The sequence below is a fragment of the Culex quinquefasciatus genome, chromosome 2 (genome assembly GCF_015732765.1).
Source record: "Culex quinquefasciatus strain JHB chromosome 2, VPISU_Cqui_1.0_pri_paternal, whole genome shotgun sequence".
NCBI classification, from domain to species: Eukaryota; Metazoa; Arthropoda; class Insecta; order Diptera; family Culicidae; genus Culex; species Culex quinquefasciatus.
Window position 1 is genome coordinate 97177642 of NC_051862.1, and position 141127 is coordinate 97318768.

General features: G+C 39.2%; 13 protein-coding genes and 1 long non-coding RNA gene across 16 annotated transcripts in view; 8 read left to right on the forward strand and 6 right to left on the reverse strand.

Annotated features, from left to right (window-relative positions):
* Positions 1 to 37423: 37423 nt before the first annotated feature.
* On the forward strand, positions 37424 to 38736 carry LOC6031501. The gene is made up of 3 exons (XR_005277395.1): positions 37424 to 37511; positions 37568 to 37751; positions 37814 to 38736. It is a non-coding gene; the product is annotated as an uncharacterized LOC6031501 (long non-coding RNA).
* Positions 38737 to 52241: 13505 nt separating this feature from the next.
* LOC6031502 (ribonuclease P protein subunit p29) lies at positions 52242 to 53161 on the reverse strand. Its single transcript, XM_038254659.1, has 4 exons — positions 53059 to 53161; positions 52677 to 52992; positions 52472 to 52617; positions 52242 to 52402 (listed from the first exon to the last, which is right to left on the reverse strand). The coding sequence occupies exons 1-4, from the start codon at positions 53078 to 53080 to the stop codon at positions 52263 to 52265; spliced, it is 624 nt and encodes a 207-aa protein (XP_038110587.1). The 5' UTR covers positions 53081 to 53161; the 3' UTR covers positions 52242 to 52262.
* A 4435-nt stretch (positions 53162 to 57596) lies between these two features.
* On the forward strand, positions 57597 to 58008 carry LOC6031503 (cytochrome b-c1 complex subunit 9). The gene is made up of 2 exons (XM_001842241.2): positions 57597 to 57816; positions 57896 to 58008. Exons 1-2 carry the CDS (start codon positions 57685 to 57687, stop codon positions 57932 to 57934), a joined length of 171 nt encoding a protein of 56 aa, XP_001842293.1. The 5' UTR covers positions 57597 to 57684; the 3' UTR covers positions 57935 to 58008.
* On the reverse strand, positions 57944 to 58763 carry LOC6031504 (39S ribosomal protein L18, mitochondrial). Its single transcript, XM_038252476.1, has 3 exons — positions 58501 to 58763; positions 58279 to 58429; positions 57944 to 58224 (listed from the first exon to the last, which is right to left on the reverse strand). The coding sequence occupies exons 1-3, from the start codon at positions 58665 to 58667 to the stop codon at positions 58027 to 58029; spliced, it is 516 nt and encodes a 171-aa protein (XP_038108404.1). The 5' UTR covers positions 58668 to 58763; the 3' UTR covers positions 57944 to 58026.
* A 146-nt stretch (positions 58764 to 58909) lies between these two features.
* LOC6031505 (probable arginine--tRNA ligase, cytoplasmic) lies at positions 58910 to 70314 on the forward strand. The gene is made up of 4 exons (XM_038252475.1): positions 58910 to 59098; positions 62923 to 63060; positions 63126 to 64517; positions 69819 to 70314. Exons 1-4 carry the CDS (start codon positions 58910 to 58912, stop codon positions 70233 to 70235), a joined length of 2136 nt encoding a protein of 711 aa, XP_038108403.1. The 3' UTR covers positions 70236 to 70314.
* Positions 70264 to 71336, reverse strand: LOC6031506 (transmembrane emp24 domain-containing protein 2). The gene is made up of 4 exons (XM_001842244.2): positions 71101 to 71336; positions 70834 to 71015; positions 70619 to 70771; positions 70264 to 70547 (listed from the first exon to the last, which is right to left on the reverse strand). Exons 1-4 carry the CDS (start codon positions 71237 to 71239, stop codon positions 70398 to 70400), a joined length of 624 nt encoding a protein of 207 aa, XP_001842296.1. The 5' UTR covers positions 71240 to 71336; the 3' UTR covers positions 70264 to 70397.
* Positions 71337 to 78485: 7149 nt separating this feature from the next.
* On the forward strand, positions 78486 to 88540 carry LOC6031507 (N-lysine methyltransferase KMT5A-B). 3 transcript variants are annotated; one of them, XM_038255429.1, is made up of 6 exons: positions 78486 to 78805; positions 79225 to 79406; positions 85960 to 86863; positions 86923 to 87361; positions 87425 to 87615; positions 88050 to 88540. In XM_038255429.1, exons 2-6 carry the CDS (start codon positions 79397 to 79399, stop codon positions 88258 to 88260), a joined length of 1755 nt encoding a protein of 584 aa, XP_038111357.1. In that variant the 5' UTR covers positions 78486 to 78805; positions 79225 to 79396; the 3' UTR covers positions 88261 to 88540. The 3 variants fall into 3 exon arrangements, with proteins under 3 accessions (XP_038111357.1, XP_038111358.1, XP_001842297.2); XM_038255430.1 differs by having other exon boundaries at positions 78486 to 78649; XM_001842245.2 differs by lacking the exon at positions 78486 to 78805 and adding an exon at positions 78962 to 78984.
* Positions 88541 to 99357: 10817 nt separating this feature from the next.
* On the forward strand, positions 99358 to 100029 carry LOC6031508 (turripeptide Pal9.2). The gene is made up of 3 exons (XM_001842246.2): positions 99358 to 99512; positions 99573 to 99758; positions 99845 to 100029. The coding sequence occupies exons 1-3, from the start codon at positions 99485 to 99487 to the stop codon at positions 99901 to 99903; spliced, it is 273 nt and encodes a 90-aa protein (XP_001842298.1). The 5' UTR covers positions 99358 to 99484; the 3' UTR covers positions 99904 to 100029.
* Positions 100030 to 103488: 3459 nt separating this feature from the next.
* LOC6031509 (probable glutamine--tRNA ligase) lies at positions 103489 to 106144 on the reverse strand. The gene is made up of 3 exons (XM_001842247.2): positions 106030 to 106144; positions 104400 to 105912; positions 103489 to 104344 (listed from the first exon to the last, which is right to left on the reverse strand). Exons 2-3 carry the CDS (start codon positions 105904 to 105906, stop codon positions 103533 to 103535), a joined length of 2319 nt encoding a protein of 772 aa, XP_001842299.2. The 5' UTR covers positions 105907 to 105912; positions 106030 to 106144; the 3' UTR covers positions 103489 to 103532.
* Positions 106145 to 112947: 6803 nt separating this feature from the next.
* On the reverse strand, positions 112948 to 116297 carry LOC6031510 (ubiquitin-conjugating enzyme E2 L3). Its single transcript, XM_001842248.2, has 4 exons — positions 116163 to 116297; positions 115836 to 115931; positions 113913 to 114099; positions 112948 to 113860 (listed from the first exon to the last, which is right to left on the reverse strand). The coding sequence occupies exons 1-4, from the start codon at positions 116187 to 116189 to the stop codon at positions 113709 to 113711; spliced, it is 462 nt and encodes a 153-aa protein (XP_001842300.1). The 5' UTR covers positions 116190 to 116297; the 3' UTR covers positions 112948 to 113708.
* A 2772-nt stretch (positions 116298 to 119069) lies between these two features.
* LOC6031511 (coiled-coil domain-containing protein 86) lies at positions 119070 to 119749 on the forward strand. The gene is made up of 2 exons (XM_038254124.1): positions 119070 to 119382; positions 119439 to 119749. The coding sequence occupies exons 1-2, from the start codon at positions 119177 to 119179 to the stop codon at positions 119728 to 119730; spliced, it is 498 nt and encodes a 165-aa protein (XP_038110052.1). The 5' UTR covers positions 119070 to 119176; the 3' UTR covers positions 119731 to 119749.
* On the reverse strand, positions 119734 to 130307 carry LOC6031512 (DNA replication ATP-dependent helicase/nuclease DNA2). The gene is made up of 6 exons (XM_001842250.2): positions 129596 to 130307; positions 128664 to 129537; positions 128439 to 128606; positions 121011 to 121684; positions 120317 to 120946; positions 119734 to 120253 (listed from the first exon to the last, which is right to left on the reverse strand). Exons 1-6 carry the CDS (start codon positions 130190 to 130192, stop codon positions 119780 to 119782), a joined length of 3417 nt encoding a protein of 1138 aa, XP_001842302.2. The 5' UTR covers positions 130193 to 130307; the 3' UTR covers positions 119734 to 119779.
* Positions 130308 to 130468: 161 nt separating this feature from the next.
* Positions 130469 to 133732, forward strand: LOC6031513 (chorion transcription factor Cf2). Its single transcript, XM_038254090.1, has 10 exons — positions 130469 to 130817; positions 131692 to 131928; positions 131987 to 132332; positions 132390 to 132836; positions 132893 to 132932; positions 132995 to 133079; positions 133135 to 133224; positions 133285 to 133374; positions 133438 to 133578; positions 133638 to 133732. Exons 1-10 carry the CDS (start codon positions 130683 to 130685, stop codon positions 133701 to 133703), a joined length of 1677 nt encoding a protein of 558 aa, XP_038110018.1. The 5' UTR covers positions 130469 to 130682; the 3' UTR covers positions 133704 to 133732.
* A 7084-nt stretch (positions 133733 to 140816) lies between these two features.
* LOC6031514 (armadillo repeat-containing protein 2) overlaps positions 140817 to 141127 on the forward strand; it is a 15333-nt gene continuing 15022 nt past the window's right edge. The window contains exon 1 of the mRNA XM_038254063.1: positions 140817 to 141127. This exon is cut by the window's right edge and continues 69 nt beyond it. Within this exon, the coding sequence (XP_038109991.1) occupies positions 141055 to 141127 (73 nt within the window). The 5' untranslated portion in view covers positions 140817 to 141054.

The following is a 141127-nucleotide window of genomic DNA, read 5'->3' on the forward strand; positions in this document are numbered from 1 at the left end:
CCGTCAAGATAAATGTCCAACTCCAAAACAGTATCGTCAACACAAGTGCTAAAAAGTTTAATGAAAAAGATAACAAACTTAACAATCATTAAAAATATAAATGACTTCGAAGCCTACATTTTCAAGTATTAATCTCTATTGGTGAATGAATATATTTCTATGTTTGTTATTTTTATGCAACTCAAAAAGATAAACCCTTTTGCATCCACTTTACACATGTCTTTGGCAAAAAATTGTTTGCAATTTTCTTCCACGACTTACTACATCATGCCACCTAAGGTACCTCGCAACATTGAACAAGTTACCTAAATCGGGTTTTGTTGGGTAATCTTGCCAAAATTTCCTCCAGCCCCTAAGGGAATGAAAAGAACAAAGCAAGAAAAAAGCAAATATGGGATAAAAGTTTTCAGATGCTGCAACCGTGAAATGAAAATACATAATAATCCATTTACCTTCCATATTTCACGCCCGTATCTCAAGGCCTGCTTATTTTCTTTTTTTGTGTATCGTTTGTTCACCAACGATGGAAAAAAAATCCTTCTCGTTCGAAAGGATGCGAAGCGCCTTGACTACTTCATAACAACAACTGCCAGATAGCACTCTTCACGCATGATTGGCGTTGTTCGGCAGGATTCATTTACTGCTTGGGTGGCTGCCGGCAGTAGAGGCAGAGCGCTTAAGCCTTGCTGCGAATCTAACGGAAATTACAGAAGGTGGTGTGAATGGGCAAACAGTTTGCACTTTTTACTTGGTTTGGGCATATGTTTTGGTTTACCAGAAGCAAGTTAACATTGAGTTTTACAAATCATTTTGAAAAAGACTTTAAAGTTTGGAGGTTCGTCGCTTGTAAGTCCCCACATTTGTTTAAGTCAATCTGTAAATTTGTAATCCCAAAAGGGAGCGTTTTTTATTACGTAACACAGTAGGGGGGAGGGGGGAGGGGGGGGGGGTTGGAAACCGTGTTAATCAAGTTCCTCAAAAAAGAAAAACTACAGTTTGAAGTAAACACAGTCAAAACTGTAAGAACGTTGTTATTTGAGCCTTTCGGTATGTTTTTAGACAATAATCCAAGTTTTTTTTTCATATGTTTCACATTTTTACGAAATGGATAGTTTTGTTTCTTTGTCGCCATTTTTCAGTTTAATTATTGGTTCTGAAAACATCAATTCAGATATGATAAAAAATCTAATCTCATGCTTATTTTTTACAATTTAGACACTGAATTTATTAATTGAATATTTCATTAACAGTCTTAAGGGTCAGTCATAGAACTGTTTTGAGAAGCCGTAGCGGGCTGGACGTTGGGCAGGCCTGAAGTATTGGAACCGAAGTGATAAATATTTAACTCGAAAATGTAACCAGTTGGAGAAACAGCATTTTAGATTTTTTTTCAAAGATTTCTTTTTTTTTAAGAATTTTACTAAATTTATTTACATCACTCTGTATTCATTCTTCTCAATGAAACTGAATTCTACTAAAAAGATTGTGTAGGGGACATCTTAAGATGACTTCGCTGAAAAAACTCGTTCCTAGAACAAATCCTGCTTTTTTGGCAGGTGTCTAAAATTGAGGTATCTTTTGCCTTCCTCACTGAGGTAAGGCTATAATCTTGCTCGAAAAATGAACTTTTGAAAAACAGCTCGTAGACCTATATTCTTGTATACCTATCGACTCAGAATCGAAAACTGAACAAATGTCCGTATGTGTGTGTATGTGTGTGCGTATTCACCTTGGTGTGGCATCCTGAACATTGTGGTTCCTAAATATTAGTGTAGTTTAGGTAAACCGCTGGAAGCGTGTAGAACTGCGAGTGTAGTAGTGCGCAGCTGGCGTGAAGGAAGTCAGTCAGAGTTGGACCAATAAAGATGGAGCATCTGTCTCCCGTTTGTATTATAAATAATAAAGTTTTAATATTGGATTAAACTCCAGAATATCACATTGGCGATCCTGCCATGTTGATAAATTGTAATATTGTGAGTAAAGTCTGGATAATTTAAAAAAAAAGTGGAAAAACTCGATTCTTTGAGTGTGAAGAAAGAGACGCAGTGGCATTTTCGCGCAGCAGGACGGCATCGTAGCGACGATGGCGGCGGCAGCCGAGCATTGCCATAACGAGACAGCGGGCCTGATGGAGTTCGGTGAGCATGTTCCGGTTGTTTAGTTAATGTGAGGCGAGCGTGTATTCCCCCGCGCTGCGCCTTGTGACCAAGCTGCGCTTATCTTCTGCATTCGTTGCGTCATGCAGGAGTCACAGCAATCGTTGATTTCGCGTTTGGCGGCCATCCGCGGATTCGTCGACGCACACTAATCTGGTCCGCGGAGTGAATGTTTTTGTATGTGTGCTGCACGGACAGCGCACTCGAGGAGTTTTGTTTACATCATGCACGATAAAGGGGTTCTGATTAAAAGTGTCAATAATATTGATCCTTGCACTGGAACTTGAATTATGCCCGCACTTTTCTCTCGCACTTTTGACAACAAGAATTCCAAAACTAGGCAACCAGTAGTTGTTTAGTTACATTTCCTGTCGCAGTTTCCACCAAACTGAACATTCGCATTTTTAAATTGCGATTGACAAGAGAGAAATAAAAAGTTATATAGACTGACTTTTTGATTTTTTTTGCTGCGTTGTTTTTTCATTGAAAATTCTGAGATCCGGATTGAAAACGCGATAATGAGGTTAGATTGCTAATTTTGAAAATCATTCCAATTATCATTTTTTAAGCAGAGCTTTGCTTTTATGGTAGAAGTGACTTTGAACAAATATTTGTTGACTTGGATAATCTACATTCTCAATTGATTAGTTAGGATTTGGTTGATTAAATCATTCCCTTATTTTGAATCACAAAAATATTTTCGTTATATCAATTAAGCTATTTATTTTCTTACCTGAAAATGGTATAATTTGCTACCAATGTCGATTTTATGATGAAATAAAACAATTTCAAATTTCAAATCAATTTACTCGCTGTGGGTTATAATGAAAACATCACCCCAAGTTTCAGCGCCTTCTAGTGGGGGATATTTTTTTTTATGTTTGATTGCCTATAGTGCGATCGATAGCAGTAATTTAGTGCGAAGTCCAAGCTAGTGGGAATTGCGCAATAACATTACCCAAACTTGGGTGAGCGGAAGGGCGATGTTTACTTTATACACGGTGCCGAGTGTTAATAGGAATTTTAGTTGATGTTTAGCTACTGTACTTATAACAAAAAAAAAAGCTGTACAGCCAAGAGTGACTTTAGGATAGATTTGTTTTCGAAGACAGTTGGAAAGAACCAACTAAAAATGTCAAAGATAACTAGCGTTTAGCCTGTGGATAATAACTGTAAGGACGGGGATGTTTTGGCTATGTGCTGATCGGAGGCTTAGTGCCTGGGGGATGTGCCGAAGAGTGGCTTCACTCATGCCTGGAGGAGAGATGGCTTGTGGATAATAACATGGAAGCTTGGTGAAGAGGAGGCTTGAGGATGGCGTAGAGTTGGCTTGTGATGATTCAGGGTTAGTGTATAATCATTGGATTTAGAAATACATACTGTAACTTAAGTATTCTAAACCAGTTGAAAAAAATTGGCCGGTTTAGTTTCGTAAGTTCTGGTTTGTACCCATATGTACCCATTGAAAATATATTAAGTTCGGTAAAGTGCTTTTAAATTTATAAAATAAAAATTGTTAATTTTCAGATATCCTCAATAGTTCTTGTCTAGGTTTTTGCTCAGACAATGTGAGTCATAACCTATTTGCTTTGTTGCGTTTGTTGTTTAATAGTTCGGCAGATATTTACGAATATACATAACATGAAAAGATAATGTTTATAAGTGCATAAATAATTGCTTGTTGAACCGAGAAACAAATTTTCAAAATAAAATAAATTTTCATATTAAACTGAATGCAATTGCGTTTTTGGGAGAATTTCTAACGGTTATATTAATAAAGCCAACTATTAAACATTAATTTGAGAAATAATAACGACATGAAAGTAATACCGATGCTACTGTTAACATGCATGATATAAAAAAAAGTAAGAGAAAAGAGATGGAATGTGCAAAGATTAAAAATTGAATGAATGAAATTGAAGATTTGAGAGCTTAGATAAAGAGATAAAAATAACTGCTACAAAAGAGTTCCAGAAAAGTTGAGTCGGGTTTAGCCCAAGGCCAACTGCTGCAATAGATTGAGTCGGGTTTAGCCCAAGGCCAATCGTCCGGAAAAGTTGAGTCGGGTTTAGCCCAAGGCCAACTGCAGCAAAAGAGTTCCGGAAAAGTTGAGTCGGGTTTAGCCCAAGGCCAACTGCAGCAAAAGAGTTCCAGAAAAGTTGAGTCGGGTTTAGCCCAAGGCCAACTGCTGCAAGAGATTGAGTCGGGTTTAGTCCAAGGCCAATCGTCCGGAAAAGTTGAGTCGGGTTTAGCCCAAGGCCAACTGCAGCAAAAGAGTTCCTGAAAAGTTGAGTCGGGTTTAGCCCAAGGCCAACTGCTGCAAGAGATTGAGTCGGGTTTAACCCAAGGCCAATCGTCCGGAAAAGTTGAGTCGGGTTTAGCCCAAGGCCAACTGCAGCAAAAGAGTTCATAAAAAGTTGAGTCGGGTTTAGCCCAAGGCCAACTGCTGCAAAAGAGTTTCTGAATGTTGAGTGGCATTTAGACCTAGAGAGTTGCTGAAAATTTTAGTAAAATTTGATCCGAAGCTAGCTGCAGTTACCGAAGAAGTCGAGTTGAGTTATTTTAATGACAAGTATATTGCTACTGTGAGGGCAGAAGTCGGCAAAAGAATAGATAATATCAGGCAAGAAATTAAACAAAAAAAAACAAAGAAGAACCGAGAAGAACTATAAACTTTAACCATTCGAATTAAAAACAGACGCAGTCTGTCCAAACAATGTTGCTGATAAGTCTTAGGTAAATGCTTCAATGTAATGAGTCAATATTAATGGATACAGTAATTCTAAAACAAACGAAAATGTATCGCAAAAATTTAAGTGGCCAGCCTTACTGAGTAATGTCTACCGCAGAAAGGATTCGCTGAACAGTTCACATTTCAGAATTTACCGCGAAGGATGGGGCACTATTGCCTGCACAGAACTCACCAAAAATAATAATGAAGCTTATAACAAATATAGCAACACAATGGATTACACAATGATAAGTCCCACTATAGAAAAAACGGTTCTACATACAAATATTATCCAAACAAGGTTCCATTGTATTTAGATTTTAAGCAGGGATCTATGTAGTCAACGTATGTTTGACGAATAAATAAATAAAGAACAAGTATAATATATTACTACAGTAAAACACACATATAAAAATATAAGGAGAGAATGTACAAGATACGAAATTCGAGATAGCGGGCGTCGAATGTTCGCTAATCAATTTCATAGGAAGATTCCAGCGATTTCAGTTTATAAAAACGATTTTCATCTGAAGCCAAGTGATAAAAAGCTCAATAGGCGAAGAGCAATCAAGGTTATGTAAAAGATTTAAATAATATAATTTGAATATAAGTAGAATATAATTTGTAAAAGTAGTGGATGGAAATAGGACTGAGTTCTTAACAAACTAAACATATTTACTTTAACCCTTGGATGAAGTATTGTTCTGAAATTTATGTTATTTAACAATGCTTTTGAATAATGTCATTCAAGCCTTGTGGAAACCCTAAACAAATTTCATCCAATTTATTGCATTGTTTTAGCATTATTTGTGTACAGTTACTATCCTTAGCTGAGATATAGACTACCCTTCAACGGATAATACATTCAAAGTTAAGCACCCCTAGCGTAAATCTATCGCAGGAAAAAGAAACCACCGAATAGCCAATAGAAGGGGGATAGTTCGATGAAAAGAGTATTCTTATATCACAGTTTAAATAACTGTAAAGAAGGAAGTTCACTGAAGTTTATACCATAACGACATGACACACGTCTGTCATAAACACATTAATTTTAGTTAGGAGAGGAAGCCTTATACAGTTTTCAGTCAAATTGATGTTATATTGATACGGTTAAATATGTTACAAAGAGGTTTATGATTTCCTATATGCATGATATACCTACGTGGTTTTCATTTTTTTTATTTTACTTTTCAGAGCTTGGTATACTGCTGATTTTTGTTTTTTTTTTATTCATTTTTTCCTTATTTTAGTTGACTCGGAGGAAGACAGGAAAGTTGGACGATCAATGATTACGCAAAGAAGGGAACTGGATCCGCATCACTGGCATCGTTGGTATCGGCTGGTATCAGCATCATTGGTATCGGCAGCCTAAGCCGATAGCCTTTGTTCTATGGGAAGGACACTTCACCAGGCGTTGCAAAACTTGAGACGAGAAGCGGCAGAAAGGATTTTAGTTAAACATTAACTTTATTGTTTCGTTAGTGTACTTATTATAACTTTCAATTTGGCAAGGGGAGGATGTGGCATCCTGAACATTGTGGTTCCTAAATATTAGTGTAGTTTAGGTAAACCGCTGGAAGCGTGTAGAACTGCGAGTGTAGTAGTGCGCAGCTGGCGTGAAGGAAGTCAGTCAGAGTTGGACCAATAGAGTTATCTAAGCCCGATCTCACGCACACTAGCTTACCATTTGTTTTTGCTGGCGGGTACAAATTTTAACCTAAAAACCCTTCGTGTACAAACACGCAATACATGCGCACGTAGATAACTCTATAAAGATGGAGCATCTGTCTCCCGTTTGTATTATAAATAATAAAGTTTTAATATTGGATTTAACTCCAGAATATCACACTTGGTGCTCAAAATTCTTGCCAAATTTTCTCGGCACTGGCTGATCCGATTTGAGTCAAACAAGTTGCATTCGATCCGGTTTGGTGCCCCATACTGCGCTATTGAATTGTTTGAAGATCCGATAAGTAGTTCAAAAGTTACGTATTAAAAAATGTCAGAGTTGCGAATCGGATCTCATTTAAATGCATGTAAACTATGTCTCGACCCATCACCCAACCCCATCGTTGGTTGGTTATCAAAAGACTTTTCCAATGAGTCTTAAACATTGAAGATCTGGCAACCCTGTCTCGAGATATGACCACTTAAGTGATATTTATGTACCATCCGACCCATCGTTGGATAGGTAATCAAAAGACCTTTCTAATGAGTCCAAAACATTGAACAAGCGAGAAACAAGCCTTACCCGACAAACTTCGTTCTGCCTTTTTGCCTTCCTCACTGAGGTAAGGCTATAATCCTGCTGAGCAGTTCTCTAGGATTTCGGTCATTCGATTTTTTTTTGTATTTTTTAATCCGACTGAAACTTTTTTGGTGCCTTCGGTATGCCCAAAGAAGCCATTTTGCATCATTAGTTTGTCCATATAATTTTCCATACAAATTCGGCAGCTGTCCATACAAAAATGATGTATGAAAATTCAAAATCTGTATCTTTTGAAGGAATTTTTGATCGATTTGGTGTCTTCGGCAAAGTTGTAGGTATGGATACGGACTACACTGGAAAAAATAATACACGGTAAAAAAATTTGGTGATTTTTTATTTAACTTTTATCACTAAAACTTGATTTACAAAAAACACTATTTTTAATTTTTTTATTTTTGATATGTTTTAGAAGGCATAAAATGCCAACTTTTCAGAAATTTCCAGGTTGTGCAAAAATCACTGACCGAGTTATGAATTTTTAATCAATACTGATTTTTCAAAAATCGAAATTTTGGTCGTAAAATTTTTCAACTTCATTTTTCGATGTAAAATCAAATTTGCAATCAAAAGTACTTTACTGAAATTTTGATAAAGTGCACCGTTTTCAAGTTATAGCCATATTTAAGTGACTTTTTGAAAATAGTCGCAGTTTTCATTTTTAAATTAGTGCACATGTTTGCCCAGTTTTGAAAAAATATTTTGAAAAGCTGAGAAAATTCTCTATATTTTGCTTATTTGGACTTTGTTGATACGACCTTTAGTTGCTGAGATATTGCAATGCAAAGGTTTAAAAACAGGAAAATTGATGTTTTCTAAGTTTCACCCAAACAACCCACCATTTTCTATCGTCAATATCTCAGCAACTAATGGTCCGATTTTCAATGTTAATATATGAAACAATTGTGAAATTTTCCGATCTTTTCGAAAAAATATTTTTGGAATTTTCAAATCAAGACAAACATTTTAAAAGGGCGTAATATTGAATGTTTGGCCTTTGTGAAATGTTAGTCTTGATTTGAAAATTCCAAAAATATTTTTTCGAAGAGATCGGAAAATTTCACAATTGTTTCATATATTAACATTGAAAATCGGACCATTAGTTGCTGAGATATTGACGATAGAAAATGGTGGGTTGTTTGGGTGAAACAAACATCAATTTTCCTGTTTTTAAACCTTTGCATTGCAATATCTCAGCAACTAAAGGTCGTATCAACATAGTCCGAATAAGCAAAATATAGAGAATTTCTCAGCTTTTCAAAATATTTTTTCAAAACTGGGCAAACATGTGCACTAATTTAAAAATGAAAACTGCGACTATTTTTAAAAAGTCACTTAAATATGGCTATAACTTGAAAACGGTACAAAATTTTAGTAAAGTACTTTTGATTGCAAATTTGATTTTACATCGAAAAATGAAGTTGAAAAATTTTACGACAAAATTTCGATTTTTGAAAAATCAGTATTGATTAAAAATTCATAACTCGGTCAGTGCACAACCTGAAATTTCTGAAAAGTTGGCATTTTATGTCTTCTAAAACATATCAAAATAAAAAAATTAAAAATAGTGTTTTTGTAAATCAAGTTTTAGTGATAAAGTTAAATAAAAAATCACCAAATTTTTTTACCGTGTATTATTTTTCCAGTGTAGTCCGTATCCATACCTACAACTTTGCCGAAGACACCAAATCGATCAAAAATTCCTTCAAAAGATACAGATTTTGAATTTTCATACATCATTTTTGTATGGACAGCTGCCGAATTTGTATGGAAAATTATATGGACAAACTAATGATGCAAAATGGCTTCTTTGGGCATACCGCAGGCACCAAAAAAGTTTCAGCCGGATTAAAAAATACAAAAATTAAAATTGAAGAAAAAAGACCGATTTCGTAGAGAATTGCTCTGCTCTAAAAATGAACTTTCTTTTAAAAGTTCCTAGACCCACCTTCATGTATACATATCTACTCAGAATCGAAAACTGAACAAATGTCTGTGTGTGTGTATGTGTGTGTGTATGTGTGTGTGTATGTGTGTGTATGTATGTATGTGACCAAAATTCTCACTAAGTTTTCTCAGCACTGGCAGAACCGATTTTGATCGAACCAGTTGCATTCGACTTGGTTTAGGGTCCCATACATCGCTATTGAATTGTTTGAAGTTTCGATAAGTAGTTCAAAAGTTATGTATAAAAATGTGTTTTCACAAATACCCGGATCTCAATTATATGCACGTAAACGATGTCCGGATCCATCATCCGACCCATCGTTGATTAGGTAATTGAAAAGCCTTTCCAATGAGTCCAAGACATTGAAGATCTGGGAACCCTGTCTCGAGTTATGACCACTTAAGTGATATTTATGTACTTTTTTGAAGCCGGATCTCACTTAAATGTTTGTAAACTATGTCCGGATCCATCATCCGACCCATCGTTGGTTAGGTAATTGAAAAGCCTTTCCAATGAGTCTAAAACATTGAAGATCTGGGAACCCTGTCTCGAGTTATGACCACTTAAGTGATATTTATGTACTTTTTTGAAGCCGGATCTCACTTAAATGTTTGTAAACTATGTCCGGATCCATCATCCAACCCACCGTTGGTTAGGTAATTGAAAGGCCTTTCCAATGAGTCTAAAACATTGAAGATCTGGGAACCCTGTCTCGAGTTATGACCACTTAAGTGATATTTATGTACTTTTTTGAAGCCGGATCTCACTTAAATGTATGTAAACTATGTCCGAATCCATCATCCGACCCATCTTTGGTTAGGTAATTGAAAGGCCTTTCCAATGAGTCTAAAACATTGAAGATCTGGGAACCCTGTCTCGAGTTATGACCACTTAAGTGATATTTATGTACTTTTTTGAAGCCGGATCTCACTTAAATGTTTGTAAACTATGTCCGGATCCATCATCCGACCCATCGTTGGTTAGGTAATTGAAAAGCCTTTCCAATGAGTCTAAAACATTGAAGATCTGGGAACCCTGTCTCGAGTTATGACCACTTAAGTGATATTTATGTACTTTTTTGAAGCCGGATCTCACTTAAATGTTTGTAAACTATGTCCGGATCCATCATCCGACCCATAGTTGGTTAGGTAATTGAAAGGCCTTTCCAAAGAGTCGAAAACATTGAAGATCTGGCAACCCTGTCTCGAGTTATGACCACATAAGTTATACATTGTGTCTTTTTTTTCTGGATCTAAAAAAATTATGAAACCACCCATATACTCATTTTTGGTAAAAAGTGAGGAAGGCATCAACCACATAGGTGGATTAAGTTAGTTTTTCGTTTGTTGACGTTTTTAACTTTTTTTGCTTTTTCAGCCTTTGAACGCGCGTTCGAACAAAATCGTCGATTTTTTTTATATTTATAGATAGAAGAAGATAGATAGAATTTGTGTCCAAACCCATCATATCACCGAATGTTGGTAAAAAGTGAGGAATGCACCAACCACATAGGTGGATTAAGTTAGTTTTTGACCTAAATGACCTCTCGAAAAATCATTTTTCTAATATTTTTGTTGGAATTGCTCGAAAACTACCCAAATGTATGAAAATCATTACTTCAAATATTTTAGCATGTCAATACGATTCCCTCGAACAAGAAACACTGTTGGATGACTTGTTTTTACCATATCGTTGTATCGGAGCATCATTTTAGTTTCATTTGACCCAATGTCACCCCTTCTAAGGGGTGCGATTGGATAAATTTTCAAACTATTGGCATTTAAGGTAGTGTTCATCAAAATCCCCCATATTTTGGGAAAATGTTAGTAAACTATCTAAGAACAAATCTACGTTGAAAGATTACAAGAGGTGTATCGTTTTTTGACCCATAGTCACCCTCACTGACGGTATCTGAAAGTGACGAAAATGGATTTACATCCCTAAATGAACGTTTCAAACGTTATTTAACATTTAAAAAAAATGGAACTTTGGCATGATAATAAAACATATTATATTTCTTTGGTTAACAGTATTGATCTTGTTCCCAAACGCATCTACCAAAATTTCCTTAAAATACAGCTCAATAAACTAGGCTAACCAATGTTGCGTAACGTCTAACATTGCAAAAACTGTTTTTCTATACAATGTTTTTCTTATCCCTGGCTAAAACAGCAACAGCAGCAGCATAACATATCCTAAAAAATGTCGAATTGATTAGCCTTCATATCCAAACACACACTCTCGTCGAGCGCAAAGTACGCAATTCTATTCATCTGAGGTGAGGAGGGTGAGCTAATATCCGATCCGATCCGGATCCGGAGTCCATAGGCAAAAGGCAATCAATTGCTCTCCCCCATCCAAGGTTGGTTTCCTTCACTCTACTTCTATTGTGTATTTTTCCCATCCAGCCCACTCTTCCAGCGCCAATCGGCCCTCCAGCCCAAAAACCAACCGTTCATTGTGACAGTCCTGAAGAAGAGAGTCCTTGTTGGCGAGGGAAAAAGAGGGAAACAGAGGGAGAGTGAGAGCGCGCAGGGAAAACACACCCCACAGCATGATATTAAGTTCAAGAATTCTTATTGCCTGCTATTGTCATTGAAATCGAGAGGCGAAAGAGGCACTCGACAAACATAGTGAGTGTAAAAATTGCAAATATCCGCCATATTTATTTCAAACAAAGCCGAAAGTCCCCTCTCTCAATCTCAATGCCAGCGGTGAGGGTTTTCATCTGGCCTAGCAAGGACCCTGCAGGAACAGCAGCTCTGCCTCTGCCAGCAGCAGTTCTCTGGAAATGATGTTTGATTTTGAATTTTGCTCTTTGAATCTAAAAATCATTTTGAAATTATATAGAGTCCAGACCGATTATCCAAAGCCTCGATTGTCCGAAGTTTCGATTATCTGAAATAGTATTATCATTTGATTTTTTTTTTTATTTTCTTATTTTTAACATGAGATTCGAGTTTCTGCTATACCATTTTGGTAAAATTTAAATGTTAATTCCTTTTAAAATACCAAATGCATTTCTCAACGTTTTATCACCGCAATTTTGGTTGCCATTTTGGATATAAAAATTCTGAATCGCTTTAGAGTAGTTTAGGCGTGATTCGATTACCCAAAGTGATTTTTTTCCTATTCCTTCGGAGAATCGAGTCTGGACTGTTATCATTATTATTTTGTAATCATTCCGAAAAATGCTACATTTATTTAACAGTATTTCAAAGCTTTCAAAAATTATTGTAAAATGTCCTCAACAATATTGTAAATGAGCGAGGTTGAACATCACATAATGATTTACAAATTCAGAGTACGAAATATTGAGGTTAAAAAGTTAAATAAATTTCTTTTTAACCTTGAAAAAGGAGTCTTGTAGGCACTGTTGTCCTGATTCCCCTTAATCATGTGTCTTTTAGCAGATACTTAATCATTTTTGAACGAAGTTCAGCGAGTTGATTAACGTTCAGAAAGAGTTTGGTCAGTGACGACAAATTTTATTATTTTAAAGACAATTTTCACGGGATAACGAATATATTGTATTAGATTTTCAACTATTTTTTTTTTTAATTTAAACACCAAAGCCCAATGGAAGATTTCTAATTTTCAAAAAAGACCAAATTGATTAATTCTCACTGCAAGTGGACCAAACTATTTTAACAAAATGTTCATGTTTAGATTTGTTTAAAGAAGAAGTAAATTTTTCACTTGACTCATAAAAAATATTGGGATCGCATTTATAATGCGTATTCAATGGATTTTGTGTGGTTAGATTTGTTTACATTTACAAAAATACCCTTGAAAATGCCCACATTTTTCGAAAAAAATATGTTGACCAAAAATGATAAAAAAAAACTTATTTCTGTTTTTTCTCTTATTTCAAAAAAATTCAAATCACCATAAGTGAACGGCAAAATCCAGAGAATTTTCTCAGCTTTTGCCCATATCTCTCGATTGGATCGGAAGTGGACGGAAATTGCACGTGGTGCGACGAACGGCGCTGCAATATTTGAGTCCTTGTGCCGCGCGGACGGCCATATATTTGTGCTGCAGCTTCAGCTCTTTTTTTTTTTCGAGGGTTGGGTGAACCGAACCCCAAATAAGAGGATAAGGAGCAGCAAAACAAGAAGCAGAAAATATAATGTCTGAGCCCATTGTTCACAGTAGGTGACATTTCATAAAGCTTCAAGTGTATGATAAACAATTGAAACGTACGATTAATTTTTTCGTCTCTGCATTGCACACTCATTTTTTTTTTATATTTCGTTGGTCCGCACGTGGAACCATCATCATTCACCCCGAGGGAGACCGAGGAAGAGGGGAGGGAAAATCTTTTCATTCGTTGGCTCCGCCTTTTGCTAATTATGGCCCGGGCTTTACGGAGCCAATTTGGCGTGCGGATCTTTGGAATGACATTTTTGCTGCTCTCCCGTGGCGATAGGGGTGGGAAATGAAGTTGTGTGTACTATGGCTGGGGATGGACGACATTGTTGAGACTGAGGATACTTGAATAGTTGAACTCTCCTGTTGTGCCTACTCAAAGACAGACATGCCCCCGAAGCGATGCTAATGATGTGCAAAATTTAAAACTCCGTCGAGCGGATTAAATCGAAGATGACAGTTTGATTGCATTTGAGCACTTCATTCAATTCCTTTGCCAATATTATCCAAATTAGTTTAGATTAAACGCTGCGATGAAAATATGTCCATATGAAAATGCTGTCAAAAATATGTTGAATGAAAATGCGCAGAAATTTTGTTGGTCTGTGTTATCAATACATTACATTTTTTAAGGAAAGCAACAATCGATTGTTAATTATGTAGAAAACATTGTTTAGTGTGGAGCACTTTCAGGCTTTTAACTCATTTTTACACATTGTACAGACCGCAAAAAGTTGAGAAAGAATTAAAAAAATAATAATTTTATTGAAATGATGCCTTTTTGCCTTCCTCACTGACACTGAGGTAAGGCTATAATCCTGCTCTGAAATTGAACATTTTATTAATTTTTATTTATTTATTTTATTTAAAGCTTGAAAACCAACCTTGATGTATACATATCGACTCAGAATCGAAAACTGAACAAATGTCTGTGTGTATGTGTGTGTGTATGTGACCAATAATGTCATTCAGTTTTCTCAGCTCTGGCTGAACCGATTTTGACCAAACCAGTCGCATTCGACTTGGTTTAGGGTCCCATACGGTGCTATTGAATTGTTTGAAGTTTCGATAAGTAGTTCAAAAGTTATGTATAAAAATGTGTTTTCTATCATCTGGCAACCCTGTCTCGAGTTATAACCACTTAAGTGATATTTAAGTACTTTTTTGTAGCCGGATCTCACTTAAATGTATGTAAACAATTTCCGGATCCATCATCCGACCCATCGTTGGTTAGGTAATTGAAAGACCTTTCTAACGAGTCTAAAACTTTGAAGATCTGGCAACCCTGTCCCGAGTTCTGACCACTTATGATGCCACTTATGAGCCCTAGAGTGATGTGTTTTTTTTTTTTTTTTGAATGACTAATATTCCAGAATAAATTATTTCACAGAAATGTGTATTGCTGTTGTTTTTTAAAAGAACCACAGTTTTAAGACAAATAAGAAATTCACTTTATCCATTGAATTTACAAAATATATAATTTGTAGATACCAAAAAGGGCTTATTTGGGAGATTTATGGTATTCATAGATATTTACCATTCTTTTTATTTTTAATTTGATGAATTGAAAATATTAAAAAGAAGGATATATTTTTAACATGTTTTTTTTTATTCATAGATCGGACAACTGCTTTTCTCCATAAACTTTACGGTTTCCCCATACAAACTATAACAGCTCAGATTTCCGTGGTTGGAATTATGTTTATTGTTAATATTTTTCTAGAAGAAACTATGCATAGGGCAATTGTGAAGTTCATAGAGATTAACTTTCTTTTCTTCATAACATTTGAAAAATATATGATTTTAAGATACCAAAAAAGGGTGAAATAAGATATGATGATATGAAGATTTTAAGATTTAGAGATAAGTTATGCCCGAGAACCAGCGAGTTGAAGTTACCGTTCAAACTTTTTTGAAGGCTTGGGAGTGGGAATGTTAATAAGGACGACAAAAATAAACGACAAAAAATTTTATTTCTTAATTTAAATGAAAACTTGTAACTTCAAGAGAACGCTTCTAGGCATTTATAAATTTTAATCGGGGTTCTTAAACTTAAAAAATAATAATTAATGAGTTATAAACTATTCCAAAGTGATTTTCAATTTTACATTTTAGATCCAAGATGTCGCCAAAAATTAAGAAAATGCATTTGGTAATATAATATATAATATGAATGGGGCTCCTGAACTTGAATTTGATGATAAATGTATGAACATTAAATAAATACGAAATGTTGTTCTGTAAAAAAGCTTTCGGCTACTACACATCATTATTTTATAAATGTTGTAAGATGAGCTCAAAAACACATAAAAACTAAATCAACTCTGAATTTTTTTATAGATTGTTCTAAGTGGATTGCGCATTTTTCAATAATATCTAAATTTTCGAAATACTTATATCGCAAAAAAAGACTAAGCCACCGACAAATTAATTTTGAGTTGTTTTAGACTATAATCTTAACTAAAACTTTTAATTGAGTTAAGGTCACTTATTGTCGCTTCCATGATATATAACAAATCTGCCCAATGTACGGCTCGCCGGCTGGATCCGGCCCGTGAAGCCATTTCACCCGGCCCGCGACGGATTGTCTTCATTAAAAAATAAGCTTGAGATCAAATTTTATCATATTATAAAAACATGCTTCGTGTTTGAATTTAATTCTTATAAATTCTAAATCGATATTTTCAAACAAAAAAACGTGCAAGAAAACAAATTCATCAATTTCGTAAAATAGTGAAATTTATGAAAAAAAAACCTGGATTGTTGTCTAAAAATGTACGAAAAGACACTTTATTTAAAAAGCTTTCAGTTTTAACTTTGTTCTAAAATATAAATTCAAAAAATTGATTTTTTTTTCTATTTTCTTATTTAAATAAATAAGTAATCAAAAACTAATGTATTTTTCCAGAACAACTTTTCAGTGATCATGTTTTGTTTTAACTTTTTAAAAAGCAAATTATTCATACTGAAAATAGATCGCTGCAAATATTTTAAAAATATTAAAAATGTCTCAAAATGAGTCAAGAAATCAGGGAGCAAAATAGTAGTTTATGCAACAAGTTGCAAAAAGAGGATTTTTTCAGCACGAGTCGTACATTTATCCAGAGAACTTTTCAGCATTTATTTTGAAAAGTGTTGCTATTCGATTCTGTTATTTTTGGTACAGAAAAGTAGGCTATTTCGTCGTTCAAGAATGACAGAAAAAGTAAGCAGTTTCACGACGGAATTGCAAAAATATGTTTTTTCATTTAAAAAATGTGTTTACTTTTTCAACTTTTATCAAATATTAGTTTACTGCTTCAGAAAAATCAGATCTGGCCCGGAGCGAGTTGTGGCGCTATAACCACGGCAAATAGTGTCCAGGGCATTCGTGAAAATACAATGTCCCATCCCAGAGGGTCCCGGAGTACCAAACCTTCTTAGCATGGTGCTCCCAACGAATACTACCAAAATTCTCGGAGCGTATGGTGGTGTGTCCCCACGCCTCTTCCTCCCCTGTCGATTCAGAACTGTGTTGTTGTTCGAACACTCAGTGCTCAAACTCAACCCAATTACGAATCATCTTTGTGATACGGCTTTACGCAGTAGGCCTGGCCGCTTTAACGCTTGTGATGTTTTAATGCACTCCGATGCAATGGCGCACTACAAATCGATAGCGGTGTGCTCTCTTATACTAACCGACATTTTGGTAGTTGCGAGAAAATCGATTTTTAAACTTTGAATTACTGTTTCTGGAAAACTGTTCGACAAACAATTGTTCTAACAATTTTAAAGTATGCACCTGACATTACTTAAAGATATTGTGAGATATAAAAACTTTTGAAATGCTAGAAAAATTTTGGCAGAGAAAATACGAAAAAAAATCATGCTTGCAATTGGCACAAGTGTGTTTTGGGAGTCAATTTGTATGAGTTAGCACAAACGTGCACAGGGCTTTGGTACAAAATCGTGCAAAGTAATTTTATTGTTAAAATAGTCCAAATTAGTTGTTTCAATGTTATTTTTTCACGAGTTGGTTAATTTAAGCGTAAGAAAAGCATTTTATATCAAAACTTTTTTCAAACACTTATTTTAGTTTGAATTTGGTAGGAAAATTAACCTTTTGGAAAAATTAGCATTTAAATCAATATTTTTGAATGAAAAAAATAGTGAAATAATATTTTTTATGAAAATAATTGTAAAACCATCCATAATACATCAACTATGACGAATACTAGGTTGATGTATTCCTAAAAAACATAAGAAAATGATGTTGTAAAAACTTTTAGCTAGTTTATTTTATTTCAATTATATCATACGACCTTTCAAAAACGAATGGTATCCAAGGCACAAACCGTTATTTAGATTTATGGTGAATTGCAGTTGGAACAAGTGTGTCTCATGCAATGGAATCGATGAATGTATTGAATAGAACAATTGTGCCCCAAATAAATTAAAAACGTAATATTTTAAAGTATGGACGACCCATACAGTTGTGCCACGTGTGCACATCAACTATGGGAGATGTTTTTACGTCGTTTTTTTTCATGGACGACCCCTTCAGTTGAGCTAGAAGTGCACAACGACTTGAAGAATGTTAAAATTTGCCTTTTAGGTTGGGCTAAGTGGGTAATGGGTTGGGGAAAAATGTTGTTACGTCATTTTTTTTGCCTGGACGACCCCTACAGTTGAGCTAAGAGTGCACAACGATTTGAAGAATGTTTCAAATTGGACTTTTGGGTTAGGCTAAGTGGGTAATGGGTTGGGGAAAAATGTTGTTACGTCGTTTTTTTGCTTGGACGACCTCTGCAGTTGAGCTAGGAGTGCACAACGACTTGAAGAATGTTAAAATTTGCCTTTTAGGTTGGGCTAAGTGGGTAATAGGTTGGGGAAAAATGTTGTTACGTCGTTTTTTTTTTGCATGGACGACCCCTTCAGTTGAGCTAGGAGTGCACAACGACTTGAAGAGCCTTTTAGGTTGGGCTAAGTGGGTAATAGGTTGGGGAAAAATGTTGTTACGTCGTTTTTTTTTGCCTGGACGACCCCTACAGTTGAGCTAAGAGTGCACAACGACTTGAAGAATATTAAATTGGACTTTTGGGTTGGGCTAAGTGGGTATGGGTTGGGGAAAAATGTTGTTACGTCGTTTGTTTTTGCATGGACGACCCCTTCAGTTGAGCTAGGAGTGCACAACGACTTGAAGAATGTTAAAATTTGCCTTTTAGGTTGGGCTAAGTGGGTAATAGGTTGGGGAAAATTATTGTTACGTCGTTTTTTTTTGCCTGGATGACCCCTACAGTTGTGCTAAGAGTGCACAACGACTTGAAGAATATTAAATTGGACTTTTGGGTTGGGCTAAGTGGGTATGGGTTGAGGAAAAATGTTGTTACGTCGTTTTTTATCATGGACGACCCCTGCAGTTGTGCTAGGAGTGCACAACGACTTGAAGAATATTAAATTGGACTTTTGGGTTGGGCTAAGTGGGTATGGGTTGGGGAAAAATGTTGTTACGTCGTTTTTTTTTGCATGGACGACCCCTGCAGTTGAGCTAGGAGTGCTCAACGACTTGAAGAATGTTTAAATTTGCCTTTTAGGTTGGGCTAAGTGGGAAAGTTGGGGAAAATTGTTGTTACGTTGTTTTTTTTTTTGCATGGACGACCTCTTCTGTTGAGCTAAGAGTGCACAACGACTTGAAGAATATTAAATTGGATTTTGGGTTGGGCTAAGTGGGTCGTGAGTTTTTTTAATCTTTTTAAGTACTTTGTATGGGATTTTGTATGAGCTTTATTGTGCAGGAAACATGTAAGCAAAGTTTCAGCTACGTAGCCACATTTTACAAGTGGGTTCCAACCCAAAAGACCAAATTGAAAACATTCTTTAAGTCTTTGTCCACTCTCAGCTTAACTGCAGGGTTCGTTTATGCAAAAAAAATACTACGTACCGTTAGTGGGGGTGACACTGGGTCTGGGGGGTGAAATTGAGTCAAAGTATTTTTTTTACGGATTTTACCATTTTTCAGGTGCGTCTCTATGCCTCTAAATTCTGTTAAAATGGTATAATATGGTATAGTAGCCCAACTCAAAAGTCCAATTTGAAACATTCTTCATGTCGTTGTGCACTCCTAGCTTACCTACAGGGGTCCATGCAAAAAAAAAACGACGTAACAACATTTTCCTCCAACCCATTACCCTCTTAGCCCAACCCAAAAGTCCAATTTAATATTCTTCAAGTCGTTGTGCACTCTTAGCGCAACTGAAGGGGTCGTCCACGAAAAAAAAACGACGTAACAACATTTTTCCCCAACCCATTACTCACTTAGCCCAACCTAAAAGTCAAATTTAAACATTCTTCAAGTCGTTGTGCACTCTTAGCACAACTGTAGGGGTCGTCCATGATAAAAAACGACGTAACAACATTTTTCCCCAACCCATTATCCACTTAGCCTAACCCAAAAGCCCAATTTGAAACATTCTTCAAATCGTTGTGCACTCTTAGCACAACTGAAGGGAAACGAAACGAAACTATTGGCACTACGCCCCCCGGGGCATGGCCTTCCTCTAACGTGGGATTTCTGCTCCAGCGCCTCTGACGAGACAGGAGAAACCGGGACCGACGTTTTACTTCACCATCCGATAGAAGCTCAGTGGATAAGGCGGGAATCGAACCCGCGTCTCATAGCATCATCGGGATCGGCAGCCGAAGCCGCTACCCCTGCGCCACGAGACCCACAACTGAAGGGGTCGTCCACGAAAAAAAAAACGACGTAACAACATTTTTCCCCAACCCATTACTCACTTAGCCCAACCCAAAAGTCCAGTTTGAAATATTCTTCAAGTCGTTGTGCACTCCTAGCACAACTGAAGGGGTCGTCCATGCAAAAAAAACGTCGTAACAATAATTTTCCCCAACCCATTGCCCACTTAGCCCAACACAAAAGGTCAATTTGAAACATTCTTCAAGTCGTTGTGCACTCTTAGTACAACTGCAGGGGTCGTCCATACAAAGAAAACTACGTAACAACATTTTAAACTAACCTACAGAACCTAAGTACACTAATCCTAATCAATGGGTCGTCCAAACAAAAAAAAAACTACTCCACTAAACCATTTTAACACACTACACCTAACTGATAATTCCTTCTCGCTTCTAAATGTGCACACTTGTGCTATTTGCCTTCCAAAATAGTGCTCCATAATATTGCTCAAACTAGTAAGGACACCTGGCAATTTACCATAATATTATAGTGTAATCGTATTTTTATGGATTTGCGTGTTTTCAAAAGGTCAAGCCATGATGGAAAATAAGAGAGCACATCCATGATGCGTTCGAAAATGTCAGTTAGTACAAATGGTTGCAAGGCGATATCTCCGCGTAGGAAACGAATTTTTCAGATCTGTTAGAAGCGTTTTGTAGGGAATTTAATTAGCTAAAAGATGGCATCATTAACTCATTTTGGCCCAATTTTCAGTTAGAACATTAGAGCACACCGCTATCGAAATGTTAATAAATGACAAGAAGAGTGCTAGGCGTCATCTAACCTAAGGCACTCTCCAGGATCCCTTCGAAAGATTGGCTGCGCTAGGGTCTGATTAGATTAGATTAGATTAGATCAGAAAAATCAGATCTGGCCCGCAGGGCCAAAAGGTTGGGCACCCCTGATATATAACGTCACACAAGCGACGTTATATTTCCATTCCAATTTGAAAGATTTTGAATAAATATTAATTTCCCATGATTTTTCAAATGAATTTCGAATCAGATTTTATTCAACTCAATACCGTTGATTTCATTATTTTTAACATTTATGTCCGAATTTTATAATGGTTAACTTAGGAACCACATTTTTTTGCTACCATTTATCGAATTAGATTTATCAGATTAATTCTGAGAATTTCCTAAGCTTTTTACTGTTCAAAGTTACTAACATTCAAGATACTTTATTAATTTATTAAAATTGAAGCTTTTCTAATACAAGAAATGGCGCATAATGCACGGAGATGACAACTAGCCTAACGAATGATGCTGATATCCAGGTCAAATGTTCATTCAAAAAAACCTAGCAAAAGCCTGTTCAATACACAACTGAGGTATTTTATGAGTATAGTCCTGCAAAATATCAAATATCACCGCCGCCAGTTGACAAAATCAGCGCTAGATGACCGTTGTCGGTTGCTAACTCGCATCTGCTCTAAATCTGTCCTCTCGTTGCAAACTGCCCTCAATTGTCCGTGTACCACCTTTCGATGTCATCTGGGCATGGTTGCTGCTGGTCCGCACAAACCTACCTGACCCGTATCATATCACAAAGCCGCCGCCGACTTGGACCGAAAGAGTTGCGCCAGAAATAATCCGGCGTGGGCACTTTACCTTTACCTTTTCCTATACAGTGTAGGGTAACTCTCCTTCCAATTGCTCAAAAAGCGGCAAAATATCAATCGAAATTTAAGCGAGAAAGGCTCGCACACTTTTTTTGTGCTCTTGTTCCAGCGGCATAATATGGATAAACTACACAGACAGATTTGAGTGGTATTACATGTTTGCAAAGGAGATTACTTTAATGAAACCTTTGCACGGCTAGGGGAGAGCAGATTTCTCAGACTGCAGCCAGGGCATTATGGAAGATGATTGACGTATCCTTTCATATGGAGAAAAATCCACTTTTACGCAGAACACTTATTTACGGCTTTAGTATGATTAACCGCCCGCTTCTCTGGTGTAATAATAGCGATCCTAGCGAATCTGTAGTGATACTGGGGTGGGCGAGGTAAAATGGACTTTTGATTCATAAATTCGTTTTTTAGCAAATATTATTCAGTAAAATTAACAAATTTGAACTAGGCTTATATTTAAGACTCAGTTGCAGAAAACCGTGTCAAATCATTCTTTTTTCGTTATGAAGGCAAGTTTAAAAAATATGATTTATTTTTAAAAATAATTGAAATTAATCCCCAAAACTCTCTCCATTAACTCTTGCACCCTTTTAGATAAAAGCAGAAAAAAAGTGATTGCTTTGATCCTGTTGCATGATTGCGTCACTTGAAAAAAGGACGCACAGCAACCCACGTTGTAGAACCTCCCTCTCGAAGTTTGCAAGTTTCTGACGTGACGACGACGGCTTTGATGGCGACGGCTGCTGCGATCAAATCGGACGGGAAGGGGTGATTGAAGTTTTAATTACCGCCATCTTTCCAACACTTGGCTTGTCGACGGGAGTGGGGTGTGCGCGATTATATGTAATTGAGATTTTTGAAAATCCCCGGATTGTCGGAAAATGAGTCCAGGGGATGGTGAAACTGATATGGGTTGGGTTGAGTAGAGAGGGATGAAGTTATGGAAAGACTTATTCTGTTCATTTATATTTGCTGCAGTAGTTCGTGTATTTTATAATTTTGAAGAACATTAAACAATCTAAAATTTAAACGTAACATAACGATGTTTAAAACTATCGAAAACCTGATGAACTTATAGTTTTTTCACTCATAGAACAACTTTTCCTAAGAGGGCGAAGAGATTCGTTAACTCTATCTTGTCACAAATGTATTTCGGGCTCAATTGTTTTAGGAACTCCATTTTATGTAGCTTTCAAATCCTTACCTTTTGTCTTTCTCAGATCCCACGATTTGAAATAGAGATGTTCAACAACACCCGTTAAGAATTCGTGCAATGTTGAAACTTAATATGAAATGCATTTCAATTTGTCAAAAGAATCCAGATTTGATTTGTTTTGTTCAATTGGGCATGTAAAACATCCTCTCCTTTTGTTCTAAGCACACAAAACGGCATTTCGGTTTGTCATCCATATGTCACTACATGTCGTGTCGACTCGCATAACTTCCGAAGCTAATCTGTCGCAGTTTGGCTCAAAAGCCAACTCAAGTGGCTCACTCACGGTAGACTGCTACCTGAAACTCGAGTAGTTTTTGAGACAGAGACAAACAGAGTGTGTGTGTGCAGAACAAAGAGAGAAACCCGACGACAATTACCTCTGCGATTCAAGTGATCCCTTTTGTAAACGTTTCACACAAAATTTCACACAGAAAGATTGCTCTTATGTGATATGTTTGTTTTTTTTCTTGTCTCGTGTTATTGTACTAGTTTTATTTTTCTTATCTAAGATTATTTATAGATTTTTGGAAAGTATGTTGACTATTCCATTGTATGTATCAGAAAAATTCAATATTCCACAAAATTGCTTACCTTCATACAAAAAATACTTGAAAAACTTTAAGTCACTTTTAAGTGAATAGTTCAAAGCGACCAATCATTCCTAAAATCGGTTTAGGCTACTATCTCGTGCATGAAGTTATCGTTTCTCAAATGCAGAACAATTGTGATACCTATTGAGCAACAATAGAACCGATCACGATTGACATTTTTAGCCCCTCTCTCATTTTCATGGAAACATGCAGTTGAAAGAAATCGCCCAGAAACTGAGTTGCACCCAAAAACGCCCAGGGACACTACCGGAAAACTAGAAAGAACTGCGGCCGATTGGCACAATTAGAGAGAGAATGAAAGGAGGAGAAACAGGGTTTGTGGAAGTGTTTGTTCAGAGGAAGTGAACCGTCACTTGAAAAACAGGGAAATGATATCGCTTGGAGGCGTTGATTTAGCTCGATATCAAATTGATCCTTTTTTGTACTGTACATATGGTTGGATTCGGAACACACGCGTAAACGTCTTTGTACTTACAACTGAAATGTTCAGCTGTCGTGGTATAGCGAAAAAACATAAAGAATGAAAGATTAATTATAGTTTTTTTTTTTTTTAATACAAACCCAAAACTGGGCAGCGGTTGTCCGAGAAAATAATGGCATCGAGACGAAAGAATAGTGTTACCATTTACGGACACAGAGAACACAGCTCGAGATGGGTGAAAGAATTATCCTCTCGAGGTTCATTTGCAAAAAAATTTCATCCGTCAAAACAAAAAATCAAAAGTGTCGACTACGGGAATCGAACTGTAGACCTTTGACATACTAACCCATGGTCTTTACTGCCTCGGCCACCACAGCTTGGTGGCTAAGGAGTGGTCGGATGTCGATGTATGACACTTGTTGGAGATTTATTGCATCAATTAACGAATGAACTCATTTGTTATGCAGAGCCGTACCTAGGGTCCACGGCGCCCTTGGCGAAGCATCAATTTGGCGCCCCTCCAAATTTTTCATCATTTTGATATGTTTACTTAAATTTTCAGCGATTGCTTCAAAGAGTTTTAATAATATAATGGTACACCCAAAATTCAGAGTCGAGATAATCGTTCTCTCCAAATTTCTTGAGGGCTCAGTGCCAAAATCGATAGAATAATGGTACCAACTCACACCATCATAACAAATAAGTTCATTCGTTAGTTGAATCAAAAACGAAACTATTGGCACTACGCCCCCCGGGGCATGGCCTTCCTCTAACGTGGGATTTCTGCTCCAGCGCCTCTGACGAGACAGGAGAAACCGGGACCGACGTTTTACTTCACCATCCGATAGAAGCTCAGTGGATAAGGCGGGAATCGAACCCGCGTCTCATAGCATCATCGGGATCGGCAGCCGAAGCCGCTACCCCTGCGCCACGAGACCCAGCAGACCCAGCAGTTGAATCAATAAATCTCCAAAAAGTGTCATACATCGACTTCTGACTTCTCCTTGGTCACCAAGCTGTGGTGGCCGAGGCAGCTAAGTCATTGGATTGGTTTGTCAAAGGTCTCTGGTTCGATTCCCGTTGTCGACACTTTTGGTTTTTTGTTTGACGGATGAACTTTTTTTGCAAATGAACCTCGAGAGAATAGTTCTATCGCCCATCTCGAGCTGTGTTCTCTGCGTCCGTAAATGGTACCACTATTCTCTCGACTCGAGACCATCATTCTCTCGGACTAGCGCTGCCAGTTTTGGGTGTAATTGATTGAATAAATATAACAGCTAAAAAATCCAACCACAATTTCATTCTTTGAAGAATATTCAAATTAATGTTTTATTATTTTTAAACCATTTCAATCGATTTATATCTTTCCAATACAGATAGGTTGTAACGAAAAGGTGCTTTAGGATTGATGTTGACTGAAAATAGCAGAGTGTTGTTTTATCGTTTTGAACAGAATTTGATCTGACCTAGCTTAAATTTCATTGTATCAGCATTTTCCTGCATTCCTGAAAAATAGTTTAACTGATTAGAAAATGGACTCCTTTTCAAACTTGTTTTTGGATGGATTCCTTTTGAAACTATTTTTTTCAATTTATTTTTGAAAACAATACTTCTCTTCTCTGTGACTGTGTTTTTTGATTGATATAAAATTCCTAAAATTTGTTTTTTGAAAATTCATAGCTTCAAACAAAGGCAATTAGTTTTTACCTTTTTAACACATTGAAATTTTTTGTGTTTGTTTCTCGACATCTAAAGTTTCTTAAAATTTTGTATAAAAACCATTACACTCAAATAGAGGGTGACGAGCGGAAATTCCCGGGAAATCGACCATTTTTGGACCTCTCGATTCCCGGGAAATTTGGTCGAAGCAAAATTATATAAACAAATAAAAAAAAAATTGAAAATTCGAAATTGTTCAGAACATTGGGTGTTCAATGTAAGATGTTCAAGTTCGAATGAACCAATGCTTCTCTTATCTTCTAATTCAGAAAGTGTAAATTTTAACTTATTTAAAATTCCAATAACTATAATTGGGAAAACTTAAAATAATGTGGACCCCAAAATTAACCTTAAAGCATACTTAGCAGTTAGCCACAAGAAGAAAGTCTAATTTTTTATATTTTTGTTTATTATTTCTAAGAGTATAATTTTCATATCCTCTTTCAAGCATAGCAATTCTTATAGTCCATTTTTTTTATTCTTATTATTTTAATTTCGCTGTATCAAGGTAATTTCCTTTTTTGATGTCATGGAGTAATTTTGTGTTTCGCTTAAACCTCAATATTAAATTATATCTTAGAAAAAAAAACTCTGGAAATCTTTGTAAAGTCCGCCAAATGTGAACATTCGGGTTTTCCGGATCACTATTTCTTCAATGCATATTTACAGTTTTAAAAAAGAAAACTAACTTAATCCACCTATGTGGTTGATGCCTTCCTTACTTTTTACCAACAATGGGTAATATGAGTGGTTTAGACACATATTTCAGCTATTTTTTTTAGGTCCAGAAAAATAAGTACACAGATATAACTTAAGTGGTCAGAACACGAGACAGAGTTGTCAGATCATCAATTTTGTGGACTCGTTAGAAAGGATTTTCGATTACCTTACCAACAATGGGTTGAATGATGGATCCGGACATCGTTTACATGCATATAAATGAGATCCGGCTTCAAAAAAGTACATAAATATCACTTAAGTGGTCATAACTCGAGACAGGTTTGCCAGATCTTCAATGATGTGGACTCGTTAGAAAGGTCTCTCGATTACCTAACCAACGATGGGTTGGATGATGGTTCCGGACATCGTTTACATGCATTTAGGTGAGATCCGTCTTCAAAAAGTACATAAATATCACTTAAGTGGTCATAACTCGAGATAGGGTTGCCAGATCTTCAATGTTGTGGACTCGTTGGAAAGGTCTCTCGATTACCTAACCAACAATGGGTCGGATGATGGATCCGGATATAGTTTACATGCATTTAAGTGAGATCCGGCTTCAAAAAAGTACATAAATATCACTTAAGTGGTCATAACTCGAGACAGGGTTGCCAGATCTTCAATGTTTTGAACTCATTGGAAAGGTCTTTTGATTACCTAACCAACAATGGGTTGTATGATGGATCCGTACATAGTTTACATACATTTAAGTGAGATCCGGCTTCAAAAAAGTACATAAATGTCACTTAAGTGGTCATAACTTGAGACAGGGTTGCCAGGTCTTCAATGTTTTAGAATCATTGGAAAGGTCTTTCGATTACCTAACCAACGATGGGTTGGATGATGGATCATGATGGACATAGTTTAAATGCATTTAAGTGAGATCCGGCATCAAAATTCCAGCACCCGATTCGCAACATTGACACTTTTTTATGCGTAACTTTTGAACTACTTATCGGATCTTCAAACAATTCAATAGTGCAGTATGGGGCACCAAACAGGACCGAATGCAACTTGTTTGACTCAAATCGGATCAGCCAGTGCCGAGAAAACTTGGCAAGAATTTTGAGCACCAAGGGGAATACGCACACACATACACACACACACACAGACATTTGTTCAGTTTTCGATTCTGAGTCGATAAGTATACATGATTATAGGTCTACGAGCTGTTTTTCAAAAGTTACTTTTTCGAGCAGGATTATAGCCTTACCTCAGTGAGGAAGGCAAAAAATTATTAAAATTGTTGTTTTGAGTCGCTATTTATTATATTGTAAAAATCCCGATACTGGGAAATTATATATTAGCTATTTTGTTATTTCACAAAAATCTAATAACAAGTTCATACAACAAGTTGTATTGCAGATTCAGAAAAAAATCAAGAAGTAGATCATAGTTCCCAAAAATAATGAGGCTACTAATTACCGTTTCATTAAATAAGCATGAATAATTCGTAACTGAATTCATTGAAAAGAAACACATTTATAACTTTTCTTTATACATTACTGGCACTATTGGCATAGTTATAAACACTACCAGGTCCCGGGAATTCCCGGGAAATTTCCAAATTCAACTCTCGATTCCCGGGAAATTGAAAATCTCGAGAATAGTCACCCTCTACACACAAAGCTTTTAGAACCGTTTGTGTAAATGTGAAAATTTAGGCAAAATTACACTGGATAGCCCAACACATGGAATCCATGAAATAAAAAAAATGTATGTGAAAGATAAGCAACTTTATCCATTCTATTAAAACATAACAAAACAAAAATTTTCAAAAAAAGGTTACTATCATTCTTCAAATTATTGACCCTAGAAGCAAAATTAAGTGGAACTTTGTGTTTTCCCAAAAAATATTGCTGTTTTTGGAGTTGGAATTTTGCTTTGGTTTAAATTCTAATGGGTCCGCGATAATGGTGTTTCTGCAAATCAAAATTATACAAGAAATTGTATAATATTTTACTTTTACGACCAAAAAGTTGGTAGGCATGCCAATCTATGCAACTTTGTCGAAGACACCCAAATTTTACTTTTTCACTCTTGCTACAAGCAATTGAATACAAGCAGCAGAATATAATATATTTAGAGCAATTTATGTGCTCTTAAACACGGATAGAAATCCTGTCCGGGAAATCGACAACATTGTTGTCGATTTGCTCTAAAATTCGTTTCGTAATGTTGTCAACCAGTCGTCCGGTAACATTTGCATTGAAATCGACAACAATGTTCTCGATTCTGAAGCGTGACGATTGGGTACGCCTGGCTCAAAACAAAAAGCATGCAGCCATCCCAAACGAAGGGTGGCGGTTTAATCGGTTTTTGAATTGACCGTTGGATATTTCTTTTGGTTCAGTAAAACAGTTGATTCGTTTTTTTTATTTATTGAGGCAAAAAATACATCATTAATTAACAAAATAATCTTTGTGTGAGTGTGTGTGTGTGTGTGTGTGTGTGTGTGTGTGTGTGTGTGTGTGTGTGTGTGTGTGTGTGTGTGTGTGTGTGTGAGTATGTGTGTTTGTTTGGAATATGGGAATACAAGAAAATAGTGTTTTTACAATCAGGAAACATGGGGATCTGGGGATTGAAGAATGTGGAGTTTTTGGGAATATGGGATTTTCTGAATCTGGCAATCCCGAATCAAAATTAGGGAACATGGGGATCTGGGGATTGAAGAATGTGGAGTTTTTGGGAATATGGGATTTTCTGAATCTGGCAATCCCGAATCAAAATTAGGGAATTTGTGATTTTAGGAACTTGGTATTATGTTATTTTAGAAATTTGGGAATATCGAAATAAGAAAATTTAGGAATTCAAGAACCTGATAATGTGGGAATTTGGGAATTTAGGAATTTATGAATTTAGGAATTTAGGAATTTAGGAATTAAGGAATTTAAGAATTTGGGAATTTGGGATTTTGGGAATTGAAGAATTTGGGGATTTGTGAATTTGGGGATTTGGGAATTTAGGAATTTGAGAATTTAGGAATTTAGGAATTTGGGAATTTAGCGATTGGGAATTGGGAATTTGAGAATGGGAATTTAGAATTTGGGAATTTGGGGATTTGGGAATTTAGGAATTTGAGGATTTAGGAATTTAGGAATTTGGAAATTTGAGAATTTGGTAATTTGGGAATTTCGAAATTTAAGAAATTGGAATTTAGGAATTTAAGAATTAAGGAATTTGAGAATTTAGGAATTTAGGAATTAAGGAATTTGGGAATTTAAGAATTTGATAATTTTGGAATTTGGGAATTTAAGAATTTGGGAATTTGGGAAAATGAAGAATTTGGGATTTTAAGAATTTGGGAATTTAGAAATTTGAAAATTTGTGAATTTGGGATTTAAAATTGAGAATTTGGGAATTTGAGAATTTGGGAATTTAAGAATTTGGGAATTTAAGAATTTGGGAATTTAAGAATTTGGGAATTTGGGAATTTGAAAATTTGGGAATTGGGGAATTTGGGAATTAGTGAATTTGTTAATTTGGGAATTTGGGAATTTAAGTATTTGGGAATTTGAGAATTTGTGAATTTGGGAATCTGGGGATTTGGGAATTTGGGAATTTGGGAATTAAGAAATTTAGAAATTCAGGAATTTGGAATTTAGGAATTAAGGAATTTAAAAATTTAGGAATTTAGGAATTTAGGAATTCAGGAATTTAGGAATTTAGGAACATAGGAAATAGAGAATTTGGGAATGTAAGAATTTGGGAATTTGGGAATTTTGGAATTTGAGAATTAAGGAATTTGAGAATTAAGGAATTTGGGAATTTGGGATTTTGGGAATTTGAAAATTTGAAAATTTGAGAATTTGGGAATTTAGGAATTTAAGAATTTAGAAATTCAGGAATTTAGGAATTCAGGAATTGAGGAATTTAAGAATTTAAGGAATTTGGGAATTAAAGAATTTGGGAGTTTGGGAATTTAAGAATTTGGGAATTTGGGAATCTGTGAATTTGGGAATTTGGGATTTTGAAATTTGAGAATTTGGGAAATTAGGAATTTAGGAATTTGGGAATTTGGGAATTTGGGAATTTGTGAATTCGGGAATTTAGTAATTGAAGAATTTTTGAATTTGGGAATTTAAGAAATTGGGAATTTGGGAATTTGAGAACTTAAGAATTTAGAAATTAGGGAATTTGGGAATTTGGGAATTAAGGAATTTGAGAATTTAGGAATTTTGAATTCAGGAATTTGGGAATTTAGGAATTTGGGAATTAAGGAATTTGGGAATTTGGGAATTTGGAAATCTGGGAATTTAAGAATTTGGGAATTTGAAAATTTGGGAATTGGGGAATTTGGGAATTAGTGAATTTGTTAATTTGGGAAGTTGGGAATTTGTGAATTTGGGAATTCAGGAATTTAAGAATTTTTGAATTTGTTAATTTGGGAATTTAAGAAATTGGGAATTTGGGAATTTGAGAATTTAAGAATTTGAGAATTTAGGAATTTAGAAATTTGGGAATTTGGGAATTTAGGAATTTGAGAATTAAGGAATTCAGGAATTTGGGAATTGGGGAATTTGGGAATTGGGGAATTTAGGAATTTGGGAATCAGGAATTTGGGGATTTGTTAATTTTGAATTTAAATTTTGTTAATTTGAATTGAATTTGGAAATTTGAATTTGGGAATTTAAGAATTTGGGAATTTGAAAATTTGGGAATTGGAGAATTTAGGAATTAGTGAATTTGTTAATTTGGGAAGTTGGGAATTTAAGAATTTGGGAATTTTGGGAAATTTAGAAATACGGAATTTGTGAATTTGGGAATTTGGAAATTTAAGAATTTGAGAATTCGGGAATTGGGGAATTTGGGAATAAATGAATTTGCTTGTGAATTTGTTAATTTGGGAATTTGGGAATATGGGAATTTGGGAATTTGGGAATTTAAGAATTTGGGAATTTAAGAATTTTGGAATTTTAGAATTTTAGAATTTAGGAATTTGGGAATTTGGGAATTTGGGTATTTTTAATTTTAGAATTTCAGAATTTCAGAATCTTAGAATTTTAGAATTTTAGAATTTCAGAATTTTAGAATTTTAGAATTTTAGAATTTTAGAATTGTAGAATTTTAGAATTTTAGAATTTTCGAATTTTCGAATTTTAAATTTTAAATTTTAAATTTTAGAATTTTAGAATTTTAGAATTTTAAATTTTAGAATTTTAAATTTTAAATTTTAAATTTTAAATTTTAGAATTTTAGAATTTTAGAATATTAGAATTTTAGAATTTTAGAATTTTAGAATTTTAGAATTTAAAATTTTAAATTTTAAATTTTAGAATTTTAGAATTTTAGAATTTTAGAATTTTAGAATTTTAGAATTTTAGAATTTTAAATTTTAAATTTTAAATTTTAGAATTTTAGAATTTTAGAATTTTAGAATTTTAGAATTTTAGAATTTCAGAATTTTAGAATTTTAGAATTTTAGAATTTTAGATTTTAGAATTTTAGAATTTTAGAATTTTAGAATTTTAGAATTTTAGAATTTTAGAATTTTAGAATTTTAAATTTTAGAATTTTAAATTTTAGAATTTTAGAATTTTAAATTTTAGAATTTTAGAATTTTAGAATTTTAGAATTTTAGAATTTTAGATCTGTAGAATTTTAGAATTTTAGATCTTTAGAATTTTAGAATTTTAGAATTTTAGAATTTTAGAATTTTAGAATTTTAGAATTTTAAAATTTTAGAATTTTAAAATTTTAGAATTTTAGAATTTTAGGTGGTAGAGTGTAATGTGGTGTGTGTTTGTGGGTGTTCAGCGCTTTCTGCAGGACCGAAGCTTGACCGCTATCGGCTCCAGGATGCTCGACGGAGTTCGTGTTGGGTTGATGCGTCTTGTCCCGGGCAGCTTTTCTTGCCGTCGTGGTGCAATCTGAGGTGGCTGGAGATCTGGTGGAAGAGGACGGCGTCGCAGCCTGTGGAGGGAGGAAGGTCGATTAGATCGATCGATTACGAGTTTTGGGGAGAATTTGTTTATCAATCTTACCAACTTTCTGAGGGTTTCAACTGCTCGTTGAAGATTTTTTTCCCGCTGAAAAAGAGGAGGAGGAGGAGGAGGAGGAGGAGGAGGAGGAGGAGCAGGAGGAGCAGGAGGAGGAGGAGGAGGAGGAGGAGGAGGAGGAGGAGGAGGAGGAGGAGGAGGAGGAGGAGGAGGAGGAGGAGGGAGGAGGAGGAGGAGGAGGAGGAGGAGGAGGAGGAGGAGGAGGAGGAGGAGGAGGAGGGAGGAGGAGGAGGAGGAGGAGGAGGAGGAGGAGGAGGAGGAGGAGGAGGAGGAGGAGGAGGAGGAGGAGGAGGAGGAGGAGGAGGAGGAGGAGGGAGGAGGAGGAGGAGGAGGAGGAGGAGGAGGAGGAGGAGGAGGAGGAGGAGGAGGAGGAGGAGGAGGAGGAGGAGGAGGAGGAGGAGAAGAAGAAGAAGAAGAATTGCTACCCAAGTGTCCAACTGAAAACACCGCCAACAAAGTCGTTCTGGACCGAGTCGAAATTCACAAGTGCTTTCGGAAGTGGCAAAATCATCTGTCCGGGAGAAGTCAACGGTCGTTCCGCACCAGCAGCGGCGGCTGAGGATTTCTTCTCGCTAAACAACATCTTCTTCCGCATCGGCCGTGGGGCAGAAGGATGAGGAAGAGGTTCCGGCGATGCACTTATTCCGCTGTCCGCCTTCTCGAGTGCGGCCATTAGCAACGGTTCCGTCTTTAATTTCAGAACTGACCCGTACTGGACCTTTCGATCACTGTTGAGAATCGCGGCTGGCGGTGCGGATCGACCTTTCACTTCTCCCGGGCAGGTGATTTTGCCACTTCCGAAAGCACTTTTTAACTTCGACCCGGTCCGGAACGACTTTCTTGGCGGTGTTTGCAACTGGACACTTCGGCAGCACATGTTGGTGCTTTCATTTAGCACAAAGTACACTTTATTTCACCAACACCCTCGGGAACACCGTGAACTTTTCCGGTCCTCCGGTTACTTCTCCGAAAACATAAAAAAACTTTGAAAATATAAACAAACTGTCACGAGAGCAGAGTTGACGTTTTGAATTGGGCTGCGTTTTGACAGTAGTTACGCGTCGCAAAAGGATGACGGAAAAAGTCGCGTTTTCGAACACAAAAGTTTTCGAAATCGTTGAAAATGTTTTCATTTTTGAAAACATTGTAAACGAAACCGAAAACAATCGATGTTATCGATTTTAAAACAATTTGTTGACGGTTTTTCCGACAGGATTTCTATCCGTGAAAAACCAACATTTTTATGTTGAAAAAAAAAATATTTTGCTAGAAATTTAACAAAAGTCAAAGCATTTTTTGTGTTAGAAATATTCAATTTAAACACTTCAGTATTTCGAAAACGTAGGCCAATCTCAACGCAACGTTTGCATTTAAAACGATAAAAATATCTCAAATGCCATTTTCTTTAAACTTGAAATATCTTATTCTTTTTATTTCAGATTTTCAATAGAAATGTGTAAATTTCAATTAAATAGCTGATTATAAAAAAAAAATACTTCAAAACATAAAAAAGCTTGATGGTTCCTAATGCTGGAAAAAATGGTGAAATTTAAATTGAATTTTATATACTGTAGTTCAGCGATTCTCAACGGGGGTACCGGGCCTACTTGATTTACATGGCAGGGGGTACCAGCGTAGAAGAAGGTTGAGAATGGCTGCTGTAGTTGAAATATAAAATCTCTAGCTATTTCAAAGAATTGTTATAAAACCCTGAAATTTTTGCCACTTGAGCGCCCCCTTTGATAAATGAATTGAGAGAATTTAATTTTAAATTTAATTCTGGTACAATTATTGAAATAGTTGATTTTGGCGCCCCAAGTGTTATAAGTAATATTTGTAATATTCCGACCAAGATTATCGAGTTATTTTGTAGTCCTACTTTAAAATTTGGCGCCCCTTTTGTTCTGAATACCTTTCTAGGATTTTATAATAACATGACAAATTTGTACAATCATCGTTTTCGGCGCCTCCCAAGGGCTGGCGCCCTTGGCGGTCGCCGACTGCGCCAACCCCTAGGTACGGCGCTGGTTATGGTGGTGTGAGTTGATAAAATTATTCTCTCGATTTTGGCTCTGAGCCCTCAATAAATTTTGAGGTAACGATTCTCTCGACTCGGAATTTTGGGTGTGGTATATTATGCGTTTCAAATCCCGTTTTTATTGGAGTTTTGGCTCCATGGCTTGCAAGGTTTTATCCCATATTCCCGAATCCCACTTTCCCGAATCCCATATCCCCGAAAATCATTTCCCCAAAAATTCCACATTCCCGAAAATCATTTCCCCGAAAGTGCCATTTCCCCGAAAATCATTTTCCCGAAATTTCCACATCCCCGAAATTCCATATCCCCGAATGTCATTTACCTGAATGGCCATTCTACCGAACTGTCGTTTTCCCGAATTTACATATACCCGAATGGTTATTTCCCCGAAAGTTCCATTTTCCCGAATGATAATAACTTAGATATAAACTTAATTGTTTTTAAGGGGTATTTTTACAAAAGTTTGACCTTAATATTAAATTCTCCTACGTGTGTTTTTAAATATGAAAAAAAAAAAAAAAAACAAATAACCGTAGAAGGCCATTCATAAACCACACGGAAACTTCAAGAAAGCGAGGTTTTGAGATCATCCATGTTCAATAAAAAAGATTTTTTTTGTATGGACAATTTTCAGCAAAGCACAATTTTCCAAAACGGTATCCACGTGGTAAGGATTGCACAGCACCAATATCTTTAGGTGACGACTCGAAACGCAGGAATCAGTTTGTTCTAGATTTTGTTACACTTTTTAGTGAAATCTAAAAAGTTGATTATTGAATTACAAAATGCATTTTTTTAAATATTTCACCGCCGCCATTTTGGGTTTAAAATTACCCGAAGTGAACTTTCGACAAGGCCTTTGGTGGATATCCGAGTCTGGACTGTATTTCGATTTTAAACTAAATGCAAAAAAAGCGAAATGATCAATGTATCAAATCGACGCTGTCGTGCTATCTTGTCGTTTGTCGCTTTTTGACGTTCCGAGAAAAATGCGTGTTAGTGTTTGACCTTGAATAAACGAAAAATAGAGCACGCTATGTAAACAATAACAGTCACGTTTTATTTTGTTGACCATTCTGTGCATTGTCCTGAAATTTGTTTGAATTTGGTTGCTGAGGTCCCGAGTTATAATTACAATCGTTTACGGTAGTCGGGCATGTACGTGTGTCAAACGCATTCTGATCTGAAACCTCCAGTTGTCTCACTTACAGCAATTTTCAGAGTGTGTCAAGTTATCACGAGACAAAATTTTTCTGCGACGAAATGAGAAAAATAGGCAAATGAATTAAGCGGCACGCAGCTATTTCGATTTGTTCATTAGAAATAAGGGAGCGTTCTTTTATTACGTAACGCAAAATTTGGGATTTTTGACCCCCCCCCTTCCCCCCCCCCTTCGTAACAAATCGTAACAGATGAGCGACCCCACCCCCCGCCCCTGTAACGTGTATGGCAAGATCTTTTTGCATTTTTTAAGAATTCTAACTTGAAAATTTTGCGTTACATAGCAGAATTTTCAGCACTCCCCCCTCCCCTATTTTCGTAACATTTCGTAACATACACTGACACCCCCTCCACCGCGCGTGGTTTTGGGCAACGGGCATACCCGCCTGACCGGGTTCGGGGATATGGTCATTCGGGAAAATGATTTTCGGGGATGTGGAAAATTAGGGGAAGTGGCCATTCGGGAAAATGGTTTTTAGGGGAAGTCGCCATTCGGGGATGTGGCCAATGGATTGTTCGGGGAAATGATTTTCGGGTAAATTACATTTCGGGAAAGTGTCTTTTCGGAGATGTGGCATTCGGGGAAATGTCTTTTCGGGAATGTGGGTTTCGGGGAAATGTCATAGATTCTTATTTTTGCAGTTGAATCAATTTTGAAGCACGCATAAAATTTTTATAATTTTTGCTTTTAATTTTGTTCAAGTGAAAACTCCCAGAATTTTATTTTAGAATTTTTACTCAAACATCTAGTTTAAAAAAAATATTTGCTTTAAGTATAAAATTCAAAGTCAAATCCCTTCAAAGAGTAAATCTGCTCACTGGGAATACTGACCGGTAGGGGATGGGTTTCGACTAACGGCGTGCTGGATTTCCAATCCAGAGGTCGTGAGTTTGATTCTCGTACCGGGATGATGAAGTTTTTAGAATTGTCCGGAGAATTCAAAATACCGTTTAACAAAGAGAACATATGATACATTTTCTCAATTATTGTTAACTTACCTAAACACTTTAGAAATACGTGCTAACTTTGTCTAGAAGTGCTTTGAGCACTTATCAATCAATTTTAGTATGGGTGGAAGGCAAGGTGGAAGGCACTCCATTCGTATTTATGTTGTATTTTTCACCTTGCAAAAAAAAACTGAAGGTAATCAAATTCACCAAGGAAATAATCAAATTAATTTCCAGAAATTATATTTGAAACTTAACATTTATGCGATATGTTTAAGCAAATTTAAGATTGACACAAGACAACAAGCAAATAAATTGCTTCAATAGATAACAAAAAATGTGTTTATTACGAGAAATAGACAAAACTCGAGCGCAACGCCCCTGCGTAAAAAGATGTTCGAATGTAACACCAATGTTCTTGAAGAGTTTCTGTAGGTTTCCGGAACTCAAAACGGAATAGCTGCAAACACAGTTAAGGAACACATTTTAAACGCTTCGGCAGTTTTCCAAACGGGAAGATTCCTATGAGCACTTTCATGAGTTGAACATAGATCGGATTTCTATAAGGCAGGTTTTCTTTTTATCAAATGAGCCAAAATTTACTCCTATATATTATCAGTAGTGTTATGTCCATATGTCAAACAATATTATCTCTGGTGGACACCCTGTTTTTTTTCAATTCCACTCGAAATCATTAAGCAATGTGTTTGCAGTGGTCTGCTGATAACAATATAGTGCGATTGTCTGTTCAGTTACCTTTGCCAATTCAAGCCGAATTGATCACTTTTTGAGATTCTTTGAGTTAATTTGAGAACAGCACGGTTTTTGAATAACTCTTAAGATGACACGTCTAGACATCAACAATTATGCCACCAGAAAGTCTTTTGTGCAAGGTATGCTTGATTTGGCCTTACTCACTGTTGGCTGAGTGTTGGCGAAGCTCATCCGTTTTATACAATTCTGTTTTCCCTAATAATCAGCTCTATATCATTGCAGGTAACTTAGTTATTTTGAATTGAAAATCAATATATTGTTAATTTGGCTCGTTCTAGGTGGTTCAAGCAATTATTATAATAATACTCGTATTGGTGCTGAATATCAACAAAACTGAAGAGCAAAACAAATCGAATATTGTAAACAACGTGCTGATGTGCATTTCAATAGTGTCTGTCGTTATCAACATAATCATAAGTGCCTTTGATATGAGGAATGAAGTTTTGAGGAAATAAATTTAAGGTAACATTGAAAATAGATCAATTTGTCAAACCAATTACGCTCAAACTAATCCAATCTGTTAGAATATAGAGTGCTGCTGCAAATCAATATCAATCAGGCAGCAAAACACTAAAAGCTTTTTCTGCTGGCCTGACGAAAATTCAATTTAAATCCAAATCTCATTGGACTATCCATCAAGAGTCGTGTCATCTCAAATTCCTTCTGAGTTGCCGTTGCAATCTACGGCTCTATGTAACGCCCCGGCAGGGGGCAGCAGGTATAATTAAATTTCTCGCATCAAGGTACACTTCGAAAGGAAAAATCTTTGATCACCAGCAACCAGCAATCCCGAGCATAAAACGTGTCCACATCCATTTCTGAGCTGAACACCATGGCAATGGTCAGAGTCCTTCTGCCCCCCTCTACATAAAGCCAAGCCATCCTCAGAGGAGTATGACCGAGGTCAGGCCGGATCTCGGAGCTGGCCCAGATTACATTAGAAATTAATTTGAATAAATGAAAAGCTTTTAAAACACTTTGGTGTGATAAAAATTTGCTTTTCGTGATGCTCCGATAAAAGCGACTACGACGCCATCATCATCCGGCAATCCGGCAAAATTCCAAGGACCAACCCCTCAGACGCGGAGGGTGACTTCAACAAGCGACTGGCTGGAAAATTCCCCCTCAGGTTAAGGTACACACATACACAACACGTTTTTTGTGTGTATGGGTGAGGAGTGTTGTTTGTGTGTGCACAGCACTCAAGTGAGGAACTTTCAAAATCGTCGCCGGATCTGCTGGAGTGACATCGCCCGCCAGCCGGGGGCAAAAGGAAGGAAGAAATTATCCCCCGGAAGGGACACACAAGCGAAATTAAGGCGACTTGGGCATGTACACCACCCAGGGCCGCACGTGTACACCGCGCTGGTACGGTACAGCTTGGGTTTATGTACCAAGTGTGGATAACCCGGTACAGGGTTGCCACATTGGAAACCTTGTATACATTTTTTTTAAATTTAAAGCCATCATTTTTAAATAAAATATAAACAATAACAGATATTTTTTGAACATTTTTGTTTTAATAATTTGCCAACGAATAAAAATAGCCCTTTGACGCATATTTAGAGTGATTTTACAATTCTTGAGAATGAAGAATTAGTTATTGTAACATTTTTCCTGTTCCGCAAAATTTCCGTGAAATTTGGTGAAATTATGATCCCCGTGAAAATTGCATTTTTTTAGTGTGAAAAATCACTAAGCCTAGGTATGACGGACGTTTTGTTATAAATTAAGATATGATTTTTTGAAAAATAAAAAGCATATTTTAAATTATCTAAAATGCACTCATTTAAAAAAAAACTTTATTTGTAAAAATTATCTGTAAAATTTAATTCTAAGTCAAAAAGTTTCTCTGTTAAATTTCTATAATGTACACCGTTTATTGCCTTTATAACCTTACTCAGGAACGGCTATAAAATAACTCGAAAAATGGACTTACTTTTTAATTTGACCTCCTAGACCCACCTTCATTTATACATTTAAGTTCTGAGCAAATGTCTGTGTGGTAATGTGTAGGGACGTGTACAAAAAAAAATGTCACTCGACTTTTTCCAGAATGGCTGAAAGGATTTTGATGTCTCAAAATCAGCATCAGTAGATACTTCAAAATATATTTTGACTAAGTTCCTGGAAGATTCCTGGAAGGCTTAGGAAATGCTTGTCAAAACTCATAAAAAACGTAAAAAATCTGTCGAATTTTTTTCAGGTCTTGACTATGACTTTGTCAAAACGAGTATAAAAAAAATCTGGTGTTATACCATCAAAAACTATTTTAAAATTATAGTTTTCAGCACTTTCTACAGATAGGTGGGGCAAAAGAACAAAGCGTGAAAAATTATGCTTATTTACTAACAATTGAGTAGTTATCACTTAGAAACATATGATTATAATGCATTTGAAACGTTTCTTTCGTTTTTAGAAGACATAATAATAGCTTACTAATAATTAGAGCGTTTTTTTCGAATAACTAATATTATCAGAAAAAATATGATAAATTTTCATCATCACTATATTTTGAGAGGGATTTTTTAATAACATGTTTTATCAGTTTTAATGCAATTTAATATATTTATTTCCCAACAAGCTGTGTTGTTGCAGCAATTCGTATTTTTATTCATGCTAAAAATTAGAGTTGGGACTTCGGATATCCGAATAATTTACATTTTTTCCATATAAAACCAGAAATCGTCTTTTCAATCAAACCAAATCGTAAGAGATGTACGAAAATCGTATAAGAACTGAAAATTATTTGGATAACAATATTTGAGGAACCCAAAATTGATTTAAGAATAAAAATGTAACGGATCGGATAGTTTTTCGGAAAATAGTATTCGACCAGAAATCACAATATACAACATTAACGGTATTTTGAATACCTGTAAAATTATTTTGTTTCGTCTTAATGTCACCCCACAGATGTGAGACAAAGCTGGCGTGTATGAGTTAGTTCACTTTCTAATAGAATTATCAATGCTGCAAATTATCCGGATATCCAAAGTCCCAGCTCTAATGAAAATCCGTATGGTATATTTGCCCCACCAAAACAAGGGTTTTCAAAAGCCCCTTACAAACATAACTAAATAATAAATCATTCTTTATAATAGGTAAAAGTCATGGGCAGGGACACTATCTAACTAGGAGCAATAGCACTTAGATAGAATTAACCAAACAAAAACTCTAAGACTTATTGTGTGCTTTCGAAATATTATAAGAGAACAAAGGTTTTGAAAAAAACTTCATTCATTCTTAAGTTCCGTGGCATTTACGTCGTTATGGTGGTTATGTGGAAGTAGAATCAACTAATTGCAATGCTAGGAACAATTCCTCATACTAGAAAAATCCAAATTGTAAAAATAAGGCCGTACGAACGATTGCCCCTCTTGTCCAACCTTCGCTTACAGCCTTGCAAAGAATGAAAATTACCAAAAATGCGTTTTTATCTACAATTCTACCCAATTGATTAGATTTTCAATGATAAAAAGTGAAACTTGCGTGAAATTTTCTCAACTCCTTGAATTTTATTAACACTTTAATTAGAAAAAATGGTAAAAATCGTTATTTCATTTCTAATCTAATCTAATTTAATCAGACCCTAGCGCAGCCAATCTTTCGAAGGGATCCTGGAGAGTGCCTTAGGTTAGATGACGCCTAGCACTCTTCTTGTCATTCATTAACATTTGTAGTGCGCCATTGCATCGGAATGCATTGAAACATCACAAGCGTTAAAGCGGCCAGGCCTACTGCGTAAAGCCGTATCGCAGAGATGATTCGTAATTGGGTTGAGTTTGAGCACTGAGTGTTCGAACAACAACACAATTCTGAATCGACAGGGGAGGAAGAAGTGTGGGGACACACCACCATACGCTCCGTGATCTGGTTGTATTCGTTCGGAGCACCATGCTAAGAAGGTTTGGTAGGTACGCCGGGACCCTCTGGGATGGGACATTGTATTTCCACGAATGCCCTGGACACTATTTGCCGTGGTTATAGCGCAACAACTCGCTCTCTGTAACAGTATTCCTGATTCCGGTCCAAGCATATCAAGTCGCCATGGCCTAGAGGTTAGCATTTTTGCTTACCAACCCAAAGGACGGGGGATCGAACCCCGCCTCGAGCGACTTTGATTTTTCGTTCATACCTATTTATCATTTCAAATTTATGTGTTCTTAACTTTCTCGTTGGGAGCAGATGGGCATCGAACCCAGAACCATTCGCTTACAAAGCGAACACCGTAGCCAGTCAGCCACGGCCGCTCCTAATGGTAAAAATCGTTATTTCATTTAAATAAAAACTTATGTTCATTTTTTACTTGTTGTACGATTTCTACAAGCAAATAAGCCATATACGTTGATTTGCACTTTTATGTTTGCTTGCTTCCTTAAACAATTTCGTGGCAAAGGTTCTCATGAAAATTAGGTATTCCGAATTAAAATTAGTCTCCGTTAGTACGGAATAGAAACCTTTTCTTCTAAAATTATAAATTAACTCAACTTAGAATGATGGCATCCCTGACTTCCCACAAACCCCAATGTAACAGACGCTTAGCCCAGCATCGTCATCATCATTGGATTGAGAACAAGCCTGGCCGCGGGAAAACGGGGGCGCAATGTTGTCTCGGGGTGACACATTATCAACTGCACGCGGTGCCAGTGATCACCTCGTGGGAGTGGGTTGGGGGTCGGAGTGGGGTTATGTAAGCAAGTCCACCCCCCCGTAAGTATGTACTATGAACTGTACATATCACCATCCCTGGTGGTGCCAAGACGATGCTGCCACACCGCAAGAGGCCACAAAAAGCAAAAGAGGGAGCAGCAGCCACAGAAGAGCGTTGTCATGGAAACCGGCCTTGGCTGAGGAAACTGTCCTATCGGGATCTAGAAGAGGAAAAAAGAGAGTTAAAGCAAAACGAAAAAAAAAGAAAAACTAGGGTGAAAAATATAAACAATCCTTGTCGCCCAGTGTTGGAATGAAAATGATTTTTCTTCTGATGAAGCAACAACGTGATGCTACTGCCAGCTATCCAGCCAAAGTTGCCTCACGGGCTTACACAACCTTAAAAAGTTGGTCCTCGTTCTCGTCGTCCGTGTTGTTGACAGACAGGACCAGACCGCTCCAGGGCAGATCCCACTGCTGGATGAGTCAGGGCTTTGGTCGTCCTCGGTCACACACTCTGTCGAGCAAAAGACAACACACGCTGGCAGTTCGGTCGGGAAAATCTGTTTGGCTTCCAGCATCCAGGAAATATTTGCTAAATAAATATTCACCCTCCTCGTGCAGTGTATGTGTGCCGGAGTGTGTATGTGTGCGCGCACCCTCGCCACTGCCTGGGCTCTGTATTAAGAGTGTTTAAAAGTGGGTGGCTCGAGTAAATATGGCAGCCGACACCAAATGCTCTCGACACGTAGGGTGCCGCGTTGCCATGGTGACATCCCCCTAGCCAGCTTCACTAGTCGTTTCTCTTCTTTGTCCACGTGCTCAACGGAAAGCGTCGCGACGACATTTTGTACCACCACACTGCGGAAGGATGGCGATGCTGTTTTATAACTAAATTCAAAACCTACAATATTTTTTACATATTTGGTTTTTAGTGAAAACTGCAGAAGACAGAAATTCTTGTGATTTTATAAATAAACAAAACAGCCAAATCTCTGTTTGAAATTATTTTTTTAGTAATTATTATCAGTTTTGGTATTTTGCTAAACAATTTGAAAAAAGATCACCTCTACTCTAGGCTCAATTAACGAAGGGGAGTATCAGCATAACGAAATAGCAAGGGGCTTTGTGGTGGATGATTGGAGCTTGATACTGCCTGCTGACAACACTCTCTCTTGGGGAAAATAGATAGAATGCCACCCTCTCCCAACTTTCGCGGATCTGTACATTAAAGTTGAATGAAAAAAATCATAAGAACAGTTCTCTCAGATTTCGGTCATTCGATTTTTTTGTATTTTTTAATCCGACTGAAACTTTTTTGGTGCCTTCAGTATGCCCAAAGAAGCCATTTTGCATCATTATTTTGTCCATATAATTTTCCATACAAATTTGGCAGCTGTCCTCACAAAAATAATGTATGAAAATTCAAAAATCTATATCTTTTGAAGGAATTTTTTGATCGATTTGGTGTTTTCGGCAAAGTTGTAGGTATGGATACGGACTACACTGGAAAAAAATGATACACGGTAAAAAAATTGGTGATTTTTTATTTAACTTTTTATCACTGAAACTTGATTTGCAAAAATACACTACTTTTATTTTTTTTATTTTTTTATATGTTTTAGAGGACATAAAATGCCAACTTTTCAGAAATTTCCAGGTTGTGCAAAATATTTTTGAGCGAGTTATGAATTTTTTAACCAATACTGATTTTTTCAAAAAATCGAAATATTGGTCGCAAAAAATTTTCAACTTCATTTAAAAAAAATCAAATTTGCAATCAAAAAGTACCATAGTGAAATTTTGATAAGGTGCACCGTTTTCATGTTAAATCCATTTTTAGGTGACTTTTTTGAAAATAGTCGCAGTTATTCATTTTTTTAATTAGTGCACATGTTTGCCCACTTTTGAAAAAAATATTTTTGAAAAGCTGAGAAAATTCTCTATATTTTGCTTTTTTGAACTTTGTTGATACGACCCTTAGTTGCTGAGATATTGCAATGCAAAGGTTTAAAAACAGGAAAATTGATGTTTTCTAAGTCTCACCCAAACAATCCACCATTTTCTAACGTCGATATCCCAGCAACTAAAAAAAATTTCAATCTTTTCGAAAAAAAATATTTTTAAAATTTTTAAACCGAGACTAACATTTTAGAAGGGCGTAATATTGAATGTTTGGCCCTTTTAAAATGTTAGTCTTGACTTGAAAGTTTTGAAAATATTGTTTTCGAAAAGATCGGAAAATTTCACAAATATTTCAAATTTTAACATTGAAAATCTGACCATTAGTTGCTGAGATATCGACATTAGAAAATGATGGATATTTTTGGGTGAGGCTTGGAAAACATCAATTTTCCTGTTTTTAAACCTTTGCATGGCAATATCTCAGCAACTAAGGGTCGTATCAACAAAGTTCAAAAAAGCAAAATATAGAGAATTTTTTCAGCTTTTCAAAAATATATTTTAAAAATGAAAAACTACGACTATTTTCAAAACAGTCACCTAAAAATGGATTTAACTTGAAAACGGTGCACTTTATCAAAATTTCACTATGGTACTTTTTTATTGCAAATTTGAAAAAATCAGTATTGATTAAAAAATTCATAACTCGCTCAAAGATTTTTTGCACTACCTGGAAATTTCTGAAAAGTTGGCATTTGATGTCCTCTAAAACATATCAAAAAATAAAAAAAAAATAAAAATAGGGTTGTTTTGCAAATCAAGTTTTAGTGACAAAAAGTTAAATAAATAATCACCAATTTTTTTTACCGTGTATCATTTTTTTCAGTGTAGTCTGTATCCATACCTACAACTTTGCGCAAGACACCACATCGATAAAAAAATTCCTTCCTACAGATTTTTGAATTTTCATACATCATTTTTGTATGGACAGCTGCCAAATTTGTATGGAAAATTATATGGACAAAATAATGATGCAAAATGGCTTCTTTGGGCATACCGAAGGCATCAAAAAAGTTTCAGCAGGATTAAAAACTACAAAAATTAAAGTTGAAGCATAAAGATCGATTTCGTAGAGAATTGAAAAATTACTCAGTTTTAAACACAGCCGTTTCCTTTGATAATATTTTTTAACAATGCACAGCTCAAAACTGTACAACCATGTGTAATTTGAAAACAAGTATATTTTCCTAAATTTTTAAAACGTAAATATGGATTAAATTTTCAAGCTTGCAGTAAAATTTATATTTGGAAACATTATTTAGCGCTTGTATATCGTTTTATTAAAAACTCGCTATTTCTTTACATTTGTACAGCTTTTAAGTCAGACTATTGAAACTTACAGGAAACCAAGAAATCGGAGCAAAAAGTTCGATCTTTTGTAATAAATTAAGCGAGCTCTTTGCGATAGGGGCAGAGGGGGTAATATGCACCCCCTAAGGGAAAACTGTGATTTCTCTACCATTACAGCATTACTGTGGAAGAATTTTGTTCGATGTTCTAAACCAACTATTATTCTTCGTCATCTATGTGAAAAAAGTCCTCAAAAAGTTTTCAAAAAAGTCCTCAAAATTGTTCAAAAACATCAAATTTCTAAAAACATTTCTGATTCATTTCAAACAACCATGCGGGGCAATATGCACCGCAACGTTGGAGCAAAATGCACTGCAACAACGGGGCAAAATGCACCACAACATGGGGCAAAAAGCACCGGGTAAAAGCAGTTTTCACTAGTCACCACTAGATGACACCGTTGTTTTTACAAAGAAACTTCACAGCGGTGCATTTTGCCCCGACTACGCTTTTTGTAGCAAATTTACTTAAAAATGCATTTTTTGATGTTTTTAGACTCATCTGTCTATAGAATAATGAAGATTATGGCTAAAACTATCTACCTCAAAACATACAAATAAATAAATGATCAATAAATGATTTTTATTTTGTCCAAAATCATAATGAAAGTTCAATTAAAATTAGATGAAAACACAACATTTTAATGTTTTGCAATGTTTCCTAACTTAAGCTAATTTTATACTACGAAGCTCAAATTTTTCCAGCATTGCTAATAATAAGCTTCCAATTTCCATGATTTTTCCCCGAACAATTCTTCCAAATACCGAGAAAAGCAGGGAGTGTATTTATTTTGCCCCGGGGGTGCATATTACCCCCTCAAAAAAGAGAGATTAAGTCTTCCCACTAGGGCGTCCCAAAAAACGAAAAGTGGTCAAAACTTTGGTGCTCACCCCTAAGATGATAGATTAGGATGTCAGCAACAATTGTTTCCGAAAATCCCAAAAATGGTTTACAACTCGCGCGCATTTTTCGAGTATTTTTCAGAAATGCGCGTAACAAACGTACTAAAATTTGGTCGCCTTGGGCTCAGAGTTATAGTTTAGTGTCCCATGAACAAATTCCTGTCCTTAACAGGTTGTGATTGGGCATAGCACGGCGTTTTAGAAAAACATTTTGCTTTTTTTAAATTCAATTTATGTCCACGCAAAGCCGAGATATTTGCATTTTAGTGAACAAAAAGTGACGAGTTTTGAAAATTCATGGCATATAAGGGTCATTTCACTTCAACTGTACACAAAAAAGTACAAATTCGAAATCGACTTTCTTTGATCAAGCTCAAATTTGGTGGAGCTATTGATACTATCAAAACATGCAAGAATCCCGATTGGACCACCTCTTTTTTTTGGCACCGCGCCAAAGTTGAGCATTTTTTTTACTTTTTTTTTCAAATGGCCATGCATATCTCGAAAACAAAATAATGATTTTCGTTTGGAATCAAACTTTGATGCATTTTGCGCAATTGAAAACTTTACACGCATTTTTCTCAATATACATACATGCGATTAAATTTTGAATTGAACTTCACCATCGTGTTCCCCAGACGATTTTACATTAGAATCAATTTTTCACATGCTGGGCGAATTAAAATTTCTTGAGATAACCATTTTTTTAGCTTGCAGTTCCAGAATATACCTACCACGCGATGCATTTTGAATGGAAATGAGAATGTAATGTAAATCCTCGAAAAAATACATTTCTTTTTTTTTTGCTATTCCGTCGTGAATCTCCTTACTTTTCCTGTCATTTTCGAACGAAATGATGCTGAAAAGTTGAATTTTTCAACACTTGTTTGGAAAAGTAATAGTTTTCAACATTTTTGCCCTCCTCACCTTACTGAGGAAAGGCTATAAAATCACTCGGAAAATGAACTTTTAATTAGACCTCCTAGACCTACCTCAATGTCAATGTCACTAGAATATCTCGGCACAGGCTCAATAGTGTGGTTCAGGCCCCCTTGGAAATGCAAAAAGTGGTCAAAGACCGTTGCATTGTTGATTAAATCATTGTTCTATGCCCACTAAAGCTCTCCTGAAATTTTCAGCCAATTTGGTTCAGGTTTGGCCACAGCTCTGGGACATTTAAGTTTGCATGGGATTTTCAACGTTTTACTACGGGAAAAAATCTTTTTTTAGTTTTTACTGCCTCAACAATCAGTTACCCATTTAAGTAATTAGAACTAATAAAATGTATGTAGATTATTGTATGGGGAACAACTTTTCAGAACATCACAGGTTGATCCGAGTTAATCTGGCTTAATTATAAGTGGTTTAAGCTATGGTGTCGTAATTGTTTTTTGTAAAGGGCCAACACCGCATTTTTTTTTCTAATTTTCATCTAGGCGCTCACTACGATTTGTTTTTCATAGCTTGACAACTTTTATGTTGTTGCTGTCAAAAAAAAATTCAACTGGAAATGGAAAGGTCTTTTTTCATGTCATCCGTACAATTTGACCAGATTTTCTCGTTTTAGGTTCCGCAGTGTCCAGCGAGAAGTGGAAATTTTAGTCTTACTCCAGTTTGTGCAACGATCCAATCCAAAAAAATAGCCCAACGTCTCCGGAGTTCTAAATGCCGATGTGTCGTTGATGGTCAAACACACCAAGGGCCAAAACCACATCTCGTTCAAACGGAATCATCATCATCAAGAACTAAGATGTGGAATGTAAAGCAGCTCAATTCAGTTTAAAGATTGTTAGCAAAAATGTTGAACCGAGTGTTGATTTTAGTTTAGCTTAGCTTGGTAAAAATTTGAACCGAGTGTTGATTTTGAACATTAAATTTATTCCAAATCCTGCTATCTATCGCATTTGTGACTAAAAACTTGCGCGGCCTCATAGTTACATGCTACCAGCCAAGGGCATCAAAGCATACAACTCAGTGAGGGTTGTGGGAGGTCCGAATGACTCCCAATTTCTCTCAAGGGTCGACATGCTTCCTCTTCTACCTGATCTCGTATTCTTTCCCACTATATTCCACTTCCTTAGGGGTTACCTCCTACCTCAACCTGATTCTTTCCGGATACCGTGGGTGGATCTTCTGCTGATGTGAGGCCCCTCAGCTTCACCTGCCGCTGCTCTGCTTCCGGATCTCCGGAACCGACCTCCTGCCGTTTCGTTCTGCTGCTTGCTGGCATGGGGGTGGACGTCGAACTCGCCAGCGTCCCGGCGTCGTTGTGGTTGCTGCTGCAGTCTTCGGTGTCCCCTTCGTGTGCTTCTCCCTCGCGCCCACCAGTATGGTGACGGACTCGAGCCTCCACGTTACTGAAGTTCCGTGGGAATTGCCTGGTTTCTGGCGCTAGGTTTGAGTCGTGGGACAGGTCTTCCGGAACCAGATGGTTCTCTGTGTGGTTTGTTGTTCGGGGTTCCAAAATGGAGGACGCAGAAGATCTAGCGATGTCGGCTAGTCGCTGCTCGTCTATACCGCAATTGACGACGGTAGACGGTAACGCTCGCGATCACGGATGTTGGGTGGAACCACGACCGAACCGGGGGATGTTCCGTAGCGAAGCTACGCGAACTTTAGTCCTAGACTGACGGGTTCTGTGGATGAGATGAAGGGGGTGGGGGAGTGTAATGGCGGTCCTCTCTGGTCTGGTCACTCGCGGCACTTATCAGGGTTGTTGGAGGGTTCGCGGGGAATTACCTAAAGTTCTTGGAGTCTCCCAGTCTCCTCTGTCCTCCGTGAAGTCCTTTGACCGCTTCCTGGCACTGGCACTTCACAACACTCCGTCGAGCTGTAGTCGAAGCTACGACGGCTTTCGCGACTTGTGGCCTCATCCCGCCAACCTCTGATCCAGCGAATCCTGGAAAACCCGCCATCATCATCAGTTTCGCCACCCCCAATGGCTGCCCATTCGTTGATCCTCGGTCCTCTGGTGGTGTCTCACTATCCACGAACACACGCACTCCCCTGCCTCTGTGTCACCGAAATTCTCCCACAACACACCCACTGGTTACACATTCGAGAACCATCTTTAGAATTATATAATCACATGAAATTAGGCATTTTAACATTCTCTTCATAGTATTTCCTAGTATGTGGTATGGCGATTGTCCACGCTCCACATACAAAAGTTTTTGTTATATGGGCAATTGTTCACGAGGAGGGAGTGTGAACGATTGATGAAGAAAATACAAATTTTCTATAATTTGTGGGTGATATCTATTGAAGGCAAACGGGAAATTTTATCCGATTCATTAATCACAGTCCGCACACATAAAACAGGTTGGTTACTTTTAACTAAGGCGATATATTGGGGATTAATAAATGCCTGTGCAGAATAATTATAAATATTGTAGAAGGTTTCTAAAATCGATAATAATTGCTCAAACGTACGTTTCTGTTCTCTATTGCGACTTCTTGGCCTTTCGCTGAAGACTCTCGCAGTAATAATCAAAGAACTATTGAATAATTGGTAATTATTAAGATGAAACAAAAATATTCCTACAAATTCTTACTACATTATTTATTTCAAGAGGCTGTACTAGTTGTACATGAATAAGGGTTGTTTCGTCTGGCGAAACCTAAATTAGATATAATAACTTGTAAAATCAACTAATTATGAATTCTTAGATTTTACTGTTTGATGCCATTATTGAAATATCTCAGAAATATTGAACTAATTAAAACTACTGTTTGTGCAGCGAAGAGTTGCGTATGGTTCCTGCTGCTTTTTAAAAACTTTGATAGATAACTTGCAAGTTTGACACTTAGGTCTACCAAGATGCGACGATGTCGTAGGGCCTGGTCAAGTGGCGCGTCAAGTGCTTTGGCACGTAACATAATCATTTGAATCCCATGCTTCAAACCACAATAATACCATTAGGAAAGGTTTGGCACACTTAATTATCACGTTTCGCTGGCGTTTAATTCCTCTCTGGATCATACAATTATTTACTCCTCTACTTCTGCATATCACGGAGACAAAGTTAAAGTTAATTCGAATTTTATTTTGCCAGATTTTTCAACAAAATTTCTTTAATGCTTCAATAAGATGTAATTCGAAAACCAGGCAAGTCGGGCTGGGTAATAAAATTCCATGCCAGAGCTCCTTCATTTGCGATCTCTAAGTAGGAATTCTATTGTTGCCATTCCGTTCCTCATGGTCATCGGCATTTTGAACTCCGGGGACGCCGGATTTTTATTTGACTGTAATTTCCACTTCTCGCTGGACACTGCGGAACCTAAAACGAGAAAATCTGGTCAAATTGTACGGATGACATGAAAAAAGACCTTTCCATTTCCAGTTGAATTTTTTTTTGACAGCAACAACATAAAAGTTGTCAAGCTATGAAAAACAAATCGTAGTGAGCGCCTAGATGAAAATTAGAAAAAAAAATGCGGTGTTGGCCCTTTACAAAAAACAATTACGACACCATAGCTTAAACCACTTATAATTAAGCCAGATTAACTCGGATCAACCTGTGATGTTCTGAAAAGTTGTTCCCCATACAATAATCTACATACATTTTATTAGTTCCAATTACTTAAATGGGTAACTGATTGTTGAGGCAGTAAAAACTAAAAAAAGATTTTTTCCCGTAGTAAAACGTTGAAAATCCCATGCAAACTTAAATGTCCCAGAGCTGTGGCCAAACCTGAACCAAATTGGCTGAAAATTTCAGGAGAGCTTTAGTGGGCATAGAACAATGATTTAATCAACAATGCAACGGTCTTTGACCACTTTTTGCATTTCCAAGGGGGCCTGAACCACACTAAGGCTCAACCGATTTTGGCCGCAATGGTTTTAATCGATCCGTCTTAACGTCCCCTAAGTTGCAGTTTTATCATGTATTTAAAAAGTTATGTTAAAAAAAACTGTTTCACATTAAATTGAAATTATGGTAAAAAGGGTGTTTTTTCATGAAACCCTCACATGTTATATATTTATAGAAAGCATATGAGAAACCCTCGAGGAGAAACCCTTTAAGGTGGAGTAAGAATTTTCAAGACCTTTCTAAAATAACAAGCAGTTTAAAAAATGGTCTGAATTCACATAACCTCAACTGGTCGGGTCTGATCGCCACGAAAAAGCCGTGTAGAGGGATGCCATTTTCCTCAAAGGCCGTGTCTGTATAATCTTGAAAAAAAAGTCTGTAGGTAGTCTGTTTTTTTACTCATCACTTATTTTTCTTAGGACCTCTCAGGTGCTGCGAACGTTAGGGGAGATCCATTAACCATGTGGACACTTTAGGGGGGTTGGAATCACTATAAATGAGAGGAAGGCACCAACCACCTAAAGGTGGATTAAGTAAAGTTTTTTTGATTTAAGCGATTCATTGACTAAATATATGGGCATTTAACTTATAATTCTGTTCAAACTGTGTTTTTAGGAATTGCAAAAAATGTTGTATGGTACTCGTTGCAAAAAGCTGATTTTTTCATCACTCGTCGTATGTATCCAGCTCGGTGAACTTCGTTGGACTCGTGCTGAAAAATTAGCATAAACAACTATTAATTCATTCTAAATGGCATTTAGAATATATGGGTGTTGGAGGCTGTTGCAAAAAGATTTAATGGTTAAAACAATCAATTTTTAACAGTAATTTGCAAAAGCTTTGAGAAAAGTCAAACCAAGCCTGGATGTATATAGCACATTTTGAAGGGCTTCAAAAGACCTTTCGAATGCATCTATGATAGTTGGAATTAATGAAATTTTACAGAAATGCGAATAATTTTAAGTTTTTTTATATGGTTTTTGGACCTCTAACTTCAATGCCCGTTTTACCCCACTTCCTTTTGTCGTAGAGTGCTCATATTTGGCATACGTTCATCTCAAAAACAAACGCTGAAAGTTTTATCCAAAACGGAGCGTTTCGATACGTCCGAGCAATATTTATAAAAACTGCCTCAATCATAGTAAATTTGAGTGATATGCCTTATTATTGATACCACTAATTAATAAAGTGTTCTGAATTTTTGGGTGTTCCATATATGTGAGATTACTGCAGACTACAGTGCACATGTGCACCGAAATGAAACCAAATCATATTTATACAAATATATTTATTCAATCCAGATCACATTCGCCAAACACTTTGTACTTCTTGACGGACCGTTCTGCTGGCCGCGTATTCAGGTGCTTTCCAAACACGGTAAGTTGGATGTCGTTCCAATGAACTAAAAAGACGGAATCGTTCTTGGGGATGGCTGGAATTTCAAAGTACAATGTCAATTTCAACGAAACCGTTGAATTATTATGCTGAGTTTTTAACTTACTGCGTATTTTATCATCTTTGGACACAATTTTAAAGGTGCCCTTCGTGTCCAGGATGACGATACCTTTGGCTCCCACGAGGCTTGGGTTTTTCGATCGAACCACCGAGATTTTGGCGCCATGAATATCAACTTTTAAGATATCTGATCTGAAAAAGACAAACTTGATTATACACACTGTATTACAGCATTTTTTACAAGGTTTTACACAAAATGCACGTATTGTGCATCGTTAACGTCAGGCAGCGTGTCCTTGCCGAGGTACCGGGCAATGTAACCCCGCCACAGCCGATTCAAAGGAATGCACGCACTGTACTTAACCGCATCTTCCGGAATCGCGTAAATGCCCAGTTTTGCAATCTCCCGCCGGGTCAACTTTTTCTTACTGCCCTGCTTTTGTTTGTCACTCTTGTTTGGTTTGGACCGTTTAAGCGCCGTAAGGACCTCGGTTGTGCGGCCCTTTGTCTCCTTAAATCGTGCGAAATCCTCCGGCTTGATTAGGCCCTCCATCAGGACCGCTGATTCTACGTTGAATATAAGTAATTTATTGCTGAGCTAAACATAATTTAATTGAATCTAATCTAAATTACCTGGTTTAGTGGGTTTATCCATAGTTAAGCTTAAATATTTTACATTTAAACACAACAACTTAGCATGGGATTCAGATCAGTACAATCCAAAACAATAACAAATAAATGTCAAATGATATTTATTCCAAGACGCCACCTATGTTCGAGTAGAAACCCTAAATAAGGTCCCTATGTTCGAGTAGTGCAATTTCATGTCGCCATCTGGTGTTGATATCCCAAAACCATTAATTCTGAAATAAGACCATCTGGCGTCGAAAAACGCTGAGATGATCTGTACTTATTTGCACAGTGGGAAGCAATGCAAACAAATGTGGTCAAAAAAATTACAGTGCAGACGTTTTTTTTTGTCATTTTAAGCGATTAAATTTTGAAAAGTTTAAAAAGTTAGTTAACTATAATAATTAAGAAAATGTTGAGCATTAATTTCATGTTCTCAAAGTGTCATAATTTTCTTAATGAACATGATTTCAATTCGGAAAACGGAATGCATTTTCGGATTCTTCGAACAATTTTCCACTAGGAGAAGATAAAAGAGGTTAGTAAATAATAACCCAAGTAACCACCCAGCACGAAAAGAAATCATAAATTGGCTGCTAAACAGCATTGAAAAGCAAATTAGTCATAAAACAGCTAAATTCAATACAAATCAGCTCTAAAACGAATGCTCTAAATGAAGCTGAAATAGAGCTCATTTGATGCTGCCACTGGCAACACTGCAACACAATATTTCATCAAACTGGCAACACGATGTTTTTTCGTGTAAAAGCGAAAGAGAAAGCACAATGACATGAAACCAAATATGTTTCCTACTCTTTCATCCGTTGAACCAAAATAAATCGAGCTAGGAGCAAATATCTTTGAGTGAAGACATTGTTAGCTGGTTTCACCATGTTGGTAAGCTTAACTGCACTAATTAAAGATATATTTTAATTAAAGAAAACATTTTTTTCAGGATGAACACAATTTCCAGGTGAAAACTTCTACCATTCCGGAGGCCTGCGCGAGCCGACGATTCGATTCACGGAAATGGAGGAAAGCCAAGAGGAAAGCAGAGTTTGCATTTGTGAAAAAATACGATTGGATTACAACAAAATGGAACTTCAAAAGGAATCTCCCCCAACTCTCTTGCATGCATATTCTGGAGGCTGTGAAATAAATTATTCAAATCTGCCATAAAAGTGTTTTTTCCTTGATATAATCCGAAACTTTCTAGTGGCTAAGTGGAATATATGTTTACATCTTAAGGGGTATACGCACTTCGGAAGGAACCGGTCAAGAAAAAAATCAAATGGGCAGCAGCGGCAGCGCAAGCAAGTCAGAGAGGGCGAAGAAAAGCCCCAAGAAATCGCTCCCTCTCCTTTGTTCTGCAGTTCGTAAAGCTGTTTCTTGACCCCTTTCCTTCCGATCTCCATACTAGCCTTTAGATAAATCAATATTGAAGTCGAACATTTAACAACGAAACAGTTTTATAGCTCTGAAATCAATCTATGAAATCCATTCCCTAGTCCATTCCTCATTTAGCCGTGAGGACACAGTCACAGTAATCATCAGGACCACATCAACATCCAGCATCAAATCGTTAACATCGCAAGTTCAAGCAAATAATTCAACTTCCCCATTCTGTCAGCTGAGTCGGCAAAGTAGTAAACAACCCGAAAATAGAATTGAGAGAAGCAGAAGAGAGAGAGGGAGAGAGACAACAACATTTTTGCCTCTCCAATTTTTTTGACATTTTGCAGGATTGGAACAAAAACAGTAGGGGCCCAGCTGGAAATCAGAAAAATAAAATCCAAATTCGGTTGTAAATCTGCTGCAAAAGCGCTGTTCGTGCAGATATCAAAACTGTTTAGCTTTTGCTCGCAGCTGTTAAAGCGCTGTTAGTGCTGCACAGTGACATGATTTAGTGCTGCTTGGTTACTTGGGAAAAATTGTTTGTTTTTGAAACATTATTAAATAAAATTTCCGAATTTCAAGGCATTTTCAACAGAACAAATTTTATACAAAATATGAAATTTTGTTATTCGTGCTTCGAATTCAGTTTATAATGCAATATGAATGGATATTACGGTACATAACATTCTTCAGTCAAGTTTAAATATATTTTGAATCAAAAATCCCTTTAATTTTTTTCCAAGAGGTATATATATTTTTATCTACAATTAAAGCAAAAATAACACAAGTTCTCAAGCACTAATCTTAATACCAACTGACCGTGGCCTTCCTCTCGGTCTTTTTTGCCCATTATTAATGGGTGCCTTTTCCACAGCACCAGTGCTTACTCGCTTCTTTCTTGCACTTGTATAATCTTTTCGTTCTGCCTGAACTCGCATACGCTTGGATCTACGCTTCTTCATCATGGCTGTCGTCTCATGTGTAACCAAGTTAAAAAATTTAAGGAATTCGATCTGTTTCAATTTATGATCCGAAGTCGTGGGCAGATGGTCCGACAAAAGTTCCGGAGATGTTTCCGGTGAAGATACCGTTATCACAAGTGGTTTTTGCTGGATTGGGTTATCTTGATTATCGTTACTCTTTCGTCGCCGTTTCGTGGTCCTTGTTGTGGCATTGATTTCCTTAGCATGATGATTTTCTACTTTGGTGACGTATTCGTAGCCATCCTTGAAAACACTAACCTCATGAACCGCTGCTAACTTCTCATTTGCATCATTGTCAAGCCACTCGATGCTACTACTTGAAGAGGACAATACCGTTAAGTCACATGCTGGAGATACTTCGTCAGTAAAGATTCGGTAATTCTCCATCAATTCCGAAACAGTGCACCGTACGGTCACCCGTTGCGGTGCGATCACTCGACTGCTCGAAAGGTCACTGTGCATGTTCAACAAATATGTCACGTTATCGTCCATCGCACCGGTATCAAATAGTAGATCTTGTTGCATCAGAAATTGAGTAACACTGAACTTCAACTCTTCCATCAGCAAAAACTGTTCCTTCTCGATTGCCCTCATTTCGTTTTCCAAAGTTTCAAGGAACACTACCAATTTAAACGCACCATTGCCTTCGAGAGAATTATTAAGACACGGTGCCAACATCAAGTGGACGTTTAAGAAATCGTGCAATGCTCGGCGACAATACAGCAGGTCGTCTTTCAGCTGACTGGGCAATTGGTCCAACAGGGACTGTAGCATGTTAACTTCCATTATCACTTTTGATATTTGCACTACAATATGTTGGTTCGATTGGTCCTCACTCGACTTTTCACGTTGAAATCAAGGCTAGTACTGACCTGACTTACCTTCGACTGCACTATATATATGGGGCAGGTAACAATACCCTATATATATGGGGCAAGTACAGGTACACTTACGATTGCTAGGTACAAAATATAATTATATTTTGCAAGATTAAATTTTAAAGAAAATTTTAAAAAAGTTGTCATAAATTGAATTTGATTGAGATCGACACAAAAAACGATCTCAACTAGTCTAACTTTCATTAATTAAAAATTTGATTATAATTCAAAGCTGAGAACAGAGTTTCTGGGTACTTAAAGAATCGAGTAAATTTACTGAAGGAAAAAGTTACAAAATTACCTTCGAAATAGCTGCCATTTTGTCATTTTTCCAAAAATAACTTGGGATAAAAAATCATGGCATGAAAAACCCAACTGCACTTTTCATTCAGAATAAATGAAAATAATGTAAACAAACTTTTAGGAATAATGTATAATGTAAGTCTATTTGTTATCTTTAAATAGAAACTCAATTTCAACAATTAGTTCGAAATTTCAACTGACAGCTCAAATAATATGTAATAATTTTAAAAAAATAATGGTTGGAAGTATGCATCAACAATCAAATATTATGCAAAATAAATAGCGTAAGATGACTAAATACATAAAATGTAGAAACTGGCTAGAAATATTGCTACCGCACACTTATTATACTGTCAATTATACGAGATTTCATACTAATAACAAAAATCTCGACTATTTTGTTTGATTAGGTCCACTAGAAAATGTAAACATTGAGTGTATCCCGCTTACACCGATGGACAATGGCATAAGGTGTGAGAGGGATACACTCATTTGTTTATAGGACCTAATAAAAAAATGATGTTTCATATTGTAATAAAAAATGATACTTCAAATTGGACATTTTATTGCTAGTGTTTTGTAAAAGTCGGATGACTGTATTTTTTGTACAGATGTTGTCTTTCACCCGCCACCAGATGCACTGCACTTTAAGCTTTGGGTTCGCTACTGAAGTGAAGATGTCGCTAAAAATGCTAGTTCAGATTGCCATCTATTGGACAATTTTGGATGGAATGGGGATTGGTAGAAACTGCAGACTGGCCGATACACGCACACGGACACACTATTTGTTTGGTACAAAATTTAACCATCATTCTTTGTTATCAACTTCAAGGAAAACTTTGACTTATTCAAGCCAAACCCGAAAGTATCAAATCATCGAGTGTTTAGTGTAACGATAAATGTGAAATGTTTGCGATGCTGCAGATTTTTTTGGGGAAAAATGGCAACACTGTTCTGATTAAATAACATTTTGACAGTTAGCGCAGCTGTCACATTCTCGAAGTGTCCACCAGTCGCAGTCGAAGGTGCGCTTTTCTCACGGTTCAAAACATCCCGAAAAACTCCACAAAATGAAGGCCCTGAACAACCTGGTGCTCAGACGGACCTCCACCTACTTCGCCGGAATCGCCCTGAGCGTGTTCTTCTTCGAGCGCGGCTTCGATCTGGCCACCGACACCTTCTTCCGGTCGTACAACAAGGGCGTAAGTTTTAGCTTCAAGCAATCCTTGCAAAGATTATATAATTTGACGTAACTCGTCTGTGTTTTTTGCAATATTCCAGAAACTTTGGGACGACATCAAGGACAAGTACGAGCAGTAAAAGGCGGTGTTGACCTTGCCTATGTTTATTACCGAAGATGGCTAAAATAAATCTAGAGAAAACCTAACACAAAATGCTGTTTTTTTTTTTTTTCATTCCGTCACTTCCCACGGCTTTTCCGGACGTTCCATGTCCCAGGGTCGCGCTGGCTTGAGTCGTTCCGGTTCTTCCAGTTTGATGCCGCAGCTGGTTAGGGTTTCCAGGAACTTGTCCACCTTTCCGTTGGGTTTTGGCTGCAGGTCGCAGCGCATTTCCGTCAGTCCGGCCTCCATGCAGCGGGTGGCAAAAATCTGAAAAGGATAGCTTTGGTTATTCCGTTCAAAGGTGATTCAAACGAGACCCACTTTGGCCAGATTGACGTAGGCGGCCGTGTCGTTTCCCTTGAACAAATGCTGCTTGATAGCCCACTCGGAAGTGCTGCTTTCGACGACGGTTCCGTTCTGGAAGTGGTTCAGCTTGGCGGACACGTATTTGTTGCTAGCTGTCAGTTCCAATCTGAAAAAATGATATAAATTTTAGAACAGATTGAAGGCTTCTTCTCCGAGTCATCGGAACCCGTCCCGTACTTATGCCAGTAGCTGCGGCCCGGTTTCTCCAGATGATATCCGTCGGTTTTGTACGCCACCCGCAGCCGCTCCAGGTTGCGGGGATTCCGATTTACCAGGTGCTTCACACCTTCGGCACATTTATTCAACTCCTGGATCTTGTGGAAAACCTTCCTAGAACTGGCCATCTTCAGGGAGAAGCGGAAATCGGTTTCTGTTATTTGAATTCTGCCGCCGCGGACCACACGGTGCTGCTGGTGTTGTGAGTTAACTTTTATTGATTACTGCAATTACAACGATTACATGACAGTTCAATTCCCTGTTTCAAAAAGCGATGGAATGTAGAGCGGACATCGCTCAAATACCAAACCACTTTCAGTTGGGAACACTGCTTTTCACGACACCTTGAACCTTGTTCCACCTTGCACTGATGTGTCATCGTTGGTTTGATTTGCATCAGCCGCAACATCAACAAAAAAATTGCACACGTTGGTCGTCGGCTTCTGTGTCGAGGATTTTTGGAAAAAGTCTTCCTGGATTTTCACTGCAGAGTAAGATTATTCTCACGGGAACAATGTCTCTCGAGATTCAGATGGAGTTCAGGCGGTTAGGAAATGTGGTAAGTTTACTGGCATTAGCTGTTTGTTTGATATTTCACTAAGCTAATTTTTATTAACCTCATTTCATTCACAATGTTCACAATACACCTCCTTAACCTGATAAAAAGTTGTAAACTAACAGGCTCTCGTCACAAATAAACAATCAATTACAATACAGCGTTAACATTTGAATAGGTCGAACATTTGGCTGTAATTTATGGTAAAAAAGTAAAGAAATAATACAATTTAAAAGCAAATTTAAATGTATAAATAATAACTCAATCCAATCATTCTTGAAAATTTATATCAGCGATTCTCAACGGGGGTACCGGGCCTACTTGATTTACATGGAGGGGGTACCGGCATAGAAGAAGGTTGAGAATCGCTGGTCTATATGATCCAGACGGCTTATAAAATGTGCTGTAACCGCTGTAACTTTTATTCAGTCCAACATACACCCAGTCACGACGTTCTAGCAAGATTCTAGCAGAATTCTTAGAAAGCTGGATATTCTTAGAGCATTCTAGCAGAAATGTTCCACCGTTCTAGCAGGATTCTGACAGAACCAGCTCTGCTAGAATATTTCGTGACTGGGCAGACTTGAAACTTTCTGACTTTTCCTAACTTTGCAAACTAAAAATTTTGCAACCGGAAGCAACCTCCAGCGCCACCTAGAAAGGGCGCTACAAAAAAAAACTTACGTTAAAGGTGTAAAGGGGTCTATATGACCCCGGAATTGGGTCCTAAAATGAAGCTTAGATTGCTGATATTATTGTTTACAGCGATAAAGCTTATTTTTCTGAGTACAATGACCCTTTGTACGACCACAAAGAGTTTAAAATTGATTTTTAAATCAATTTTGAAAAATTATCCTCGCGGTCCTTCTTGACAGAAAAGCTCCTACTTGACAGCTCGTTCCAAGGGGACCATAGTTGATCCATCGAAAAAATGTTGTCTTGTCAATTTTTTTTTTTGCATTAAAATGAAAAAAAGTGATCAAAAATGGTTTTTAAACGTGTTTTTTACCGTTGTACATAAAAATTTACATAGGGCTTTAGTACCCAATTGAAAATGCTGGCGAAAATCCATTTTGCCACAGATTTTCATTCTTTTGGACGCAAATGAAAGGTATGGATGTCTAGAAAGGCACCTGTGCTATGCGGACCCGATTTGGCCACTTCGGTTCCTGGGAATCGATTCCAAAGGAACAAACTTTTTTTTTAGCTATGGATTGATGCATAATAAACTATATATTGTACCTAAATTGCATGCCATTTGGATCATAACTGGCCACTCCGGAACCGGTTCCGGATACCCTGGAATTGGCCAGATTGCTGGAAGTGGCCAGATTGCTGGAAGTGGCCAAATGGCTAATTTGGTAAAAGCCTATCGTGTGACATATCAAACTTCATGGAATCACAAGCCATGCACACTGCAACCAGCAAAAAGCTAATTGGACCATATCTGGCCACTCCGGAACCGGTTCCGGATACCCTGGAAGTGGCCAAATGGCTTATTTGGTAAAAGCCTATCGTGCGACATATCAAACTTCATGAAATTACATGCCATGTACACTGCAACCAGCAAAAAGCCAACTGGACCATATTTGGCCACTCCGGAACCGGTTCCGGATACCCTGGAAGTGGCCAGATTGCTATTTTGGTAAACGCCTAACGTGCGACATATCAAATTTCATGGAATTACAAGCCATGCACACTGCAACCAACAAAAAGCCAATTGGACCATATCTGTCTACTCCGGAACCGGTTCCGGATACCCTGGAAGTGGCCAAATGGCTAATTTGGTAAAAGCCTATCGTGCAACATATCAAACTTCATGGAATTACAAGCCATGCACACTGGAACCAGCAAAAAGCCAATTGGACCATGTCTGGCCACTCCGGAACCGGTTCCGGATACCCTGGAAGAGGCCAGATTGCTATGTTGGTAAAAGCCTATCGTGCGACATATCAAACTTCATGAAATGACATGCCATCCACACTGCAACCAGCAAAAAGCCAACTGGACCATATCTGGCCACTCCGGAATCAGTTCCGGATACCCTGGAAGTGGCCAGATTGATGTTTTTGTAAAAGCCTATCGTGCGACACAATCTGCAATCTGGCCTCTTCCAGGGTATCTGGAACCGGTTCTGGAGTGGCCAGACATGGTCCAGTTGGCTTTTTGTTGGTTTCAGCGTACATGGCTTGTAATTCCATGAAGTTTGATATGTCGCACGTTAGGCTTTTACCAAAAAAGCCATTTGGCCACTTTCATGGTATTCGGAACCGGTTCCGGAGTGGCCAAATATGGTCCAATTGGCTTTTTGCAGGTTCCAGTGTGCATGGCTTGTAATTCCATGAAGTTTGATATGTCGCACGATAGGCTTTTACCAAAATAGCAATCTGGCCACTTCCAGGGTATCCGGAACCGGTTCCGGAGTGGCCAGTTATGATCCAAATGGCATGCAACCTGTTCCGGGACGTATGACTCGTATTTTTAGATACAATATATAGTTTATTATGCATTAATCCATAGATAAATATAATAAAACTCCGGAGAGCCAGTTTGCCGGAAAATTTGTTCCTTTGGAATCGATTCCCAGGAACCAAAGTGGCCAAATCGGGTCCGCATAGCACAGGTGCCTTTCTAGACATCCATACCTTTCATTTGCGTCCAAAAGAACGAAAATCTGTTGCAAAATGGATTTTTGCCAGCGTTTTTAATTCCGGGGTCATATAGACCCCTTAACACCTTTAACGTAAGTTTTTCTTAACACCCCAGGAAGGTATATATACGCACATCGGAAGGAACCGTTCAAGAAAAATTTTAAATGGGCAACAGTGGCAGCGAAAGTGAGCCAGACAGGGTGAAGAAAAGCCCCAAGAAAACGCTACCTATAGGACCTATACCCTAGATATACCTATACCTAGATATATCCTTTGTTCTGCTGTTCATAAAGCTGTTCCTTGACCCCTTTCCTTCCGATCTGCATACTAGCCTTAGGCTGGTACAAATATTTTTAAAAGTTTTTTCCACCCCCCCCCCCCTTCAAAATTGGCCCGAAAAATCAGGGGGCAAAAAAAAAAAATTTACAATAAACTTCAAAATTTCAATGAAAATTCAAGTGCAACCAGCTGAAATCAAATAAAAATACATTCTTCTGCGTTTAAAATCATTTTAGCATGTTTGGGTTTATTAAAACTCTTAAGATTTTTTGAAAATTTTCGATGCAAAATCTTTTTTTTCGATACAATTTTTGTTTTTGTCAGATCTTAGATTTTTTGAAAACTAATGATTGTAAAACAACTGAACTAGTGTAAAATGCATTTTAAAACACCCCCTTGACCTCGGACAGGGCCGAGGACAAAAACTTTTTTAAATATTTGCATCGGCCTTAATGTAAAACAAATAAAATTAACAAGACCACAATTTTTAAAACTCTAATCATAACCTACCAATTTGCCGAAGGTTTTCTAATACTCACATGCTCATTTTGTAATACCGGCAATCAAAATTGTATGGAGACTTGTATTGAAAAACTAATATTACAAAACTGCTTCTTTTCACATGGGGAATGCATGGAAATTTCATTCATAAAATTAGCGATTTGCGAAAACGTACAGAATTACTCAAATATCTTTAAAATTTTAAAAATCTTGTCTATGTTTTTGTAAATATTCTACTATATTAGTGCTGGGTCTGGGTTGTATTGATTTATTTGGACACAAGGAATCGATGGATCAAGTTTCACTCAAATAAAAAAATAGAAAATTAAAAATTGCGAAAAGCTAGAGAACGGCTAAATGTCTTAATAAAAATTCAAATCTTTTTCCGTTTTCAAGGAACGCGAAATCCGTCAACTCCAGGACGCCATCAACGATGCCAGGACCAACGTCGGCCTCGAAGAGGGCAACCCGGAACTGGAGAAGCTGCAGGTAGAAAACATGAAGCTAAAGCACCGCTTGTCCATCCTGAACCGGGTGAGTCCATTGTCCTCCTGCTTGTATAAGTTGACGAAACTAACCGATTTCTTTGCTAATTCTAGGCCATCGCTGCGGAATCAGGTAGTTCCAAGCCCTCCGCCAACTCCTCCATCCTGGACCACCTGAACGACATCTTCACGCAAGCCATCGCGACGGCCTTCCCCCAGGTCTGCGCGGACGTTCCGACCGTCATTACGGTGTCGGGCGTGCCCAAGTTTGGCGACTATCAGTGCAACAACGCGATGCAGATCGTGCAAAAGCTGAAGGCGCTGGACGTGAAGACAAACCCGCGGGATGTCGCTGTTAAGATCATGGAAGCGGTGCCGCGATCGCCGATGATCAGCAAGGTCGAGGTGGCGGGAGCTGGGTTTGTGAACGTGTTTCTGGACAAGACGTTTGGGGCGGAGGCGATCATGTCGATCCTGAAGGACGGAGTGAAGCCGCCGGTGTTTGCGCGGAAACGGGTCATCGTGGACTTTTCCTCGCCGAACATTGCCAAGGAGATGCACGTGGGGCATTTGCGATCGACGATCATCGGCGACTCGATTTGTCGCTTTTTGGAGTTTTTGGGCCACGACGTGCTACGGTTGAACCACGTGGGCGATTGGGGAACTCAGTTCGGGATGTTGATTGCGCACTTGCAGGACCGGTTCCCGGATTATCTGAAGGTATCTCCGCCGATCGGTGACCTGCAGGCATTCTACAAGGAGAGCAAGACCCGATTCGATAGCGACGAAGAGTTCAAGAAGCGGGCGTACGCTTGCGTGGTCAAACTTCAGGGTGGTGACGCCGATTCGTTGAAGGGCTGGAAGCTGATCTGCGACGTGTCGAGGAAAGAGTTCCAGAAGGTGTACGACCGGTTGGACGTCAAGTTGATCGAGCGAGGAGAGTCATTCTACCAGAAGCGCATGGAAAGCATCGTGAAAGACCTGGCCAAACAGCAGTTCCTGGAGGAGGATGATGGTCGCAAGATCATGTGGGGCGAAAATAAGGACGGAATTCCGCTGACGATCATCAAATCGGACGGTGGCTTCACGTACGACACGTCGGACATGGCCGCGATCAAGCAGCGCCTGCACGAGGAAAAGGGTGAATGGTTGGTGTACGTTACGGACGCCGGCCAGGCCACGCACTTTTACACGATCTTCTCGTGCGCTCGTCGTGCGAAAATCCTCGATCCGGCCGTGCATCGCGTTGACCACGTTGGATTCGGAGTGGTGCTCGGTGAGGACGGAAAGAAATTCAAAACCCGATCCGGCGATACGGTCAAGTTGACGGAGCTGTTGGATGAGGGATTGAAGCGGTCATTGGACAAGCTGCTGGAGAAGGAACGCGACAAGGTGTTGACGCCGGAGGAGCTGAAGGCCGCCCAGGAGTCGGTCGCGTACGGTTGTATCAAGTATGCGGACTTGTCGCACAACCGGAACAACGAGTACATTTTCTCGTTTGATAAGGTGGGTACAATTTTATGCATCTGAGGTTTAGAGCAAAAAATCAAAGTTAATTTAACTTTGTCTTGTGAGCGTAGAGGGCGACTGGTGCATATTGCATTCAGCTTCTTCTGGTTCCTTACTGTGATGTCAATGTGATCGGCAAAACCAAGCAGCTGGTAGAACTTATGAACAAGTGCCACTCGCCACTCTTTCCGATACCCGATGCCGGATCCCCCTCGCCAACTGGTGATCGATCTCCCTCTTCACCGTCTCCAGATTAGCCACTGGGAACTGATTTTCATCTGCGGGGGCTCCACCTTCCACCTATTTTTTTTCATAAAATTATTTTTATTAGGTCCTTTTTGGTACTGGGACCTGGTTAGGACCGAGTCGGCTTTTGTAATTACATTTGACTTAATAATTACAGAGGATCTTGTGTGTAAATGTTAGTGGGAGGGGAGCCCTTGCTTCCATCTATCCAACTCCTCGTTTTGACACACTTTGTTGGTGCTTCTTGAGCTCGAAGATGGCCACCGGCCTGCATCGTTGCATGTTCCCTCTCGGAGCCTGGTGCAGCTTCTTTCCGTAAGCACGGACGAACGGACATGACACCGGATTTCAAAGATTGAAGCCGGGATTCTTTTACTTCTGGAGTTTTTTTTGAAAAGGTCCAATAAACCAAATTTTCAGTTTTTGCTGTTTAGGTGTTTTTGATACCCCTGACTCAAGGCGGTTGTAAAAACCACCAAAAAGCAAAAACTGGAAATTTGGTTTATTAGTCCTTTTAAAAAAAAAACTCCAGACTTTTTCTTGATGAAAACTTGCCTAAACGCGATCGCTTATGTCAAAATCATCGCACCACGTGGTTTAGAACGTAAACAAAGCCAACTGATGCTGCAAATTTATGGGCACTTGTTTTTAATGAATGTATTTTTTTTTTATAATAGAAATGCATTTTTCATAAATTTTTCGGCATTTTTGTAAGCGATTTTCAATTAGGGGAAATATACCCATTTTAAGCCTAAAAAGCGGTTGGTTTTTGAATGATGCTGGATAATTTGGAGTGTTCCTTGAAATTTACTAAAATCAAGTACAGCCATCCCTCATATTCGGAACAGTTTACAGATCGGTCAGTGTTCAAAAAATCATATCAAATCGATAATTGAACATAATGATTTGCTTTTACCTTCGTGAGATCTTTGGAATGCTGTATCGAACAACTGCAAATTTTAACTTTTTATCAAGTTTTTGAAGAAATACTTTGACCTTTGAAATCCACAAATTCGGAACACTTTTTTCTTACGGATGTAAACAAACTTTGGTTCTCTCCATGAGTAAATAATTTTTACAAAATAATGACTTCACGCGCTGAAACCAATGAAATTCAAGCTTAGTTATGTTTTATGAATAGTCTGATAATTTTTTGTGTGAAAATATCAGTTAAATTCAGGTGTTCCATAATTGTGGGAGGCACAATAACATCCCACAGGGTGGCCACCAGATTTCAATTTCCCGTTTTTTTCCCGGTTTTCTCCCGAGACCAGAAGGAATTTTCCGGAATGTTTTTAAACCAAATTACAATGTTTTTTAGGCTAACGTTAATATCATCATACTTTTTGAACGCATACATTTGGTTCAAAGTTTGAATTCCTCAAGAAAACTTTCAAATCTTGAGTAAAAAGTAAGTAAGTTGTAAACGAAGCCGTTTTTATCTGTTATCAATCAAACCTCTAATTTTCAAATTATTGGGTTGTTTCATCAAAAGTCGTTTTTATTTTTTTAAATAAGATAAACTATAAATAGAATTTATTAATTTTGTAAAATAGATTTACAAAAACATATTGTTATCACCATTGATGTAAATGCTCGTTAATTTTCTTTGAAAAAAGGTTTTATGAATTCAAAAAGAACAACTCTTCCAAGAATTATCAAGTTCTGTGATTTTTTTTTTTAATTATGTGAGTACTTTCTTTTTAACCAAAAAAGTCTTTTTGCATCATTAGTCCAAACAAAAATGTATACACTTTGGCAGCAGCGCAGGAAAAGTGCCATACAAATGTAAAAAAAATCGATACCTTGAAACTTTCTTTTTAGAATAATTTTAATAAAAAATACTTTCTGAAAAACCCAAAACACATACTGGTAAAAACAATTAAAAAATTATCGTGCTGTGATTTTTTCAACAACACATAAGGCGGGTACACATTTTATTTAAAGTTTTTGTTGCCCCGAAAAATCAGGGGACAAAAAATTATTATTATTTTTTTCAAAAAACATCAAAATTTCAATGGAAATTTAAGTGCAATCAGCTGAAATCAATTTAAAATGCATTCCCTTGCGTCTTGAATCATTTTTAAGCATGTTTGGGTTGATTTAATAATCTCTGGGATTTTTGAAAATTTTTGATCTTTAGTTTTTTTTTCGTTAATTTTTTGTTTTCGTCAAATCTTACATTTTTTGAAGACTAATGATTGCAAAACAACTGAACTAGCGTAAAATGCATTTTTTTTAACACTTTTTGCATTCAAATATTGAGACTATGGCTTGTTCTTTGAATTTTTTTTAGATTTAAACATACTACACATATTTTTTTGAAGTTGTAGCTATTTTCAATTAAAAAATAATTCTATTTTATCTCTAAAAAATCAAATGGTTGAGAAAATTCTTTACAGCATTCTTTTTTGAACATTTTTGATCCATTCTTTTGTTGCTGAGACACAGGCCAAGAAACATATTTTAAAAGAGTGTATTTTGTGTGACAATTTGAAGGAAAAGTTTTGATCTTTAAATTTAGAGAGATATTTACTGTAATGTTGTTTTCGTACCATGATATCCATATTTTCCACTTAGAAAAAAATCCCAATTTTAATGTTATGCAAAACTAATACTTTAGCAAAGATGGGGTAAATGTCCGCCATTACGGGGTTTGTCTTCCGGACCCCCTGAGACCGCTCGTGGTACCCCCAGGGGTTCATGTACCCCAGGTTGAGAACCGCTGGTAGAGCAAACATTTTGCTTTATTCAAAAAAAAACAAATTCGCCTGGTAAGAGTATCATAGGATACAACAGAAAAAAATCCATAGCCAAGAAGCATGAGTCTATCACACAAATTCAAACATAGATTTCGCGAATTCTTCATTTAGAATAACAGGAATAATATTCTTATTGAGAAAAGAACATATTGAATACATTAAAGAGGCTTTTGTCAAATTTTAACGAAACTTAAAATATTTTCCCGGTTTGTCGGTCGAATTCCCGAGTTTTTCCCGGTTTTCTCCCGGTGGATAAAAATCCCGGTTTTTTCCCGGTTTTTTCCCGAGGTGGCCACCCTGATCCCACAATCATGGAACAGGCAATTTGGAGGCAGTGTTTTGCTGCTATGGATAAAAAAGTCTTAAAATGCAGTTTTCTGTTCTTAAAGTACTACTTTTACTAGTGAAAAAGCAAGAGAATGTCCAAATAAAGCTCCTAAAAATAGTAGGGTCGACAGAAAAGCTGCATTTGGCATGTTATTGACAAATTATCACAAAAGTGTTCCGAATTTGTGGGTGTTCCGAATATGTGGGATGACTGTATACCAACTTTTTGTGAACTTTTTTGTTTATTTTGACTTTTACTAAAAGTTATTCTATTCTTTTTACAAGTATTTAAAAAAATATATATCCCAAATGTATTCTAATCAGACGAGAATGCATTGGGCCACGCCCATTTTTCTATTTTCAGCTCAGCGCTCATTTGGGTCTGCTTTGTGCTGCCAATTGTGATGAAATTTTAAGCGAACACTCACGAAAAGTAGCATTTATAGAAAAAGTTTGCTGACATCACTGGCTCACTAAAACAGGTGCTGCTGGTTGCACGGTGCTCAAAATACCGTTATTATGAAAAAAAAATGCAATCCGAGATTTTGGTGTCTATCGATTCCTTACATCACAACGCACCTCTGAGCAAAAAATGAAAACATTCGCTGATGTAGTTTTCGAGATACAGCCCTTTTAAGATGTTACATCCGATTTTCAATAAGAAAACCAAAACAATCTATACAATTTCGGCATTTCAAAGAACATGCATTTCGAGATAATGATGAATTTTGCTTCATATGACTGTCAAGTATCTCTGGGCAAAGTTTCAGAAAGTTTGCTGATGTAGTTCTCGAGATACAACCATTTTAAAATGTTATTTCTGACTTTTTCTAAGAAAATCTGTAAAATCAGTACAATTTCAGCACTTTAAAGAATGTGCATTTCGAGATAATGATGAAATTTGCTTTATATGACAGTCAAGTAACTCTGGGCAAAGTTTCAGAAAGTTTGCTGATGTAGTTCTCGAGATACAGCCATTTTTAAATGTTATTTTTGACTTTTTCTAAGAAAATCTGTAAATTCAATAAAATTTCAGCACTTTAAAGAATATGCATTTCCAGATAATGATGATGTTTGCTTCATATGACAGTCAAGTAACTCTGGGCAAAGTTTCAGAATGTTTGCTTATGTAGTTCTCGAGATACAGCCATTTTAAAATGTTATTTCCGACTTTTTCTATGAAAATCTGTAAATTCAATAAAATTTCAGCATAACATTTTAAAATGGTTGTATCTCGAGAACTACATCAGCAAACTTTCTGAAATTTTGCCCAGAGATATTTGACAGTCATATGAAGCAAAACACGTAACTTATGTGAAAATGTCTCAGGAATCCAGTAAAAATAACCACCTGCACCGCAAAAATCATCTAGGGTTCATCCTCAAATCCGCCATATTAGCACTTTTTGACGTTTTCAAATGTTAGGTCAGATTTTTAAAATCTGAAAATATTTTTATCGTAAAGATCAGACAATTTTACGTAAGAATGACTATATGCATCTGATAGAATGACACATTCGTTCACGAGTTGGTCCCATGAACCTTTTATTTTTATTTTTTTGCTTTTTATTTGGGGTTTCTGCCGTTTGTTAAGGGTATTCAAAAGCATATTACTGTAGGAAATTCAATTCCCTGCAACTTTGTCGAAGGGTGCAAGAAGATCCGAGTTGTTCCTAATTTTTGGTAAATCTCGCACTTGGACAATTTTGGACGAGACCTAAGCTTGGACCTGAGCCACCTGCTGCCAAAATCCTGAAACGATGTTTTTCCTAATCCTTTTTTGCGAATTTTCCCATACAAACTTCAACGACCCTTGAACATTAACTGACTTGGCTCAAAATTGGCACAATATGGCATAGTATCTCTTAAGATTTTCCAGAATTTTAATTTTTTTTTCCTGTCACCCTAATGCTCATTCGCTACAATATCGTAGAATTCCGCTAACCACAACACATTTCCCCCAGATGCTCGAGGACAAGGGCAATACGGCCGTCTACCTGCTGTACGCGTACACCCGCATCCGGTCGATCGCCCGAAACTGCGGCGGCGACTTTGCCAACGACATCGACAAGGTTATCGCGAGCACGCAGCTCTCGCTCGACCACGAGAAGGAATGGAAGCTGGCCAAGGTTCTGCTCAAGTTTACCGACGTGATGAAGCTGATTTCGAAGAACCTGTGCTTGCACCATCTGTGCGAGTTTGTGTACGACGTCAGCACGACCTTTACGGAGTTCTACGACAGCTGCTACTGCATCGAGAAGAACAAGCAGGGCGAAATTGTGAAGATCAACGCCGGTCGAGTGTTGCTGTGCGAAGCCACGTCCAGGGTTCTTGGCAAGTGCTTCGACATTTTGGGATTAAAGCCGCTGCACAAGATTTAAACGGAGGAATTTGGATTGAAATAAAGTCTTTGTTGTTTTTTTTTGTTTGCGCTGGAAATTCTTTCCTGTATTCAGACAACATAAAACTATTTAAATTAAACGAAAGAACGCACATTTCTAGAGACTCTCTCCTCCGTCTCCTCCTCCTCCACAATCATCCGCTTACACTACGCGCTTCACCTCGAAGAATCGCTTCAGGTAGTACACCTGGCCGACAGTCATGACCACGAGCACGAGGGCCTCAAAAACGGACCACATCACGACGCGGGAGTTGGTGTTTTCGTTGATGGATCGGTGAATTCGGTCACGAACCTAAAAAAAAAGAATTATTTTCTCATAAATCAAAAAGCTGGTCCAAACTCTGCAAACGATTCCAATCTTACGTGCATGTAATCCTGCTCGTGCTTGATACTGGTCAACGTTCCGGACAGCTCCTTGATCATATCCTCCAGCTTGGTGTGGCCAGCCTCGCCCTCGTTAACCGCTCCGATCGTTCCCTTTGGCGCTTCGCCGATTTCCATCGAGAACATGACCACCTAAAACGAAAACCAACATGAGCAAACTCACAGAACCCGTGTCCCCAAATCCGTCAACCCACCTTCGGCGTCAGCGTGGACATTTTGTTGCTGAAGCAGTAGTGATAGATTCCGGTTTCGTACGCCGAGAACGTGTACTTGCCGGAAGACTCCTTCTCGCCCTGGTAGATCACCTTCTGGTCCGGGCCGGTGATTCGCACCTCAATGTCCAGGAATCCACCCTCGACGGTTTCAAACATCAGTCCTGTGGCGAAGAATCGAAATGTTACAAATTATTAAATTTTATGCAAACGTCAGCGACTTTTTCCTCCGCGCAGTAAACAACTCACCGAGTTTGGTTCCGGATTCGGCCCGGTCGAAGAAGCACTCCTCCGAGTGGGCGTCCACCGTGATGAAGTAGGCATAGCTGGCGGCGGGTAAGCAGGTCAGTAGCAGCAGGCAGGTTCCGAGCAGGGCGAGCACTTTCATTTTGAAATTGTTTTATTTAAAAATAAGTTTTTACTAATTTCTGCTGCTGCAGTCTCGATTTGACAACGCCACGTAATTTTGACTTTTTGTGTTTCTGTCTGACAGAAGTGTCAAGTGTCAAGGTTGTGCGATTGAGCAGGTGAGCAGAAAAAGAAATCTGCTTCAATGTTTGTGTTTTTGGATAGGGTGCCCAGAGAGAACCTGCAGGAGCCTACTGCGCAGGTTCCCGCATAATCAAATAAATACCAAAGGTGAAACTGTCGAAATCATAAGAAAATTAGAATTGAACAGTTTGGGGTAGGGTACGACTATGATCCACGAAAAAAATCCCTTGTAAAAATGTATTGTAACATAACCTAACGACCTATTTAATAAATTGTAGGATTGTTTGGGGAATGGAAAATGTACGGTTGCACGGTTGCACCCTATTTGGTGTATTATCAAGATCATTTAGGAAAAATCATTCGACAAATGGTGACTGTATGCATGGCTTTCTACCTAAGGTACTCGCGATTGAGTGTGTAGTAGTGCGGTTGTCAAAATCGCTATCTCTGACTCTCTCACTCCACTGACACTGACATTGTTTATGTTTTGGTTTTCCTGGCACGGTCCATAGAGCTATCTAAGCCCGATCTCACACACACTAGCGCACCATTTGTTTTGCTGGCCGGTACAAATTTTAACCTCACTTTTTTTCGTGTACGTACACGCAATACATGCGCACGTAGATAACTCTATTGTTCTTTTGTTATTGTTTTGGTTTTAGTGGCACAGAGTCATGCACTCACACTAATGTAAAGCAAGATGACGAGTACCTTTGATATACAGCCTTGGACTGTATGGTTGTTGACTATGCGGGCTCTCTATAAAGTTATCTTAAATTTAAATTTGCGATTGATAAAGCTTATTTTTTCTGAGTACAATGACCCTTTGAACGACCGCAAAGGATTTTCACAAATTTGCAACTTAGGCGTACACGAGAACGTCAAAATGAATGAAATTATACAGTCGTTTTAAAAGTTGATACTTTTAACACTGACGAACTGACGTGCCACCCCGAATCCAAACTTGACCGCACTTTCCTATCTTCCTTCTCACTCACCCTCAGCGATCAGCGATTGTCAAACAGACGATTTGACAGATGCTCAGCTGCACTTGCTGAGAAACTTTCAGGAACAACAAATGAAAATGGGGGAAAACATATTGAAGCCTGAAAACTTTTGCAAATTTTGAACTAAACGATGAATATTTTGCAAATCTTGCATTATTTAATGTGAAATGAGGCAAGAAATTTCGTTAAACTTCCAAATTAGGCTATCTTTTAGACTTTTCGTAACATTTCCATTCCAACTCTTATCCGCCATTTACACATGTTGTTCCAGAATTCTTCACAGCAAGGAAACAGCTGATCTGACAAAACGTCAAACTCGAATTCTGACAATCGCCGAAGAAGAGAACAGCAGAAAGAAAAAGAAAAAGTGTGCGGTCAAAAATGATCGACCAATTTGTTCCTGGTGGCACGTCAGTTCGTCAGTGCTTTTAAATCAGTTATTAAGGAGATTTTCAAAAACTGTAGCAGTAAAAGTTTTCATTATAAAAACAAGAAAAAAACTTTCCCTTCAGCAAATTTTGGCAACTTTTTCATTCAAAAGTAAGCTACTTTTGTCATTACAGTAATATTTTTTTGTGTGTGTGGTCATCAATTCTAACCTAACTTTGTTTTCATTACTTCAGGTTTGCTCGGAAGGATACACCTTCCTACGTCAATTCCACTTGAATGTTCCACTCGGATTCCTCTGAACTTTCTCCGAATGAATGAACTGGTGCTTCAAGTGCAGCGGAATTATCTGCCGCGGAAGTTGCTCGACGACTTTCCATCTGGTCTCACAAGAGGACATATTCTTTGGCGTATAATTATTGTTAATGAAATGTAGTAAATTTCAAACTTACACTAATAAATCTTTCATGATGTTTCTTTTTTCCTTTGCATCGTAAAAAATATTTTTTAAATAAATTACAAAAATGTTTGCCATTTCATGACAGCCACAATATTTTGACAGTTCAGGCGTTCACAATTCGTAAAGCCATCTTTGCTTTTTTTTTTAAATTAAATTTGTCTTTATTGAACTTTCTTATAATAATTACATTTCATTTACATTCTAAGTGGTATGGCTAAATGCTCTTCATCTTTGTTGTATTTTTCGTTTTATTTTTGCTGTTCACATTCATTCATTTATTTCAAATTGTTTTACATTATTGCATTTAATCGAATACATTTGGGTAAAAAAAAAGAAAAAATCACTTTAACAACTAATCCTAACTTAAAACTAAAATAAAAATTCTTTGAATTATTCAAAATCATTAGAACGAGTAAACTATGAACTGTATTTTAAGATGAATGCTCCAAGCGTTTTTACTTGTTCCTGGCGAGTTTTGCACACACGCAGTGTTGTTGTCATCTCGATAAAAATGTTCAGAAGTTCTTGTGGTGAAAACAGGTCACTACTGCCTTCATCCGATGATGTTGGTTGGTTTTCCCTCGGTTGCTGTCTGAAGCCAGGAGGTGTTGTGTTCTCTGCAACTTTTTGTCGCTGATTTAACGGCAATGGCTGCAGATTTGGAACCACTCGAACAGATCTCGCTCCAGGTGACGCCAAAGCAGGAAAATCCACGTCCGTGAAAGTTGGTGGTGTTTTGCGACGATTTGGTTGGTGCCTCGTCGTCGCTTGCTGCCGAATTTTTACAAACTCAGCTCGTTTAGGCAGCTACGATTCTTGGTAGAATGGTCGCCGCCGCAATTAAAGCATTTGGCTTCAATGTTCTCGTTGATTGTTTCGCAAGCTTGAGTTTTGTGCTCACCTCCGCAGGTTGCACAACGACTCTTGATGAAACAATTCCTTCCACCATGTCCAAACTGCAAGCAGTTCGAACACTGCGTCACGTCACGGTGCACTGGACGATAACGTTCCCAAGACACGAGTACTATTGTTAATTTGATTTGGTTAACCGCGGTGGATTTTCTTGAAATAATTCAAACTGTCAAAAATCCACCAAAGCATCTACCGGTGGATAATTTTCAACCACAGTTTTTTGTGCGATCAATGTGGTAGATGCTTTGGTGGATTTTTGACAGTTCGAATTATTTCAAGAAAATCCACCGCGGTTAACCAAATCAAATTAACAATAGTACTACGATGATGTTGAAAATTGCCCGAACTGCTTTCAGCTCAGACGGCGTTGTCGATCTTTTCTCGAAATGAACCAGGTACAGTTGATCACGATACTTGATGTCCTTGTTGTGTCTCGTCATCTTGAAGACTTTGATCACGTTCAACTTCAGAGTTTTGAGCTCTTCTTTCAGCACACTCACATCCATGTCGTACAGGCCTCGGAGGACCTGTTTCATGGGGCGTTTACCTGGATCGTCATGGCTGTAGTATTCAATCTTTGTGTTGTTCAGGAAATCCCGAACGTAGTTGTAATCCTTTCTGGTAGGTAGCAGAATTTTGAGTCCATCAGCACACAACCGAATGGAAGCTCGTAAAGCACCAGATAAACCCGGTCAGCCACTTTCGCACCGAATCCGATGACGATGTTTTCACAAAAATGGGTGGCAACTTTTCCCGTCGTTCAAATTCTTCCTTCTCGCTCACGTCCACAGAGAGGGTAGCGACACAGAGTAACCCAGAGGGAGCACTGGCATTTAATTTATGGTTGCGTTACGCGGTACATCGTGGTACATCCCCCCTTTAGCAACACTTTTGATTGTCGTGAGCCTCAGAGTGAACTGACGTTTAAGTGTTACTTTTTTATCGAAGCAACCAGGTGCAATCTTTGGTTGTCAAAATTTTCCAAAAGCTCTAAATCAACAAAAGAAATTTACTGATGGCTATCGTGGATATTGTCCCCACATCCGGTACGTCCGAAGTTTGCTGGAAAAGTTGGAAAGGACTTGGAACCACCGCCTTTCAACGGGTGGGCCAATGCCCGCCAAAGAATTATCTGTTTCGGATGCTTCATGCTGGCAACGCTGGGCTTTCTGTACCAGCTGTGGCTCGAACTGACCAGGTTCTCACTGGAGATGTGGCTTCGCGTAATTAGTTGAAAGTTGCAATTCCAACAGAATTCCAGTGATATTTTCAGAAAACAGAACTTTCTTCAAAGTGAAAATTTGTGCAAAATTGTTTGGGACAGTTTCCGTGGCCTTAACATTTGTGACCGAATGATTAGTCAGAACAATTTCTCTGGCCAGTTTTTGAGGGAACGACGAAACATACCACTAGGAAAATATGTTTAGCATATGGAATCTTATTGATTATATGTTTAATGTTCATTTATAATCTTTATCCTAGTCTGATTTGATAAACAGACTTTTCGACGTTTTAAGACCCTCTCTTTCCTTGACAATAGCTCACACATTTATTTGTATGGACCGTGGACAATCGCAAACTAGTCATAAAACCATATTTGGACTTACTTCGTAAGATAGCGCTTATGGATCATCTGGACGTTAGGCAAACTGCCATGGTTAGGCAAAAGATCTTGCCTAATCCACGGGCAGCAATTTTGACTCTGCAGCATATTCATTATCCATTTGAGAGCGAAACAAAAACCCGGAAGGAAGCAAACCCCAACGGATGCTTTTGTCCCACCGCCAAATCTAAGTATTTGTTGGTCCTGGTGGACATTGCAGGCTTAGACTGGATTTTGCTGCTCCTCAAGGTCTTTTTCCCCCAAGGTCTTTTAGATTACAAAAAAAATCAGAACTTGAACTGAGAGAAATACAAAATCGAAACCTTGATGGCTGGCACTTGTCAAAACAAACAAATCTTAAATATCCTAAGTTTACTATGATGAATAATTTTCTTCATCCAACCCGTAACGCTCAAAACATAACGTCGAGAGCCGCTAACTTCCCAAAGGGTATACTCGTAACGGAGCCACAAAATTTGCTGACAACTCTTCGAACTGTTCTCTCTGGATTACTCTGTGGTAGCGAACTGGTTTCCAGACGAATTTTGAGCGTCCTTGCCCAAACTGCCTGGCTTTGCAGGTAGCGCTTCGGCATTCTTTAGCTTCTTCAAATCTGCCGATCCTGCTGGTGAGGACCGCCTCTTTTTCTTGTCGTGAGGCATTTTTGCACTTTTTAGCACTTTTTGCCTTTCTTACTAAAGAAAGGTATAGTGTTTGCTTTTGGCTCCGACGCCAAATCAAGCTTCGTTCCCAAATCATTTCTCGAGAAATATTCATTCGAAAAATCTGCAAAAAATCATGGACGATCGATTTTCGACGCCCGATCGATTGACAATGACAGAATTCGTCTACCTCCAATATCCGAATTTTGGCGCTTAATTTACTGTAGAGCACGCGTGACGTCCGTGTGTAGTAAAAAAGTGCTCAATTTTGTGGTAGGGGGTTTCTCAGAGCCCACATTATGGATTTGAGCTCTCTTGGGCGCATTTGAAAGGGGATGTGCTGAACCTGAACCAGTTCCATACCAAATTTGAATTTATCCATTTTTATGGGGACTCGGAGTGTGTTTTCACCAAATCAGGCGGTTTTCAAATGAAAATTCGGTCGAAAATTGAAGTATTGAAATCGTTTATTTGTCCAAAAATTGCATTTTTCCAGCCCTACATCCTCCCAAATTTTCATCCATGTCGGTAATGTGGTTTTTGATTTACAGCTTGTGGACTAATTCACTGTGAGGGGGAAAAACCCCTAAAAAAGGTAAAAGCCAATTTTCACCAAATGCCAAAACTATTCCTTTGGCATTTTATCTAATTTTTTTTCTCCACATCATAATCTAGACCATACTCGATGTTCTGAAACAAATTTGACCTCATTTGGATTTACCGTTCAGATTTTAGAAAATTTCCATTTTTGCCTTTCTTACTAAAGAAAGGTATAGTGTTTGCTTTTGGCTCCGACGCCAAATCAAGCTTCGTTCCCAAATCATTTCTCGAGAAATATTCATTCGAAAAATCTGCTAAAAATCATGGACGATCGTTGCCAAGTTGAGCTTCACATGCAGACGCGAGCAATGCTGGCGCGTGATGCTGGCGCGTATAGAGTTTTGATACTAGATTACCCCTTTTTAGTGCAAGTTGCTTTATCGATTGCTCGTTCATCACACATCGCCTATCATTATTTTCTATGCTAAGCTTCAGTTAACGCAAACTAGACGCAAGCAGCTATCTGTTCTGAAGCCTCATGCTCATTCTTTTGCCTTTCTTTTTTGTTTTGCTCATTCTCTGATCGAACTCTGAGCGAACGAATTTCTGGGAAGCGTTCAAGCTTCCCATGTGCCAGTGACAACGCACATCGCGGGTTTGGTTTTCTAGCTTCGGTACTAGCCTTTTTGTGTATTAGTATTTTTGTTCATCGTACCAGCGCACCAAGGTGGTTTATTCGGTACGTTTGCGTTTGTCGTAGTGAAGTCCCACCGAGCGCTCAGTCGTTGTATGCTTCCCAATCCCAAAAACGCCTAAATGCTTGCTTATTGAAAGCTCACAATTTTGCCTAACGCCTAAATGACAGTTTAGTGAATTACAGTAGGCGTTTCAAAGCTTTCAAGAACATTTATGCGGCTTTACCGTTACATCGTTGTTTACAACACGGCAAATTCTCGGGTGTTGAAACACTTTCTGCCAGTTATTTTGTTACCACTTTAACGCATTGGAGCAAGACGGAATTATTTTGTTTTCTCGTTAATTTTAATATTTTGAAAAGTGCAAAAACACTCAGAGAATACGAACAATTTAGCGATATGCAGAAAACATTACGAACATCGCAAATTGTGAGCTAATTCTCTGTCTCAAAAACAATGTGTTCTGATTTAAAAATCGAAAATGCTTGTGTGCGAGCACAGCTTACAACCGGCCATGGCAAAAGGGGCAAAAACCAGCGCTTTTCAGTTATATGAAAAAATATGGTTGAGTTTCGAATTGTATTATGAATGGACCATTCTTTATATTGCTATTTCTTTGAAAAAAAAATCAACTGCCGTTAACTTCCTTTTGTAAGAAAGGCTCTATCTCACCCCAGGTGGGATTAAATCGGGTTTTTTGGTGTGTGATGGACGCACGTCTGACTCGCTGCTCTTTCAACCACAGACTCTGCCATCTTTGCTCAAAAATCTGTATAGAAACAGAAGTCTGTATCATCATCACAAATCTGTTCTACCACTTTCAAAATACTGGCAACTCTGCCTTCATCCCAAGATCGCTAAATCAGCTGGTGGCGGTGGGAACGTCGAAGATATTTTAGCTGCTGGTGGTCGTGTGTGCGCGAGTGCGAGGCAAAAGCCATCGAAAATAATTTAGGGAAAAAGTGTGCGGAATCGCGTTATTTTGGCCAAATTCCAACACCGGAGTGTCGCGGGCAACGCGATTAGCTAGGAGTTTCCAGGTTGGCATCTGGGATCTTGTGTTCCCGCGGGATAGAAGAGTGCCCCCCAATCGAAAAGTGTGCAACGCGATAAACAAGAAGAAGAAACGGGGGCTTCATCGCGTATATTTTTCTTTCTGCTTATCCGTCGTCGCGGGTTGCTGCGATCGTCGCTGTGTGAGTGAGGGGGGATTGTCGGCGGTAGCATTTGAAAGGGGCGCAGGGACAATTTGTGGCAAAGACTTACATTTTTGAATATCGTATACGTCTATATAGACATAACCGGAATTGCGTAGGACTACGCATCAGTCACAGTTACAAGTTTTAGATACTTGAAAAATTTCAAGTAGGGAAACGTTAGTAATACTAAACAAATTTGGATTATATGTACTTGATGTTCACGTCCGTGTTTGGGAAGCACATTTTTGCTCTAAATGCTATGTACTTAGTGATTTTAAATTTAATTTAAAATTGCTGCTGTCGAGAATTTCGTGCTTTCGAATACGACGTAGTCCTAACGTAACTAAACTGTCAAATGAATGCCGTAGTCTCATTCGCCCCTTTCTAATGTTAGCGTCGCTTTTGATTACTCGCAGCCGTGTGTGTTTGTGTGCGTTCACTCGCACAGCTTTGTTAAAAAAAAAGAAGGCAACAAGAACAAACGCAAATGGTTGCGCTCGGAGCGTGAAGAGTGAAAAGTGTGTAAAATCCGCCTTCATTTCCATTCTGGACTCGGAATAATTTCGTGACCCATCGCAGCGGGAAATCATGGTCAAAGGTAAGCCAGTGAAGCGTTGTGGCCGCCCGATTTGGCCTCGGAATCGGAACAATCTGTCATCGCTTTAGTTTTCTATTTTTTTTTTTGCGCTGCTCTACAGCCTACTGTGTATGATGATGTTTGGTTATGAAAAAATATTTTCCGTCTAGCATTTTCCAAACCATCAAAGTGTGCTTTGTTCGGCAATTTTAACGAACCAAATTACGGCCTACTGATCAATGTAGCGCTTCCCATAAGAATTTCATAGAATAGAACAGAATATTAGTTCGATCTTTCATTTTCCAATTTGCCACTCATTCATTTTCTGCAGTTGGCGCAAAATTTGGTTCAACCAACCAGCACCAGCACGACAAACGCTCTCTCTCTCTCTCCCTCTTGCATACACACACAGAAAACCGAGTGCCGCGAACGGAAGAAGAGGAAAAGGTTCCATTCAATAAAAACAAAACAACAACTTGGGGGAGAAAATAAGAAGCAAAAGCACAACCAGAGCCAGCCAGCACACAAAGCGCACTTCAACCTGCTTGGTTTGGATTGGGGAGATCTTCTTGGGAGGGTTTTAAATTTGTTAGAGTTTGGAAAAATACGTAAAATTTTAGTGAGAGTCGCGCGGGGTTGGAGGTTCATTAATGTGAATATTCTTATGCAACAATATGCTATCTTGCATGATTGTGACCTTAAATATGGGAAATGTTAATAATAATTTGATTGATATTTCATTATTCTCACACCATTTTGTTTTCTTGTCTCACATGTTCACATGTCTCAATTTTCTTCACTGATTTGTATTTAACTTCTTGGTCTTTTCTGGAGTTTTTTTTTTTTTTAAAGGTCCAATAAACCAAATTTTCAGTTTTGCTTTTTGGGTGTTTTTTAATACCCCTGACTTAGAGCGGTTTTAAAAACACCCAAATAGCAAAAATTGTAAATTTGGTTTATTGGACCTTTTCAAAAACAAATCCAGTTTTGAACTTTTATCTGTGGATTGACTCGAATTAGTTCGTAGTTTGAAATATAATCTAGACTCGATTATTAAATCATTTAAAGATATTGTACGAAATTCTTGCAACAAATTTACTTCGAATAGCCAAAGTTAAATCACTAATTTTTTCGTCGTTTTATATCCAACTACAACTCCAAAATATTGTGCTAAAGTAGTCATGGAATAATATGTAGGTTTGACTAATTTGGGTTCACTCAACCTGAATCTGAGTTCAAGAATATAGAAAATAAAAAAAGTGAAAAATGTGTGTAACATGATTAGACTACTCAAAGTTAGAAGACCATCGGATAATCGAAATTTGGAAAAGGCATCATCCACAAATTACGTAGCATTTTTTAGACGACTTCCCATACAAAATCCAATAATTTTGTGTGAATCGTCCCGCATTTCCAATCCCGCCCGAAACACTCGATTATTCAAAGACCTTGTAAAAATTACCTTTCGGATAATCGTTTTTTTTTTTTTGGAAAATAATATTTTTGTATTGTGTTACATTGATGAGTAAAGTTTATCAATCATTATATTTTTTTATATATTTAAAGACTGAACTTTCAGTATTCAAGAAATAGTCTAGCGTGAAGTCACAGTCTAACGGACCCCCTGACACCCCCCCCCCCCCCTCTCCCTTTGTCACGTTTGCGAGTTTTTTTTTCCAAAGCCTTAGGATAATCGAGTTTGGACTGTACTCAAATTTGACTAAACTTGGGTCGCAAAAGTCTAATTTGATGTTAAAAGTAAGAAGTTCTAAACCACGAGAGAACATTTTTTGTTCATGATTCGATTATCCTATTTCATACAAACCTTCGAATAATCGAATCTGGACTGTACTCATTTTCTGGTACCCGACAAGTTTGGGAGCAAAGTTTTGAATGGGCCACCCTTGGTTTTGGGCTTTAGAATGGATTTAGACCAACTACACCGGCTCCGTGGCTTAATGGTTACGGCTTCTGTTTCACAAGCGGAAGGTTCAGGGATCAAATCCCGGTCGGTACCTTTGAAATTTGGAATCATGAATTTGAACTTTGAATATGAACAAAAAACTACAATGAATCAGGTGGGATTCGAACTCACACCTTTGGATTGGTGGTCTGGGACGCTAAGCAGCCGGCCATCAGAAGGTTTACACTATAGTAGTGAATTGATCCGTAGTGTTGAAACATGCAATCTTCTCATATTAAATACGCGCTGATCCCTGATTTGCCTGAGGGGATTGGAAGTCTAAATATAGATCGAGTTTCCTTCAGATACTTGCTTCTATGTTTAGGCGGGGCCGAACAATGCCCAGCGACCTCGGAATTGGACCGCAAGGAGCTCTGTCATTCTGAAACGGGTCGTTGGAAGCAGCGCGAGGGCTATCACCACCTAATAATACCCGGGACTGAGATAAGTTGTATCAGCATTCGGCATATACAAAGTCTGATACAAACTATACTTTCCCATAATTTCGCTACCGGCTAGCGGGTATTGGATTGGACCACACACACACACACACAGAATGGATTTAGACCAACTGTAAGGCAAGTGTCTTATAAAGGTCGTCAAATAACATCACCACACCGAAAACGACGTTTGAATTATTTGTATTTTTCGAATTATGAGCAAAAATGTAAATTTATTGACAAAACAACGCAAATGTTGTTTATTTCGAGGTTCTTAAATAAGCTTTCTCAAAAGTTACATTGTTTGAAAAAGTTTGTTCAATGTTTATAATGTTACCAGGAGCTATTACGAAGGTAATCAAACAACAACGGAACCTTCAAATCATTTAGAGGCTTGGTGGTGGAAGTGTTAAATTAAAATCTACTTGGGGCAGAATGGACCACCCTTTTCCTGCCTTACAAAAACAATCAAAAATTATGAAATTTGGTTTAAATGGATTATTTCACTCCTGGTAGCTTCACAAATCACGTTTCATGCAACATTAGTTGATTTTTTAGTTGTTTTGATGCTTGTTTGTAAAAATACTGTCTTATTTCAACATATTTACACTATTTTCAAAAATCCCTGGGCTTTGTCATAATGAGTGTCATAGGTTTGATGCTTGTTTGGCAAAGAGTATGATTTGATTCGATGTGGAATTAAAATCGAAGTGTTCAGTATATTGCTGAAGCTTCCATTTTTACACATGGACACCACTTCATGCTGCGAGAACCCACTTTGGCGTAGTCTCAGGGCTTAATCGATGGCCGGTAAGCTGTCATCGAGACAAGGAGGTTCTCTGATAGTGGAAATATCACATTTGTACAATGAACCGCTACATATGTGATTTTTCCCTATCTTAATGTGGGTGTCAGGTTAGGATGCGGGTTTAAAAATAGTGTTTGTAGAATTTAGGATTTTAACTATAAATATCAACTTTTATACTTTGCCTTTAGTTATTTAGGGACAAAATTAGTAACAGTGAATTTAGTAATCCTATCAGAATCGGTGATTTTCATTCAAGTAGCATAAAACCATTCTGATTTGTCAAAATTTCCATAGAGTCTCGATCAATCAATAGTGAAATGATATCGGACTAAATTCGTTGATCTGTTGAACTAACGGTTGTCGGATTATGATTGTATCGACCATTGTTGCGAATCGAGGATCTACTGGAATTCTGACGAACAAATGGTCGTCTCTTTTTCAATTCACGACTTGTAAAATATCAACTGTTATTATTTTTTTTTTTAAAGAAGCCAGACAGGTTTTAAAAGAAACGTTTTTTGGTTAATAATTAAAATGTCGGGGATTTGAGATAAGAGTAGCTTTCGGATAGGTTGCTTTAAATCTTGTATTCAATTCAAGTTAGGTAGTTATCCGCAAATGAATATTTGGACTTATATGAATAATTGAACATTTTGGACTTATGAATAACACACAACTGTGCATTTATTCTAGAGTCAGATCAATACAGCGTCAGTGTTTATTTGGTCGAAGTGTACTAATTCATTGGCAGATCTGATTCTAGTTGTAATGTACGACAAGACTACTGACGGACGTGACAGGACGAGGGCCCAGTTTAGAGGTTTCAACATCAACGATGTGCGGCTGGATCACCCTCCCAAAAAAAAAAAAAAAAAAAAAAATATTTACACTATTTTCAAAAATGTTTGTTTTGGTAAGTGACTATTATCATAAAAGTGGTCTAACTACATGGATACTATGTTAGAAAGGTCCCTAAGTCATTTATTATCTCCCTTCAACGTTGTATTAGACGAAATGGCTAGTTTTCTAAGGTGGTCCATTCTACCCCGCACCCTGGAAAAGCTGTCGACAAAACATTTTTTTTAAAGTGGCTCAAAAATAGTTTTAAGCTAAAAATTTTCACCAAACAAGTATACAACATTGAAGGGAGAAGGGAACATCCCAAAGCATAAGCCTACTACACTGAATTTATAAATTTGCATGTTTTTCTATGGTTTTTGGCGCATTTCATTTAGGCGGGCCATTCTGCTCCCCTGCCCCTATACTTTGATTTTTTTTGTATATCTTTTTGCCTTCCTCACCTTACTGAGGAAAGGCTATAAAATCACTCGAAAAATGAACTTCTTAATTTGTCCTCGTAGACCCACCTTCACGTATACCTATCGACTCAGAATCAAATTCTGAGCAAATGTCTGTGTGTGTGTGTGTGTGTAGGGATGTGGGTCTGTGCACCAAAAAATATGCACTCGATTATCTCAGCACTGGCTTAACCGATTTGGACCGTTTTGGTCTCATTCGATTCGTCTTGGGGTCCCATAAGTCCCTATTGAAAATTATGAAGTTTAGTAAAGTACTTCAAAAGTTATGCTTAAAAAACGATTTTGGCGTATGTCCGGAAGATTGTAAAAAGGGTGGTTTTTGTAAGAAACCCTGTCATGTTATACATTTTCAGAAAGGTATTAAAAAGACCTTTCCAATGAGCTCAAAACATTGAAGATCTGATAACCCTATCAAAAGTTATTAGCACTTAAGTGTTATTTATACACTTTTTGGAGGCCGGATCTCAGATATTTCAGTAAAAATGATGTCCGGGTCCATCATGCGACCCATCGTTAGTTAGATAATCGAAAGACCTTTCAAATGAGCTTAAAACATCAAGGATCTGACAATCCTATCAAAAGTTATTGGCACTTAAGTGTTATTTATACACTTTTTGGAGGCCGAATCTCAGATATTTCAGTAAAAATGATGTCTGGGTCCATCATGCGACCCATCGTTAGTTAGATAATCGAAAGACCTTTCAAATGAGCCTAAAACATCAAGGATCTGACAATCCTATCAAAAGTTATTGACACTTAAGTGTTATTTATACGCTTTTTGGAGGCCGGATCTCAGATATTTCAGTAAAAATGATGTCCGGGTCCATCATGCGACCCATCGTTAGTTAGATAATCGAAAGACCTTTCAAATGAGCTTAAAACATCAAGGATCTGACAATCCTATCAAAAGTTATTGGCACTTAAGTGTTATTTATACACTTTTTGGAGGCCCGATCTCAGATATTTCAGTAAAAATGATGTCCGGGTCTATCGTGCGACCCATCGTTAGTTAGATAATCGAAAGACCTTTCAAATGAGCTTAAAACATCAAGGATCTGACAATCCTATCAAAAGTTATTGACACTTAAGTGTTATTTATACACTTTTTGGAGGCCGGATCTCAGATATTTCAGTAAAAATGATGTCCGGGTCCATCATGCGACCCATCGTTAGTTAGATAATCGAAAGACCTTTCAAATGAGCCTAAAACATCAAGGATCTTACAACCCTATTAAAAGTAATTGGCACTTAAGTGTTATTTATACACTTTTTAGAGGTTTGATTTCAGATATTGTGATAAAAATATTGTCTGAATCTTCCATGCGAACTATCGTTGGATAGGTTTTTTTTATCAGACCTTGCCGATGAGCCAGAAATATTGATGGTCTGCGAACCATATCAAAAGAAATGAGTAATAAAGTTGATTTGTTAAACATGTTAAGGGGGAATGTTGCTATTTTTACTGAATGTATTGTCTTTATGAATATGAGGAAGGCACCAACCACCTAAAGGTGGATTAAGTAACGTTTTTTAATTGCTATTGCTATTTTTTTACCGGGAACCGCGGTGTAGGGGTAAGCGTGGTTGCCTTCCACCCAGTCGGCCTGGGTTCAATCCCAGAAGGTCCCGGTGGCATTTCTCGAGACGAGATTTGTCTGACCACGCCTTCCGTCCGGCGGGGAAGTAAATGATAAATAAGGTCGCTAGCTCAGTCCACGTGTAGGAAACGTCTTCCTGGGTCCTGTCTTGGAGGAGTCGCTGGTAGGCAGTTGGACTCACAATCCAAAGGTCGTCAGTTCGAATCCCGGGGTGGATGGAAGCCTAGGTGTAAAAAGAGGCTTGCAATTGCCTCAACAATCAAGCCTTCGGACACTTAGTTTCGAGTAGGAATCTCTCAATCGAGAACGCCAAGGGCCTGTAGAGCGAATTTTTTTTTATTTTATTTTTTTTTTTTCATTTTTGTTTTTGCAAATCCTTGTAGAGCAGAACTAGTTTAAAATCCAAGTATTTTGTCTAACACTTCTACTTTCTCCCCTGATTCCAGGACGCCGCACCCGTCAGGCGGCCACCGTTGGCCAGGTGATGGCCGCAGCGACGGCCACCACAACAGACGACACCGCCAGCCCGAAGCGTAAAGATTTTAAATTTGACAACAATAGCCCTTCCCAGCACTTTACCAACAATAACAACTCTCAACTACTGACCAATGGTCGCAAACCGGCCGTCGAGGCGATGGTCCTGCGCGGTGGACGAACCAAACTGAACGGCATCGACCGGTACTTTACGAGCAGCGGAAAACCGTCCTCGCCCGGACCGACGGAGCAGAACGTGATTGACCTAACGGACGACAACACGTCGGAGTCGATCGCCGAGTCGCCGCTGATGGTGCTCGGGTTCGCCGCCGCCGCCGTGGCCAACAGCAATCCCGCGAGTAACATCTTCCTGCAGGAGCCGGTGCTCAGCTTGAACATTGACAAAAGCTGCCCGACGGTTGGGCAGTCCTCGAGGGTCATCATCAAAAACAGCTTCTTCGGGACGGAGATGCAGACGCAGTTTTCCCCGCCGAAGTGTGATCCGGTGTGGGGAGGAGCAGGAGGAGTCGATGTCCTCAAGCGGGAACCGTTGGACTTTGCGCTGGACCTGTCGAAGCCGACCCAGGTCACGGAGATTGATTCGACCACGTTCCACGACAGCAGTTCGTGCGACAGCGGAGACAGTGGAGTGGTCATCCTGCCTGCCATCACCAATATTGCCGCCGGAGGACCGTTACAGTTTGAACCGTCGACGCCCGGGGAGGGTAAGAGGAGGAAACCGGCCACGCCGCACCGAATTGTGTGCCCTTCGCCAGTGAAGAGCTCGTCGATTGTCGCCAGCCCGTCGTCTGCGTTGTCACATCTGAACATCCAGAGCAAGCGGCAACCCCGGAAGAACGTCAAGTCGAAGCGGAGGTAAGGGTGTTGTGTTTGGTTGATGCTTAGTAGAATATTAAATTTAACTTTTCCCTCAGACTCCACACCAAGGAACTGGAAAACGCCCTCGAAGAAGCGGCAACCAGCGTGCCTACCAACAACAGCAGCGTTCCGGAAGCCTCCCCAATGCTCGAGACTGGAGCCGTAGTAGGAGGAGCAGCTACCGCCACCGCCGCCGCCACTCTCACGGGAATGCTTCCACCTGCCGCCACCGTCAAGCCAGCGACGCTTCTCCAGAAGCAGAAGCAGAAAAAGCCGGTGCTAAACACGGCTGCCAATCCGACAGCTTTACAAAACACCAACAACAACAACCAAAGTCGAGCAAACAGCGCGGCAGCCGCAGTCGCCGCCAACAAAAAGGTCACCGACTACTTCCAGGTGCGTCGCAGCGTGCGGAAAACCAAGAAGGAAGTCCAGTGGGAGCGGGACCGCGATCTCGAGCGGGCGATCTACGAGCAGCGAGAGTCCGGACTGACGGTAAGAGAAGTTCGACGGCGCAAGCGATAACATTCTAAATTCTAAATCCTCTCCCTTTTTTAGATTGTCGAGTTCGAGGGCAAGGGCCGAGGCATTGTGACCACGCGAAAGTTTGCCCGCGGGGAGTTTGTCGTCGAGTACATCGGCGATCTGATCGACATGGCCGAGGCGAAGCTGCGCGAGCAGGAGTACGCCGAGGACGACAGCACGGGATGTTACATGTACTACTTCAAGCACCAGAACGTTCAGCACTGGTGAGTTGCATTGAAGAAAGCTTCTTTCGGGGAGCTAAGGCTGTCTCCACTGCTGGGGGCAAACACGGAGGCAAATCGAATTTGAACCCGGGTCTTGGTCGGTTTGGTACAGTGTCAAATGGAATAAAAATCAAAACAATTAAAAACGGTTTTAAATTTTGTGAAGTTTAGATTTTTAGATTTTCTGTATTTGTTTTTTTTCATTTCAAATTTTATTTTTTAAATACTTATGTTTTACAATTTTTAAATGTCGAAAAAACTTTGAGTCAAAAACATATAAAAATCATTAAAATCACAGACAATAGACAAATTTTCCATTTCCAAATAAAATGGGATTTTTATTTTAAATTTAAAAAATTAAATAATAATTTCAAACTTGATTTGCACCCCAGCCGTGGAGACGACCTAACAATGTTCCCTATTTATTTTTCCAGCATCGACGCCACCGCCGAGAGTGGCAAGCTGGGCCGGTTGGTGAACCACTCGCGGAACGGCAACCTCATGACCAAAACCGTGCTGGTGAACGACCTGCCGCACCTGGTGCTGCTTGCCAAAGAGGACATCCCCGAGGGCGTCGAGGTGACGTACGATTACGGCGACCGGTCGAAGGAAGCCCTGCAGCACCACCCGTGGCTGGCGTTCTAGAAGTGCTGAGTGAGTTTTGCGTGGCCGCGCCGCCATACTTTAAAAGTATTTTTGATTTTGGGGTGAGGCGTTGCAATGTTCCTCGTTGAGTTCCAATTGATGAAGTTCGGCAGTTTCAACAGCACACACACACACACATTATGAAGGTTCAATTGGAATCGTCACAGTAAAATTATATGCTACTATTAGTTAATTTCACAACAATAACAACAACAACAACAAAAAAAATACAAATGTCGATCAGGAATGCTGTAAGAGTAATAATTTATTTGTTAAATTATTTTTTTTCCTTTTCGTTTTGTGCACTTTACATTACGAATATTCATCTCGAACTTGGAATCCTTTCAGGGTGGTTCTTTAATATTCTGCGTCGGTTGTTCAGATTCTTGGCGCTAGGTCAAAAGATTCAAATGCCGAAAGATTAAATCCCACAGGTATTTTCTCAATGTCTGAACTTAGAAATTGTATTTAATTTTTCTGTAGAATCGCTAAAATCGTGCTGTTTGGTTTCCCTTGAATTTTGGGCACTTTTCTTTTAAATGTTGCTGCTCTACTTAGCACTTTGTCAAAAAAATCATCAAAAATAATAGGGATTTTTTGGATGGTGCTTAGAAATTTTTTTAAGGCACTGTCAACAAAAGCTTGCGATTATTCAACATTTCTAACGAATGGTCACTGAGCTCTTCATGTGCTTTTTCTACGATCGCCAGATAGTAACATGATGCATGCTTTCGTTCACACATGAATGACTGAATGAATTTCTACCGAAATTTCGATAACTTTCAATGCACCAAACGAGCAAAAAAGAGATAGGTTATGTCACCCTGTCTGGCGACTGCTTGAGTGTTGAGCTCAGTTTCGTTCGTTTCAACTTTGTGTGCGTTCACTGACGGTCGCTCCGATATGACGGTCATAGCAGGCGGCGCTCTGTGAGAGCATTGAAACTAAGGTTGTTAACGATAAAATTATTGAGGTTTGATAACGATAGCAATAGTTCTATCGTTATCGTTATTCCGATGATTCTATCGGCGATAATTATATCAACGATAATGGACGATAACTAATATTTAATATATTTCTAAAATTGACTAAAACCAAATTATGTTGAATTTTCAAGCTTCCTCTTAGTTAATATTTTTTTTTTTTTTTTTTTTTGATAATATGGTAAGTTGCAAAGTAAAAAAACTAAAAAAAATCACAAAATACCGTATTTTCTCGAAAATACTAAAATTTTTATAATTCTCAATATGGGACTTAACGAACTGGTTGTTCGGAATGTCAGTCCCGGACTGAAGGTCCGCTCGCGTTGAAGTATCAAAACTGAGTGATTTATTAATTTCGGGGTCACATGCTGGAGGGCTTCGTCTGGAAGATCCGAGTTGACTCCCTCTTCTATCAGTAAGGATCAAAATGTTAGCTCTTGGGCGTTGAACAGTCTGTTCGCGATTATGGAATTCTTTGAAAATATTATGGCGTCCTGAATGTCCTCCAGTACTTTGTTCATCATGTCGATATTTGTGATGGTGACAAGGATAGAAATCTCGTTCTCTACTTCTTTTGTTGCCAGTGTATCAATGATTTGGGTGATGCTGGATGTGATTTCAGCAATCTTGTTGTTAAATTGGTTGTTGAAATCGACTTGGTTATTGTTTTCAGTAATCAGCTCGTTCATGGTGCTGTTGATAATGCGAAGATCCAGGGCGTCCGGTGAATGTGGAAGAAACCTGGATAGTAAATAAGCTTACGTAAACATTAAAACGAGCCAAATTGAAAAGCTGTCAAAGAAAAACTTGTGGGAAATTGGATTAGTTTTCCGGTAAAACTATTTACGATACTGAAAAATCAATTCTGTCATATAGGAATTGCCAAAACCACAAAAAACACTATTTTTTCGACATTTTTTTTTTAACCGCTGTATCCAGTGTTGGTATTATCGCGCTCTCGCGAGAAAATTTTCTCTCTCTCGAGTTCTCGTCGCGAGTCTGGAGCTGCCGAGAGAAACTCACCGATTGCCCGTGCTCTCCTCCGCTCGCGAACGGGCTTTCTCGCGAGCCAGAATTGCCCGTTCGCGAGAAGTTGGACGTGTTAAAAACGAATAAAAAACAACACAGCGATTGAAGTTACACTTCTATACCATCGCCTGGTTCGTATTCATAAGCCTGATACACAAATTGCTAGCTTGGGACAAACGTCTAGCACGAGGCGCTCGCGAGCGCTCGCGGCGAGAGCGAGATCGCGAACGAAAAGGCGAGCGCGAGCGAGAAGAGAAAAGTACTACAAGTTCTCTCCCTCGTTCGCGAGCGAGAAATGCTTTCCTTCTTCTCGTTCGAATTCCAACAATGGCTGTATCTTTCCAAGAATTGGACATTGGTCAATATGGAGACTTTTACGTAAAATTGTCTGGGAAATTGATTCCCACTATCGGTTTTCAAAAAAAAAAAAATACTTTTAGGCCACTTTATAAAAAAACAGTTGTAAATGATTTTTGTATTTTTTTAGGAAAGACATGCCATCCTGTATTTTCGCCAGTCTTTTTGTTACATCTTAGGCTATTTCTTCAAAAAAAAATTGAACGAAAATAAATCGTGACATCATCTTAAAATTTCACTTTTATACTAAAAAATAAAAAAAATCGCATAGAAGTGATGTATATTTTTGTTTCAGTGTATGTTTTTCAGAAAGCCCGTCCAATTTCCTACAAGTTTGTCTTTGACCACTTTTTGATACGATGCAACGGCTTCGACGTACAGTAATATTTAATTTCTCAAATGTTATTTTCGAGTACAATTGGCTCCATATACACAAAAATGGCTTATACAGGCCTAGGATAACATGTCTACAAAGTGTCATTGAAATCGGCGAGTCCGCTGTCTGGCGTCGAAGTCGGTCCAGTCTGGCTTCCAGATTTTTTTGCTGCCGATAAGTCGCTAGCCAGATTCGATTTCCAGTACGGTTTGTTCGTTTAATTCTTCTGCAAGTGATTTTTGCCGGACTTCAATTTCATTGTCTTGCAGTTTATTGATGGATGAAGTGAGGGCCCTCACTTCATTATGTCCGAGGGGCATTTTTCTGCTGAGGCAATTGTTTTAATTATGTTATCCCGGTGTGATGACGTAATTTCCTGGATACGGCAGAATGATTCAGCGAGTTTTTGATTCTGGTCCGAGGTGGTGTCTTCAAATGCTTTTCTGACTTCGTTTAAGGGGAAGTCCATTGCCGGTGCCTGTGTTAATACTGCCGTATGTATTCGACTTACGATTTCTGCAGATTTCTTAATTTCTTCCTGCAGGCCTTTGATTTTATTATGCAGTTCATTAAGGGCTTCTTGATTTGTCTTGTCATTTGTCTTGATGTTAGTCAAGATCATATGACTGCCTTCTAAATGATGCTGCATTATTTTCCTAATGTCGATTTCCATATGTAGGTTATTTCGACAAAGGCTGCATATTGGAAGTACATGTAGTTGCAAGTCGTCTTCGGAGCCACGCTTGACCCCAATACAGGCCGCGTGAAAACTTCGGTTACAGATCCCCGAGCAGTTCCAGAGGTATTGTTGATCGAAAGGTGAAGAGCACGACGGCACATAGCACTGCATTTTGCTTACGTTTGTTAATAAGGGCACACGCGACGCGCGACAAAAAAAAAAATAAATATGTTTACGTTTACGTTTGTGGACTGGGTCAGTGAAGGTAAAAAAAATAAGGTGTAGAGCGATTTAAAAACGCGTCCGTCCGGTAAAAAGACTCAACTGCAACTTCCTCAGGTGTTTGTTCTACTTCTTCTTCTGCTTGAATTTCTCCATGAGCTTCATGATAACTAACGCCGCCTTGTCATCGTGGACAAGGCCACCGATTTTGTCTAGTTTGGGTCGATGGGTCGGCTTTTATTTGAAAAAGCTAGGGTTTCGATTGAGAAAACGATGGTTTGAAAAAAGGTTTGGATGGCCCTGGTTGAGAATAAGATTGTAATGATATTTGTTGATTGTTTAGTGTTATAGATTGGGAAAATGACTGGGCCATAATTATGAGATGTAATTTTATGGCTATGGATCGTCGATCCAGTTCCAAAGCATTGTATTTTTTTTCTTTGATTTGCGTTATATTGATCAAGTGTATTCTGATAAGCTTCTAACAATGATTTAGGTTGAGATGTTCTAGTTAATGTTGAATATGGGTCATTAAGCCCATCAATAAATGAGTTCTTAATCATGTTCTCATAATTTCCGGTTAGTGTTTTGGCACAACTTTGCAAAAAAAAAAAAGAAATATTGCAGCTATTTTTTTCTTAAATGACACGGTTTCTTTCTCCTTAAGCGGCTTCACTTCTATTTCTGAAAAAAAAAATTATGCTGTTATATTTTCTTACTCAGTCCTTGATGCTCTTCAAGGATGGGCTCCTTCCGGGTGAGCTGTAGGTTCTTCGCTCCAATCGGAGGTGTGTAATCGCGAAATCCAAGTCCGATATCCCCTCGGTGGCGTTCTCCAGTCGCCAGTATTCCTCCGGTGCTGGTCCCGCCGCTGAATTTCACTAATCACTCGCGCACTTCACGGGCAGACCACGACTGCGCCACCTAACGAACTGGTTGGGTATTAAAAGATTCGAAATTTGGCTGCATTTTAACTTGTTTTGAAAAACTCTAAAGTAGTTAAAATACGTGCAAAATTTTGAATTGTTTGATACCCATATTGTGAATTATAAAAATTTGAGTATTTTCGAGAAAATACGGTATTTTGTGAAAATTTTAGTATTTCATTCAAAAAAAAAACTAAAGCAGTTAAAATACATGCAAAATTTCGAATCGTTTAATACTCATATTGCGAGTTATGAAAATTTGAGTATTTTCGAGAAATTACGGTATTTTGTGAAAATTTTAGTATTTCATTCAAAAAAATCTCATTCGAATCGTTTGATACCCATATACTGCCGTTCTACGCATAATTGTACCTTCTACAGAAGAATGAAGCAACTTTTTAGAGAAACTAGAGAGCCACCCTTATATTTATCGAATCTGGCTTTTGTAATTGCGTTATTGTTTACAGTAATTTCACAAGTACAGTCATCCCACATATTCGGAACGGTTTCCAGATCGGCCAATGTTCAAAAAATCATAGCAAATCAATAATTGAACTTAATGATTCGCTTTTACCTTCATTTGAAAGCTTTTCTTGTGATCTTTCGAATGCTGTATTGAACATCTGCAAATTTTAACTTTTATATGAAGTTTTTGAAGACTTACTTTGACCCTTGAAATCCACAAATTCGGAACACTTTTTTCTTACGAATGTAAACAAACTTTGGATCTCTCCAGGAGCACATATTTATTACTAAATAATGACTTCTCACACTGAAACCAATGAAACTCAAGCTTAGTGATGTTTTATACATGGTTTGATAACTTTTTTTGTGAAAATATCAGTTAAATTCAGGTGTTCCACAATAGTGGGAGGCACAATAACATCCCACAATTATGAAACAGGCCATCTGGAGGCAGTGTTTTGCTGCTCTGGACAAAATAGTCTTGTTATGAAGTTTTTTGTTCAAAAAGTACTACTTTTACTAGTGAAATAGCAAGATAATGTATAAATAAAGGTTCCAAAAAAATAGTAAGGACGACAGAAAAGCTACTTTTGGCATGCTATTGACAAATAATCATAAAAGTGTTCCGAATTTGTGGGTGTTCCGAATATGTGGGATGACTGTACACTTTTTTTGTTTATTCAATAAGTAAGTCAGCAAGTAGTTCTAGGTTCTGAAGTTTAAAGTAGACTTTATTTATTTCAACCGGAGTGAAACAATTGACAGATTTTTCCTATAAAATAACAAACAAATCAGCAAAGAAAGAAAGAGAGAGAAAGTATATAAGTTTGTGTTGTTCAACAATTGCCTCTAACCTTATAACATACATACATAAAATAATACACACCGCAAAGCCTAACTTATACGCAATTACGATAGGACGTAGATAATATACAACTAAAAAAAAAAGCTAAACTGTGTTTGCTGAAAGAGGAAAAGAGCCGAGAGATGGGGGAGTTAGTTAACTGTGGAAACACACACAGACACACCCACACAAAGAAACTGCCATTTTGTTTCGGAAAAATGATTTTATTGCACGGAACGGATGAAAACAAACAAACACACTATCCTTGCGTTTCGTGTCAGTTTAGTCAACATGAGTTGTTTTACTTATTTCCTGAGAGACAAGAGTCGGAAAAGTGATGACCCGAGAATGACCAAAACCAACATTTTTTCGAAATATGTATGTCGTAGGTTTGTTAAGGCACACTTTGTAGGTAGATTCGTTTAAAGTTTAGAGTTTGGTTCTTACCATATATAATTTACCATACAGCACAGTACAATTCGTCGAAGAGAGGGAGGGAATGTAAAACTAAATTGTACCCCGGAGATGGTCTCGATAGAACCATGCCGCGTGTATTAAAGTTAAATAACTAAATTATTACGTAAGATCAAAGTTAGAGAAGTGTTTGAGCATTATATCTCGTTTGATAGTTTGATTTTTTTCCTAGACTTGTAAGGTAATTGAAACACTCTACCCAGCAGCATTGCTTCAGTTGGAACAAACGCAGTTTTAGTTGGAATCCTCACTTTTTTTGTTGTTCTCAGAGGAATGCTGATGAAATGAGGAAAGGTTTGAAAACGCTCTAGGAATGTATTTATAAATTAAATCTTAGCGTAGAATCAGACACAAATATACTTAAAAGAAAAACACCGATAGTACTAACATACAAAACCACGTATTAGCTGCTAGAATGATAGAGTTTAAATTTCTTCCCGAGCAACCCGTTTCAATTTGTAAATTAAAGAAGGTGGACAAATCTCCCCTATCATAAATGCAAACCCTTTGGGAGACCGCTCAGTCAGTCTTTCTAAGAGTCATTTGAACACACACGATAATGTATCAACAATATCTACTACAATTGAGAGCATAAAAAGAAACAAATCTCCGATGTTTGTGCACCAAACAAAAAACCGCCTCTGTAGTTAGCTATTCCTTGAGCCCACTTTTGTTTTAACTCTGCAAACATGCAAACTGCCGGATCCGTTTGTGTCTACTACCCAAAACAAAGCAAAAAACAAACAAAAAACTGTTGCTGCTGCTGAGAGAGAAAGAAAAGAACGTTAACAAAAAGCTCGCCGATCTTGGCAGGAAAGAGTTACAAATCAGGTTCTAAACAAAACAAAAATGCGCGGATGCGACCGATCGATTTGAGGGGACCATGTACCCCGTTCTTTTTCCGCTGGATGTAATGTAATGCTTCTAAAGAAAAACACAAACACAAGTAAAAAAACGTAGTTGTTAGAGTTTTTTGTTGACGGAGAGAAAAAAAATGCAAAAGAGAAAGAGAGAATGGAAACATATACATTGTTACGGAAATTTAGTTACGAGCCGCGGACGGAGCGAGCTGACGCGATTAGTTTGTAGGGCGCGATTTAATATCGACATATTATACTTAGAGATCCAAAAAACCAGAAGAAGAAGATAAAAACAATATCGATGTATGTTTATACACCACATAATGATTAAACATTTTGAATGAAGTGCACGCTTGTTTTTGATGGCCGTAGAAGAATATCACCCGCCTTCCTCCAGAGCGTCCCGGATGAAATGGTGTCGTGTGTCGACAGCTTCAGGACACGGCTCCACCTAGGGCGGTGATCGACTTCCGACTTCGAAGCTCCTCATTTCTCGTAGGTTAGACGAAACTTCGGGGTCGTACGCAGATGATTTATCTTCGACTTGCAACGTTCACAGTTTGAAAAGATCAGGACATGATAAACGTACACAGCGACGAACAGCATCATGGGTTGCATGCGGTGCATACAAAGGGGATGGCTTTGTGAACAATTCCTCTGAAGGGTACAAGACAATCCGAGGCATCTGGTTTTGTTTTGAAGCCGGTTCATTTTGGTGCCATCCATAAACCACGTGGATGGTCCAAATCCGGGATTACTCGACGGCTACTCCCTGAAAATAAACATAGACCAATTACTATGCTAAACTTCAAATTTGAGCTCATGCTGACCACGGGAACCCCAACCTTTTATCGCTTGAAGTTTGTATGGGGACCATCCATAAACCACGTATACACGAGTCTGCGATCAGCAGAGAAGCGAGTCAGACGTGCGTCCCTCACACACCAAAAAAGTGCAAAAAATGCCTCACGGCAAGAAAAAGAGGCAGTCCTCACCAGCAGGATCGGCAGATTTGAAGAAGCTAAAGAATGCCGAAGCGCTACCTGCAAAGCCAGGCAGTTTGGGCAAGGATGCTCAAAATTCGTCTGGAAACCAGTTCGCTACCAGCCGGACCCTAGGATGACAGTTTTCGTGGGTTGCGCGTATTCTCCGACAGATGGCCAGTGGGCATCGTCGGAGTCCGCCCATTGAATACGCAACTCATAATTTGCAAGGGAAACTTTTTTTTCGTGACGGCTTTCGCGGCACGCTCCCTCGAACTGTTCGAAACTAATATTTGAACGTGGCGTATCTCTGAACATGTTTTTTTTAAGAAAATGATTCCAGAATGCTTATTTTGTCATTTTAAACCGAAACAAGGCAAAAACTATATTTATTTCAACTGTTCGCCATTTTCAAAAGTTTGGCTAGATAACATCGAAGGCCGCCATCTTAGGCCCACTGGGCCCACAAAAAGAGGTACGCTCAGTTTGTATGGGAGCTGTCAACATGCTCCCGGGCTGTTCGCTACCCTCCATGTGGACGTGAGCGCGAAGGAGGAATTTGAACGACGGGAAAAGTTGCCACCCATTTTTGTGAAAACATCGTCATCGGACTCGGTGCGAAAGTGGCTGACCGGGTTTATCAATTCTGGTGCTTTACGAGCTTCCATTCGCTTGTGTGCTGATGGTCTCAAAATTCTGCTACCTACCAGAAAGGATTACAACTACGTTCGGGATTTCCTGAACAACACAAATATTGAATACTACAGCCATGACGATCCAGGTAAACGCCCCATGAAACAGGTCCTCCGTGGCTTGTACGACATGGATGTGAGTGTGCTGAAAGAAGAGCTCAAAACTCTTAAGTTGAACGTGATCGAAGTCTTCAAGATGACGAGACACAACAAGGACATCAAGTATCGTGATCAGCTGTATCTGGTTCATCTCGAGAAAGGATCGACAACGCCGTCTGAGCTGAAAGCAGTTCGGGCAATTTTCAACATCATCGTGACTTGGGACCGTTATCGTCAAGTGCACCGTGACGTGACACAATGTTCGAACTGCTTGCAGTTTGGACATATTGGAAGGAACTGTTTCATCGAGAGTCGTTGTGCAACCTGCGGAGGTGAGCACAAAACTCAAGCTTGCAACACAATCAACGAGAACATTGAAGCCAAATGCTTCAATTGCGGCGGCGACCATTCGACCAAGAATCGAAGCTGCCCAAAACGAGCTGAGTTTGTAAAAATTCGACAGCAAGCGACGACGAGGCACCAACCAAATCGTCGCAAAACACCATCAACTTTCACGGACGTGGATTTTCCTGCTTTGGCGTCGCCAGGAGCGGGATCCGCTCGAGTGGTTCCAAATCTGCAGCCATTGCCGCTTAATCAGCGGCCAAAAGTTGCAGAGATTACAACACCTCCTGGCTTCAGCCAGCAACCGAGGGAAAACCTGTTTTCACTACAAGAACTTCTGAACATTTTCATCGAGTTGACAACAACACTGCGTGGTTGCAAAACTCGTGCGGAACAAGTAAGAACGCTTGGAGGATTTATCTTAAAATACAGTTCGTAGTTTACTCGTTCTAATGATTTACTTTTTTTTAGTTTTAAGTTAGGATTAGTTGTTAAAGTGAGTGATTTTTTCTTTTTTACCCAAATGTATTCGATTCAATGCAAAAATGTAAAACAACTCGAAGTAAATAAATGAATGTGAACAGTTAATAATAAAACGAAAAATATAACAAAGATGAAGAGCATTTACCAAAACCGATTAGAATGTAAATGAAATGTAATTATTATAAGAAAGTTCAATAAAGACATATTTAATTTCAAACAAAAATTAAAAACCACGTGGACACTTTTTAACGGGTCACAGTAACAAGTACTCTTTATAGAACAAACATTAGCAAAGTAGTCTACTATACACACTGACGCTATGCGGATATAGTAGGTGGTCAAACCCGGTCGTCATCTTGCATTTTTCCGAACATAATCGTTTTTTTCGACATAAATGAAGCCAAAAACTTAAATTTTGGTCTAATATTGATGTGCATCGTGATCTATTGATAATAACCAATCTTTCAAACAAAATGCACACCAGATTGAACAGTTTTTTTTTACTGATTCCAAGCGATTAAAAAAATGTTCAAAAGGTGATTTTTTCAAGTAAATCGAATAGGGGGTGCGAGAAAGTATTTTATTGTTTTTCTTGTCTATGAAAACATTGTTCTTAACATCATAATCTATCATTTAAGAAGTAAGCATCCAAAATTCCTCGACATGACCTCAAAATGGGACAGGGTAGTGTAGATTCTACAAAGAAACACACATAATATTCAACGGCCAAAATTTCAGCGAATTGCTTTTCTGTTTGTTGATAAAAATAACTGTTTCCGTCTACCATTAACTATTACAACTACATTAGCGAACAAAAAACGATTCTAGTTTTTATCACACCATCCTCGTTCACCCAAGCAGATAATTTCCCTCTGAAAGTAATAAAAAACTTCTGATATAAACCCCCAGGGTGGAATTGAGTTAAAAAGCAGATTACTTTTTATTGCGAAAATTCGTTTGAATAATTTATATAGAGTCGTACAATGTTGCCCAACTGGACTCAAGTTTATTGTGAATTTGTAGTCCCATGATACAACTAAAAAATGGTCATTCATATTTGAATTGTGTAAAGTAATGCCACGCGATTCGTCAGAAGAGTCCCATTGTGTTTAATTGGACACGTGAATGAGAGTGCGCACCGAGTAAGATACAATTATCAAAAAATCAGTTAACTTAAACGAGTTTAACAATAGATGAGATTTTTTTGTGTGTTGAAAACACAAATCATGTCTCTGAAAATTAAATGGTCCGATGCTCACAACTTTGACGGTAGTGCTAAATAAATAATGATCATCAGCACTAGTAGAGAAGAATGCTCTCCACAAATCCGCGATCTTTTGAATTTAAATCCAGTTGAACGTTGATCTTCTCATCGGGCGGACGTGTTCATATTTTCAGAGCTGCAAAATGCGCACCACACTCTTCTTGTTGATTGGTAAGAAGGGCTCTCGAACAAGTAACATGCCTAAAATTAACAACTTTTTAAATCCAATAGCCCTGGCCATGACCGCGGTGGTGTTGGCCAGTCCGGCCAAGGAGAAACCGACAAAGAAGGCTTGCGCCAAGGCGTGCTCGTTCGACTACACGCCGGTTTGCGGAGGCGTCAAGGACAGCAAGGATAAGCCCATTTCGTTTGGCAATACGTGCGTCCTCGAAAACTACAACTGCGAGAACCAGAAAAGTAAGATCCAACAGCGCAGATTGCGTCATTCGCGCGACCCGTATGAGTTTATCATTACTACCTACTCCTGTTTGTTATTCTCGCAGGTTTGTCCGTTCTATCTCAAGGTGAATGCCCCGGAGGTGGTAGCGTTAGATTGGCTTAAATTTCGCGGTTGATCACAGCTGCTGAATCATGACACGGACCTAGGCGATGTGCAAAGAAACTCTTTGTGATGTGATGTTCTCGTTTGTTGAACAAGTTAATAAAAACTTTTTTAATCAAGATAAAATTATTTGTATGTTTGGGGATTTTGATTAACACGTTGAACTTATTTATTCCCGTCGTCTTGCCCTCCTACCTGGCATGCGATGGTCTCTTTAGTCGTGTTCAGATTTCATAGCATGTTTCATAAATTAAAAGCAATAATCGTCGTTTCAAGATTATCAGTTCCGCCTCGTAAGCTGTAGTAGATTGGTGTTCAAATCTCGGCTCGGACCAACACAACTGGTGATCTTTTCCCTATCTTGATTCGATTGCTTAGAGGGAAGGTAGTGTATCATAACAAGCTGATACAAAGGGTGACGACCTAAGGAATGTTGAAATTAACCTTAACATGTTAACATTAAGTTAAGAAAAAACTACAACCGAATCCGCCCTGTAACTGCGATGCTCTGGGTCATGGGAAAAATTCACTTGACTTTCTACTTATTCGCAATTTCTTAAAATAAGAATTTTTACAATTCAAATCAGTTCAGTTTTTATGTTTGAGTAAAAGTAATAAAAGTAAAGGGAAAGTACCCGGACGTGGACTACAAGCGGAAAGGCTCGAGCTGGCACGATACGGAGGACTCGTCGTTTGCTGGCAAGGTTTTAACTTAAAAGTCGCGGATGAGGTGCTACAAGTGCGGCAAGTTGGACCACAAGGAGCTGGATGGACCGGAGGCTGAAAGGGGATTTGCAGCAAGACAAGAGATCCAGGGAGTAGAAGAATTGACATCCCTCTTAGGGGCAGAATGGACCACCCTATTCCTGCCATATAAAAACCATCAAAAGTTACGAAATTTTAGCTAAATGGATAATTTCACTCCTGGTAGCTTCACAAATCACGTTTAATTCAACATTAGTTGATTTTTTAAGTTGTTTTAATGCTTATTTGTAAAAATAGTGTCTTATTACAACATATTAACACTATTTTCAAAAAAGTTTGTTTTGGTAAGTGACTATTTTTATGAAAGTGGTCTAACTTCATGGAAACTATGTTTGAAAAGTCCCTTAAGTCATTTCTTATCACCCTTCAACGTGGTATTAGACGAAAATGCTTGTTTTCTAAGGTGGCCCATTCTGCCCCGCACCCTGGAAAAATAGTCGATAAAACACATTTTTTAAAGTGCATGAATAGTATTTTTTGCAACAAGTTGCAAAAAGAAGATTTTTTCAGCACGAGTTGTATATATATCCAACGAGGTTCACCGAGTTGGATAAATATGACGAGCGCACAGTGGTCGGAAACGCAAATTTAGCAGGAATAATTTATTTCCGCTTCAGGGATGCATTTTCGACCTTCGGTGTCTAAGAAGCATTTGTTAAAAATGAAATTCTAGATCTTTTGGTCAAAACGATATTAGGGTGGTCCAACAATTTCTAATAGTTTCAAAAACTATCTTCGCTTCTTGATGAGATAGAGGTATACTTTCTTCGACAGTATTGTAGTACTAGTAATTTCAAACAACTTTGTCGAAGACACCAAATCTCTATCTCTTAATCTGATCATTCTACAGCATTTTATATGAAAAGCAGTAGGGTGGCCCATCAAAAAAGTGTTTTTATTGCGTATCTTTTTTGTATTATTTTTGGCAATTTTGGTGTCTTCGAGACATATCTAGAGCATTAAAATACGCGTCTTTTGAAATGTCAACGAAGTCGCTAGGTCATTTTGGTAAAAAGTTACAGCGTTTTTAAAGATTTTAATAGGCCTTTTTCAAATGTTTGTATCTTTTCGAGGGGGACACAAAAAAATAGGCTCCGCAGTGCATCTGAAAGCTTAAAACTTCTTCTTTAATATGAATATAACATCTCAAAAGGGTTTTTCTTAAACCCAAGTTACAGTGATTTAAAAATGGTCATTTTATGAGATTTTTTTGATGAGCCACCCTACTGCTTTTCATATAAAATGCTGTAGAATGATCAGATTAAGAGATAGAGATTTGGTGTCTTCGACAAAGTTGTTTGAAATGGCTAGTACTACAATACTGCCGAAGAAAGTATACCTCTATCTCATCAAGAAGCGAAGATAGTTTTTGAAAATATTAGAAATAGTTGGACCACCCTAATATCGTTTTGACTCAAAGATGTAGAATTTCATTTTTAACAAATGCTTCTTAGACACCGAAGGTCGAAAATGCATCCCTGAAGCGGAAATAAATTATTCCTGCTAAATTTGCGTTTCCGACCACTGTGCTGCCGTTCTACGCATAATTGTCCCATGTCATTTTGGGCGATTTTGACATTGTACCATTTTTCAGCTTAGTTTTACGTATATTTTCAGAAAAACACATAAAATCTAGTACCTTTGTTCAGAAAATCATTGAAAACAACACCAAGTCTGTTTGTCCCATCGTTGAACTTCTACGCATAATTGTCCCACCAAGTATTATCTATTACGAAATCATGAGTTTCACGAAGCATTTCATCTTGTTTACATGTTTACCTGTAAGAGGATTACAAATAAGAGTGATAAAATGTTAACCGGGGTGATTACGGACATATAGGGCGAATAGGGACCCACGGGACAATTTTGCGTAGAAACACAGAAATCGATCGAAAAATTTCAACGACGTTTTTCTCAATTGCCCTTTTTCGAACATGGGACAATTATGCGTAGAACGGCAGTGTGGAGCGCTGAAAAAATCAAGTTTAGCATCAAGTTTTCCATACAACATTTTTGGCAATTCCGAAAAAACACCCTTTGAGTGAAATTATAAGTCAAATGTTTATGTATTTTGTCAATAAATAAATGTTCAACTTTTCAGCACCCAGCCGGCGAATGATGCATATCTTTCAAAGGTGCTCAATTATATAATTATTTTTGGAATAAATTTGGTGATTGTCAAAGCGTATCAATATTGAAAAACAAATTGCTCTCTTTTTTGAATGAACCCACTGTTACTGAACATATCCTTAAATCCTTTGATTTTCTTGCTACATAGTAGATTATTTTGTTTTCCAATCTTTTTTTTTCTTTCTTTTTTCACTTTTGCTTCCTTCTAAAACTCAGTTTAAAAATTTAGTTTTCCGACACAATTATCTTTATTCTATAATTTTGCCTTTATCGCCATAATCTATGCACTTTTTTTATATCATTTCAGATTTCATCATCAACCAAGCATACAACATTGAAGGTAACATCCCAAAGCATAAGCCTACCAAACTGAATTCATAAATTTGTAAGATGCTCTCAATGTAAACATTGAGAAACAGTTCATTCGTGCTACACACTCTGAAACCATACTTTATTACAATTGGAGCCTAACATTTCAAAAGGGCACATAACTTTTGTAAACAATAGTGTATCCCTTTTACTCAAATGACAGTTTACATAAGGTGTGAAAGGGACACACTCTAGCCTAAAAAAGTTATTTGCCCTAATGAAATGGCAAGCACGAATTATCCGAAACAAATAACTCGGGAACGGGACCATCTGAAAGCCAATATTTAGTACCTAATTATTCTGTCGTCAATAGTATAGAAATTGTTGAACCAAAAGCGTTTATTTTCAAAAACATGAATTATGCATTACAAATGTTTCTCGGAGTCTTCCTTCAGAGTGACTGTGCGGTTAAAAACTAAATGACCTTCGCATGAAGTAGGATCAACAGAAAAATATCCAATTCTTTCAAACTGGAACTTATCGTAGGCTTTAGCAGTGAGAATAGACGCATCCCCATAAGATGTGACGACGCGCAGTGAATCGGGATTACAATCACTCAAGAAACCTCCCGGAACCTCAGCAGCATCTTCCGGGTTTTTGTGTTTGAACAGATTCTCGTACAAACGCACTTCGATCGGAACCGGCTGCGAAACCCACTGCACAAATGCTTTCGGTTTCTCGGCGCTTTCAATGTTTTCACACACACATTTGAGTTCGATAATTTCACCGTTTTGGTTTCGAATTATCTCTTGCGCCTTGATGACAACTCCAGCGTAACGCAAGCCAACGGGCTGAGCAGCGGTTAAGCGGCGGTAGCTTTTGTCCGGAAACTCGGCAAAATCCGTACGTTCAATGTACAACTCCTTGGACAGCCAAATGTTGTGGGAGCCTTTTTGGGGGTTGTTGGGGAAATCAGGCACGGAAATCGAAACAGGAGCCTCATGCGGGAAGTTGGTGATGGTCACTTTGAGCGGTTCCAAAACGACCAGGACGCGCGGAGCCGTAACGTTTAGCACGTCGCGAACGCACGCCTCCAAAGCGGAAGGATCCACGTGGGCTTGTGCACCGGTCACCCCCATCTGGGCGCAGAAGTTGTTGATGGCCTCCGGTGGGAAACCACGCCGACGGAGCGCAGTCAGCGTGAACAGCCTTGGGTCGTCCCAGTCCTCGACGATTCCTGAAATTTGAGCACTTAAATGTTGAGGAATAAAACTGTTAATTCTAGAACATACCTTCCGTAATAAGCTTGGCAATCTTGCGCTTTGAAACGACGGTATAGTTTACGTTCAATCGGCCGTATTCCCACTGCACGGGACAGTAGATGTCGAGTGCGTTGCAAAGCCAGTAATACGACGACCGTCTCGACTGGAACTCCTTGGTGCAGAGCGAGTGGGTAATGTCTTCGATGCTGTCGCAAAGGCAATGCGTGTAATCATAGGTAGGATAGATGCACCAGTCGCCGGTTCGATGATGCGGGACGAACTTGATCCGATAGGCCACCGGGTCGACTTTGCCCTCTTCGAGTGTGAGCTTCATTCGCAGCGTGGCGGCACCTTCTTCGATTTTACCATTTTTCATATCTTCAAACAACTGCAGGCTTTCCTCGATGGGACGGTCACGCCACTCGGACGGTTCCGGATTGAACCCTTTCATGGCTTCCGCTTTCTGGTGGCACACGTAAGCTAGATTTTTCTTGATCAGAACGACGGCCCACTCGTACAACTGTTGGAAGTTATCCGAAGAATGGGTAATCTCGTACGGTTTGTAACCGAGCCATTCCACCATGTCCTTGATGGCGATAAAGAACTTTTCCTCTTCCTTTTCCGGATTGGTGTCATCGTACCGTAGGAAGCAGATTCCGCCCTTAGACGACGCGTATCCGAAGTTGATGTTGATTGCCTTAGCATGGCCAATGTGGAGAATTCCGTTGGGCTCTGGCGGGAAGCGCGTTCGAACCTTACCACCCGTCCTTTGCAAATGCTCCTTCAAAAGCGTGCTCGTGCGATCGGTAATAACGTAACCGTCCGTTTTGTGGTTCTCGCCGGGCGCATGGAAGTGAACCGTTTCCATCAACTCGGCAATCGTTTTCGATGCGCTTGTCGCCTGTTTGGCCTGTTCCGTATCAGCCGCCGGTTTGGCAATCTTAGCCTTCTTCCCGGCCTTCGGCAAGGGCGCGTTGTCCGCTTCGGTTTTCGGTCCGAGCAAGTCGAATATCTGCACATCAACCTCATTCTTGATGGCCTTTCCGTCGGCCCACGGCAAACTGCCACGAATTTCTTCCAGCATCTTGCCGACGTTGTAGCGGTACCGCTGCTGTACGATATCGTCCTTTCGAGAACCGATGGCTTTCTCGACGGCCCGATCGATTTCTTCCGCCGTGACCACAATACCGACGCCGCATGCTTTCTCGAATTGGGCCACGTCCACATCCCGGGAGGTACCGTTGGCCAACAAAAACTCAAGTGCCGCGTCCACTCGTACGCCGGTGTTCAGTTTTCGCTCGACGACGTTCCGGACCAGAAATTCCAGATGGTGGACGATTTGCGGCTTTATTTTGCAACACACCTGGTACAACAGTAGGCCACGTTCTCCGATGGTGCTGAGGTCCTCCGCAGGAACGTAGGAGAGCGCGGTAAAAATAACTTTCGATAAAGCTGCATTCTTCAAGGTCTCCTTTGCTTTTTGCTCGCTAAGTCCCAACAACGAAACCAACTTTTTGCTTTCGTCATCAGCTGCCATTTTTCACTGCAAGCAGAATGGAAAATAAAACATCACAAATAAGCTAAAATCGATTCAGAAACATATCGAACGAGCATTAGAAAACTTAACACTTAATGTTTTAACTATATCAACGTTTCTTACACAATTATTACTGAAATTTCACGTGCCAAGTTGATTTTTTTCTCTCTTCTGACCCCTGCACCGGACAACTTATGAACATAACCTCCAACTCTGGCCGCCTGACACATAAACATTTGGGGAATATTCTTCAATTACGCTTTATATTTAATGCATTTAACATTCTTACCCAGATGCTACTCAGTTTTGAGTAGCCGTGTGAAACAAATAAACTGAAAGAAATTTACCTGTGCACGTGTACCATGTGCACGTTGTAGCCTAAATGAAAATCATGATTGGTTGAGTTCGTTATTCCACTTTTTCATACGATTTTTTTGAGTTTGACTGCAACCAAACACGTGTCCAGTTTTGATGACGATTTATCTTTTTCAAGAAACCGAATAAGAATCCGGGTTTTAATTAGCGTAAATTTTGAATTTTTCAAATGCCAAAATACAAAAAAAAAATGGGTTTTTAATACAAAATTAAATCTCATTGCGCAAAGTAGGGGATTTAACCAGTCGTTCCCAAACTATGGGAAGTTGTTTAGGACTCCAAAAAAGAACCGGAAAATTGCTGTGCTGCGTCAAATTGGACGCCCGATTAGATTGAGTACTCAAAATTCCTGGAAAACGTATTTTTCGTCAAAAACAGATAATAAATGCATATAAAATCGCTACCATTTTTATGATAAATTTAATTTCCTTTTCGAATCTGAACCTGCACCGGGAACCGTGGTGTAGGGGTAAGCGTGGTTGCCTCTCAACCAGTCGGCTTGGGTTCGATCCCAGACGGTCTCGGTGGCATTTTTCGAGACGAGATTTGTCTGACCACGCCTTCCGTCGGACGAGCAAGTAAATGTTGGCCCCGGTCTAACCTAGAGGTTAGGTCGTTAAAATTGTATTTGAATGTATAATATACAGAAGGGGGTTTGCATGTATACTATAGTCTTCACAAGTTATCAGAATTTTACGAAAATGTTTTGAAAATGTGATGATTTTGACAATTTTTGATCAGTTTTTCGAAGTTTTCACTCCCTAAATTCAATCGTGTGCTTTAGAAAGTATTTTTTAGCAAAGGTTCAGACAATTTTGCATAGGAATTAAAATTTGAGGAATTGCTACAATAAGGGGATTTTTATTTTGAAAAACGTTACTTAATCCACCGTTAGGTGGTTGGCGCCTTCCTCATATTTAAAGGGTGCTATCCAAAATCCAAAAAGTGCGTTGATAACACTTAAATGCTTATAACTTTTGATAGGAATGTCAGATCTTCGTTGTTTTGGGCGCGTTGGAAAGGTCTTTTAAATACCTATTAAACGAGAGATCCAGACAACGTTTTCATCAAAATATCTGAGATCCGGCCTCCAAAAAGTGCGTAAATAACACTTAAGTGCTTATAACTTTTGATAGGGTTTTCAGATCTACAATGTTTTGGACGCGTTGGAAAGCTCTTTTAAATACCTATAGGTCGCACGAGAGATCCGGACAACGTTTTCATCGACATATCTGAGTTCCGGCCTCCAAAAATCGTATAAATAACACTTAAAAGCTTATAACTTTTGATAGATTTGTCAGATCTTCAATGTCTTGGACGCATTGGAAAGGTCTTTTTAATACCTTTCTGAAAATGTATAGCGTTTCTTACAAAAACCACCCTTTTTACAATATTTTGTTAAAAAGGTTTTTTTAGCATAACTTTTGAAGTTCTTAACTAAACTCCCTGGAGATGGAACCACACGTTGCCGTCGTTTCAGGGCTATTTGCCAAGATGGTTTCCGATGTTGATATATATCACACATTTATTTTATATTTATATACTTGTGTTGATAGAAATCACAGCTTTTATAATATGTAAAATTACAAGATATTGAAATTTTTTATTCGAGTCTCAATATTCTTGTTCGTAAAATCTGTTAGAAACAGGTTTAAAACTGTTTGATAATGGGGAGGAATAGTTAGTTTTTTTGTAACTTTTTCTAGGTTGTTTAATGCAGGCCAAGGGTGCACATGATACTGATGATACTCGTCGGTTGACACACCTAGGCGAGGAACATCCCGGAAAGAGCCCAACTACATCCGTAGTGCTGTTTGGACAAAACAGCATGGCTCTGGTTCCTTGCAAGTGTCCTATTTTCTTACCTCCACGTTGGCTTGGTTTAGTCATCATGATGACAAGGTGTAACCTAGCTGGTGGCCTGTGGAAACGACTCGTAAACCTTTGACCAGCGAGGGTCAGAGTAGAGACGGCTAGAAGAAAGGGGCGCGTCAATGTGGGAAAGGGAAGTAATTTGTGATTGTAGACGGTATTGTTTTGATTCGCAGTATGTTGAGTCAACTGCTGTGGATGTACCTGAGCATCGCAGAACGGGGTTTCTCTTTTTTCCATTTCAGCTAACAGCTATCTTCTGTTTATTTTGTTTCACTGTTTTTCTAAAACGGCTTCTGTTTACTATCCTCCATTTGATTTCGATTTTACGTATTTGATTCTCTTATTTCTCAACGCTTTTCCACTCTATTTTACCAATTGATGCTGCTGTAACAAACTATCTGCTTTCCCTTAATTTGGCAGCGATGTCAATTTTGTTTATCATGTGCCTTTTCTTTATGTATCTATTTGAATAATTTCTCATCTTCCCTGTAAATGTCCCATCATAACAATAATCTAAGCTTGTTTGTTACCTCTTTTTATTAACTATTGTTAATTTTTATATCTACTTCATAAATTACTATCTTCCTTTTACTATTGATTCTTTACAAAGTATGTTTTCTTCACTCCTTCATTGTTTTGAAACTTCACCTTTTTCTTAAGCAAGTGAGGTTCGAGCACTGACTCAATTTATGAAATGATTAAAGGATTAACGCAAATATTACTATTGTATTTTTGGTAAACTTTTATAACATGCTTAGGACCAAAATATTGTAACAAAACACCGCGACAAAAGAAATAGCAACAGATAAACACGACTTAACACTAGGAAAGATTTCAGCAGAAAACAATACACAGTAAAATAACAACTAATTTTAAATTCAAACTAAAAATAAAACAGTGTTTGCATTAATGAAAGTTGTTAGGCACACTTTAAATGGTTAGGCGCTTATTCTTACATCAAACCCTACGTAATGTACCACCCCCGGCCGAGTTAAAATGCGTAACCGGAAAAGAAGGTGTGCATGCCTGGCACGAACACTCAAAGCGTGTTCTAGCGTGCTGCTCGTACTGACTCAGAGCAAGGGTGAGATGTAGGTGTAAGAGCAGTGCGTGTTCGTCGGGAACCTAGTGCATAAGATCGGTCAAGGCCCGTTCTTACACTGAAAATTGCGAATTGCGAATTTTTCTAGGTTGTTTAATAATTCCAGACTTCAGTTATGTGTAAGCCAGTTTAGTAATGCTATCAGAATTTCTGATTTCAATTGAAGTGGTATACTAACCATTCTGAATTGTCAAAAAATCCATAGAGTCTCGATCAATCAATAATGAAATGATATCGGACAAAATTCGTTAATCTGTTGAACTAACGGTTTTCGGATTATGGTTGTATCGATCATTGTTGCGAATCGAGGATCTACTGGAGTTTTGACGATCAAATAAACCTAACATTTCAAAAGGACACACAGGTGTGAACAGGATTGTGTCTCTTTCACTCAAATTACATAAGATATATGATAGGGATACACTCTTGTTTGCAGAGCTTGTGTGCCCTAATGAAATGGAAGGCACGAAATATTCGTCTTAACAACGAGTGTTCAACTTGTAAAATATGAACGTTTCATTAATGTTTATTGTTTTTGGAAGCAGCAAGACAGGTTTAAAAATAGGCAAAGAAATGTTTGGCTTTGTAATTAAAATTTCGGGGATTTGAGATTCAAGTTACTTTCAGACAGTTTAGTTGAGGTTGTTGTTTCAAGTTAGTTAGTTTTTCTGAAATGAATAATTGGACATAAATGATTAGTTAAATTAAAGTTAGTTGCAGTGCGTGTACGACAAGACTACTGACGGACGCGACAGGACGGGGCCCAGAAAAAATGCCCCTGAGTTTTCATCTTTCATTTTCCAGTTAATTTATTTGATTACCTTTAGATTTGAAATACATCATAGGTTCCCTTTGTATAAATCTCAATTGAGTTTTTGATTGAATCATAATTTCAGATTTCCTATATTCAGTTTTAAAGTTAGATTAACGTAACTGCTCAAGTCATCCAAATTCTTACTACTCACACCTACACTAATTTTCTTTCACCTTCCCCCTCCCGATCCCCTATATCTTCCGGTGGTGTTCATTTGGTATGCAATACTAGTTCGGCTCGGCCACTACCCTTTTTTCCACAAGAAACCGGACTTGGACTGACTTGAGGCCGCGTCCCCCACCTTGCTCCGTAAAACGAAAACGAATAACTTTTGAAGTTCTTAACTAAACTGCATAATTTTTAATAGCGACTTATGGGACCCCAAGACGGATCGAATGACGCCAAAACGGACAAAATCGGTTCAGCCAATAGAGTAATCTAAGTGCGTTTGTATTGCGTGTACGTACACGAAAATAAAGTGAGGTTAAATTTTGTCAGGCAGCAAAACCAAATGGTGCGCTAGTGTGCGTACGCGAAACGTCATAAAGCTCTATGTCGAGATAATCGAGTGACAATTTTTTGATCAACATCCCACCACACACACAGACATTTGCTCAGAATTTGATTCTGAGTCGATAGGCACACACGAAGGGGGGTCTAGGAGGTCTAATTGAGAAGTTCATTTTTCGAGTGATTAACGTGAGGAAGGCAAAAACTTTTAGTGATGAGCGGCAGTATCTAGGGGAAGGTGGGGCAAGACGACCATATGGGGCAAGAGGAACAATCGCTCCTTCTGCCGTAATTTGTACAATTTTGATTATTTCCAGTATGAGGAATTGTTGCTAGCAATGCAATTAGCTGATTCTACTACCACATAACCGCCAAAATGACGTAAACGCCACGGGGCATAAGATTTAATGAAGTTTTTTTCGAAACCTTTGTTTTCTTATAATATTTGGAAAGTACAAAATAAGGCTTAGGGTTCGTTTTAAGGCTCATTTTATCAAAATGCTATTTTTCCTAGATCAGTAGTGTCCCTACAAATGACATGCACCTATTACAAAGTATGATTTAACTTTTGGTTATTTTTGTTGAGAGCTTTTAAAAATCTTGTTCAGGTGGGGCAAGTGTACCATATGGATTTTTAGTATGGAAAAATTACGAATTGCTGCAACAACATATTTTATTGGGAAATAAATACATGAAAGTACTTAAAAACTGATAAACAATCGTTAAAAAATTGTACATACAAAGTATAGTGATATTATGAAAATTTACTATTTATCATCGAAGTAGTATTTTTTTCGCAAAAACGATAAAAATTTTAGTAAAATATTATTATTTAATCTAAAAATGGAAGAAACCATTCAAATACATTCTAATCTGATGTATCTAAGTGATAACAGTTCAATTGTTAGCAAATTACCATATTTTTTCATGCATTGTTCCTCTTGCCCCAACGGGTTGCTCGTCTTGCCCCACTAGTTGAGTAGAACGTACGGAAAATCAAAAATTTTAAAATCAATTTTTCACATTAAAAAACAGGATTTTTTAAAAACTTGTTTAAACAAAGTCTTAGTCAAGACCTAGAATAAGATGATTATAATAAAATCCGACAGATTTTTTAACTTTTTAATGGGTTATAACGAGCATATCCTTAGCTTGTTACACTTGCCCCACTTTCCCCTACTTTCTTTTCTCACGAGCCACAACCAATGCTCAAAGGGCCATTCTTATGCTAAACTGGCTGACATTAAAAAAAAAACACTTTCATAAACACACGATTGAGTTAGGGGTGAATGCTTCGAAATACTGATCAAAAAATGGTCAAAATCATCACTTTTTTAAAAACCTTTCTGGTAAAATTCAGATACCTTGTGAAGAATGCTTGCAAAGCCCCTTAATTTAAAACCCAATGAATTTTACTTTGTAGATTATTGATAAAAGTAACCTTGCAAAGTTATTTCGAAGGTTATTTTTGCATTTTTTTCCTTCTCTGTCCAATTCGGTCTTCTTAGTACCAGTAAACTCTCTCCCCATTTCGAATAAATCAGCTGTTGAAAGGTGGTCCATATCTCAGCTCAGGATAACAACTGCACCAATGTAATTGTTAAAGCAACCTAATAACAATGAAAAAAAAAACCTGCAAAGGGACAAAAACACGTAACTTAAAAATGAAAAAAAAAAATGCTCTAAATGAAAAAAAAAAAAAAAAACTTTCTGCGTTATTACAGATTCGAAAAGTACATTACATATCTCATACAATGACATGTCCACATGTTTAACAGTTGAATATTAGGAAATAACAGCGAAATATGAAGTTTTTTTTAAAGACTTTTTTCTGAATTTTGAGAATGTTCCTGGGTTCGATTCCCATATTCATTCTTGGAACTCAGAATACAACGAAAAGTCAAAGTTGCTCGAGCCGGGGTTCGACCAACCGTCCTTTTGATTGGTAAGCAAAAATGCTAACTTTAGGCCGGGGCTTGTCGATTTGAAGCTGAGGTACCTCGCGCACGACTAGCCTGCGTAGAAATGGGTCACAAAGCGGCAAAGCTAACACCATCCAAATGCATATGCGAGTTATTTGCATGTATAGAATGTAAATCTAAAGAAAAATACATGGAAACAAGAAGCGGCCGCGTGGTCCCGTTTGGTTGAACACACGCGCGATTTTATGGCGTCCAATACAATTATCTTTAGCTACATACACAGACTGTGACTATAGAAGTCTTTGCTTTTTATCAAGAAAGTTTGTCTGCCGTTGCACGCGAGAGAGGAAAGAGAAAGAACAATCGAGAGGATCCGTCATCAAAAGGCAAAAGTTAAATTTTGAAAACCAAAAAAAAAAAAAATAAATTTGCTGAACACAAACTTACCACTGTTCCGAAATTCGCCGACCTTATCAATTTATTGCTACTTTGTTTACAATACACAACACTTGCTTTCAACATTAGCTCTTTTCTTGTTTTATTGAACATATTTTCTTTTCTCTAGTTTATTTTTTTTTTTTCAATTAGAACGCAGTTTATTCTTTGCTGTCACAGACGTGTTACAATAGTACATATTGTTTCTATATTAAATACATTACCACACATTTCATTTTTACTTTCTTTCTCTCCATTTCGGAGTGGCAACTGTTGATGAATTAGTGCTTCCAAAAAGCGGCTTCCTAAGATTTTTTTTCCTTTGCGTATGTTAAAGCATGTTACAATATTTAATAAAAAGAAAAGCGTTATTCACGACCATTAGGTGTTAACAGTCATTCGTGGTTTAAACTGGGAGTAAAATTATAAAGTTGAGTAGATGAGTTTTTAAGCGAAAATGATAGAAAAGTAAAAAAAAGGTTCAACACAACAAATAAAACAGTGTCAATTCATCTATTCGAATTTATTATCATGTTTATTCTTTTTTACGTTGACCTTGCAACGAGACACAGGTTGATGTCGTTATTTTTAAATAAGGAGCTTTTTTTAAATAGAGAAAAAAATACTAGATGAATTTAAGTATACACAACGAAAAACTTGTGTTTGTGTGTTGGTTTTGTGATTTGGATTTGCTTCTTCTCTGATGCTGAGGATGGGCGACAAACAAAAAATAAAATAAAAATGGGGGAGAGTTGAAGAAGGGTGTTGCTTATTCCGGTCGCTTCTCGCTGTGCTTCCGGGTGTACTCTTCCGCGTTCTTGGTGAACTTTTTGCGGTCTTTTAGATACTCCTCGGCTAGATCGGCACGGAGCGGGTGTTCTGGCTCTGGATCGTTGACCAGTGCTATGAGAGCTTGAATAACTGCAAGAAATATGGTCAGTGAGGTGAGCTATTCAATTTATTTTCATTCTACCTTGATCAGTCTTCGTTGCCGGTTTCCAATTTTCAGCGCTGATGATGGGCAAGCACACCTGGCCCTTCTCATCTATGTTTGGATGGTAGATTTTGGTTTTGAAGCAAATTTTTGGTGGCTTGAATGGGTACTCGGCCGGGAACGTGATCTCGATCCTGAACGCACCTTTGTTGTAGGGAGCATTTTCCTGTGGGGGAAAAAAAATAAATAAATTAGAACATTAATCTCCATACGGCAGCTATCCTTACAAAAATGAGATGTAAATATAGATCTAGGGTTTTTTCACATTTTTTTTTCTGAAGAGCACTCAGCTAGCAAAATCTAAACCTTCAGGAACACACAGGAGTGTTTTGTAATATTTTAAAATTTGGTTTCGGATGTAACCACTGGAAAACATGGGAACTGATCCAGGAGGTAAAAGTACATCCTAGGGACGCTCTCCACTCCATACACAATCAAAAAGTTTAAGTTTTCGATTCGTGATAAAAGGAGGCGAATCAGTCCTAATGAAAATGATAAAAATCCGGATCTTCGATGGCCATTGATTCGTGCAATTAGGCAAGAAGTTTATACCGTAGGATTTGTGTTGCAAAAAGATATTGGGGTTTTAAAACATATATTTTAAACGGTAACCTACAAAAGCTATGAGAAAAAGTAAAATCAGTCCCGTGTCTTTCTTTATTTGGAAGTGATTTAGACGACCTTTCAAATGAAATCAAAAGAATTGGATTTCATAAAGGTTGTTTTGGGCCTCAAACTTCATGGCCCGCTCAACCCCACTTCCCTTTGTCGTAGACTGTAGAGGCAAAGAGTATTCAGTATCCCTTCTCTCTGGTAGAGGGCTCGTTCTTAAGAATGAGTTTATTTGCATGTATAAACAAATAAATGATGAATCTTTCATCAGAATCGGGTCACCTCGATACGACCTGTGACACACAGGTGAAAAACTCGTTCTTAAAGCGGCCAGGCCTTCTGCGTAAAATTTATCGCAGAGATGATTCGTTGAAGATGGTTGAGCTTGAGCACGGAATGTTCAAACAACAACACAATTCTGAATCGACAGGAGAGGAAGAAGCGTAAGGATACACCTAATTTTGGAATTCATTCGTTGGGAGCGCCATGCTAAGAAGTTTTGGTACTCCGGGATTCTCGAATGTCCTGGACACTATTTGCCGTAGTTATAGGGCCACAATTCGCTCTAAGCCTAATGGCACCTTGTACATGTACACAAAAAGTTTTAAATTGATTTGTAAATAACTTTCAAAAAATATCGCGGCCTTTCTTGACAGTTAGTTTTTTTTACGATTTTTTTGTTTTGTTTTGAATGAAAATTAGAAAAAGAGAAAATAAAGAAAGGCTACTTTTTATTTACCCTTACTAAATGAAGATAACTGAGCCTAAGGAAGTATCTTATTGAAACGAATTATGCTCAAAGAAGTAATTCTGTAGCTGAATGTAAAAGAAACATGATCAAATGCAATAAACCAACGCAAACAAAACCGAGAGCCGCTGCGAAAATGGCTCAAACCTCAAACACACAACACCTGACATCGATTGGCACAACCGAAATAGCTTAACCTTCAACTTTCAACCATCTGACGCCGGTAGCGCACTAGACAAGGTACTGCAAAAGCAGAAAAGCCTTCTTTAGCACACAATAGTAATGGGATTAAAATATTATCACATCCGTGTAATGATCCGAGCAATGAGTCACGACCCTTGGGTCAGGGTGCGACTGTTTCATAACTTTCGCAACTCACAAGTCCACACCAAAAGCGATACACTTCTATCGAGAAATAAAATGCAATTTCTTCCAACCTTCGCCTTTCACCACAAAGAAAGAAAAAAAAAACCGATGGTGCAAGAAAATCCCCCAAGAACGAAGGTCTTCGTCACTGGAATCGACGCCGGAGGCACACTTACCGGAACGATCAGACCCGACCATAGCAGCAGATTTCCCTCGTCGACTGTGATATCTCTGAACGACTTGAGGCCGGATGCACGGATGTCGGCAAGTTCCTGCAAATAAGCACAGACAGAGGCACCGATTAGAGCCGGAACATTTTTTTTCTGAACGAAAATTTATCGCCAAAGTGACGAGAGAGTAGATGACTAACAGCGGGCCGGGATGACCGTGTAGAGTGTCGCAATGTGTGGACATTTGCTGGGACCACGGAGGGCTTGAAGCAGGTTCTTCACAATCGTCGAATACATCGGATTATCGCGAGTATTTTTAAGAAATTCAATTACCTTTTGAAGTCTTCGTGTGGCTGCCATTTTGCAAAAACTATTTTTGAGTATTTGACAGACGGACAGGTTTGATGTTTCAGTCAAAAAAGAGACCCCCGCATTCTACCGAACGGTGTTTTTTTTCAGCTGTTTCGGTAAAACCCGTAAAACGAAAAGAAAACTACGGCGGGATTGATGTGTACACGGAAAATTTTGGAACGATGTAGAAAGAATAACATTTGGTTAAATTGGGTCCTAAACGTGTGTGTGTGTGTGTGTGTGTGTGTGTGTGTGTGTGTGCAACCATCCAAACGGGACAACGTGGCCACTTCTTACAAATTGAGTTGTTTCCATGTATTTTTAGATCTACACTCTATTGTAAGGTATGCACTTCGGAAGAAACCGGTCAAGAAAAATTTCAAATGGGAAGCAGCGGTAGCGAAATCAAGCCAGAAAGGGTGAAGAAAAGCCCCAAGAAAACGTTCCCTCTCTTTTGTTCTGCCGTTCGTTAAGCTGTTTCTTGACCCCCTTTCTTTTGAACAGCATACCGGCCCTATACATGCAAATATCTCGCATAAGCATTTGGAAAGTGTTAGCTCTGCCGAGCTTCGATGACCCATCTACGCTGGCTAGCCGAGCGCGACGCTAAATTTCTCAGCTCTTCGAATAGAGGAGCTATTAGAGTATGGCAAACAAACAAACCAACTCGCACTTTTTTTGGGTTTGACAGTTTGCCGAACTCGCAAACAGAGCCAAATGTATGCATGCTGACGTTTCTGCAAACAAACAGTGCAGGCAAACTACCAAACTACCAAAAAGTTTGTTTGTTTACGAGTTGGTTTGTTTGTTTGCCAAAGTAAAATAGCTCCTTAGGACGTCCGTCGTCAATAAGTTCCTTATTCGTCCACTTCAACGTTAAATCGCGCAAACGGTGTTCACCTGAAAAATCTTGAAATCTGTTGAGCGGATTTGTGATTTCCGTTGATTGTCATTAAAAACATATTTGATCTTCGCGACGCGTCGATTGTAGAGACCCTAAATAGGGAGACTGGTCTAAGTTTGCTAAATCGAAAAAATGTTCTTTTGGATACGTCAAACTCGTGTCTGTTTGGGTAAATACCGCACGCTTGCTCGCCGAGTTTGACGTATCCTAAAGAGCATTTGCCTTTACGCCCAGCAAAACTTATCAGTGTTACCAAGCTCAAAACATACGTTGCCAGATCGATTTAGCAAACTTAGACTAGTCTCCCTATTTCGCATTCGCATTCTCATTCGCATGGAGATGGTGATCTTAGCGGGTTGCAGACTGGATTTCGTCATGTATGTGTGATGATTGTCCAGCCCAGGTTGCATAGAAATTGATTAAAGGGAGTTAAAACCAATTCTACCCGAACAGGACAGGCAGCACCATGAAAGCCATCCATTGCCGGCCGCTCCCATCTCCACCATTCACCGGGGCAGGAATAAGGATTAGGAGCACGGGAAGTGTTGATGCTGAACTTACTTAGAAAAAGGTAGCGAAACCGCAGGCTCTTTTTCCCAACCCTATTGTGGAACTCGATCAAACTGACCGTTTGATCAAATTTGATTGAATTTAAACAACAAAGTTGCGTAAGTGTCGCGTGGAGTTGGTAGTTGTGAAGGGTAAAGGTCTGGGATTCGCCCTAAGCTAGCGATACGACCAATGGCATAAATGATTTTGATGGATTAAATGTTAATCTCAAGGCAAGCAATCGGATGCTGCTGTCGAGAAAATACCCGTTTATTTAATTTTGAAATTTAAGTTTTAAATGGATTGAAATTTTATTCTCAAGGCAAGCAATCGGATGCTGCTGTTGAGATAGCTCCCGTTTAAATTTCACTATTAATTGGATTTTAATGAATTTTGTTCTTATTCTCAATGCAAGCCATTGGATGTTGCTGTTGAGGCAACTGTATTTTATTATTTTTTGGATTTTATTGACTAAAGGGTCCTATTTTAGACAGCCGGCTGTGGAAAAATAAGACCAAACAAAAAAATATATATATATATATAAAATTATGCAATTCGATTTGCCTGAGAGTTTAACCGATTTTAAAAACGTAATTTTTCTATTACTTTTTGTATTGAAACTAAAAATATTAGCGAAGTATATCTAGTTACCGATTGGATCCCGCGCTGTGATTGATGAATATACGAAATAAACTACCGACGATCGATAAAAAAAAGTCCTCGTAAATAAAACAAACGACGTGCACGCGATACGATAACGGTACCGACGACAAAAAGCGCGACGTCCCGATCACTGAGCAAACCGGTCAAAAAATCTATTTTTTGCGTTACTTAATAAAAGAACGCTCCCTAACATCCCCTTTCTTGCATCACGAAACTTAGACTAGTCTCCCTATTTACACATTTACTGAAAGCCCGACCATGGTAGTTTTAAGAAAATTTGCTAAAAATGCTGCTTATTAAATTAATTGTGGCTTTTTGGTGAAAGTAAACGCAAATATGGTAAAATGTACCATGCTTCCACAAAATTGCATGGTAGCAAATACGAAATCATTATCATTCTCTCCATAATCGAGGGTTAAAATTATCATACCGCTCTCGACATAGTAAAACTGACTGCGTTAATCAGTCAATCCAAGCACGGAATGTTTTTAGCAAAAATACGTCGGTGCGTGTTCTCAATTTAATTAACCCTACAATATGGTAGCAACTACCATGGTTGGGTTTTCAGTGTAGGGTCTCTACAATCGACGCGTCGCGAAGATCGTCAAATTCACTTTGACCAGTCTCCCTATTTTAAGATCTCTAGTCGATTGTCCACTTGAAAATGTGGTACCTTTAATTTTTCAGTGTACAAATATTTAAAGGCGGGATTTATCATTTTTCGACCAAATGCATTTTCTCCCAAACATGTTCGATACCTGTTTACACTTTTCTACCCAGCAGAACTGTCAAGCTCAATCGCACGTGCACGCTGTTGTTTAGTTTTTATTTCGTTCGTTTTTTTCTGTGCCGTCTGGATCAAGACTGCAGCTCCACCGGAATGGCCACCGCAACCATTCCGGACATTTCCGCCGTGCTGTCCAAAATCAAGGGCCCGACCGGTGAAGAAAGTGCCACCAAAACGGAAGCAACCGTCGTGCCAAAGGAAAAAGCCGTCAAGAAGGAGGAGAAGCCAGTCAAGCCGGAGCACAGCATTCCCAAGGGCAAACCAAAGTCTGGCCGGATTTGGAAGACCCAGAAGGAGCGGTAAGTTGCTGGTGGTTTTGTTTTCTTGGTCGAGTTACTGATATTCTTGTTGGCAGGTTCGCGACGGTGAAGAAATCGGTGAGGGGGAAGGTGAAAACGAAGCATCTTGCGTACCGAGAGGAAATCAAACAGATCAAGGAGCTGTCCCGGTCCATCAAGGAGGAACGCAAGCAGCAGAACGAGGAAAAGAAGCAACGCCGGGAGGAGAACAAGCTGCGCCGATTGGAGAACGAGCGCAAGTCCGAGATTGTCCAGATCATCAAGAATCCGGCCAAGCTGAAGCGGATGCGGAAGAAGCAGCTGCGGCAGATTGAAAAACGGGATTTGGATAAAATAAAGGTCGTTTGATCGTCTTTAACAAATGTAATAATGGCGAGTTTGTGCTTTCTGAACACTTTTACTGGTCCGCACAGTCCTGCAGCGCGTTGAGTACGTTGAAAACGCAGCTCCATTCAAAGCCGAACGCGTGGTCCTGCAGCGTGACTTTGGTCGCTGGATGGATGAGCTTGAACAGGTTCCGAAAGGGGGTGTACTTATCCAGCGATTTCGTATCGCCCACGATGATGAGCTTCTGCTTGGCTCGAGTCATGGCGACCGTCAAACGCTTGTGATCTTCCAAAACTTCGTACTCGCTGGCTTTCTTGTCCTCCGGCTGGTCCGGATCACCGGATTTCGTGCAAGAGTAGAAAATTACGTCTTTGTCTCGGCCCTGGAACTGGTCGACCGTGTTGATCTCCACGTCCACAGCTTGATCTTTGGTGTCCTTTTGCGATTCGTAGAACTTTTTAAGCAGTTGGAACTGTCGACGGAGCAGTTCTACCTGCGCGCGGAACGGGGCAATTATCCCGATTGAGCTGCTGTCCACGCCGCCCTGTAATGGAGAGTTTATGTTCAGACAAAGTTATCAAATCTATGTATTACATTTAGAGCTCACCTCAAACATCGTCATCACGGTGTACAGAATGACGGCCGCTTCGCAGAAGTTTTCGTAAATGGCCTTTCGCCGAACCTCCTCTACGGCACCCTGCCGCAGCATCTGGCCCAGTTCCCGCTGGCTTTCGACGATATGGTCCAGGTTGGTTTTGTACGTGTTGAGCGTGTTGATCACCACGACGGACATTTCCTGCTGGGATGCGATCACCCGCAGCAGCCACTTTTCCGACTTGTGCTTCTTCTGCATGGCGGGTGCCGTCGCGTACTTGATGGTGGCCGACGCCACGGCTTCCGTTGCGCACGTGAGCTTACCGCGGTAAGAGAGGTCGTTCGCCAGTGCGGTGATGGTTTTGTTCATGCGATATTGGGTTGGAAGTTCGCAGCATGATTCTGGCGCGTCCAACCGGAAGAAGAGACTCTCGTCAGCGCCGAGGTCTTTGGCTTTGTGCGAACGAATGACCGGCGGCAACTGGTCGGGATCTCCGATGAGTACGAACTTGTCCGCGTACAGCAACGGTCTTATCACAGCACTCTGGAACACCTGGGTGGCCTCATCAACGATGCAATAGTCGAAGGTTCGCTGAACCAACATCGAATGAGCAGCTCCCAAGCACGTGACACCGACGATTTTCTGTCAAAACAAAATACACCAATCAATAACAACCCAAATCTTCAAAATTCAACCCCCAACTCACATACGAATCATACACCGCCGCCAACTCTTCCGGCGTCGAGCACTTCTCCGTCACACTTCCATCGGTAAACTCCGCCAGCGCTGCATCAACGCGCGAGCTCGCCCCCAGCCTCAGAAACTTGATCCCATGCGGTTGCAACCGTCTCAGCACGTTATCCACCGCAGAGTGCGTGTTGCTGGTTATCAGCACCGACTTGCCCATCGCCACCAGCAACCGGATCAGCGCAATCACCGTCTGAGTCTTACCCGTTCCCGGCAATCCCTTGAACAAGCAATAACTATCCGTCCCAACCGCCGACAAAATGGCCACCCGCTGGTGCTTGTTTAAACCCCCGAGAATTTCCTTCGCCGCCGTCACGATATCCGGCGAAATCGTCTTGGAAAAGCGAGGCTTCTCCCGGTCCACGATGATTCGACGCAACGCGGCGGAACGTTCCGTATTTTCCAGCAGCACACCCAGATTCGTCAAATTGAACGTGGTGCTGCTGTTCGACTCGTAGCTGTCCAGCGTGAACTGCTCGTCCGCGTAGTGGCGGCTGAGGTCTCGCTCGAAGGACATGGTGATGTCACGCTTTCCTACGGTGATGACCCGGCCTGCGGCGACGGCCACGCGCTTCGAGGTGCTGCAGATGAGGTACTGGTTGGATTCGAAGAAGGAGGTCAGGCGTTCGTGTGCTGGAAGAGAGAATCTAGTTAAAGTAACGACCGAACAGTTTTCCAGCGATGAACGAACCAAAGCGCAATAGAGAGGCTATAGACTGTCGAAATTGGGTGCTGTATGGAAGATGGAAATGATGTGCTACTTGTATGTTAGTTCCGTGTCAAAAAGCACACCGATGTCCTTGACACAGTTCTTTCGGCTTAGAGAGGAAATGGTTGCAGTCGTTGTAGTATAGCAGAAATACGAGTGGTCCGAGATACACGAAAAGGCCCTCAAAGCAGCCGACAAGCATTCTCCAATCTTTATGTTGAGTCTGGCGATCGCTGCCGAAAGTTCGGTGAACGACGGTTTGCGATCTGACAGTGAAGCTGTCGGTCAGAAATGTCGTCAACGTTAGAAGATTCGTCCTTGTTGACTGCGATGGCGATGGTTACTCTGGAGTTACTCTGGACTGCAAACTCAGTTTCACCAGCCATCGTCATGACATCGTGTCCAGAGCCAACCGTCAGCTGGGATTAATCTTCAGGATCGCTGAGGACTTCCGGGATGTCGCATGTCTGCGCTCCCTGCACTGCGCGCTGGTAAGATCCATCCTCGAGTTCTGCTCTGTTGTCTGGTGTCCATACCAAAGCACTTGGACAGCCAAGATCGAATCAGTCCAGAGAAAATTTACTCGACTTGCCCTTCGCCGTGCGCACAATCCTGCTGGTTGGAGTCCGTACGAGGAACGTTGCCGAATCCTGCGGTTGGACACACTTGAAAAAAGGCGGCACATCTCACAAGCATCGTTCGTTGCCAAAGTGCTGGCTGGCGAAATCGACAGTCCCTGGATCCTAGCGCAGATCCAAGTTTACGCTCCCAAAAGGCCGCTCCGCCAACGTCCATACCTGCAGCTCGCACGTCGCAACACCAACTATGGACAACATGAGCCGATTCGATTTATTTGCAGTCGTTTTAATGTTTTTTTCTCAACTCTATCGTCCTAACATTTCCACTTTCATGTTTCAACAACGTGCTCGACTCTGGTATTCTAGTCAAGTGATATTTTTACAATAAACAAATAAACCCGTGGTCCTCGCTGATCTGGTTTTTGCGGAAGAAAAAAACCGGCGTCATGACCGCTAGCTCTGTGAGTTTCTGAATTGCGCCCAGTGCTGATATCCCACGATAGATGTCCACGTTCCGTTTAAGATCTTCGGAAAGGATACGATCGAGAAGGATAGATTGAAGAGGAAAACGTTACTTAATCCACCCTTAGGTGGTTGGCGCCTTCCTCACATTTAAAGAGTGCTATCCAAAATGCAAAAATTGCGTAAATAACACTTAAGTACTTATAACTTTTGATAGGGTTGTCAGATTTTCAATGTTTTGGACGCATTGGAAAGCCCTTTTGAATACCTTTCCAACGATAACGTTTTCATCAACATATCTGAGATCCGGCCTCCAAAAAGCGTATACATAACACTTAAATGCTTATAACTTTTGATAGATTTGTCAGATCTTCAATGTCTTGGAAGCGTTGGAAAGGTCTTTTGAATACCTTTCTGAAAATGTATAGCATGACGGGTTTTCATACAAAAACCACCCTTTTTACAATCTTCCGGACTTTTGCTAAAATCGTTTTTTTAGCATAACTTTTGAAGTAATTAACTAAACTGCATAATTTTTAATAGCGACTTATGGGACCCCAAGACGGATCGAATGAGGCCAAAACGGACAAAATCGGTTCAGCCAATGTCGAGATAATCGAGTGACAATTTTTTGATCAACATCCCACCACACACACAGACATTTGCTCAGAATTTGATTCTGAGTCGATAGGTATACATGAAGGTGAGTCTAGGAGGTCTAATTGAGAAGTTCATTTTTCGAGTGATTTTATAGCCTTTCCTCAGTAAAGTGAGGAAGGCAAAAAGAGATTTCTGGAGCCCGTCGATGCATTTTTTTTAGGATAATCGATGGAATTCCGTCCGGAGCTGTCGTGTTGGATAACTTGAGCTTAGCTATGGCTTCCAGAATCTTCGAGCGATGGGTTGTAATCGTTGTAATGCTTGCACTACCACAGTTTGTCTTAAATTTGTATTTGGCTTGGCTGTCAAATGTGTCTTTACTGTTGTCTTATCAACAACATTCCAAAATATGTTTGATGATAACATTGATCTTGAATTGCAAATGTAACATCCTGGAACAGAACTGTTAAATTCTAATAAACACCAATTGAATTGAAATAACATTGATCAAAATCAAATAAAAAACGTTACTTTATCCACCTTAAAGTAATTGATGTTTTCCTCACATTAATATACTTTTCAATCTTTTAAGGGAGCGTTCTTTTATTACGGGGTAGGCGTGGCTGAATGGTTACGCTGTTCGCTTTGAAAGCGGAAGAGTCTGGGTTCGATTCCCATCTGCTCCTATTGAGAAATTATGGAAAGAAGGAATTCTGAACATACATACCATACCAATCAGCTTAGAACACCATACGCGGTGCCCGTGCTGTATCAAGAAGGTTGTTCCATGTTGCTCGGTTCTGGGCTGCAGCTCGCCAGTCTCCTAGGTTGCAGATCTTTCTTAGGTCCGCCTCGATCTGATTACCCCACCGTGCACGCTGCGCTCCTGCTCTTCGGCCAGTGCCGCCATCCGGTCGCGCGCGGTCAAAGAGCATCCTGACAGGATGGTCTTCGTCCATCCTCGCGACATGGCCGGCCCACCTGAGCCTCCCGATTCTCGCCAGGGTGACGATGATCGGTTCTCCCAGCAGCGCGTGCAGTTCGTGGTTCATGCGCCTTCGCCACTCGTTCTGAGCTGTACGTACTCCACCGTAGATCGTTCGCAGCACTCGATCGGATGTCAAGGTTTTCCGTAATCCAAAGTAGGCGCGATTCGCGGAGTGGATACGAGTCCGGATCTCTAAGCTGATGTCGTTATCGGCCGTTACCAGCGATCCCAAGTACACGAATTCGCTCACCTCCTCCAGCACATCGCCATCCACAGCTAAAGGGGAGAGTCTTGGGGGGTCAACGTCCTTTGAGCCCCTCCCTTTCCTGTACTTTGTTTTCTTCGTATTCATGGCCAATCCAATTCGTCTTGCTTGCGTCTTTGAGGCGGTGTAAACCCTTTTCACCGTCTCTAGGTCTCTCGCTATAATATCAATGTCGTCCGCATAAGCAAGAAGTTGGACTGTCCTGTTGCAAATCGTGCCTCTCGTGTCTATACCCGCTCTTCGAACAACTCCCTCAAGTCCGATGTTAAACAGCGCATTGGATAAGCCGTCGCCTTGTCGTAACCCTTGGTGCGATTGGAAGGGGTCCGCTAGCTCCCCTGCCACTCGCACGTGACACATCACACGATCCTAGGTAGCCTTGATCAGCCGAGTCAGTTTGTCCGGAAATCTTTTCTCGTGCATGATCTGCCCTAGCTGTTCGCGGTCGACTATATCGTAGGCTGCCTTGAAATCGATGAAGATGTGATGTGTGGGCACGTTGTACTCACGGCATTTCTTGAGGATCTGCCGGAGCGAGAAAATTTGGTCCGTGGTGGCCCGAGCGCACTATGGGGTTTCAGGCGGCCATAAATCGAAAAACTGACATACTCTAATTATTTTTTTGGTATTTTTTTCCGAAAATAAACATTCTAACTAAGAAAAATCCAGAGTTTGAAAGTTGTAGGTTCAAAATTCACTGAATTGCAGACCTTCAAAGGCGAAAATGGTAAGAAAAAACATGTTTTTTGACAAAAAAATGATTATTTTTCATAGTTGTATTGTGTAGCTGTTTATGTATTTTTTCCTGCATCATTATATATATTCAGAAAGGTAATTGATTCAACTTTTTAATAACATTTTACAAAACACACTTTTACAGGCTAAAAAAAATAATAAAAATCAAAAAAGATGGATTTTTATTCAAAATTTAGTTTTTTTCAACTTTGCTAATGGAGTACTTTTTTGTGTGCATTTGTGCGGTCTGAAAAATTTGCAGCTTAAAATTTGAACCATGTCCTAACTTGTCTCCAAATTTCAAAGTGCACTTATGTGCACTTTTGAGTTATGCCATTTGAACATTTTGATTCATGCATGAAAATTAATGATTTCGCGTATACGCTTGGTTAAAATCACATTATTTACCTGCGGAAGCAGAAATGACGTACCTGCTATGTATGTTTTGAAAATGGTTTGATATTCATGACTTTGTTGGTACTTAGGTACGTTTAATAAAATTAGAAATTCCTATTCTAAGTATTTTACAGAAACGATTCGTCGAATATTCATATCAGTTCGTTGTTGTGTTCTTTTGAAAGTATGGATAATAATACCGTAGTGTCCCTGTACGATATAACGGAGCACTATTCTGAAAACGTGAGAACTGCTTTCGAGTATATTTGTAAGAATTACAACATTGCAGAACCATCACATGATCAACTCAGGGAAAAACCACCGAGGAAAAACTACGCATGTTGTTCTGTAGCTTCAAAACGAGGTATACAAAAGCCCATAGAAGAAGTTCATATTTTAAGTAATCTAACGACAATCGGTTACATAGTGATTTTGATTTAGAAGAATTTATCGTGGAAAACGTGAATTTGCAAGTGGATCAACAAAAAACGTGGACGAGAATCCATACAATATTCCATAAAATAAACCGTCTAAAATTCTAAAACACCGCAAAAATCAAATTTTGATTGGAGGGGGAGGGGTCTTCAAAGAGAGGTGGATTTTAACTCAAGAAGAAGGGGAGGGAGATTGAACGTAAATCAGAAACTTTAACATAGCATAAACCGCCATTCCGTGCATCAAATAGACAGAGCAAGAATATTAAAATTCACCACATTAATGCATGTGGCCTCAAATATATGAAAAAATCAAAAATTAAACTTATTTTCTGGAAAAATATCAAAATTCATTTGTTTTCATTATACTATGTACAAACAACACAAAAAAGTCACAAAAAAGCAAAAAAATATTTTTGGCCGCTCGCTTATATGGAAATACCCCATAGTGGAGCGCCAGTAAACCCCGCTTGATAGGAGCCCACGAACCTCCGTGCGTACGGTGTCAGCAGACGGCAGAGGATCTGGGAGAGGATTTTATAGGCCGCGTTGATAAACGTGATGCCGCGGTAGTTGCCGCAGTCCAGCTTATCGCCCTTTTTGTAGATGGATTCTTCTGTTTCTCCTCCCTCCAGATCTTAGAAATCACCAAGTGGATCGCCCTCGCCAACTGCTCTCCTCCATATTTGAAGAGCTCACCGATCTTTACCGGCGGCCCTATTGTTCTTCAGCTGCCTGATCTCCTTGTTCACCGTCTCCAGATCAGGTGCCGGGAACTGTTCGTCAGCAGCGGGTGGTCCAAGTTGGGCTTCAAAGCCGTCTCCATGCGCTACATCGCCGTTGAGGTGCTCGTTGAAGAACTGCTACCACCTGTTCAACACCTCGCCTTTGTCCATAAGAAGGTTTCCCTCAGCGTCCCGACAAGTGTTGGCTTGCGGCGCATAGCGCATAGCGCACGTTCTCATCAGTTGCAGCTCTCAGCTTCACCGCATAAGCTGCTTTCTTCTCGTCAAGAAGCCGCTGGCACTCCTCGTCGAACCAGCGCTGCTTTCCAACTCGGAATTCTGAACACTTGAATATGAACGAAAAATTCGTTAGCTCGCGGCGGGGTTCGATCAATCGTCCTTTCGGACAGCAGACAAAAATGCTAACCACCAGACCATCGAGGTTTAGTTGACTAGAAGGATTAAGCAGTCATTATAATCGAACCCTGGTGACGAGTACGTTGGCAAACTCGGTTTGCCTTTGAACATTCATTCATGTTTGACCTTGAACACTGTTCTGTTTGAAACAAGTTTCGTCGGGTTCGTCGAACAATTGTTTGAACCCGTGTTTAAGCATTTATCTTAAACAAAAGATTTAAGCAAAACATGAGATTGGACTTAGCTTTTACAAGTTATTCGATTTAAATTCATGTCATTTTTAAGACAAAAAAAAAAACAATTGTTGTCACCAGAGTTCAAACCCAAGTTTGAAACTCAGCGTAAACTTGGGTTTGTGTTCGAACATCCGCACAAAACGATATCAGAAAAGAGTTGCTGTTTGGACGCGGGTGAGAAAATTTTGATAGAAGTCCAAACAAAGAACGCTACAAGAATCCAAGAAACTTGATTGGAATCTGTGAACTAAAGAAAAGGACAATGCAATATTGTATGCAAAAGAGAGAGAGCATTCAGTACCGATTGGTCTGCTCCAACCTTCCATTGGATGGGTGAGTAAAACGTCGGTCCCGGCCTTGGTTATTGTTAGGCCGTTACGTCATTCCAAGCGTGGGAGTCGTCTCCCTGCTATAAAGACAAATAATACACCAAACCAGGCCTTCTCCGGCGGATTCGCTGGCGGCGGTTGGACTCGCAATCCAAAGGTAGTCAGATCGAACCCTGGGGTGGAATGTTCCTGGGAGTAGAAAGAGATTTGGCTGCTCTCCCCATTCAAGCCTATGGACTTCTAGGTTCGAGTAGAAACTTGCAATAGAGACCAAAAAAGACCTGGGGGTTCGTAAAGTGGATGGTTTGATTTGTTGGTTTGGATGCACAAATGCGACCATAGCACTCCGCAGATGCAAATATACAAAGAACATCTGGTCCATGTTGGTTTTTAAACCACGACCTCCGTTTATCAAAAGAACCCTGTAACATGCGCTGCCTCTCGGTTCGATTTAACGATCCGTAATGGTTGTTCCTACTACTGAAGACCAAATCGATCCTCCAATAAACTCACCATTTTGACTCTGCGTCCCGCCCGGCAGCAACGAATCCACGGAGAAGTTATGGTAGTACTCGCTCGTAGCGCAGATAACCCGTCCGCTCAGCCGTAAGTTCCCGAACGCTCGTCCCATCTTGTGCCGCTCCTCAACGCTCTTCGTCCAGATGTGCTTCAGCTTGAAACCTTCGAACGGACGTAGCAATTAGTTTAGTCAACTTAGGGTTGAAATTTGACACTTACTTTTCCTCGTCTCCTGATCCTCGAGGTAGGTCAAGCCGGCCCACCGGATAAAGTAGTCAATGTGCCGGTCGGACAGATGACTGAGCGATTCGTCCGCAATCAGCTTGATCGAGTGATCCGCCGGGAGATCGCGACCTTCGCGCTGCAGATGCGCCGTACAAATAACCGCGTACGGACAGCGCGAGCAAACGTGGGCATTGTTCAGCGGTTCCGGCAGCTGGAGCGTGTCTTTGGCGAGGTCAAAGTCGGCACTGTCCGCGTTCGGGAGGCTTTTGGAGAGAAAGTTTGCGACTTCGTTGCGAAGCATGATGAGGTCGCGTTTTATGTTGCGATTGCCCGAAACGGGTGCGCACTTGCCTTCGCGGAGGTAGAGCAGAATTCCGTTCTCCACCCTGTGGCCGACCAGGTTCATCATCATCTCGTACAGCACGAGCTGGCCCTTATGCTCGGCGGAGAAACTAGCGCGACCCGTCTTCAACTCGAGTGGCATGACTTGTAGGGGTTGGTTTGAGTTGCATCGCGCATCAACTGTAACGTCGATCTTGCCTTTTAGTCCGAGCTGGTGGCACCAAATGTTCTCCTCGATGTCGCAAACGGCGTGGATTTGAACCTGCGAATCGCCGCTAGGTGGAAAGAACGGTTTCTTGGGAAGTTGCGACGCAAAGTGTTTCGTTACAAAGTTGTGAATTTTGGCGTAGAACGGTTCGATCTCCTTGATCGCGTCCGCCTTGGTCATGCTGCATCCGTACAGCATGTGGGCCATTGCGTTCGATGCAAGGTAGGTGTTTCCCAGAGAAACGATGTCTGACATGTCGGTAAGCTTGTTCCGCAGCGTACGCTGCAGCAGTTCGTGCACGATCGTTCCGATCATCATCTGAAAAAAGAAGAATCAGTTATTCTTTTAAAACCAGAAAATTTTAAGAGGTCCTCACCAATTTGCTGTCCTTGTCCACGCCCCGAAAGCGTTCTTGCAGGACGCCTCGCCGTTGGCAGTACAACGCCCCAACAACAGAAGTTCCCGACACGAGATAGTCCGGGTCGGTTACGATCATGCCGTCCTGGTTACTGACCCGATAAACCTGGGCACAACGGTCGAACCCTGCCATGATCGACACGGTGGCGCCCTCCACAAGCTGCAGCCCCGTCCAGGGCGGTTCGAGGACACACTTGGCCTTGGTGGCACCGGTAGCTTTATCGCTGACGATTAGTGTAACTGTCCGGTTCTCATGCGGCCGGACGGACTCGATCCGGCATCGACGCCATTCGGAAAGGTCGAGCGTGAACCTTTCGGCGTCCTCGAGGGCCTGCAAGTCGAGCCCAAAAGTGTCGTCGTCGTCATCGTCGAAAAGGCCATCTAACTCGCTCTCGTTGAACATTGGTTTGTCGCTCAACTTATCCAGGGTGTTGAACTCGGCTGCGCCGCAAACTTTCTTCCTAGGCTGAAGCACGTTAATCCGTTCCGTGTCGTTTTCAGTGTCCGAGTTAGAATGTTGGTTGTAGTTTCGTTTAGATGCATTACTGTTGCTCATTTTAGCTTATTTCAGTTATAATTCGATGCTGAAAATGTCCACCAAATTAACTTAATTCGCAATCGATCGCAATCGAATTTGGCGCCCTTTGCAAAAAGTGACGTTTCTCACACACAGCTGCACGTTCGGATGTAAACAACCCGAAAGGGAGTTGGACATTTTACCGCCTGCCGATAAATCCCGCCTGGCGTACACGCTCATCTAGAATCAAGCAAAAGAGTCGAATTGAGTCATTTCCAAAATATTCGCGAAACGCACAATACTTTTTGACAATTTGTGACGTACGACGCCATATTAGTGTTGATTGTTTTGCAGCCAAATTGTTTACATGTAGAAAAATCTAAATTTTTAGTCAAAATCCCGTTTAATTTGCAAATTCACCACTTGAAAAGCTGGACAGGGTTTCTGTACTTGGCTTTCCACCGGAATCTGTTGATAATTTGTTTGTAGGACTGAGTTTTTGAACGGAATCAAGCTGGATTTCCCCATCATGGAGGAGCTGAACTCGATGAGGAATCTGGAGCTGGACAAAATCTGTCGTATCTGTCTGGCCATGAAGCGCGAGATGCGGCCTCTGTTTGGCGAGATGGTCGCGGAAATGTTGATGGAAATCGCCAAGATACAGGTAACTAGCTTGAATTCATCAGTTTGTGCGAAAGCTGAATTGGGGTTTCCAGTTCTCAAGCTCAGCTTGCAAACTTGTATCTGGTCCTTTCAAGGACAGGGGTTGCAATCTGTGAGACGATGTCACTGGTTTTCAACTAAACAGGACGCCCCACATCGAGACTAGGTATTCGCACTCCCGATTCAGCTGCATTCCGAAAACACAAGAATTACGAACAATCAAGAATGTTTAAAGATCCGGAACAAATGGCATAGACATAGGTACGAAAAGGACACCGATTAGAAACTCGGAACATGGAACTGCAGATCACTACGTTTTGTTAGGTACAAGTACGTTCTATCGAACGAACTTGAACCCCTCAACTTCCATGCTGTGATACTGCAGGTGATGTGCTGGAAGGGGACAAAACGTAAGAGGACGATGCTTTGGGGTGTACCAAAGCGGCGGATCCGAAAACAAGCAGCGTCCCGGATTCATAGTGTTGGGCAAGAAGGGAAGATGTGTGATAGATTGGGATCCGATCAACGATCGGATGTGAAAAATTAAGGCCGTTTGTTCAACTAGTACATCTTCAACGTGCATTGCCTACACAAGAAATTCTCCTATACCAAGAAGAAAGCATTCTATCCTAAACTGGAGCAGAAGTTAGACAGCTGTCAGTAGAGGAACGTGAAAATGGTCATCGGAGTTATGAATGCTAGCATTGGATGGGAGGAGATATACAAATCGAAAGGCCCGAACATCCTGCAAATCGTCACGAATGACAATGACTATCCACATTGTATATCATCTAGGCAGCTTCCCAAGAGGGCTGTTGGATAGACATTCGGCTGGCTCAACACAACTTTAAAAAATTCCTAAAAATCCTTTTCAGATCGAGCAGCTGGACGGTTGGCCGGACAAGATCTGCATTCAGTGCATTCACCAGGTGAGCCGCTGCCATGCGTTCAAGACGCGGGTTGAGAAGTCGGACACGACGCTGCGACAGTACATCAAGGGTATTACGGTAGTCGTGGAGGACCATCACGCGCCCTCGCATCACGAAATGCAGCGGACAGCCGCGATTGCACAGCAGCAGCCGCAACCGCCGAAGATTCAGCAGATTCAACCTGTATGATTTCTAGATTTTTGTTATCGCAATTTGATTAAAAACTGTGATACTTTTTTAGATTCAGGAAATTCACATCCAACGCGCGGACATTCCAACGATGGCCGAGCAGACGGCCCCCACGATGATACTGACCAACGCCCAACTGCTGAACGCCGGCGCGCAGATAATAAACGCTGGACATTTATTGACCACCGCGGCCGGTCAGCAAATCATCCAAGCGCCGCAGTATCACGCGGCCCAGATCGGTCAGTTCATCCAGGGTCTGCCGAACACGATCCAGATGATTGCGCACGGAGCGCCCCATCCGACGCAGATTCTGCAAATTCAGCGCACCGCCGACGACCGGTGTGAGATTGTGGTACAGCCCGAGATGCAAGAGCAGCAGTATTATGACGAAAATAATGGTGCGGATTGTGAAATCCTGAAATTCCAACCATTTTAACTACTGTTTACTCTTTCAGTGATTTCCGTAAACCCCGTCCAATCCGTTCCGGTTATGGTTGCGGCTCCTACGATACACCAGCAAATCGCCCAGCAAGCTCTTCACCATCACCATCAACAACAGCAGCAGCAGCATCATCAACAGCAACAACACCAACAACACCAACAGCAGCAACATCACCATCATCACCACCATCCACAGGAACCGGAACCGGAACCTGAGGAGGAGGAACACCTGCAGCAGGATCCGCAGGAAGAGGAAGAGTCCGAGGAGTCGCACATGAAGGAAGGCCCCGACTCGGAGGAGTGTGGCGATTTGGATGAGAGTATCGACAACGAAGAAATGGTCGAGGAAGAGATGCTGGAGGAGATTGAGGGTGAAGTGGAGGAGGCTGAACAAGAGCAGGAACAGGAGGAAGAGTTTTACATCACCGATGGCGAGTCGGACGACGAGGAGAAGAAGCTGGGTTTGTATGGAATGCTCTTTTCGAAGTTAAACTTAATTAACGAATTTATTCTTTAGCTGATTTCATGACGCAACAAACTACGCAGCACGATGGACGGTAAGAGAAAATACATTCTCTCCATGTGTATGTCAGATTCACGAGCAAATTGCTTTTTTCAGATTTATCTGCAATTTGTGCCGCAAAGAGTTCAGCCAAGAAAAGTGGCTCCAAACGCACATGTCCTCGCACTCAAATTGGCTGAAGGCAAGTAATTGTCTTAGTGGCTAGAAACAATATTAAAATCTACTCTTTTTTGCAGGCAAACTGTAAAAAGCAACCCGAGTGTGAAATTTGCCACAAAAGCTTTCGCGGTCCCGGAATGCTGCGGATGCACATGAAGACGCACGAGGTTAATCATATTTAGATATTAGCATTTAAACATTATTTAAAATTTAATTAAACATTCCAGAAAGCCGACAAACTACCCACCTGTTCGATTTGCCAGCGAGAGTTCAAATCCAAGTCGATTCTCTACCGACATCGGCAAACTCATTTCGAGGTAAGCTCTGTTCACACTTGTTTTAAAAATTGATCAAAATATTTTGCATTTCCACAAAACCAGAAAAACTTTGCCTGCACCCTGTGTGATAAGCGGTTCAGCTCAAACTACCAGCTGAACATTCACGTCCAGCGGCATAAACAGCCCAAGGACCACAAGTGTCAGCACTGCGATAAGGCGTTCTACAATGCTTCCGACTTGAAGGTAAGCCGATTTCTACAATCCGTTTCAATTTAACCAATCTTATCTCCCAACCAACGCAGGTTCACGTAAATCAGCACCTAGGAATAAAGGTGATTCAAATCAAGAAAGTCTCCACGACCAGCTAATGATGAGCATTCATTAGCAAAAAAAAAAACTAGTACTTCCTAGACGAGATCATGACAAGCGAAAAGTGGCGATGTCGATGTCTCAAATTTGTTTCTCGTCTTCTGTGAAATCTTCTAGCGCGAGTAAAACATTTAAGGTTGAGCTTTTTTTTTCTAAACTACTGAATGTCGTACATTACAGTCTAAGTTCTATTTATAGTTTTGTTTTAGCGGTAATCTTAAATTAAATGTGTAAATAATTTCATAATTAACAAAGTGTACGCTAGTAAGAAAACGTAAACGATCTAGGTCTAATTTTAGATAATAAATCGCTTGTGCAATGCTTTGGTTAGTAAATGCAAATAATAAAACATGATTTTTGTTTCTAGTTTTGTCCATCCGTTAATTTTCTATCTCAAAACCCCCCAGTTTGGAAATACATGAAAATTCGGTGATTCGAGAAAGGATTGATCGGAAATCTCAACCCACCCCACTCCGTGGACAATTGCCCTTACCCCTCCCAATTTTTTTAATTACTTTGTATTACAATGGCAAAAAAAACAAGTTATTAGAGCGTTGGCAGTGGGGACGCGCAGTCTTGTATTTTTTTTTTAATTTCTTCTGTGTCGCTGTTTGTATGCTCGTGTGGTTAGTGGTTATTATAATTCAGAGTCGACGGCGGGCATCGGGGCCACGCCGTTGTTCCGCAGGATTGTTCCTGTTTCGGCGTCCTCTTTTCTCGTTAAGTCATTGTGTTACAAGGTAACATCTTAACCGGCTGGTAGCACCAGTGCACCAAGACTTTGAGATCGAATTTTCTCGAAGATGTGACAATATATCAACTGCTTCTTTTTGCCGATGTTTAAGAAACATATAAAAAAACTTCTTAACAATTTCACCCACACAAAAAAATATTACTGTAATGACAAAAGTATTTTACTTTCGAATTAAAAAGTTGCCAAAATTTGCTGGAGGGAAAGTTTTTTTCTTATTTAAAAAATGAAAACTTTTACTGCTACAGTTTTTGAAAATCTCCTTACTAACTGATTTAAAAGTATTATCTTTTAATAAGACTGTATAATTTCTTTCATTTTGCCGTTCTCATGTAACCGTGTATGGCTAAGTCCCAAATGTAAAGAAAGACTTGGGTGGGTCCGGTGGTGCTGGTGCTGGTGAGTCTAGGACACAAAGCAAAGCCGACCGCGGCAGCAGCCAGGACTCGGACGCGGAAACCTTCGTGAGCCAAACATCAGCAGCGGAACGCCTTCGAAGGAGGGTGGTTCGGGTGCGGGACAAGGTCGAGTGCTCGAAAAAGACAAGGCCAGCTTCCTGCAGGAACTGTTCCAAGACCGGAATGGGTAAGAAGGAAGCTTGGGTGTTTTGTCGGGAAACGTCGACCACCCTTACCGAATCAACGGCGAACTCCTCCAAGACTGTCCTAATTTCACTGTTTTTGGATATGTAATGTAAAATTTTCCAAAAATTCTATAAAAATATGTACCAGGTATAGGCTCTTTGCACAGAAAATATCTTTAATCCTGCAGCGTGTAAAAGGCCTGGGTGTAAAATAAAGTTTGCATTATTTTATGAAATTTTATGTAATATTACACCCTGAAATACGTAGCCCATCAGTATGGGAAACCTACTTGACCAAAATGTCAAGCTCATATTTGCGTTTATCCTTTCCATTTTTCGTCAGTTTGATGGCCGAGCGGACTAAGGCGCCAGTCCTTACAGTTGGTGCTGGGTTTGAATCCCGTCGGTTGCAACATTTTTTTGTATTTACAAAAAATGTACATGCAGTGTGTGATATTAAAAGTCTTTTTTGACGAAGGTGATGTACACGAGGATGTACATGCTTTTGCATGCGATTTTACCATCGGATTTTTTGCTGTGTGGTTCCGAGACCTCTTACTGAAACTCCAAACATTTTTTTCTTGATATCCCAATAGGTCACCTTTCATTTGATATGAAATATCGTTTGAAACAGTGTGGCATTTTTTTTAAATGGTAATTTTCCGGAACCTAACACGACGTATGCTAGGGCGTAGGTCACCCTAATAGCAAACAACAATTCTAGATTACTTTATCAAAACAACCAATGCGCCATGGGTATCCTATGTACATAGAACCTTTTCAAAAAGTAAGCGAGAATTTAAACAATTTGTGCAATTTCATATACCGGAAAAAAATTCGTCGGCATGCTTTCCGATCAACAATACAGAATAAAAATAAAGAATGTTTTAAATTTGATACAAAATAATTAATTTCAAATATAAAAACCAAATTTAAATTATACTATTAATTTTTTTTGTTGGACGTACATCTTATTTAAAAATATTTCATTAACAGCTTTATGGATCAGTCATAAAACTATTTCGAAAAGCCGTCACGGGCCGGACGCTGGACAGGCCTGCTGTAGAACATGCAATTTCCAATGAGAATCTCACTTTTGGGAATATTTGGAAGGAAGTTGCGCACCAAACCGTAAGGCAATTGGGTTTTCCATACATTTTTTCGACTTTTCCCATAAAAACTTCACCGTCGAGTATCAGTGGGTAAATGTTGACTGATTTTACTCATATTTGGCCCAGAGTCCAAAAATAGCCCAAGGAAAAATATCCAGCATGTGGAGCGAGGTTTTGAAAAAAAAGTCCCATATTCTGGGCACCCTAGGGCCCATACATAAACCACGTGGCCTTTTTAGGGGGGAAAGGGATTCTGGCGAAAATATATTTTTGCAATGGTACTCTAAAACATGGAATTGCTGAAAATTGTTTGTTAAAAAGCGGGATAACTTTGATAACCACTGTGTTTCCTTCAATTTTAGGCTTAGTATGCAAATTGACCATTACTATCAGTAAGATTACTTTCAATGTTTTTCAATGTTTCAAGTTTATTAACCTTTTTGTATAATGTATAAAAATGTCAGATTAAGTAATAAAAGGTTCCAAGTTGATCAATATTAACTAGGAATTGATTTTTTATTCATGAAAATAACAATGTTTGATCCAAACCAATGCTGTAGTATAAATTCAAAACCCAAATTTTTCTTAAAAACTTGTTCTGCTGAAAATGCCTGTAAATCTATAGATAATATTTGAATTTGTTCCAATAACACTAGAAACTTGTTCGTAATGCAAAATTTTCCAAAAAATCGATCACAACTCATTTTTATTGAAGAAAATTACTTGAGCCCAAGCTCAGTTTGTTTCCATACCATTCCGTTTGCATTTAATTTGTATTTTAAATTTTGCAAAAAAAATCAACCTATCAATGTTACTCCGGTTTTTCGTACGAAAAATTGAGTCTTTCAATTACGATAATTTTGGTCATCGTTAAAATTTTCAAGTTTGAGTGAAAAAAAATACCGATTTTAATTTTTTTGTTCTTGTGCGTGACACGTCCAAAATCTCATATTTCATTTTGACGCCGTCGTGCTATCATGTCGTACGTTGCTTTTTGACGTTCCGAGAAAAACGCGTTTTAATGTTTGGCCTTGAATAAACAAAAACGAGAGCACGCAATGTAAACAATAACAAACACGTTTTGTTTGGATGACAATTCTGTGCGTTGCCCCGAAGTTTGGTTGAATTTGGTTGACGGAGTCCCGAGTTATTATTGGAAATGTTTACGCTAGTGGAGCTTGTATCTGTGTCAAACGCGTTCTGACCTGAAATCCCTTTGGCCAATTGTCGCACTTACATCAATTTTCAGGCTGTGTCAAGATAGCACGACAAGATTAAGACTTCTTTTATATGAAGAGTGACAAAAAATCACGGAGCTTTTTTGGTTTTTATTGAATATCTGAATTGAATATATTTAAGGCTACCAGCTCTTGCTGTGTGTGTGTGTGTGTGGTCCAATCCAATACCCGCTGGCCGGCAGCGAAATTATGGGAAAGCATAGTTTGTATCAGACACGGAGCTTTTTTGGTTTTTATTGAATATCTGAATTGAATATATTTAAGGCTACCAGCTCTTGCTGTGTGTGTGTGTGTGTGTGTGGTCCAATCCAATACCCGCTGGCCGGCAGCGAAATTATGGGAAAGCATAGTTTGTATCAGACTTGGTTATGCTGATACAGCTTATCTCAGTCCCGGGTATTAGGTGGTGTCAGCCCTCGCGCTGCTTCCAGTGACCCATTTCAGAATGACAGAGCTCCTTGCGGTCCAATTCCGAGGTCACTGGGAATTGTCTGGCCCCGCCTAAAGATAGAGCAAGAACCAGACGGGTTCTCGACCTATCTTTAAACTTCCGATCCCATCAGGCAAATCTGGTACTAGCGTGTATTTACACTCAAACCCCGATGGTTTGACACCAACTGTTGTCAAACGAACGGGGTCACGTTTTAGTTTGACACCCCTTTTACACGGAGTTCACACACACTACTAAACATTTGTTTTGATAGTGTGCGTGAGCGCCGTGTAAAAAGTGACAGTTCGTCACTTTTTAGTTTGACTTTGACCAACCAACGGGGTACAAACTAAAAAAGTGTCAAACGAAAAAGTGACCAACCACCGGGGGTTGAGTGTAGTAAGAAGCAAGCAAGAATATATCAGTTATCAAAAAGTCCGATATGGACTGATCTCACCAAATTTTCGAAGCAGCTGCTGTCTTCCTTATATGGTGATGATGTCCAGGTCCAGTTAAAAAAAAATGTTGCATATCCAGCGTCGTTTCCTCGCCCCAAATGTAATGCCCGATAGCGAAAGTTTCTGTACGCGACAAAAGTTCACAATATGCCATCATACAACGAAACAGCTCAAACGACGACGGCGAATTCACGCGAAACGACCGAAACATGTTTACTGTTGCTAAGAAGTGCAGTCCTAGACTTCCCGAAAAGTCCCGAACACAACGCGGATCCAAATCTTGTCAAAACAAGGAAAAACATAATCTTAAAAACTGTTGCAGTTCCTCAGAAAACCGTTGGCAAAATTCTAACTTTACTGTACCACAATCAAAACAAACCCTAATATTTCTGAGAGAGGTGAGTGCCATGAGCGTGAGAGCCCAGACATGCCCACGCAGCAAAACTGACGTTTGAACAAAATGTGACAAGGTAAGCATTGCGCTGCAAGAATCACAATAACATAACAAATAGGAAGAAGAAAATATTGTTTTAAAATGATGAAAATCTTGAAAATTCTCTGCAATTTGCACTAGATTTCATTTAATTTCTATTCTTTATGTATATTTCAATCGTTTCGTCTCAACGAAAACATATAAATCCACTGAAAACACGCCAAAAATGAAAATTATCGAAGACCGACCGAACGACGAACTTCTTCCTTACACAGACAAACGGACTCATCTTTAAGGCTACCAGCTCTTGCTGAGCAAAAATCCGTACACTTTGCCGATATGACACCGTGGTGTAACAAAAACTGTCAATGAATTATTTAGATAAAATAAATTTAATAAATTTGAGAATTAAAAATTTAAAATTGTGTCGTTTTTACAGCTAACATATTTCACAAAATGCTATCAGAGTGCTTATGACTTGCTCGTTTCAAAGTATTCATAAAATAAACCGTGATTTAAATTAAATCATAATGTTCTTCATTTTTTTTGTTAAACGGTTAAAAGATTTTTGTTAAACGTGTCAAGTTTGCTTTTACGAATAATATCGTTCTTAGTGTTTTCACAAACACTTTTCCAGAGTTATTGAAAAGGTCCTATAACATGTGAAACACAACAGTTTATAGGACCTTTAAAAAAACTCTAGATTTGTTAATTCAAATGTTCGAATGTTTTCACAAGTTTTTGAAATCTTTGGAAATGGATAAATATATTTAGTAAGAAATTTCTAAAAGAACAATTCTAGAGTTTTTTTAAATGTCCTATCAACATATGAAAGACAATATTTCAAAAACTCTAGAATTATTGATAATCAAGTTTGATTTGAAACTCTCCCTTTTTAAATCAAACTCACAGAAAAATAAAAAAATCTAGTTAACAAAAGCTTCGACCAAATGAAAAAGCAATTCAATGATTAAAAAGTTGTTGAAATTCCTTACAAATCCGTATTATGCTTAAAATTCCCTACAAAAATTCCGGCCTGTTAAAAATCCGCGAAGAGGGTCCGCGTATGGTAAGGAAAAAATCCGTACAGTTGGTAGCCTTAAATATATTGAATAAAGGTCAAAAGGTGAGGCATTGTGAGCTGCACAAAATTGCATTCTTAACTCAATTTGACCCAAAATGCACGAACGACAAGTAAGCACGACGGCGACGATTTGTATAATAACATCCTTGCGCTGAAATGAACTGCAGGGCAAAGGAACACGGCATGGAAATATACAATTTTGGTAGGTCGGTAATACGTGGTAAAATATTTAATACCATTACCTGCAAATCCAAGGACGCTAGAATACCAAAAATAATACCACGTCATTATCAAGTTTAACTATGCAAGCAATAATGTTCCTATGGTTTATGGAACATACCGTCAACTGGGGCGAATCGGGACATCACGTTTTAAAGCACTTAAAAGGTTCAAATTTGGAAATGAATGAACACATTTTGTTACTCTGAATCTGGTCTAAACGAAACCACTTCAAAAAAGCAAAATATTTGGCTGCAACATTGCTAAAAGTGTTGTCCCAATTCGCCTCAGACGACCGTACCTAATCTTGGTATTAACATGTTTTTTTTTGTTTTTTTTTACAATCTTCTGCGATTTGTGGTCCCAGAAATACCGCAGTCTAAAATTGAGATTTTTCAATTTTTTTTGGCGAAAAGAGCGGTTTTTTGAGGTTTTGCTTAAAAGACTGGGATGATCTGATTTGGATGAAAATCTGGATTCTTGCATTGTTTATTCATAATTTCATTCAATTTTGCAACATGGTTGAGGCTTAAGTTTAAGATAAACTACCATGCGTTTCCATGTTTGCTCGTAACGCTCTGAATTTCTCAATGAATCAACTGGTTTCTCCTTTCTTCATTCATCAAAGCACGTTGCTACACCAGACTCGGAGTAATGAGCCATTCTTGTCCTCTCCAACAACCATTCCATTGGTTTGGTCCCGCTTGCCCCCTGTTTGTTCTAGAACCGGTTTGTTGGGGGGCACGGAATATCCGTAGCAACGGTGAGTAAACAATGGCGCATGATCTAAATAGAGCGGTAGATGTTTAGTTTGGGAATCGCGCGCTCAATCGATGAATTCTGGCTGAAGAAGTAAGAGTCCACGTACTTTTCCAGGCCTCTCATTTCACTTTTCATCGGCCAGTTGAGTAGAGTGGAGTTGGTCAAGGTGCTTCACAATCCGCTAGCCAGTGCCTGTGGTCCAGTTTTTCTAGTTTGAAATAGTTTTCCGAAGGATTGTTCAAGGTTAAATGACTAAGCTTGGGGTTGAACAAGTGGTGCTATGCAAAACTCCAAATTGAACAGTGATTCTTCGTTAGCTTTCCTGAACGCCAGTGTTAACGCTTCCGGCGATG

Excerpts from the sequence above, each read along its gene's own strand:
- LOC6031502 (XM_038254659.1), bottom strand. The coding sequence starts at position 53,080 with ATGGATAAACCCACTAAACCAG. Across the intron at positions 52,993-53,058 it reads GGATAAACCCACTAAACCAG|AATCAGCGGTCCTGATGGAG; the intron begins GTAATTTAGATT and ends TATTCAACGTAG. Across the intron at positions 52,618-52,676 it reads GCACAATACGTGCATTTTGT|ATCAGATATCTTAAAAGTTG; the intron begins GTAAAACCTTGT and ends TGTCTTTTTCAG.
- LOC6031503 (XM_001842241.2), top strand. The coding sequence starts at position 57,685 with ATGAAGGCCCTGAACAACCTGGTGCTCAGACGGACCTCCACCTACTTC. Across the intron at positions 57,817-57,895 it reads TCCGGTCGTACAACAAGGGC|AAACTTTGGGACGACATCAA; the intron begins GTAAGTTTTAGC and ends GCAATATTCCAG.
- LOC6031504 (XM_038252476.1), bottom strand. The coding sequence starts at position 58,667 with ATGGCCAGTTCTAGGAAGGTTTTCCACAAGATCCAGGAGTTGAATAAA. Across the intron at positions 58,430-58,500 it reads GGCCGCAGCTACTGGCATAA|ATTGGAACTGACAGCTAGCA; the intron begins GTACGGGACGGG and ends TCATTTTTTCAG. Across the intron at positions 58,225-58,278 it reads CCTACGTCAATCTGGCCAAA|ATTTTTGCCACCCGCTGCAT; the intron begins GTGGGTCTCGTT and ends TATCCTTTTCAG.
- LOC6031505 (XM_038252475.1), top strand. The coding sequence starts at position 58,910 with ATGTGTCATCGTTGGTTTGATTTGCATCAGCCGCAACATCAACAAAAA. Across the intron at positions 63,061-63,125 it reads GCTTGTCCATCCTGAACCGG|GCCATCGCTGCGGAATCAGG; the intron begins GTGAGTCCATTG and ends TGCTAATTCTAG. Across the intron at positions 64,518-69,818 it reads ACATTTTCTCGTTTGATAAG|ATGCTCGAGGACAAGGGCAA; the intron begins GTGGGTACAATT and ends CATTTCCCCCAG.
- LOC6031506 (XM_001842244.2), bottom strand. The coding sequence starts at position 71,239 with ATGAAAGTGCTCGCCCTGCTCGGAACCTGCCTGCTGCTACTGACCTGC. Across the intron at positions 70,772-70,833 it reads TGTCCACGCTGACGCCGAAG|GTGGTCATGTTCTCGATGGA; the intron begins GTGGGTTGACGG and ends TTTTCGTTTTAG. Across the intron at positions 70,548-70,618 it reads ACGAGCAGGATTACATGCAC|GTTCGTGACCGAATTCACCG; the intron begins GTAAGATTGGAA and ends CTTTTTTTTTAG.
- LOC6031507 (XM_038255429.1), top strand. Across the intron at positions 86,864-86,922 it reads AACGTCAAGTCGAAGCGGAG|ACTCCACACCAAGGAACTGG; the intron begins GTAAGGGTGTTG and ends CTTTTCCCTCAG. Across the intron at positions 87,362-87,424 it reads AGCGAGAGTCCGGACTGACG|ATTGTCGAGTTCGAGGGCAA; the intron begins GTAAGAGAAGTT and ends TCCCTTTTTTAG.
- LOC6031508 (XM_001842246.2), top strand. The coding sequence starts at position 99,485 with ATGCGCACCACACTCTTCTTGTTGATTG. Across the intron at positions 99,513-99,572 it reads CACACTCTTCTTGTTGATTG|CCCTGGCCATGACCGCGGTG; the intron begins GTAAGAAGGGCT and ends TAAATCCAATAG. Across the intron at positions 99,759-99,844 it reads CAACTGCGAGAACCAGAAAA|GTTTGTCCGTTCTATCTCAA; the intron begins GTAAGATCCAAC and ends TTATTCTCGCAG.
- LOC6031509 (XM_001842247.2), bottom strand. The coding sequence starts at position 105,906 with ATGGCAGCTGATGACGAAAGCAAAAAGTTGGTTTCGTTGTTGGGACTT. Across the intron at positions 104,345-104,399 it reads TGCCAAGCTTATTACGGAAG|GAATCGTCGAGGACTGGGAC; the intron begins GTATGTTCTAGA and ends CTCAAATTTCAG.
- LOC6031510 (XM_001842248.2), bottom strand. The coding sequence starts at position 116,189 with ATGGCAGCCACACGAAGACTTCAAAAG. Across the intron at positions 114,100-115,835 it reads GGTCGGGTCTGATCGTTCCG|GAAAATGCTCCCTACAACAA; the intron begins GTAAGTGTGCCT and ends TTTCCCCCACAG. Across the intron at positions 113,861-113,912 it reads GGCAACGAAGACTGATCAAG|TTATTCAAGCTCTCATAGCA; the intron begins GTAGAATGAAAA and ends TATTTCTTGCAG.
- LOC6031511 (XM_038254124.1), top strand. The coding sequence starts at position 119,177 with ATGGCCACCGCAACCATTCCGGACATTTCCGCCGTGCTGTCCAAAATC. Across the intron at positions 119,383-119,438 it reads TGGAAGACCCAGAAGGAGCG|GTTCGCGACGGTGAAGAAAT; the intron begins GTAAGTTGCTGG and ends TCTTGTTGGCAG.
- LOC6031512 (XM_001842250.2), bottom strand. The coding sequence starts at position 130,192 with ATGAGCAACAGTAATGCATCTAAACGAAACTACAACCAACATTCTAAC. Across the intron at positions 121,685-128,438 it reads CGGGACGCAGAGTCAAAATG|CACACGAACGCCTGACCTCC; the intron begins GTGAGTTTATTG and ends TCTCTCTTCCAG. Across the intron at positions 120,947-121,010 it reads CGGCGGTGTATGATTCGTAT|AAAATCGTCGGTGTCACGTG; the intron begins GTGAGTTGGGGG and ends TTGTTTTGACAG.
- LOC6031513 (XM_038254090.1), top strand. The coding sequence starts at position 130,683 with ATGGAGGAGCTGAACTCGATGAGGAATCTGGAGCTGGACAAAATCTGT. Across the intron at positions 130,818-131,691 it reads TGGAAATCGCCAAGATACAG|ATCGAGCAGCTGGACGGTTG; the intron begins GTAACTAGCTTG and ends AATCCTTTTCAG. Across the intron at positions 132,837-132,892 it reads CGACGAGGAGAAGAAGCTGG|CTGATTTCATGACGCAACAA; the intron begins GTTTGTATGGAA and ends TTTATTCTTTAG.